This window comes from Salmo salar, chromosome ssa24, assembly GCF_905237065.1.
Source record: "Salmo salar chromosome ssa24, Ssal_v3.1, whole genome shotgun sequence".
NCBI classification, from domain to species: Eukaryota; Metazoa; Chordata; class Actinopteri; order Salmoniformes; family Salmonidae; genus Salmo; species Salmo salar.
This window is the reverse complement of record NC_059465.1, coordinates 23,658,656-23,777,551: the sequence shown is the minus strand read 5'-3', so window position 1 is coordinate 23,777,551 and position 118,896 is coordinate 23,658,656. Positions and strand designations below refer to the sequence as shown.

The 118,896-nt window shown below is 42.3% G+C and overlaps 2 protein-coding genes across 5 annotated transcripts; both read right to left on the bottom strand.

Moving 5' to 3' along the window:
• Positions 1 to 5,365: 5,365 nt before the first annotated feature.
• On the bottom strand, positions 5,366 to 66,070 carry LOC106585516 (E3 ubiquitin-protein ligase DTX1). 4 transcript variants are annotated; one of them, XM_045706600.1, is made up of 13 exons: positions 65,431 to 66,070; positions 63,389 to 64,069; positions 23,369 to 24,149; positions 17,324 to 17,385; positions 17,012 to 17,173; positions 12,979 to 13,040; positions 12,679 to 12,828; positions 12,198 to 12,359; positions 11,718 to 11,969; positions 11,268 to 11,357; positions 8,945 to 10,826; positions 8,659 to 8,892; positions 5,366 to 8,617 (listed from the first exon to the last, which is right to left on the bottom strand). In XM_045706600.1, exons 2-11 carry the CDS (start codon positions 63,645 to 63,647, stop codon positions 10,602 to 10,604), a joined length of 2,205 nt encoding a protein of 734 aa, XP_045562556.1. In that variant the 5' UTR covers positions 63,648 to 64,069; positions 65,431 to 66,070; the 3' UTR covers positions 5,366 to 8,617; positions 8,659 to 8,892; positions 8,945 to 10,601. The 4 variants fall into 4 exon arrangements, with proteins under 4 accessions (XP_045562556.1, XP_045562555.1, XP_045562557.1 ...); XM_045706599.1 differs by having other exon boundaries at positions 8,659 to 10,826; XM_045706601.1 differs by having other exon boundaries at positions 8,841 to 10,826.
• A 19,804-nt stretch (positions 66,071 to 85,874) lies between these two features.
• Positions 85,875 to 96,144, bottom strand: LOC106585518 (coiled-coil domain-containing protein 92). The gene is made up of 4 exons (XM_014171812.2): positions 95,767 to 96,144; positions 91,657 to 91,830; positions 89,312 to 89,353; positions 85,875 to 86,889 (listed from the first exon to the last, which is right to left on the bottom strand). The coding sequence occupies exons 2-4, from the start codon at positions 91,790 to 91,792 to the stop codon at positions 86,099 to 86,101; spliced, it is 969 nt and encodes a 322-aa protein (XP_014027287.1). The 5' UTR covers positions 91,793 to 91,830; positions 95,767 to 96,144; the 3' UTR covers positions 85,875 to 86,098.
• Positions 96,145 to 118,896: the final 22,752 nt, after the last annotated feature.

The following is a 118,896-nucleotide window of genomic DNA, read 5'->3' as shown; positions in this document are numbered from 1 at the left end:
TTAATTCAACTGCTGAAAACCTTCCCAACAGATTAGTTTTAATTCAATAGGGTTTTCTGTAAATGTATCTTAATCCGTCCCTTTAAATATGGTTTACCTCTTAGTTAGAATTTTGTTGACAGACTCAAAAGAATACTGTATACGCTTATTCGTCTCCGTTTCAGCACCGATTGGAAGATATAAACAATACTCTGATCTTATTTAGGGTTAGGAAAGTACTTACGAATCATAAGAAAAACAGGTTTGGAAAAACTTTACACTCGAAAGAAAGAAAACGGTGGTTTGATTCATTCTGATAATTCCCACATTCAGTTCTTTAACCCATGGTAATGTTGGAAGATTAGTGTACATAGAATTATAATAGGGAGAAAAGTGTACAAATGTAGGCTATAGTAGACTGTACCCTGCACTAACCATGGAACTGTGTGATGACGCAGTCAAGTATTGCACCATGAATCGGGTTCAGACTGTTACAACTTGGTCTGCGCTCCCCTCTCCATAACGATTTAATTAGCCTCAGGGCAGGCCTACCTGTTTTGAGCCCCACCTGTTTAGCAAAAAATGACAGCTTGATGACAGGTTTTCACACTCTTGGCATTTTCTCAACCAGCTTCACCTTGAATGCTTTTCCAACAGTCTTGAAGGAGTTCCCACATATGCTGAGCACTTGTTGGCTGCTTTTCCTTCACTGTGTTGTCCAACTCGTCCCATCTCAATTAGGATGAGGTTGGGTGATTGTGGAGGCCAGGTCATCTGATGCAGCATTCCATCACTCTCCTTCTTGGTCAAATAGCCCTTACACAGCCTGGAGGTGTGTTGGGTCATTGTCCTGTTAAAAAACAATGATAGTCCCACTAAGCGTATTGCTGCAGAATGATGTGGTAGCCATGCTGTTTAAGTGTGCCTTGAATTCTAAATAAATCACTGACAGTGTCACCAGCAAAGCACCCCCACACCATCACACCTCCTCCTCCATGCTTCATGGTGGGAACCACACACACGGAGATCATCCGTTCGCCTACTCTGCGTCTCACAAAGACAAGGCGGTTGGAACCAAAAATCTCAAATTTGGACTCATCAGACCAAATGAAAGATTTCCACCGATCTAATTTCCAAAGCGTGTGTTTCTTTGCCCAAACAAGTCTCTTCTTATTATTGGTGTTCTTAGGTAGTGGCTTCTTTGCAGCAATTCAACCATGAAGGCTTGATTCACGCAGCCTCCTCTGAACAGTTCATGTTGAGATGTCTGTTACTTTAACTCTATGAAGCATTTATTTGGGCTGCAATTTCTAAGACTGATAACTCTAATGAACTTATCCTCTGCAGCAGAGGTAACTGGGTCTTCCTTTCCTGTTGTGGTCCTCATGAGAGCCAGTTTCATCATAGCGCTTGAAAGTTCTTGAAATGTTCCGGATTGACTGACCTTACTGTCCAAAAGTAAGGATGAACTGTCATTTCTCTTTGCTTATTTGAGCTGTTCTTGCCATAATATGGCAAGAACAGCAAGGAAGAAGCCACTGCTCCAAAACCACCATAAAAAAGCCAGACTACGGTTTGCAACTGCACATGGGGACAAACCTTTTGGAGAAATGTCCTCTGGTCTGATGAAACAAAAATAGAACTGTTTGGCCATAATGACCATCGTAATGTTTGGAGGAAAAAGGGGGAGGCTTGCAAGCCGAAGAACACCATCCCAACCGTGAAGCACAGGGGGTGGCAGCATCATGTTGTGGGTGTGCTTTGCTGCAGGAGGGACTGGTGCACTTCACAAAATAGATGGCATCATGAGGAGGAACATTATGTGGATATATTGAAGCAACATCTCAAGACATCAGTCAGGAAGTTAAAGCTTGGTCGCAATGGGTCTTCCAAATGGACAATGACCCCAAGCATACTTCCAAAGTTGTGGCAAAATGGCTTAAGGACAACACAGTCAAGGTATTGGAGTCGCCATCGCAAAGCCCTGACCTCAAACCTATAGAACATTTGTTGGCAGAACTGAAAAAGCATGTGCGAGCAAGGAGGCCTACAAACCTGACTCAGCTACACAAGCTCTGTCAGCAGGAATGGGCCAAAATTCACCCAACTTATTGTGGGAAGCTACCCGAAACGTTTGACCCAAGTTAAACAATTTAAAGGCAATGCTACTGATTACTAATTGAGTGTATGTAAACTTCTGACCCACTGGGAATGTGATGAAAGAAATAAAAGCTGAAATAAATCATTCTCTCTTCTATTATTCTGACATTTCACATTCTTAAAATAAAGTGGTGAGCCTAACTGACCTAAGACAGGGAATTTGTACTAGGAATTGTGAAAAACTGAGTTTAAATGTATTTGGCTAAGGTGTATGTAAACTTCCGACTTCCACTGTATTTAAAAAAAAAATGTGTTGCCTGTTTTGCATGTTATTTTGGCATTAATATGTGTCACATATGTTTGCAAACAAGGTAAAAAAACAACAGCATTGAGTTAATAAAACCGCATACAAACATGGTCTCTTTTTTGTTTTCTTGTGTAAGGCAGCTCCAAAACGCAGGTGTTTCAGCCTAGCTCAGTGCTTCCTGTGGTGGTGGGGCAGTCAGCGCAAAATACAGAGTGTAGGGGTTGGCAATGTTCTCTAGTTGCGCCGTGATTGGCTCAGTGTTCTGTCACTCACGGGGATATGTCACCATAAAATCTACAGGGAGAGCTCGAAAATGTAAGCCTCTTGGGTGCTGCCTTAGATTTACATTAGAAGTGCCCATCCAAGAAGGCTCAAGGTCATTGGCCACATATAAAATTATGTCAAATCACATATCTACCATAGCTTTGATTGGACTGATCATGCCAACATCATACTTTTTAAATCTTATCTTGCAAGCTAGACAAGCAGTCATCATCATGAATCTGGTCGAGAATCTACTGGAAAATCCTTTTCAATTCTTGTCATATGAAGATAAATTATAAATAAAACGTATAGGTGCTCATCAGCCATTGGACATAAACACTACACAACACGTTGTAATTCGCAAATTCAACAATGAGTATTTTGGAAGGAATCAGTGGCTAACTGCAAGCGTTACAAAGCAACCACTAGCCTGCTATTCAGTGGAGTGGGTGTGTAGTCAAAGTCTGGGTTTAAGTCTGGGTCTTCTCCAAGCTTAAAAGGATAAACATTCACAGACAACACCATGGGCCAGTAAAGGTTGAATACATTGACCATGCTGTCAATCCAGCATGACTTCTGCTGCGTTCAAAACAACTGGAAACTCAGAACTGGGAAATCTCAGACTTCAGTCAGCTCAAGACAACTGGGAACTTGGAAAAAAACGAGCTATGTTTTGAACGGTCATCCAACTCGGAATTCCAAGTCGGGAACTCTGGGTCTTTCTAGAGCTCTAACCTGAAGATCACTGACGTCATGATTCGACCTTGTTATATTCTGAGTTCCCAGTTGTCTTGAAAGCACCACAAATCCAGAGAATACCAGACTTTGATGACAAAATCTCATGACAAAATTTGCCCACAAGAAGGACCACCTTCCTGTTCAGGTGAGCACAGCACAACAAGGTGAGTCCAAAAATGTATTGTATGCTGCTGCATAATGATGTAATATGCCAGGGAGATATGTATACTCAGAAAGCACTGAGCTAGGCTGAAACACCTGCATTTTGGAGCTGCCTTACAAAAAAGAGACCATGTTTGTATGTGTCTTTACTCACTCAATGACATATCTTTTTTTTTTTACATTGTTTGCAAACTTATATGTGACACGTATGAATGCCAAAATAACATGCAAAACAGGCAAGGCCATTTTTTGCTAAAAATGTGGGGCTCAAAACCCACCTGCCCTGAATGGCAGGTCGCCACTGGTTATTAGGCCTACTGACGGTTGATACTGATAGTGGCTAATATTTAACATGATAGAAATAGAAAACATAGAAAGTCGGGGGAAGCCTATAATTAAGACATTTGAGTGTGCCCATCCCTGCAAGTTAAAAGGCTGTAGAATGAAAATTATGCATAATGGCACAGCATTTCATCAACTTTACTGTGGGAAAGTTGATATGTTGAAATGCTTCAGTTTGCCGCCATATGACTGGTTTCACATTTGTCTCCAGCAATAAGATAAAATATATCTTAAACAAGTGTCCTTTATATTTATAATTCCCTTATCCAAACTGATTACTCATTTATCCAGCTCTTATCAATAGGGAAAGGGGGATACCTAGTCAGCTGTACAACTGAATGCATTCAACTGAAATGTGTCTTCCACATTTAACCCAACCCCTCTGAATCAGAGAGGAGCGGGGGGCTGCCATAATCGACATCCATGTCTTCGGCGCCCGGGGAACTGTGGGTTAACTACCTTGCTCAGGGGCAGAACGACATATTTTTACCTTGTCAGCTCAGTGATGGTAAAAGTCTGTCATTCCCCTGAGCAAGGCAGTTGACCCACTGTTCCCCGGGCGCCGAAGATGTGGATATCAATTTAATTATATATTTTTTTCATCGTAATTTCATATTTTTCTATTGATGTGGACCTGACAAAGACAATGTAATATTTTCAATGTTTTGGCAATTGAATGTTCACTATTTTTTGCTTTGGAATTTCCATTATAAAGCTCTAAAATCATTGAAAGATCACTATTTCATAATACAGTTCATGTTTAAAAAAAATAATAGAAATATTATTGAATATTTTTTAATAATCGAACCAAAACCGAATGACCTGAAAAAGCACTATTCGCTCAGTACTAATGCAACTGTTTATGTCAAAAAAATGTGTGTTGTACTTTTAGCCCTGGTTGTCCTGAAAAGAAAATAGTAAAACACTTCATTGTGAAGCTAAATGTAAGGACAGATAAATGAAAGTCAGATGAATGAAAAGCCCGTTTTTTGCTGAGGTCTCAGGACTGATATGGTTAACACCCTCCTTGGTGATGGAGGTGAGTGATGAGAGGAGTGGGCCTCAGCTGCGAGGGAGGGGGTCTGGGGTGTCAGACCATCTGAGCTGCTGTGTCACGGCTAGGACTGGGAAAGGGGAGATGCGCCCCGTGACAGACAGGTTGTCCTCGGGATTACCAGGGAGACCTCCCATGACAGCCCCACAAGCTGTTCCTCCAGGTCTGGCGGGGAAGCAGGAGGACTGGGGTGTATCTGCTTTAGTATTCACCCCAGTGCCTGCATGCATACCCAGCCTCCATCTTTCTCACACATCACCAACATTCATCAGCCAGTGACAGAAAATGACCATAAAGCAAAATTTACTGCATAATAATGCTCAGAGCACAGGCAGCCCGGAGAAGAGAGGAACGGAAGAGCGAAAGGACAAGGACATGATGGTAACGAAAGACAGTAAAGAACGAGAGGAGAGAAAAGGTCAAACAAACTACCCCGTTGAGGGCACATTTATTTTCCACATGAAACAAACAAACATGCAACAAAATCATCCCAATCCAATAGAGACTGGTTCCGATTCAGAGCCCTTTAATGTCTAGTCAATGTCTCTAATCTTGCCTTTATTTTTTGTCATTCATTTTATTTTACACTTCAAATCACCATTTCTCTTTGTGTGTTTTATTGAATGTTTTATATGTAATATGTTGCTTCTGATGAGAAATTAAATGTGAATGTTGAACCATAGCCACATGGCTCTCTGAAATTTTGTCTGTAAAAAATGGGCATTGAAAATGCAGATGATGACTTGATACATACGATTGATTACCTTTTATGTGAAACAGAGAGAGGAGCAGCAAAGTGCTATTTCATGCTCATCTCTCTCCATCAAACCCTCTTCAGAGGTCAAAACACACAGATAAAGAGTGGAGTATGGAGCAGTCCACCATGCCAGTCCACACAGGACACAGCTCAATGACATCTCTAATGACTCCATAACATTTTTCACATACAACATTTTTGCCTTGTCAGCAGACTTGTTGACGTCTTGAGTAACATGCACATCTATGATTTTTTTTATTTCAGCCCCCAAATGTCTACTGCTTGGATATTTTAGAAGCTTAAACCAAGCATTTTCACACACACACACACACACACACACACACACACACACACACACACACACACACACACACACACACACACACACACACACACACACACACACACACACACACACACACACACACACACACACACACATACACACACATTTTTTGCGGGCATATCTGTGTACACAGATAAGTGCAATATGCTATTGGATGTTTTCAATGTGATTGTGAGGTGAACTCCTCATGAGAAAGGATCCCACACCTAATCAATATATGCTATGGAGAATCGTATGGAATGTTTCTTTAATTACTGTAATATAACAATGTTGCACACTATGAATGCTCAATTGAAGACAATCAATCTTTTAAAAAATACATAAAAAATATGTGTTCTCCTATATGGAGCATTTGAGCTATACCTTTGGATCACTGTCTCCTTTGGTCACAAATGGACACGCCTTACAGAATGTTGAACATCCATTCTCCTGTCCCCAACACCTCCTGATGCCTCCTGCTACACATAAGGTACAAATTGGTCGCATATATAATTGCATAAACTCTATTCCTTTGTCCAAAACTAGACCATAAAATGTATGCTCACAATAAAGCTCCCCATGTACAGACCACTGAAAGTATACAGACTGTATGTAAAGCTGAAGAGGCCTAGACAATGAAATATTTGATTAATATTACAGGTACGTATGTAAGCATTTGGAGACTGGAAATCTGAGCATGATCTGGTCTTGAAATATTAACTGAAAACATTTTCCCTGTACAACTCAATGAGTCTCACTTAAAATGGAAAATTCCCTGATAAGACTGAAATCATTTCTTTCCTGTTTTTCCCCATTACGAGGGTGACAAAAAGCTTAAAATGTGTCAACTTGCAAAAGGATAAAGAAGAAATGAAAAGACAAAATGGCTCTTGTTTTTCATTCTCACCAGTTTGAGGTACTGACAGTATCCTCCTATTGGTTCTCTTAGGTTATACAAGGTAAATAACAGAATTATAATTAGAATTCTATGGTCAATGACCCATCTGGGGTATAGGGTCGACGTCATGCTGCTAAACTCCCCCCAACAAATAATAAAGAGGGACTTACTGTACTTACTGAATCCCTCAGGGGCTCCACTTCACAGAATCTACATTAACAACAGCAGCAAACGCTAAGACTACTGCTAATACAGTATAAGACGCTCATAACCTAGCATACACATTTCAACAGTCCCTGACATACTGGCAAATCACATATGCCAGATTTGATCTACTCATGTTATATGTTTCTGTGTGTATAGATATGTGGACGGGTAGATGTGAATGTTTATTTTCTTATATAGAAGAGTATAAAAATAAATTAAACTTACACCATACGACTCAAATTGAGCATACATGTACATTTAAAGGTAGATCACATCTGCAAATGTATAGATATATACTGTATATATATTTGAAGCAATACAAGACAAGTTTATAAACATGAAAATAAAAAACAGCAGCTATAGTAGCCAATACATTTAAAGACATCTTCCAAAAATGAAAGGATTAATTAAAGAAAACTGCTGCCTCAAAGTGCTACGGAAGACTATGATTCAGTCCAAAATATTCAAAAGCATTTAAAGGATCAAACCCTGTGAAGTGGGTGGCACACCATAAAACCTCAACACAAATCTCTTCTGGATTACACCAACATCTCCACTCATTAAAATAGATCAGATCCTACTCGAGGAGAGAATTATGCAACCTAAAGAAGAACTGTTGTTTTAGGTAAAAGAAACATCACAAAATGTCATCATCAGACTTAGGGCTCGATACAATCTGTATTGTGGAAGCTCAGTGCTATGGCACGATTGAAATGTAAAAGTCATTCCCAATTGAGTCGACAAATGCAGCGTTTACAGTGAAAGCAGTCTCCACAAACACGGGAACATTGCTTTTACATATCAATGGGTTTAATCGAGCGCTAAAACCTTAGAACTCTTTAGCTTATGGGCATAGAATCTGTGGGGATGGAAGGGAGGAGGGAGCAAAGGGAGTTGAAATTCCCAGTGCAACATCAGCTTCACATACTGTACTTTATAGCACAACATTCTGAGTGATCCTACTGTAGAATGAGCTCATCTAGCTGCTGAGGAAAGGGGAAACAGCAGTATCAGACCTAAGTATCATACAGCAGTATCAGACCTAAGTATCATACAGCAGTATCAGACCTAAGTATCATCCAGCTGTATCAGACCTAAGTATCATACAGCGGTATCAGACCTAAGTATCATCCAGCAGTATCAAACCTAAGTATCATACAGCGGTATCAGACCTAAGTATCATACAGCGGTATCAGACCTAAGTATCATCCAGCAGTATCAAACCTAAGTATCATACAGCGGTATCAGACCTAAGTATCATCCAGCAGTATCAAACCTAAGTATCATACAGCGGTATCAGACCTAAGTATCATCCAGCAGTATCAAACCTAAGTATCATACAGCGGTATCAGACCTAAGTATCATCCAGCAGTATCAAACCTAAGTATCATACAGCGGTATCAGACCTAAGTATCATCCAGCAGTATCAAACCTAAGTATCATCCAGCGGTATCAGACCTAAGTATCATCCAGCAGTATCAAACCTAAGTATCATACAGCGGTAGCAGACAGAAGGGTATCAGACCTAAGTATCATCCAGCAGTATCAGACCTAAGTATCATACAGCGGTATCAGACCTAAGTATCATCCAGCAGTATCAGACCTAAGTATCATACAGCGGTATCAGACCTAAGTATCATCCAGCAGTATCAAACCTAAGTATCATCCAGCGGTATCAGACCTAAGTATCATCCAGCAGTATCAGACCTAAGTATCATCCAGCAGTATCAAACCTAAGTATCATCCAGCAGTATCAGACCTAAGTATCATACAGCAGTATCAGACCTAAGTATCATCCAGCAGTATCAGACCTAAGTATCAGAGCCTTCAGAGGGATCCAACAGCATTGGGTAGTGGTGGTGGTGGGGTGGGGGTCTGTTGGCTGCAGCACCAGGGAACAGCAGAGGCTCATCATGCATCCAAACCAGCACCGCAGAGCAGAGAGGAACACCAGGCTTGTACATCACAGGTTGTGTGTGCGTGTGCGTGTGCGTGTGTGAGGGCTGCTCTGCCTACTCTACTGTATGATGGATCTCCTGGAAGAGGAGAGTCATTCTCTGAGGAGGACATCGCTCCCTGAGAAGCATGTTCTGCTCCTGTGTTCAAGGTCTAGAGGGCCAGAGAACTTATTAACACCAGAGCACACACTCAAACACACACGCAAGTAGGCACACACACGTGCTGCGAGTGTGATAGATCATGCCAATAACTGGACCTCCTCCGCAGGGAGAATAATAAGGCAGGCTTATTCACAGAGGTCAGCATCATCAATGTGTCAACAAAACAAATGAGGTTAACCTTGGAGTGGAGCAAGGTGTGCTCGACTGCCTCAGTTCTTAACTTACAGGAGCATACCTTTTTAACAAACATCTAACTGGTCGGTAAGATGCTTGTGTATGAACCTATATCAGGTTTTACTTCCAAAGGCATCCTCTCTGGTTGGCAAACCATTAGAATAGACGTTTACTGTGAGACGGCTGCGTCCTCAGATCCTCTGACTTGCTCTCTGTCAGGTGGTGCATTTGAACATTCAACAGACTCATTGGCCAATGGTGCAAAGCACTGTAAAACAGCCCTGTGTAGCCAATCAGAGATGCCCTCTCTCCTTTCTGAGAATCACATAGCCGTGACCGTCCACTCAGATCTACAGACAGCTTTGGTGTGGAAAACCACCAAGCTAAAACTAAGCAATAGGCCTCACTTTGAAAAGACTCTCACTAGCAACCACATCAGCATGTCATAAGTTGAACTGTGTAGATTTGGTGTGAATTAGACAAATACAATTCTGATCTGGAATTGCAACCATGCTTTTGAAATTATATAAGTAAATTCTGCATATTAAAATTCTCCTGAAGATTTCCACACAAACTCCAACTGCAACTTGATAAATCACTTCCCTATTCTTTCATAAATGCACATCTGAAAAAAGTTGAGTAAATGGGGCCAGACATGTAGAGCCTTCAGAGCCCTAGCCAACTGTTCAACAAAAGTGAACAGACATCTCCTCCAATGCCATGATGTCAGTACAGAAGAGGAGGTTCAGTATCCTGTCTCAGAGGAATCAATGACTGTTGATGTGCATCAATGTTTAAACCCCACAATAGCCAGTACACATTGAGATCTGTTTTAAATCCTGTCTTTACATTCCTTTAACCTATCAGGTTGAAATGTTGGCAAAAATACACATGCTCAAGGCATGGACAAAGAGACAGCAAGTCGGAAAAGTTTTACAGTTATGTTTAGGTAAATGCAAATAACAGTATAACACAATCATGACGTTATCATGTCATTATTATGTCATTTGCTATATATTAGTTTGCCCACATACAGAACATGAGGGTCTGTAGATCTGTTTTGGGTGTGGGGAGTAAAAGACAGTTATCTGGCCTGCATGTTGCCTCCTCATTCAGAGGCCCTGTCAGATATGGATATGGGAGGTGGTCCTCTGGGGCCTCTCTGTCCCCCCTCTCAGTCCTTCAGGTTGTCCTGTCCCACCCCTTGGGCTGACAGCTCTGTCAGAACGTTGTCCAGGTAGTTGGGGTCTGGGTAGCCGTGTCCCGTCAGGTTGGAGCCAAACTCTGTCTTGTGGTGGATCTCATTCCACACCACGGTGTCTGATTCTCCCGTGGTGCTGGACGTGCCGATGGTGAAGATGAGGCGGCGGTCCCACGCCATGATCAGGAGCTTCAGGACCTGGGGACAGACAGATGAGAGCCCAGGTAGATGAGATACAGCAGCTCACAGTGCAGTGTAATTACCATCTCTCTTTCTAGTTCATTCAAGGGGGGTATGGAAGGGAATTGGGATACAGTACCTAGTCAGTTCCACAACTAAATGCTAAATGCATTCAACCGAAATGTGTCTTCTGCATTTAACCCAACCCCTCTGAATCAGAGAGGTGCGGGGGGCTGCATTAATGGACGTCCACCTCATCGGCACCCGGGGAGTAGTTGTTGTTGTCTTATTCAAAGGCCAAACGGCAGATTCTTCCACTTTGTCGGCTCGGGTATTCAAACCAGCGACCTTTCGGTTACTGGCCCAATGCTCTTAACCGCTAGGCTACCTGCCTACTACATCATGAATTTTGAAGAACTGCTCTTCCCATATACAGTTAGATAATACTGTAAGTCTTACCCTCCTGCCTTTGTTATTGTCTGGGAGGTAGCAGTGCCGGGGGAACCCCCTAGCGCTGAACTTCCTCCCTGGGTTGGGATGCTCTGTGGTCTGGTGAAAAAGGACAGAAACAGTCACAACCCCTCTCTTTCTCTTTCAATTAACATTCAGTCAAGAGGGAAATGTCAAATGTGCCCCCGGGACAAGCTTCTATATTCGCAGTCTGACTACTCTGGTGGCTTTATTTGCACTCTTTTAAAGCATTAATTTGGGGGGAAATGAATGCCCCTGCCATATTAACCCTTTCACCCTTTCATCAAGAAACATGTTCTTTATACGAGCTGTAAAACAACCAATTAACTGTCATGCTGTGTGATGCAGGTCTTATGTGTTGACATGCCACACCATACTCATTGTACTCCACTCTACTTCAGAATGTACTGTATCATTACTATATAATGACTTTCTTACACAGAGTACAGCTGTCAGTGTAGATGTGTTAAAAGGGTGGAGTGAGGAGTGTGAGTGGTGTGCAGGGGCACTGTGAGTGGGCCGCGGCATGTTGTTCTGCTGCAGTGTGGATGACAGGGGACAGACAGCCCCGGCCTCTCTCTCCCCTGCACAGGGATGCTCAGCCTGGTCTTCTGGTAGAAAGGTCACTTTATTGACTCTATTAAAGCTCAGCTCTGCAGAAAGGATGAAATATGCAGCCCTCTCCACTCCCTGCAAAGAGAGGAGCTGAATTGTTCTCTCTTTCTCTCTACAAGGATGCAGTCACACGGCTTTGGGACACTTCAACCCCCTGAGCAACACAAAACACGTTATCAAATACCCTCTGAAGCCTCCTCATGTCAGACACCGCAGTGTTATAGCACCGTAGATGGAAGAGAATAGACTTAGGAAGGAGAGCCAGTGGATGAGTGTGAGTGTGGAGGATATGAGGGTGGTGACCTGTAGGCCAGCAGGAATGTCATAGACGATGCGGATGGTCTTGGCCTCTGGGTAGCCTGGCAGGCAGTGGGGGATGACATGGTACTCCATCTTCCCAGGGGGCTGTGTGCCTGTCTTCTCCCCATAGATAGCTTTACAAGTGGGGCACTGCAGACTGCCATCCTGGATAGGGACAGATTCAATGTTCAATATTCATAACTAATCTAATCAAACAAATTTAATCTAATCTAGAGTTGGTTACATGACAGCGATCCTTCTTCTGTCCTTAATTGACTTTTAAAATGACCATGAACTGTGTTTAGCAGAGTAAGACCTGCTTCCAATTAGTTTGATCTCAATCTAATCTAATTGATATCATAGCATTCCCCATCACATCAAATGGGGGGTGTAATTTCACCCACTACTTTACAATTTTACCCACTACTATACAATATAATATTATGATACCATAACAAGCGCTGGCACGTATGCTCCTTCTCACCTTGTTGCCATTGTTGTACATGGCAACCAGGCACAGCAGATGGTACATGTGCCCACACTTGCCAAGTTTGCCCACCACCTCTGGCTTTATGCCCTTAACACCCTCGTAGCCTGATGACATCACCAGCCTCTCCCTGCAGATGGTGCAGTCCTGGGAATGGAAGGTGAGTGGACACCAGTTAGACGATAAGAGCTACTGCATGTTACTGTAGGGTTGGGATGCATAGAAATAATACACTGTATAATGATTACAAACTGTATTAAAACTGTGTAAGTGTGTGTCATCCAGGACTCTCCTTACCTCATCAGGGGCTACTTTTACTTTCTCTGTGTATCTCCGCACCACATCCTCTGGGTTTTTCCCTAGCAATCAAACACAACATTGAAGGCATGTGGTTGAAAGGAACAAAAAACACTTACTCACACACACAATCATTACTCGCAGACAGATGCATTTTGTCCTTTGAAGACCCAAAGATGACTAGATGGATCTGCATAAGGAGACGTCTATTTGAGCAATAGGTAAACCCAGTGACTGGTCTGGGTCTAAAGTACCATAGCCCTGCTTGATTGTGATGAGACCAGTCCAAGAAGAGTGTATGTGAATAAATACAGTGTGTGATGTTGAAGAGGAGGTCACCTTCAAAGTGACACAGAACAATGAACCATCACCCACACACTAGGCTAATCTCAGAGTGAAACCAAGCTAGCATAGCTGACAGGAAGAGAGAGAAAGAGACAGAAAAACGAGAGCGACAACGGGAGAAATCGATGGAGAGGGTGAGAGAGAGACAGAGAGAGATGGAGAAGGTTTGAGTTAGGGGAGAGTGGGGTAAGTTGAGCCATTTTTTACATTCAGTATCACTACGTCAAGGGAAATATAGTATTCTTTCAGGATGTTGTGCATCCCTAGAAGTAATCAGAATTCATGTAAACAACAGTTTTGAAAACATAGCTTGACACAATTTACCCTAAGTATGGAGTAAGTTGAGCATAGGTTGGGTAAGTGAGTGATGATGTCCTGTGACAGTGGGTGATGGTGCTGGTAGGTCAAAGTTGAACTCATGGAATGGGGGTGTGGTATATTGTATATCTTAAATGTATACCTACATTCTTTTCAGATATAGATCTATCTGTTCAATATCACTTCCCCTTCCATTTCTTGACCAGTTGATGTTTCAATGTGACCATCCGTAGGCAAGTTTTCTGCATTTGAGGCTACTAAGCCCATGAAACGGTCTGTGAAATTCTTGATGTGTTTAGCATCTCAGACTCAATGTGATCAGATAAGACCTTGTGTTCCTCTGCTACTCTATCACAGCTGTCACGTCCTGACCAGTAAAGGGGTTATTTGTTATATTAGTTTGGTCAGGACGTGGCAGAGGGTATTTGTTTAGAGTGGTTCGGGGTATGTATTTATGTAAGAGGGGTGTTTGAGGGGTGTTTGATTTATGTGTTCCGGGGTTTTTGGGTAATGTTCTTGTTTTGTATTTCTATGTTTTTCTATGTTGTGTATTTCTTTGTTGGCCTGGTATGGCTCTCAATCAGGAACAGCTGTACATCGTTGTTGCTGATTGAGAGTCATACTTAAGTAGCCCTGTTTGCACTTGTCCCTTTGTGGGAAGTTGTTGTTGTACTGCTGTGTGTTAGCATGCAACACTGATCGTTTTCTTGTTTGTTACGTATTCTAATAAAGTTAAGATGAGCACTCAACCCGCTACGCCTTGGTCCATTACGTACGGCAACCGTTACAATAGCCTCAATTTCTCACAGGTACATTCTCGTTTTCTTTTTCCTTCAGTTTCCTTCAGTGTCATTCAGTCTATTTTTTTCATCCCTTGCTGCAGCTCGAATTGGACTTCTTCCCTTCTCTCACTTCCTTGGCTGCTCTCTCAAGAACCTCAAGGAGGGCTAGACCCCTGCTTTATGTTTGTATATACGGGGAACGATGATGTCTGCTTTGTAACAATAAAAATGCACTATCTTGTTAATATGCATGACACATTGCAAAAATACTATGCATAAAATGGATTAAATGTAATCATTATTTGTATGGGGTATCGTAGCCATTGGCTCAACTTACACCAAGGCAGTGGTGGAAAAGGTACCCAATTGTCATACTTGAGCAAAAGTAAAGATGCCTTAATATAAAATGACTCAAGTAAAAGTGAGTCACCCAGAAATATCCTACTTGAGTAAAAGTCTAAAAGTATATCGTTTTAAATATACCTAAGTATCAAAAGTAAATGTAATTGCTAAAATATACTTAAGTATCAAAAGTAAATGTATGTAAGACAATGCTACAGGGAGACAGGACGGACAGCTGATCATCCTCGCAGTGACAGAAAATGTGTAACAACACCTGCACAGGATCGGTACATCCAAACATCACACCTGTGGGACAGGTACAGGATGGTAACAACTGCCCGAGTTACACCAGGAACGTACAATCCCTTCATCAGTGCTCAGACTGTCCAAAATAGGCTGAGAGAGGCTGGACTGAGGGCTTGTAGGCCTGTTGTAAGGCAGGTCCTCACCAGACATCACCGGCAACAACGTCGCCTATGGGCACAAACCCAACGTCGCTGGACCAGACAGGACTGGCAAAAAGTGCTCTTCACTGACGAGTCGCGGTTTTGTCTCACCAGGGGTGATGGTTAGATTTGCGGTTATCGCCGAAGGAATGAGCATCACACCGAGGCCTGTACTCTGGAGCGAGATGATTTGGAGGTGGAGGGTCCGTCATGGTCTGGGGCGGTGTGTCACAGCATCATCGGACTGAGCTTGTTGTCATTGCAGGCAATCTCAACACTGTGCGTTACAGGGAAGACATCCTCCTCCCTCATATGGTACCCTTCCTGCAGGCTTATCCTGACATGACCCACCAGCATGACAATGCCACCAGCCATACTGCTCGTTCTGTGTGTGATTTCCTGCAAGACAGGAATGTCAGTGTTCTGCCATGGCCAGCAAAGAGCCCGGATCTCAATCCCATTGTGCATGTCTTGGATCGGTGGGTGAGGGCTAGGGCCATTCCCCCCAGAAATGTCCGGGAACTTGCAGGTGCCTTGGTGGAAGAGTGGGGTAACATCTCACAGCAAGAACTGGCAAATCTGGTGCAGTCCATGAGGAGGAGATGCACTGCAGTACTTAGTATCTGGTGTGGCCACCAGCTGCATTGACTGTTACTTTTGATTTTGACCCCCTTTGTTCAGGGACACATGATTCAATTTCTGTTAGTCACATGTCTGTGGAACTTGTTCAGTTTTTGTCTCAGTTGTTGGAGCTTGTTATTTTCATACAAATATTTACACGTTACGTTTGCTGAAAATAAACGCATTTGACAGTGAGAGGATGTTTCCTTTTTATTCCTTTTTAGAGTTTAGTACTTTCAAGTATTTCTACTTTACTTTACACCACTGCCCCAAGGTAAACATTTTGACTATTTTAGCCCCCACAGCTACAAGGATGCACTTTCATCCTAGGTTTAGGACCTCATATTGTAGATTATAGAGACCCCAACTGATGTATAAAACAATCTTTTCATTTGACTTTGTAAAAATCCATTTTTTGGACCTAACTTGCTTACCACTTTGCCATGTGGTTTCTCCCTTCACAGACTCCATGAAATGATGACCTCTTCCTAAACATTTGTTCACAATTCATTTTGTGTATGGTTTCCTAGAAAGAAGGGATGACTCAACTAACAATTTGGCTCAACTTACCCCACACTCTCCTATGCATTTTCACACACTGCCTTTTTAATGGCTTCATTAGCTGGATCAAAGGTCAGGATAACCACAAATATCTGTCCTTTTCTGCCTTGCTCCATGTGGGCTATGCTGCATCACCGCAGGAACAATTGCCTGCGACCCATTTATCAATCTGTCTTGTCATCCCATCCCAATGCCGTGGCCGGGGATGGAAGGATAGAGGGAAGGGAATAGAGGTGGGGTCTGGGTAAACAGAGTGATGCAGGGCTGGAAAACCCACAGCCTCACTGACCAATTAGGACAAAAACTCGTCCGGGGTTGCCTGGAATTTCCACAGCGTCAAATAGATTTTGGCCCAGCGCCATATCAGCTAAAGCCACACATCTCACCACTAGATCATCATCAACCCATCTCACTACAATAGCTTCCTCTTATAGTTGTGGAAAAAGCTCTGTTCATTTCAATGTGGCGTGTGTGACTAGTAGGCCCACCCTTTCCCTTTTATCCAGAGAAGATATTTACTTTACATCTCAATGTCTCAATAGCATCTGTCTCACGCTCCATGACAGACTCTTCTTCCCTCCAGTGGTCCTAAGAGTCCTCCCTGTCATACATACATACCTCTCCTGAGGTGCTTCTTCTTGGTCTTGCGGCGGATGCCGTTGACCCCAGGCACAGGCTTCATGTCACTCTTGTTTATGGGCGGCGGGTGCAGAATGGGTTTAGGGGCCCTGGTCAGACACACAGGCAGGCCAGCCGCACACATCAGGATACCTGTCATACCTGGCATAGACACACATGTATACAATAAAGAAAATAATCATGTTGGTTTACTATTATGTGTGAGAATGGACGAGAAAGCTAAAGCACTCAATTAAATGCAGCCTCCAAAAAAAATAGTTATTTCTAATTACAAAAGAGAAGAACAATTACCTGCAATTGCTGGGTGAACTGGTCCAGAGACAGTCGGGTTCTTAACAGGGAGGGGAGGGACCCTACAGAGAGAAACTTCCAATATAAAATCAGGTTTTCAAAAGAGTAAACATAATGACACTACAGTTAGTTCACTCTTACTAAGAACTGCACATTCTCAATTAGAACGGCCACACTTACACAGATGTTGAATATGATGCAATTGTGCGAATAGTCCATGGTCACGTGTACTACACTAGCTATACCACAAACACAGTCAGGACAGCTTGACTAATCTACAGACTGTTGAACTAGGGCATGACTCAGTTCACACACTCCACACAGAGGACGAAGACTGTTGTTTACTCTCAGAGACATCTAAAATAGGAAGCGATAGAAAGCTGTGCACAAAGCATGTGGGTCATGATGAGCCTGTGTGAGCGTGTGGTGGTAAGTCCCTTTTGAGAAAACATGGCCTCAGCTCCAGTCTGGTAATAGAGGGCACTCCCACACAGGCCAGACCAGGCTGCAGAGAAAGGTCACCTGTCAGAGGAGATAGGGTAAGAGACCGCAGACTGAGCTTCTGTTGCTGCTGCTGTTTCTGCTACTCTATGTGAAGAAAAAGAACAACTGATCTGTAGTGATGGAGAGGACCACATAGATGAAAAGGCAGCCATTTTGATGTCAACACAGCCAAAACAGTTGAGTGCTTAGACAACGGTAGCAAAGAAAAGAGAGCAACTTTGAATGACTGAATTATTACACTGTATTAACTTACATAGTATTTCAATACATGCAAGAAGCATGTCACTTAATTACAGTAGAATGATATACATTTTCTCAGTTTCCCAACGGTGTTATGTAACATTAATACCATTGATCTAGGAGATCCCTTCCCCATCTCTCTCTGTCTCTTTCTCTCTCCAGCACCTCCCTTACCAAATCCCTAACGAGAGGCTGCTTTGATATGAGTAGAGTCCTGTGATCCTGTGCCAGGGGATCCCTTCAATGAACTCTGGAGAAATAAAAGGCCCACGTGACCTGGACACTCTGGGTCTGATCTGCCTTATCTCCACTCACTCTCAGGGGAACTATTGTAGTGCTACGCAGGGCCAAGGCACAGAGTAGTAGAGTAGAGATTTGAAGCTTTAAGGCCAGGGTAGTGACCTAAACTATAGCATTGATGTACACTACCGTTCAAAAGTTTGGGGTCACTCCGGAATGCTGGCCTTCTAGGCAGAGTTCCTCTGTCCAGTGTCTGTGTTCTTTTGCCCATCTTAATCTTTGTCTGTTTCTCAAACTAGACACTCTAATGTACTTGTTATCTTGCTCAGTTGTGCACCGGGGGCTCCCACTCCTCTTTCTATTCTGATTAGAGCCAGTTTGCACTGTTCTGTGAAGGGAGTAGCACACGACATCGTACAAGATCTTCAGTTTCTTGGCAATTTCTCTCATGGAATAGCCTTTGTTTCTCTGAACAAGAATAGACGGACAAATTTCAGAAGAAAGTGCTTTGCTTCTGGCCGTTTTGAGCCTGTAATCGAACCCACAAATGCTGATGCTCCAGATACTCAACTAGTCTAAAGAAGGCCAGTTTTATTGCTTATTTAATCAGAACAACAGTTTTCAGCTGTGCTAACATAATTTCAAAAGGGTTTTCTAACGATCAATTAGCCTTTAAAATGATAAACTTGGATTAGCTAACACAAATTGCCATTGGAACACAGGAGGGATGGTTGCTGATGATGGGCCTCTGTACGCCTATGTAGATATTCCAATACAAATCTGCCGTTTCCGCTACAAGAGTCATTTAAAACATTAACAATGTTTACACTGTATTTCTGATCAATTTGATGTTATTTTAATGGACAAAAAATTTGCTTCTCTTTCAAAAACAAGGACATTTCTAAGTGACCCCAAACTTTTGAATGGTAGTGTATGTCAGACAGCTGTGTGCATGTGTGGCCCATGTATGCTTGAAAGACATATATAATTCAGGCGTTTCATGGAGGGTGTTGTTTGTGATTAAACAACTCATTCTCACCAGGAGAGAGCAACATCCAACAAGAGCCCTTAGCGCTCTCACACACAGGTGGAAGTGCTACAGCATTTGTAAACATTACATGTTAACATCATGAGATCATTCAACCATATAACCTCTTGCTGAGCAAAAACACACAACAGCATTCCTTGCTACGTTTTACTTCAAAATATGGCAAGCTAGTAACTCCAACTTTAAGCTTTTAACAAGACCCTTGAGTTCTTCTGGGGCCAGTGACCTGGTCCTTCCTGCAGCTGGGGCTCATGGGTTTGGGCCACTGCTGACCTACATCCTCCCTCCAGCCCTTCACCAGGGCCATGGTCACGAGTTCACAGCTGCAAACCTAAAGGCCTCACACTTGCTCCTAAGATCTACTGAACATTTAGTTGTATTTACATCTATTACTAAGGCTGCTGGCCAGATTTTATCAGGAGGAAGTACAGTATAGGTACACATGTTCACTGAACACATATGCGTGTTGGCTACAGTATTGTAGGAGTGTTGTCGTATTCCATGAGTTAGTAAGGACCCATTAACCTTTTTATCGCTTTGGATCCGTCAACCCTTGGCACTCTCTTCATTCTCTGCTCGCTCTTGTCCTCACCTCTCTCCCAGACTGACTTTCCAGCCTGACTTGAGCAGGACTTAATTAAACTGAGAGCAATGTGATTTCTTCCCGATAGAGACCAAATTAGGCCCAGTTAGAGAAATGCTGACAGAGCCCTTATATCTCCTCATTTGTTTATCATGCACCAGGAAGACAGAGGGAGGAGGAGGAGAAGAGGAGAAAAGCATTTTTGGAGTTAATTTTATATTGATGTGATGGAGGACTGGGAGAGGCAGGCAGACCCTGTCCAGGGAAAGAGAACAACAGGAGTCATGCACTTCACAAAGCACCTCAAAACAGACAAATAAGCAATAATGACACAGAGCATCTCTACAAATTCATCGGTTTGGTCTGGATGGGCCTTCATAATTAATTCAGTTATTTCTCCTTTAATTCTATCTAACGGAGACAGGGCTGAGGGCTCCAGTGGAGAGCAAAGCAGTGCAGTGGTAGGGCTGTGTAATCCCTGCTGCGTGCCCTGGCCTGTTCTCATCAGATAGCTAGCTCTCCAGTCTGAACAGTCCAACACCGTTAATCAATTAACAGAAGGAGACATGAGCACTAAAACAAATCCTACTGACTCAGCCAAGGGCAGAGAGCTGGGCAGCATAGAACCATTAACTGCTTCATAATTAAATGAGCTTGAAGTGCAAGTATAAAGGATCTCTCTTACCATACCTCCTCCTTTGGTGTCTTCATCTTTAGAACACACAAAGAAATAAAAACAATTCTATCTTTTAGACAGCACAAACAATCTCTGGGTTTATCTGTGTTCTCAAATGGGGAAGTGAATGGAGGAAGTTGAGATGAGGAAGTGGCTTGCTGATGTTGAAATGACAAAAATCACCTGCTAACTGTCTCTTTGTCAAATTCACATCACAGAGGACTGGAGAAAACTCTGCAAGTGTCTCTGCAACTCTGTGCTCTGTACACTGCAGATAGACAGAGAACCAGAGGCCTTGTTCATTAGGAACTATCCCTCTAACATTTAATAAGGTGATATGCTCCTTATTATACTAACCACTAGGCTACCTGGGGTGGCAGATAGCCTAGCGGTTAGAGCGCTGGACTAGCAACCGAAAGGTTGTTCTGCCCCTGAACAAGGCAGTTAACCCACTGTTCCTCGGCCGTCATTGAAAATAAGAATTTATTCTTAACTGACTTGCCTAGTTAAATCAAGGTCAAATTCCACTCTAGTTTCTTCCTATTTGGAAGAATAAGTTACTAGTTGTAGGGTTGTTTTATATGTTGTTTTTAAACAGGTGCAGAAGATCAAGTGTAAAGGCCAATTGGAAAGTGAATTGCAGGTGGCAACCATTGGAAACCCAATATGAAAAGCAAATGTGAAATGTCAAGACAGACCAGTAGTGGGTGCTCTTTACTCCCCTCTGATATTCACGATGACGTCACAACAACCACAATGTTCGAGGAGAGTGAAACTAAGCCTGAAAGGATCCGGTCGTAAACGAGTTAATTAAACTACCTTATGATCATCTACATGTTATGACAAGGTTACTATTTCAACTGCATTCTTTGTCATTGGCGACAGAGGTATTGTGTCCAATATGCGTGGGTGTGTGTTTTACTGTTATCTGTCCATAAATGCACTCGCTGAAATGTGTGAGGGTATTCACGTGTCTGTCTGTGAGGGTATTCACATGTCTGTGTGTGACAGTATTCAAGTGTCTGTGTGTGAGGGTATTCACGTGTCTGTGTGTGAGGGTATTCAAGTGTCTGTGTGTGAGGGTATTCACGTGTCTGTGTGTGAGGGTATTCAAGTGTCTGTGTGTGAGGGTATTCACGTGTCTGTGTGTGAGGGTATTCATGTGTCTGTGTATGAGGGTATTCACGTGTCTGTGTGTAAGGGTATTCACGTGTCTGTGTGTAAAGGTATTCATGTGTCTGTGTATGAGGGTATTCACGTGTCTGTGTGTAAGGGTATTCATGTGTCTGTGTGTGTTGTTGTTAACCACACTCTTCCTTTGTGTGTAGAGCCACTTGCCTGGGAAACATTGTTCTCCACCTCACCCCTTTCTCTCTCTGTCTCTCTATCTGTCTTTCTCACAGTCTTCCCCCACAGCCTCTCACAGTTCCCTCCTGCCCACTGCACAGAGAGGTGAGAAATGAGCACTCCATCCACTCCAGGCCTCTGATTTGATAGGGCCCTTATAAATCTTCACCACAGGACTTCTCAGCTGTTACACACACACACACACGCACATGCACACAATAATACACTCCTGCCTGTTTCACACACTCAGGTGAGCTAAGGGCAATATCAATCTGCCACCTGTCCACTCAGTGATGTGCTTCCATGAGCTGCCAACACCACACATTCCCTTAAACAGAACTAGGCCTTGTGAAGTCAGTGTGTCTGCCTGAAAGACAGTATCATTTCAACGTATACTGTCTAACTGTTTCTCTCCCCATCAGCTGTGAGAGGGAAATGGAATGATATGAGTTCACCAGAGGGTTTATTTTAGTAAAGACAACAGGATAGGGACTGAGGTATCAGTTACAGCTCTAGATACTACTTTCCTTCAGTAGTCTTCACTGATTCGCTCTCGGGTCAGATCGCTCTGCTCAAGCTCCCATTTTTCCCTGATCTATTATTCATCTCTCCCCAGTGTATCTCTGCCTCCACGGCAAATGGGTTTCCACAGCTACACGGGAGCACAGCTTTACACATGGACACACACAGGCGTACACTTCCACAAGAACACGCACCTAAAACACACACACACACACACACACACACACACACACACACACAGAACAGAACAACCACCCAGTGCTTAGCATCGAATAACATCACTGTGTGGTAGAAATGAACTGGGTAAAATTAGAGGCAGAGAGAAGATAACAGCTATTCAGAGTCTATTGAGGCAAGCGTAAGCTTATTATTCAGGACAACCATGCTAAGATTCAAATGTGGAGCAGAAGGAAACAGTTCCCCACACTCCCCAGTGCAGAAAGAGATGAGAGACGAGAAAGTACAGAGAGGAGAGGAGAGAGAAGATATGGGATAAAGAGGAGAGATGAGAGAGAGGCAGCTGAGGCAGTATAGCTGTCAATGACCTGGAGCTCCCTCTGCAGAGCCATTGATCCCCCAGTTAACAAGAGGTGCAGTAAATCAGTAGACACACAACAGAGAGATGGGGGAGGGAGAGAGAGAGAGAAAGAGTGACACAACACAATGCACCAGACACATACACTATATGCCAGCAGAGGTATTGTAAAGCTGTACAGCAGACAGGTAGACAGAGAGCAAGATGGTGTTATTTTTCCTTTTATACCTTTAATTGCTTTCATCTATTGTCATCGAATTTAAAATGCATTCCTAGTGCATTTGTGTTATTCTCATGTTTTGTTTTGCAAATCTGTAGTGGAATGTAATCCAAATGAATGTCATGGTTACCCTGGTGGGATGGCTCCTCTGGCAGTGCCCATGGAAATGCGCTGGGTGCCCGGCCGGTTCAGGTTGTTCTGCCCATTGATGATGGCATGGTGACTGTGGGAGTGTGCGTGGGCGTGGGAGTGGCCATGTGCAGGCGGAAGGGATGGCAGCGCCGGGGAACATGGGAAGTTGGCACTAGACAGGAGAGACTGCACCTGTTCAGCTTTGGCTTGGCCTCCTCCTGCGCTTATGTTGTTATGTTGTATATTATTGGTCCCGGCACTAGAGGTGGGGGACCAGAGGGTGGTTCCAGCGAAGGTGTTACTCTGCCGTACCACGGTGAGCGTGCCTGTAGCCCCTGAAGGCCCCGTAGCCCCCCCATACAGCTTACGGTGCTGAGAGGCCAGGATGGCATTGGAGGCAGCCCGCGTGCTGTTGACCAGGATGCACTGCTGGCAGGAGCAGGGCTGGCCGGAGCTGGTTCCCACGGGCCAAGACTGGGACTTGGGGATGGAGCCCATGATGAGAGGGTAGGCCAGGTCCATGCGTCGGCGCAGGCGGCGTTTCCTCTGGCTCTGCCGGTTGGTCTGGACCATGCTGTTGAAGTCAATGAGGTAGCAGAAGCCCAGAGAGGTCAGGTCCAGCCAGGGGTGCTGCTTCTCATAGGCGTTCTGGATGGTCACACAGATCTCCATGTCGTAGGGCGTCCAGGAGCCGCTGTCGTTCTCCCACTCCCACACCACACCCTTCCCCGGGGCCGATGACGGCTCATAGAAGTTCCTGTGGACCGGCCTCATGGTGCCTGGAGGAAGAGAGAGAGAGGGAGGATAGGAGGTCAGAGGAAAGGGAATAACTGTATGCATCCATCATAGATTATTCACATACCAAGATATCAAACCACTTTTCGTTTATATCATCATGCATTTAAATGTATTAATTCATTGAATACATTGGCCACGGAAGCTTCAAAATCAAAAAGCAACCCAGGTACTAATATGTGAAAATGAGACTGTCATGATTTTCTACAGGTCTATTTGTTGAGGAAGGGGAAGGGGAGGGGGAGACAGTGGTGTACTTCTGCCCCTCTGCTGATGGGCCCTCAGCCCCCACCTCCATTATAACACAATTATTGTGGTCACATGGGAAATCAGGACACCTCTCCCCATCCATCTCCTGGCTCTCCGGCGAGGAACAACAGAACCCTTCCCCCATTTAATTTAACGGCTAAATGCACACTCCCTTGCAGGGGAGCACCGGGGTGATAATGGAAGGATGAAGGTGTGTGTAGTGGGGCTGGTGGGGATGGGTGGGGGTCAGTGTTGGTAACCCCCCAGTCATACAGTCCAGCACCACTGGCTCCCGAGAATAAAACGCATCAGCAGAATCAGCAGCGCTGACCTTGAATTCCTGCCGCAAATTGTGCTAAAGGACTTGGCTTGGTGGCTGATTTCATTTGGAAGGCTGCTGAAAACCTCTACACACAGACATCGACACACACACACCCACCACCCGCACGCGCCCACACGCACCCAAGGTAGAACAAAAACACACGAGAAATAAAAATAAGAAAAAACACGAACATGAGCCTAAGAGGGATACATTAACATGCAGATTTACACTCTCTAAAAAGAGTGTGTTCTCAGGTCTCTGACCCAATAACTGGATGTGCAGCAGCTCTACACTCTCTTGTTAAATGGTAAGTTAACACTAACCTTATAAATATTTGATTATGTGGAGACTTTATTAGCTGGGCATCAATTTAGCTTCACCAACTAATGGCGAGTAAAAATAAACAGTCCCTCCCTTTAAGAGACAATTAGCTATTCATAGGCCATAACAGAAGCTAATGTAAAGACAACGCTGCAAAGAAATATACTTAACAAAAATATAAACGCAATATGCAACAACTTCAAGTTGAAGCTACAGTTCATATAAGGAAATCAGTCAATTGAAAAAAATGTATTAGGCCCTAATCTATGAATTTCACATGACCAGGAATTCAGATATGCATCTGTTGGTCACAGATACCTTAATAAAAAGGTAGGGGCATGGATCAGAAAACCAGTCAGTATCTGGTGTGGCCACCATTTGCCTCATGCAGCACAACATATCTCTTTCGCATAGAGTTGATCAGGCTGTTGATTGTGGCATGTGGAAGGTTGTCCCACTCCTCTTCAATGTCTCTGAGAAGTTGTTGGATATTAGCGGGAACTGGAACATGCTGTCGTACAGGTCGATCCAGAGCATCCCAAACGTACACAATAGGTGACATGTCTGGTGAGTATGCAGGCCATGGAAGAACTGGGACATTTTTATCTTCCAGGAATTGTGTACAGATCCTTGCGACATGGGGCTGTGCATTATCATGCTGAAACATGAGGTGATGGCGGCGGATGAATGGCACGACAATGGGCCTCAGGATCTCGTTACGGTATCTCTATCCATTCAAATTGCCATCAATAAAATACAACTGTGTTCCTTGTCCGTAGCTTATGCCTGCCCATACCATAACCCCACCGCCACCATGGGGCACTCAGCAAACCGCTTGCCCACACAACGCCATACACGTGCTCTGCGTTTGTGAGGCCGGTTGGACGTAATGCCAAATTCTCTCTAAAACAATGTTGGAGGCGACTTATGGTAGAGAAATTAATATTAAATTATTCTCTGGCAACAGCTCTGGTGGACATTCCTGCAGTCAGCATGACAATTGGGCACACCCTCAAACTTGCTGGGGACAATAAAAGGCCACTCTAAAATGTGCCGTTTTGTCACAACACAATGCCACAGATGTCTCAAGGTGCACCTGTGTAATGGCCATGCTGTTTGATCAGCTTCTTGATATGCCACACCAGTCAGATGGATGGATTATATTGGCAAAAGAGAAATGCTCACTACCAGGGATGTAAACAAATTTGTTCACAACATTTTTGAGAAATTCGCTTTTTGTGCATATGGCACATTTCTGGGATCTTTTATTTCAGCTCTTGAAACATGGGACCAACACTTTACATGTTGTGTTTTATATTTTTTGTTCAGCGTATATAAATGGTGACATGCCCAAATGGAGGGTTGATTGTAAATCATGTTTCCTTGGTTATTAAAGCTAACTACCGTCAGAATATGACGAAGGTAGGGTCATGACACTCCCATGAGAAATAACCCCTCATTAGGGTCAACTTGTGAATACATTACCCCATCCTATTACAGACTATAAATCGTATACATCACATGTAAACCCCAGGATATAACCTGTCAAAAGAAGAAACATGGGAATGTCGAACAGCCAAGAGCAAACCCTCTAATTAAATGACTGATTCTAGTCTAGTGTTTGTTTTTCTATGCTGTGGTATTGACTGGGGTTAGCTAGGGCCTTAAGGAGAAAGTGAAGGTCACATGGCACCAAAACAGGAAGCTCCACTCACAAACAGCACAAACAACCTCCTCACAGCACCTCATATGGCTCAACCTGACCCATGTACTAATTTACTGTTGTATATATAATGGCTTGAGCCCAAAAGCTGAGGCAGAGTTGTTGATCCACTCCGTGCAACCCAGGCGACCCTGCATGCTCTTCCTGACAAGAAACGGAGAGAGAGTGGTCACTTCCTGTCTGACTCTATGTGCTTTTGGCAGCAGTATCTCCCTTCCTGGAGTCTCTCCTCCTTCTCTCCCCTGTCCTGTCCTGTCTCCCCTCTCCCCTCCTCCTCCCCCTCCTCATGACATCCTCCAGCTGTCCTTGCCCAACACAACAGCGGTCCCATTGGGTGAGGAGTGGCTGTGTGATGTATCACTGTGTCAAGCCTCACTGTGGGACTCTAACCCTAGCTCAAACATGGGGTGAGTTGATGGTGAACTAAACTGTTAAGACTCATTCCAATAGTTCTGGAAAACTTAGTGGCTTCCTGATAATCTGTTCCCTCCCTGACAGAGTCTATCATTCATCTCTCTGTTTAATGGGGTTGTTTTTGCCTTGAGTTGAAGACAGGTCAGTCTGATTCCCTCCCTTTGTCTTTCCTCAGGTAGGACATGTAACAAGACTGTCACTGCATCCTTCATTAGATAGCCCCCCAGATAATACAACAGGCCTCCTAAAGGAAGTGAAAGCAGATGCAATGTCACTGGTTCTGATATTATGTGAGCTTGTGTCTTACCGCAGACTGGCTGTCATACGTGTTTGCTGATTCCACAAAACAGAGGACCAGTTACATAATCCGCAGGGCAGTTAAATCATCATAAAAGCTTAACTCTTGGGATACACAGCAGCCATACTTTACAACCACTGAACAGAATCAATAGCATAAAAAAATGTTTTATGCTATTGGGGGGGTCAATGTAAATTGTCCGGTGGCGATTTCTATGAATTGTTCAGCAGTCTAATGGCTTAGGGGTAGAAGCTGTTGAGGAGCCTTTTGGTCCTAGACTTGGCACTCCGGTACCACTTGCCGTGCCGTAGCAGAGAAAACAGTCTATAACTTGGGTGACTGGAGTCTCTGACAATTTTATGGGCTTTCCTCTGACATCGCCTATTCCTCTGACACCGCTCAGAGATTATATAGGTTGTGCCCTCTTCACGACTGTCTTGGTGTGTTTGGACCATGATAGTTCGTTGGTGATGTGGACACCAAGGAACTTGAAACTCTCGACCATCTCCACTCCTGGGTGAACAGGGAATACAGGAGGGGACTAAGTACACACCCCTGAGGGGCCCCAGTGTTAAGGGTCAGCGTGGTGGATGTGTTGTTACCCACACTTACCACCTGGGGGGTGGCCCGTCAGGAAGTCCAGGATCCAGTTGCAGAGGGAAGTGTTTAGTCCCAGAGTCCTTAGCTTAGTGATGAGCTTCGTGGGCACTATGGTGTTGAACGCTGAGCTGTAGTCGATGAACAGCATTCTCACATAGGTGTTCATTTGTCCAGGTGAGAAAGGGCGGTATGGAGTGCGGTTGAGATTGCGTCATCTGTGGATCTGTTGGGGAGGTATTTGAATTGGAGTGGGTCTAGGGTGTCCGGGAGGATGCTGTTGATGTGAGCCATGACCAGCCTTTCAAAGCACTTCATGGCTACCGACGTGAGTGCCAGGAGGCAGTAATCATTTAGGCAGGTTACCTTCGCTTCCTTGGGCACAGGGACTATGGTGGTCTGCTTGAAACATGTAGGTATTACAGACTCGGTCAGGCAGAGGTTGAAAATGTCAGTGAAGACACTTGACAGTTGGTCCGCGCATGCTTTGAGTACACGTCCTGGTAATCCGTCTGGCCCAGCGGCTTTGTGAATGTTGACCTGTTTAAAGGTTTTGTTCACATCGGCTACCGAGAGTGTTATCACACAGTCATCCAGAACAGCTGGTGCTCTCATGCATGCTTCAGTGTTGCTTGCGTTAAAGCGAGCATAAATTGCATTTAGCTTGTCTGGTAGGCTCGCATCTGGGTTTCCCTTTCTAGTCCGTACTAGTTTTCAAGCCCTGCCACATCCGACGAGCGCCAGAGCCAGTGTAGTAGAATTCAATCTTAATCCTGTATTGACGCTTTGCTTGTTTGATGTATACTAGTAAGATTTTCAGATATTACACATTTCTAATTTTGACAGAAGTGGTTTCATTTCAAGTGTACTGTTAGCTAGCTAACGTTACCTGGCTGGGTCGCTAGCTAACATTATGTGTATGATCTTATTCTTCTCAGACACATTTGTTTGACTTGTTATAGCCATAGAACCTGGTTGGTAAACTACCTGCAGATTCATGCAGGATAGTAATGTCATCAGTTGTGATTATAATCCATTGTTTAGCTAGCTTGCTACATGTCTTAACAAAAGAATCCACTCTAATTTTAACAAAGTATTTTCATTTCAAGTTAAAGTGTACTGTTAGCTAGCTAACTAACGTTAGCTGGCTGGCTCGCTAACTAACGTTACATCATGTGTTGGGATTCATTAACTATCTAGCTACATTTCTTAACAAAATACGCTCATCTTAGTGTGCAAGAGCGCAGAATAACTTAAGTATTTTTGAACGCTCAACACCCGTTGAATATGTCCGGTGTCAATAAACGTCGGCAACGAAGCGTAATTCAATTGTTGCCAGCAGCACAGTTACAGTCACCAATGCTCTGGATAACATGAAAAAAGCCTAACGAACTATGGGGCGAGTAAAAAGGTCAGAGTGGGGTGTTCTCTCATTATGTGTCTGGAAGTAGTTAGCCAGTTAGCTTGGGTGCTTGACTGTAGTTGTGAGGTCTGAACGCGAAACCACAGATACGGCGAGTAATGTTCAGTGAGCTGTTCTCTCTCTTAGATGTCTGGAAGTAGCTGGCAAGTTAGTACATAACGGTTGGATTAACCCTTAAAGAGTTGGGTGGGGCTAAGGCTTAAGAGCAGTGGTTGCCAACCGGTCGATCGCGACTGGTCGATCTTCAAAGCATTCCTAGTCAATAACCAAATATTTCTGTAGAACAGCCAACAAGCAATAAAGGCTTGCGCTCGTTTTTTAAATTCGTGTTGAGCTGTTGCCGGTAGGTGCACTTAATTAAAAAGTCCTACGCACCTGGTAAGCAAAGTGTTCCCATGAGACACTCCGCCTACCCGGCGGACAGCCAAATATGTGACTAAATCAAGTGCACCTACTGTGCTGCCCAATCGGATAGCTCAAATCACTATGGTTACAGAGCTTCCATGACCCTGGCCACAGCCACGTTTAATAGGCTACTAGCCTACGTAAGATTTAATAACTTTTAAAACCACGACCACAGAGAGACTGTCAACGGATACAGCAAAGAGCTGCTGTTTTTATGACTGAGTTATTACTATTAACACTATTACAAAACGCACTTCTCCGTACAATGTGAATTTCTGCATGAGGCAGATGCGGTGCGACATGAGTTTCGCCAACAGGTAAAAGACGGTGTCCCCTCTCTCTGATCAGTCTCACTGGAGGAAAGGAAGGAGAGAGTACAGACAGTGAGAAGCGGTTGTGAAAAGTTTTTGGAACGGTCATCCAACTCGGAATTCCAAGTCGGAAACTCGGACATCTTTCTAGAGCTCCGACTTTTCGACCTGAAGATCACGGACGTCGTGATTTGACCTCGTTGACCATCAGATGCAGGTTCCATCAGTCCAGTAAAATAAAAAAAGTGCTAAACCAACTGATCTATTTTGTTATCAAAGCTCGAGTTTTGAAAATAATATGGTCTGATTAACAATATTGGCAGGCCAATCATATATCTAATATGCTGTGATAATGTATAGGCCTACTGCCCAGGGGCGAAAATCTGACATCAACTTTGGAGGGGACAATTACATTAAATTTTCTCAATCTCAAGAGCAATTCTTGACGGGAACACCAAAAGTAGTGCTGTAACACATAGCCTACGTTGTAATATGTTAAATGTATATTGAGGAACCATAATTACTACTACTGGATAATTGATAGGTACAGTAGTTAACAGAAGGGTTGTCCCAACTTGTTCAAATGTTTAAATCATCATAATACTACTACTAATAATAGTTATAGCAGTGTTCCTTATCAGTCCAGTATGTCTGCAGGTATTTGTATTTACAACCAGCAATACCAAGAAAGGCCAGGCAATGGTACTGTACACTGTATGGGTGCAGTTTTCGTAAATACAATGAACATGGTGTGATCTCGTCTAAAATAATCTCCATTGAGTAACATCACAAAGTTGTTCTCCGTATTGAATTGACCTTTTAATTTTACTTTTTCTGATACATTTATAAAGTCATTAAATATGTGCCACTGGCCTGAGTCTACTACAATAGCTTTACAAGAACAAAAAGCTAAAAATAAGTACAGTTCTAAAAGCAAAATAACTACTTCAATGAATAACCCAAATAAATCAACCAAAATATCCTTCAGTCTGTGTCTCAACTCTTCAAACAGCAGCTATGGACAAGTATGTCACACAAAGTATGCAATTTTAAATAAAATAACATGAAATAAATAATTAGTAAGTGTACTGTCATGTACTAAAGCCTCCTGAGGACCTCTGCTGCTTCTCCACTGCTGCTACAGGGGTATTTGTTGTGAAAGAGAGGGATCTGCACTGAAAGAGAATCTATGTTCAGCTCTGGGTACTGATCTAGAGACTCATCCAACTCCCCCGTGAGAAGCGCTCTTTCCAACTTTTGCAGGACGTTTAGACTGTCCTGGTCAGCACAGTCGCCAAACTGAACCTCCACACCATCCAACACTTAAAAAAATTCTGCCCTATAGTGATCCACTGCTTTGCCAGCAAATCGTCTTGAGTGTGTCTCAATGGATTCAATGGATTCAATAGAGTCAATCAATGTTGTTGCTTTCTCATACAGTGCAAGGTAGCTTTCGTCATTTCTCTTGCCCCTAAGAGATGACCGCACACACTCGACTGCAGCCTGCATACCAGAGACAGTCTGAGTTTTCTTCTGCAGTGAAATGTTTAGACATTCAAGCTCTCCAAGAACAGCAGAGGCAAGTGTGAGGCCCAACACAGTCTTGCCTTTGCTGAAGTGCTCGAATAAGCCACTGGCAGTTGAAGCTGTCTTAGATGCAGTTTTTGCCATCTCCTCTAGGCTGCTTAGTACCCGCTCATACTGCCCTAGCACAGCTCTGATAGCAGTATTCCGCACAGTCCACCTCGTTGGACATAGGGGTTTCAGGGTGGTCAGATTTGTATCTTTGGACGTGGCAATTGATTCAAACATGCTCTTAAACTTTCCTGACTGGCCATAGAGGACACCTAAATGATGGACCCAAGAAAGGGAATCCCGGATCAGTGGGGAGGCTGTGCAGCCAGCCTGTGTAATCAGATTACACAGTGTGCTCCACAATGCACATAGAGGGCTAATGGCTGCTGCCTCCTCACAATTGCCTGTGCACCTGTGTATTTTCCTGCCATGTTTAGAGTCACCATCGTAGCTCTGCCCACGTAAGCCAGACATGGCCAAATTGAGCCTCAACAACACATCAGTTCCCACTTTCGCAATGCCCTCGCCTGTTGTCTCCGACACCCTGTATAGCCCAATAAACTCCTCGTGAGGGACAAGGTCATGGTCAACATAACGCAGGCAGACACTCTCCTGTTCAGCACCAGAGACATTTTGAGTACCATCAACAATTACTGAAAATTGTACAATCGGAAGAGACCTAATCTCAGCTGCAATGCCTTGAATGACTGTATTGGCCATGATGTTCAGAATTTCATTCTGTACTCCTAACTACCGGTACCCAAAACTACACAATTAATCAAAACAGCAATACCATTGCCTTAAACAAATCTTAGTTCAGTCACCAGTTTAAGTTGAGAGTGGGGGTATCTATGGCATTTTCCAATTATGTCCCTATTTTACAAGTTAAAAAAAATTAGAACCTTTCATAATGTTGCCAAACAAAGACTCAAACTTACCTGAGACTCCCTGTCTCTGCCAGTCTGTCCCTGCATATCTGTCCCCAACTCTGCTGTCTGTGTGCCATCTGTTGCCTGCTCTGCCTAATGACATCAATGTGAAACATTTCTATTAGCATTTCACTTCTTTCTTATGAACATTTTATCAACTAGTCTTTGAGATATTAGGCTACTAGGGTTCTTACTTTGCGTTTTGGTGTACTGAAAAATACTCTGATGTCCGTCTTTTTTATTTTTTCTGCCATTTTTCTACCTGGCTGGCTGGTTGGCTACACACAGTGTGTAGGTTATTTACAGTAGGAGATGGGCTTCTATCATCTTATCTTCTATCATTCTATATGGACTTCGATCTAAAAGGTAGCTAGCAAATGTGAAACGGATTAAAATGACAAGAGTTGACAGCTGTATGAGTTCACCATTTACACAACATATGCTGCAACCTTTTGTAATTTTAATCGTTTGTTTCATATTGGCTGGCTTCCAACAATAGCTGAATTTGCAAAGCTAGTGAGCACCAATTCCGTTAATAATGTTGAAATAAAATAAATAAAAGTTCCCTTGCAACAATTTAGCTTTTGCAACGAGACCATTAAATATATTTAAGACCATTGTCTTAAATATATTTAATGGTCTCGTTGCAAAAGCTAAATTAGAAGAGAGTGTAGTTCTGTTCAGTTTGGATTTCAGTTTATCGCTAACCTTATCACAGGGACTTTGAAGCACTAACTTACATCATCTGCATGCTGATCTCGGAATAAATTGACGATAGCAAAGATTCCATCTTTGACGAGGCCACATAAATGGAATAGGTACTTGCTAGCTTAATAGTTAATATTTCCGCGCTAGCTCTGCATATTCAGCTAGTGTGTGTGCGCGATTGACTGGATTAACCTCACGTCAGTTACGTGCATTGAGTGCCTTTCAGACAGTAGATACGGCCTCTCTGTTACGGAGCAAGCTAAGGAACTGGCAGTGGATCAAACCATTGTGAGGCAAAGGGTGGGGGTGTCGCAATCTTTTGAAACTTAAAAACGCGCTATTAAGTGTCTATAATCAGCACAATTGCTTTCATTGCGTATTATTAATATTATTTAAATTACATAGTTATGTTTCAGTGATATATTGGGGGGGACAAATCATATTTTTCCCAGGATGGGGGGGTCGTGTCCCCCCCGTCCCCCCCGGGATTTCCGCCCCTGCTACTGCCCAAACCTCATTCCTATTAAACTCTTTGTGTGAGGTTAATGTAAAAAAATACACCTGAGCAGTAGATCTCAGCTTGCTTTTTGACTGCGAAAGTGATCATGCCTCAGAAAAGTTTGGTGACCACTGCTTAAGAGTGTGTCGACAAGGCTGAATGGGTGTAGACAAAGAAGGACTTTCCAATAGTAGTACCAAAACATTGAAAGACGGTTTTCTCAAAAGTGAGTTTACAAGTTGATTAACTTTCAAAGGAGAATTACTTTCCCATTGTTTCCTCAAATGCAGTGTATGATATACCATTTTGTAGCACTGAGTCTATACTTTCATCCAATGTAAAAAACAGAAATTCAAATTTTGCTACGCAAGACCGAATCCAGGTGGTGAGTAGACCGAATCCAGGTAGTGAGTAGACCGAATCCAGGTAGTGAGTAGACCGAATCCAGGTGGTGAGTCACATATACACAACAGATAGGTGCAGTGAAATGTGTTGTTTTACAGGGGCAGCCGTGGTAGTATGACACCCCTGAAGCAGATTAGAGTTAAGTGCCTTGCTCAAGGGCACAGACAGATTTTCACCATGTCGGCTTGGGTATTCGAACCAGCAACCTTTTGTTTACTGGCCCAAGGCTCTAACAACCTGCCGCATTAGCACACTGACCTTGCACACAGGCAAAATCCCTAGCTAAGGATTACTTAAGGTAGTTTCAAGACTGACTAACCCCTTTATACTCATATGGTCATAGTAAATCCTATCCAAATCTGTCCATTTGGCTTATTGATGTGTCCCTCCTGACTCTGATGTTTCAGTGGCCTCCCAGGAGGATCCTACAACACCCTGAATGGAATGTTCTGGCCTGTTAATGACGCACACAGATCATTTAATAGCACAAGTAAAACCTGACTTCATCAAAAACCTGCTGAAAAATTCATGAGATTCAGTCTTTGTTGTCAGAGAAACGCGGAGGTAGGATTTGTTGTCATGGAAGCCTCCAAAGGTTTGTCCACAACTGTGTGTTCCCAGTAACTGTCTCCTCTCCTCACGGAACAAAGTACCAGTGTGGTGGACAGCCCCCTGTCCTCTCTTCCACTCTCTCATCTCCTGCTGACGCCATCCTTCTCTTTCCCCTCTTGTCACTCCTGGCTAGTCACCAACACTCACTGACCCATTGTTCACATTTTCCATCCTGTCACTCATTGGCCACCATCCTGATCTTAGACAACATTCTTGTTGTCCACCTAGGCGATGGACAGATCTAGAGCTGGGAGAATCTGCTATAGTCAATTGAGGGCCACATTACCCAGCACTCATGGACACTCTTACTGACACTTCTGGCTGCTTCACGTGATGTATTGTTGTCTCTACCTTTTTGCCCTTTGTGCTGTTGTCTGTGTCTAACCATGTTTGCACTATGTTTGTGCTGCTACCATGTTGTGTTGTTGTCATGTTGTGTTGTTGTCTTAGGTCTCACTTTATGTAGTGTTGTCTCTCTTGTCGTGATGTGTGTTTTGTCCTACATTTTTATTTTAATCCCCCGTCACTGCGGGAGGCCTTCTGCCTCTTGGTAGGCTGTCATTGTAAATAAGGATTTGTTCTTAATTGACTTGCATAGTTAAATAAAGGTTCAATAAAAAATAATGTGGTGCAATAAGCAGGCTGATGAGAAACCCCCTGGTGCCTCCAGCTACAGGCCTATTATGTATCCTAATAATTGACAAGCTTCTCCAATTCCCCATGGGCCACACTGAGCTTATTAAAAATAGCTCCATGATTTCCTGTAACTACAGAGGGAGAGAGACCAGTAACAGGTAGCCTACACTGTGAGGCTGCAGAATGCTGGCTGAGGGGTATTTAACAGGAAGAGGGAAATCATTTTTTTATTACAGCAGCCAAACTGACTCGCCAGCAGCGTACACTGTGGCGCTTGGTCAGGGGCACTCTTTTTCTCACTAATATATCAGAACATTACAGCTATAATGCGTGTTCCTTTATTAAATCAGGGTTTGGCATATACAAGCTTTTACATTTCACTTCTGTAGGATATATAGCAACAGTATTTTGTACAGTTCATCAACCTAATTTCTAACAAAAAGTTTATTGAGCTGTACATTACTTTGCACTCAGAAGCATTAATTCTGTTGTTTATTATCTTGAACATATTCTCTGTGACAATATTGTATATCAGTGAACGCAGTGAATAAACAATAAGTATTCCATTAAGTTAAACTGTATACAGGCAATAAAGTAATTGAGGTATGTTTGATGTTTTCCATAAACCCCACTAGCGCAGCTTGAAATGAAATTTCACTTTCATCTCCTCAAAACGACCTTCACAAACAATTAACCGATACTGTTATGAGAGAACACACAGAACCAGTTGAGAGAACACACAGTAGCAGCTCTTAGAGAATACACAGAACCAGCTCTTAGTGAACACAAAGAACCAGTGGAGAACACACAGAACCAGCTCTTAGAGAACACACAGAACCAGTTGAAAGAACACACAGAACCAGTTAGGGAACACACAGAACCAGCTCTTAGAGAACACACAGAACCAGTTGAGAGAACACACAGTAGCAGCTCTTAGAGAACACACAGAACCAGCTCTTAGCCTGTTAGGGCTAGGGGGCAGTATTGACACGGCTGGATAAAAAACGTACCCGATTTAATCTGGTTACTACTCCTGCCCAGTAACTAGAATATGCATATAATTATTGGCTTTGGATAGAAAACACTCCAAAGTTTCTAAAACTGTTTGAATGGTGTCTGTGAGTATAACAGAACTCAAATGGCAGGTCAAAACCTGAGAAGATTCTGTACAGGAAGTACCCTGTCTGACCATTTCTTGGCCTTCTTTGCCATCTCTATCCATTACAAAGGATCTCTGCTGTTACGTGACACTTCCTACGGCTGCCATAGGCTCTCAGAAGGCGGCAAAAAGCTGAATCGTGGCTTTGCAGGCTCTGGCTGAAAAAAAGTAGCGCGTTTGGGTAGTGGCTGGTTACAGTACTGTGAGACTCAGGCTCGTGCCCGCGTCGACAGAATGCTTTGTTTTCTTTCCTCTGTTTACCTAAAAGGAGATTCCCGGTCGGAATATTATCGCTTTTTTACGAGAAAAATGGCATAAAAATGGATTTTAAACAGCGGTTGACATGCTTCGAAGTACGGTAATGGAATATTTAGAATTTTTTTGTCACGAATTGCGCCATGCTCGCGACCCTGATTTACCATTTCGGATAGTGTCTGGAACGCACAAACAAAACGCCGCTATTCGGATATAACGATGGATTATTTTGGACCAAACCAACATTTGTTATTGAAGTAGCAGTCCTGGGAGTGCATTCTGACGAAGACAACAAAGGTAATCAAACTTTTGTAATAGTAAATCGGAGTTTGGTCAGGGCTAAACTTGGTCGGTGTCTAAATGGCTAGCCGTGATGGCTGGGCTATCTACTGAGAATATTGCAAAATGTGCTTTCACCGAAAAGCTATTTTAAAATCGGACACCTCGATTGCACAAAGGAGTTCTGTATCTATAATTCTTAAAATAATTGTTATGTTTTTTGTGAACGTTTATCGTGAGTAATTTAGTAAATTCACCGGAGGTTTGCGGGGGGTATGCTAGTTCTGAACGTCACATGCTAATGTAAAAAGCTGTTTTTTGATATAAATATGAACTTGATTGAACAAAACATGCATGTATTGTATAACATAATGTCCTAGGGTTGTCATCTGATGAAGATCATCAAAGGTTAGTGCTGCATTTAGCTGTCTTCTGGGTTTTTGTGACATTATATGCTAGCTTGAAAAATGGGTGTCTGATTATTTCTGGCTGGGTACTCTACTGACATAATCTAATGTTTTGCTTTCGTTGTAAAGCCTTTTTGAAATCGGACAGTGTGGTTAGATTAACGAGAGTCTTGTCTTTAAAATGCTGTAAAATAGTCATATGTTTGAGAAATTGAAGTAATAGCATTTCTAAGGTATTTGAAAATCGCGCCACTGGATTAGACTGGCTGTTGCGTAGGTGGGACGAATTCGTCCCGCCTAGCCCAGAGAGGTTAGAGAACACGCATAACCAGTTAGGGAACACACAGAACCAGCTCTTAGAGAACACACAGAACCAGCTCTTAGAGAACACACAGAAGCAGCTCTTAGAGAACACACAGAACCAGCTCTTAGTGAACACAAAGAACCAGCTCTTAGAGAACACACAGAAACCGTTACAGAACACACAGAACCAGCTCTTAGAGAACACACAGAACCAGTTGAGAGAACACACAGTAGCAGCTCTTAGTGAACACACAGAACCAGCTCTTAATGAACACACAGAACCAGCTCTTAGAGAACACACAGAACCAGCTCTTAGAGAACACACAGAACCAGCTCTTAGTGAACACAAAGAACCAGCTCTTAGAGAACACACAGAAACAGTTAGAGAACACACATAACCAGTGGAGAACACACAGAACCAGTTGAAAGAACACACAGAACCAGTTAGGGAACACACAGAACCAGCTCTTAGAGAACACACAGAACCAGCTCTTAGTGAACACACAGAACCAGCTCTTAGAGAACACACAGAACAAGTGGAGAACACACAGAACCAGCTCTGAGAGAACACATACCATTAGGGTGTGGAGGAGAACAGATGAAACTGCATTATCATTATGGGATACAACATCTAGGTCAAAGATCTCTTGAATGTGATAAGTAGTGAAAATACAATCTCTAGGTGGGTGCTTCTCATGAAACCAGTTTCAATTAAACATGTCTGTAGCAAATTGAGTTACAAAAGTATGATGCATCTGCAAAAATCAACTATCATCATGAGGACTAAGATGTCTAGGTTTGATAATTGTTTTGTGAAATTATAATTTTGCCAGAATTCTTTACATTTTCACTCCAAATTGTCATTATCGAAAGCATCCGGATTAAATTCTCAGGTCACTTTATACAATTTTACTTTGGAAATACCTAACTTATTTGTATAAAACACAACCTGTTGCTGTAGTTTTGTCAATAAATCATAGAAATGGTATACTAGTTTAAGTTTGCATTAAACTATAATATTTAATACGTACAAACACAGTGTCTGTGGACATGTCTCATTACCGTAACACTTTTTCAAGTTCTTGTAAAAACTTTGGGGAACCCGAGTGGCGCCGTGGTCTAAGGCACTGCATCGCAGAGGTGTCACTATAGACCCTGGTTTGATCCCAGACTATATCACAACTGGCTGTGATTGGGAGTCCCCTAGGGAAGTACACAATCGTCCGGGTTAGGGGAGGGTTTGGCCGGGGGGGGGCTTTACTTGGCTCACAGCGCTCTAGCAACTCCTTGTGTGGGCCGGGCGCCTGCAGGCTGACCTCGGTCGTCAGGTGAATGGTGTTTCCTCCGACACATTGGTGCGGCTGGCTTCCGGGTTAAGCGGGTGGGTGGTAAGAAGCGCGATTTGGCGGATCATGTTTTGGAGGACGCATGACTCAACCTTCGCCTCCTGAGCCCGTTGAGAAGTTAAGGTTGCTGCCCCTTTTACCCCTATTATCTCCAACCTTTTTAACCTATCTCTCCTTTCTGGGGAGGTTCCCAGTGCTTGGAAGGCAGCCACGGTTCGTCCTTTATTTTTAAAGGGGGAGATCAAGCTGATCCTAACTGTTATAGGCCTATTTCTATTTTGCCCTGTTTATCAAAAGTGTTGGGAAAAACTTGTCAATAATCAACTGACTGGCTTTCTTGATGTCTATAGTATTTTCTCGGGTATGCAATCTGGTTTCCGCTCAGGTTATGGATCGGTCACTGCAACCTTAAAGGTCCTCAATGATTTCACCATTGCCCTTTATTCTAAGCAATGTTGTGCTGCGATTTTTATTGACTTGGCCAAAGCTTTTGATACGGTAGACCATTCCATTCTTGTGGGCCGGCTAAGGAGTATTGGTGTCTCTGAGGGGTCTTTGGCCTGGTTTGCTAACTACCTCTCTCAAAGAGTGAAGTGTATAAAGTCAGAAAATCTGCTGTCTCAGCCACTGCCTGTCACCAAGGGAGTACCCCAAGGCTCGATCCTAGGCCCCACGCTCTTCTCAATTTACATCAACAACATAGCTCAGGCAGTAGGAAGCTCTCTCATTCATTTATATGCAGATGATACAGTCTTATACTCAGTTGGCCCCTCCCTGGATTTTGTGTTAAATGCTCTACAACAAAGTTTTCGTAGTGTCCAACAAGCTTTCTCTGCCCTTAACCTTGTTCTGAACACCTCCAAAACAAAGGTCAAGTGGTTTGGTAAGAAGAATGCCCCTCTCCCCACAGGTGTGATTACTAACTTTGAGGGTTTAGAGCTTGAGGTAGTCACCTCATACAAGTACTTGGGAGTATGGCTAGACGGTATACTGTACTTCTCTCAGCACATATCAAAGCTGCAGGCTAAAGTTAAATCTAGACTTGGTTTCCTCTATCATAATCGCTCCTCTTTCACCCCAGCAGCCAAACTGCTAGATTACGGAGACATCATTTATAGATCGGCAGGTAAGGGTGCTCTCAAGCGGCTAGATGTTCTTTACCATTCAGCCATCAGATTTGCCACCAATGCTCCTTATAGGACACATCACTGCACTCTATACTCCTCTGTAAACTGGTAATCTCTGTATACCCATCGCAAGACCCACTGGTTGATGCTTATTTATAAAACCCTCTTAGGCTTCACTCCCCCCTATCTGAGATATCTACTGCAGCCCGCATCCTCCACATACAACACCTGTTCTGCCAGTCACATTCTGTTAAAGGTCCCCAAAGCACACACATCCCTGGGTCGCTCCTCTTTTCAGTTCGCTGCAGCTAGCGACTGGAACGAGCTGCAACAAACACAAACTGGACAGTTTTATGTCAATCTCTTCATTCAAAGACTTTGCGTGATGTATTGTTGTCTCTACCTTCTTGCCATTTGTGCTGTTGTCTGTGCCCAATAATGTTTGTACCATGTTTTGTGCGACTACCATGTTGTGTTGCTAACATGTTGTTGTCATGTTGTGTTGCTACCATGCTGTGTTGTCATGTGTTGCTACCTTGCTATGTTGTCTTAGGTCTCTCCTTATGTTGTGTTGTGTTGTCTCTCTCTTGCCGTGATGTGTGTTTTGTCCTATATTTATATATATATTTTATTTTTTATCCCAGCCCCCATCCCTGCAGGAGGCCTTTTGGTAGACCATCATTGGAAATAAGAATTTGTTCTTAACTGACTTGCCTAGTTAAATAAAGATTAAATAAAAAATATAAAGTGTCAGCGATGAGACAAGATCAAAAAAGAGGGCAAAATACAACAAAAAATATTCCTCCCATGATCAATCATCTAGAGGAGTAGTCCTTAAAAGTTAAGTTATTTGCTTATATGCTACAGAATAATGTTCTTATTCTCAAACACCACCTTTAGCCCACTTGGCCTTCTCATTACCGAAATGGCTAAAAAGCTCAAATTGGGAAAATGTTTTTTAAATACTTTTATTTTCAGTGTTTTAACTCGGGCCTTTTCATTAGGGAAGCAATGTTAAAACTGTATCATTACTGCAACAGTATCCAAAAATGTTTAATTTGTGGAAATTGTGGTCAAATGCATAATATCTCATGAAAAAACATAATTATGAAAGAGATAAGTACAGATCCTAATCTCAGTGACCCAAGAAAAGAATTGTGAATGACCCAGGTATGTTCCAGTTAGCATTAGGACCCCTGAAACACATGGATGGCATGCATACAGTATCAGCAAGCATGTTCACAATGTAATAAAATATACATCATAGGTGTTGTGAGATACTGTACGAGCGCTATACCAGCACGTCCCGAACTCATCTGATATCACAGAGCTATAGTATGTAAATGATAACAGTGTGGTATCAGTAACTGGCTTGAGAATGTTACTGACTAGTGGCTACAACATACTGGTTGTCACTAGTTACCACAGCCGCAAGTCAGAAGGCCTGCCTACTCGACCAATCAGATGAGGGAGTGTGATGACGAGCACGCCGACCGGCTTGCAGGAGCAGACGAAAGACATGCATTTATTTTATAAAAAATAAAAAAGGCATGTAGACATACACAATTTCACAATTTTTTTTTAATAACTGTATATTATTCATACACTTGACATACATGGTACTTTTATACACAGTATTACATGATCGAAATACAGTTTAATATCCACAAGCGGTGAAAACAGGACAAATATAAGCACCCTCCACGGGATCTTTAGTGACCACAGAGTTGGGACACCTGTTTAAAGTCCCATCTTCCTCAATTTTATTGAGGAACATTCCATTGTTAGTACAACATTATTAAAATTGAATTAATGTTGTAAAAGTGTATGGTATAAATTACAGTGACCCATCTTTGAACTTACTGCCTTCCTGTTCATTTCAGCAGCATATTTCTTTTTGGCTTTTGTTTGTGTCTTTCCCCTGGTGTCATTCATACGTCTTTGTGCCCACAACTTGAAACAGAACACCATGGAATGGGAGACTTTTACTCTCCCAAATGAGTTTTTTTCCTGCTAAAGGCTGTGCATCTGTTGAAAGTCAAGAATATGATATATTACTATTAGAATGAAAGGCTTGTAGGGAAACTAACAACGTTGCTCTGTCAAATAGAATAACTTCTCAGTTATTGTAATGGAATCCCTTATGCTAGCTAGCTAACTCAATTTAGATGAGAGTAGCTGAAGTTCTAGTAGTTATGTAAAAAATAAATGACAACTTGCCCTTTTGCCCAAAACAATGTTATTAATTTTAGTGACGTTGCCAATTCTTGTTCCCGAATGTACTTCGTTTTTTGGTACTCAAACTTGAACTGGAGACATGCTATTTCGAAAATGAGGCAATTCCAGCGAAAGGAATTTACATCATCACACTCCGTCATCTGACTGGTTGAGTTGGTGGGTCTTCTGACTTTGTGGCTGTGGTAACTAGTGACGACCCAACATACTACTCCTCACCATCCTATCCCACCCATGTATGCTACTGTACAGTTTTCATATAATAATGCAGAGCTTAGTTATAAGGGAGCCGTAGAATCCCTACAGAAGCAGCAGCAGGCTGCTCTCTCTAGGCGACGTGATGGATGAACAAAGGATGAAAAGGTACAGGTGGTTGGGAGGGGAGGAAGAGGCTTGCGGGAGAGTGTTGGTGATGTGCAGAGAGCTACTCTGCCACGGAGGAATAAAATAATGTCTCACTCTCTCTCAACCAGGCAAGCTTACAATGTGTATACTGCAGCAGAGCAGATCAGCCCCCTCTGACTCAGTCCTCCTCAGTCAGGCTGCCAAACAAAATCTGTGGGGGGGGGGGGTGTAGCAGATCCCCACCCCCTGCCCTGGGGAGCTGGCCAGTTACAAAGCACTTGTACAGAGTACGGTTGTAACAAATAGAGACAAACCCCCAAAAAACGTTCTAAAATTGAGTTTGGCTTACCACACGAAGACTGATATTGTACTGCAGCAATGCAACAGACCCTTAAACAACCCTCCTGACTTTGCTCTGGATAAGGGTGTCTAAATGACAATAAAAAAATAAGACACTGTCCAGGTCTGCCACAGAGGATACAGTAAGCAGCCTTCTTGTTGGCAGAGCAGGCACTCTGCAGTACTGTAATGTGTTGGGGGAGGTGGGTGGTGGCAGGCGGGGGGCCTGTGCGGTGAGTGCAGGTGTCTATCTGTCTGAGCCATCTGGAGACAGTGCAGTGCTGGAGCTCAGAGCCCTCTCCTCTCTATCTCTGACAGGTGACCTTGCATGTGGGCAAACAGCATATCTCTAACTCCACTCACTACAAGAGAGAGTGACTAGCACATACGCAACCCCACCATCAACCCACGCCTGCTCTAAGCAGTCTTTATCTACGTGACAGGACGATATTTCATGTTAGCCATCAGCCAGTAAAATAGCGTGCAGTGCAGTGCACTCCTCCTGACCCTGGACACTCATTATGTGAATTTAATCAAGCCCCGGGAAGGTGATTTTGCTATGTACTGCATAACAAATAATACAACTAATGGGGTATCATTCTCACACTCTACTCTTGGCAAATGTAGAGAGAAAAGCATAGCTGGTGTGTACACACTAAAAACAAATGGTTCTATATAGTGCCAAATAAGGGTTATTTGGCTTGTAACCACAGTGGAACCCTTTTTGGTGCTATATGGAACCTTTAAGGTTCTATAAAGAACCATGTTCTTAAGGTTCTAAATGGAACCTGTATGGTGTTTTATAAAAAACTCTTTCCTAAGCTTCTATAAAAAAAGTTTATATATACAGTAGCACCCAAAGAGGGTTCCGCTATGGTTACAACCCTTTTGTTCGGTTCTTTATGGAGAATGGTTCTATAAAGAATCTTTGTCAATCTCAAAAGGTTCTTTGTAGGACAATAGTTTTTTTTTTTTAATTCTGGTTTAACAGCAATATTATATTGTTAAAATTCCATATGTTTTATTATTGTGTTGAAGTTGAATCAGGTGTGCTAACTCTGGAACAGCTGGGGTTCCCTGAGGAGATAATTAAGAACTGACTTAGTCAATCGTTCTCAAATGACATAAGGCCATACGTCAGTCTTTCACAAAACACTGTCACTAGCCACAGTCATGTAATTTCATAACACAACCGATTAGATCAACTGGATTGACACTCTCACTCTAGGTTGCACAAAAAGAGCTGTGAACAAACCACACACCCAAATATTCTAATGGGCCATTGCCCCTACATTTTAATTATCACTAAAAGAGGAAAGAACCATTTTTTTAACTGCAAAGAACCATTGAAGGGCTCAAGGGGTTCTTGGGGTCAATATGGTTCCACAAAGAACCATCACCCTTCCCAAAGAACCCTTGAGGAACCCACATTTTTTTGTGTGTATTGTACCCTATAGCCTCTGCTTCCTGTAGGATGCTGTGGTTGAGCGGACAGGCTATTATTCGCTGTGCTGTTGATACAGGGCTTAACCCATACAGATCCTATTCAATTATTAATATTGTTTTATCTGGTGGATTTTACAATTATTTCATGTTGTTCCAAAAGTATTGGGACAAATTCACTTATGTGTATTAAAGTAGTAATAAGTTTAGTATTTGGTCCCATATTCCTAGCACACAATGATTACATCAAGCACGTGACTCTACAAACTTGTTTGTTTTGGTTGTGTTTCAGATTTTTTTGTGTCCAATAGAAATGAATGGTAAATAATGTATTGTGTCCTTTTGGAATCACTTTTATTGTAAATTGTAATATGTTTCTAAACACTTCTATACTGAACAAAAATATAAACGCAACATGTAAAGCGTTGGTCCCATGTTTCATGAGCTGAAATAAAAGATCCCAGAAATGTTCCATATGCATAAAAATATTATTTCTCAAATTTGTTTACATCCCTGTTAGTGAGCATTTTATCCTTTGTCAAGATAATTAATCGACCTGACAGGTGTGGCATATCAAGAAGCTGATTAAACGGTATGATCATTACACAGATGCACCTTCTGCTGTGGACAATAAAAGGACACTTTAAAAATGTGCAGCTGTGTCACACAACACAATGCCACAAATGTCTCAAGTTTCGAGGGAGCATGCAATTGGCATGCTAACTGCATGGAATGTCCACCATAGCGTTCTACTGGCATCCGCCAAACCCAGATTCCACCCATTTCATGAAGCTCCTGACAAACAGTTCTTGTGCTGATGTTGTTTCCAGAGGTAGTTTGGAACTCGGTAGTGAGTGTTTACATGCTTTAGCACTCGGTTGTCCCATTCTGTGAGCTTGTGTGGCCTACCACTTCGCGAATGAGCCGTTGTTGCTCCTAGACGTTTCCACTTCACAATAACAGCACTTTCAGTTGACTGGGGCATATAGTCTATAAGTGAATTTGTCCCAATACTTTTGGTCCCCTAAAACGGAGGGACTATGTACAAAAAGTGCTGTAATTTCTAAACTCAAATTAAAGCTGACAGTCTACAATTTAACCTCATAGTCATTGTATCATTTCAAATCCAAAGTGCTGGAGTACAGAGCCAAAACAACGAAAATGTTGTCACTGTCCCAATACTTTTGGAGCTCACTGTATGATGAAATATGAATGACTAGTGCTTTGGGAGACTCCTGAATTCGGGATAACTGTCTTCTATTTGAGTTATAGCCTTTAGCCTATACTGGTGCACACTAAGTATTGTATTTTCAGTACAGTAAATTGATAATTACATGTAGCTAGTATACTATGAATAGCTGGAGGGTGCTTATTATTCCTAAAATAAAGTTTAAAAAAAATCTACTTTAGATGCATAACTGTTCCAAACGCAAAAAATATATTTTCCAAGATCAACTATTGAGGGGAAAAATCTCTAGGTTATTCTCAAGCAGATTATTGGAAGTTCTAGAGGCTATATTGATTTATATTTATTGACATTCTAGACAAAGTTCCCCAAGGGGACACAATGCAGTAAAACTACATTAATGCATTTCTATTAAAATATTTCAATCATTTTATTATTCATCAGATTAAAATCAATGTGGTAAAATTCCATCTAACAGATTGAGCTGCAATGTGTGATCTTTGCTTCAGATCTATCGTCTGTTAGGCATCCATATTAACTGAGAAACCATCTGCAGTGAAAACCCACACACACATTTTCAACCAGAGAAAAGACATCTCTCATGTGACTCCTACTCCCTTTCACATTGACTAATGTCTCTCAAACCGATAGACAAAACAGTATGTGAGAGTCAGAAAGGTATTGAGGGGTATTCCATTTCTTAGCCGGATAAAAATTCACCTTGAGACAGTAGTAACAAACCCGGACGGTGTGTTTGCCGTCATTATTAATGAGACGTCTGGAAAGTGAAGCCGCTCGGTGCTCCCTTCAGGATGGACAGCTTAGAGTCAGAGGCAGGGCCGGCTGAGTCTGGCGGACTGCAATTCTGACCATTTTGCCATGGGGTGGAGATAAGTTGTTTCAGTTTTAAAGCAAATTTCCTGCAATTCTACACATTTTCCCATGCTAATGGATGTCTGAGAGTGACAAACAAAATCAATGAGGGCCCCCTGGAGGTCAGGCCCCCTGAGCACCTGCCCTGCGTGTCTGGTCGCTATTCAGTCATGATTACTACAAGTTTTGATAGCTGGCTGGACTAATTTACCAATCTAAAAAATTGTTAGCTGACATGGCTAATTGAGTGACTGTCAGTGACTAACAATAAAAATTGCTGATGCACTACCAAATTTCGAACTTGCATCTTGTGTATTCTACTATTCTAACTCTAAAAACAGTACTTCAAGACCCTGACTGAGTTCCTAAAAATACATACATACTACCAATCAAAAGTCTGGAGATACCTACTCATTCAAGGGTTTTTCTTTATTTTTACTATTTTCTAGATTGCATTAAATATAAAATATATTTTGATTTGTTTAACACGTTTTTGGTTACTACATGATTCCATATGTGTTATTTCATAGTTTTGATTTCTAGTGGTTAGAGCATTGAGCCAGTAACGGAAAGGTTGGTGGATCGAATCCCTGAGCTGACAAGGTAAAAATCTGTTGTTCTGCCCCTGAACAAGGCAGTTAACCCACTGTTCCTAGGCTGTCATTGAAAATAAGAACTGGTTCTTAACTGACTTGCCTAGTTAAATAAAAAGGTAAAAAAATAAAAAATAACTATAATATAGAAAATAGTAAAATAAAGAAAAACCCTGGAATAAGTAGGTGTCCAAACTTTTGACTGGTACTGTATTTACATACAGTACTTTTTGGGGGGGGGGGTTCTGGGGCCCCAGGCAACCACTTGTGTCGCTTATGCCTGGAGCCGGTCCTGGTCAGGGGGGCTCTGCCAAGAACACCTGGCCAATATTATTCACCTCACAGGCTGCGGCAGGATGTTTCTCCTGCTGAACACTCACAGAACTTGGAGTGGGACCAAGAACAGCTTACAGGTGAAAGTGAGAAAGATGGAGAGAGAAAAGAAAAGCAGAGAGTGCAAGACAGACAGAGACAGAGATTCACATTGATATTCTGCAGAGTGGCCATGCGGCAAACAATCAAAATAAGTGATTGCAGTACCGTGGGAGAAGTCAGTGTGTGTGTGTCGGACTGCGAACCCCCGGCTTGTCTTCCAGGCATGTCTTGTATCTTCCCTCCCCTGGCTTGTTGCAGTCATCCCCCTCTTATTTTCATTAGTACTTGGGACAGCCTTTAAGGGTTTGAGTAAAGTCTTCACAGTTCACATAGCAAAGACCTGGGGACAGACAGACTGCACAAATCTTCTACCCTCTGGAGCTAGGACAGAAAGCATGAAGAAATAAAACCCACAAACACTCTCCTAAACTAGTTAATTTCACATTACCAAACAACAAATTCTGTTCGTCTTTAGTTGAGAGCTGATGTAAACTTTTGGCAGCATCATCCACTTATTTCCACAATGATTCAAAACATAAAACAGCACAAATTTAAACTTGAAGCCAGTATGTTCTTACATCTATTTAAACATTAAAGCCTCAAACTGAGCTCTGCTTGTTCACTTCAGTTGTTTTGAGGGCACACCAAGAATCAACCCAGGTGGTCACAGCTTAACTACCAATGTCCCTCTGACACCCAGAAGATGGTGATAGATTAAAGCAGGCAGCAGAGTGGGAGACCCTAATGGAGTTGTTTAGAGAGAGAGAGGAGACCGAGACTCTGATCTGAGTGACCTCCCAGAGGGATTCACCGGCGGAGAGCAGTTTTAAAAGCTGTAGCCTCGATGAATGAGAAAGATATCCGCCTCAGAAGTTAAAAGTAGTGACTCATTGGATTAGAGGTTGAGAGGAGGGAGAGATGCCCTGGGTGTCTGACTGTACTGTTGCGAGTGCCAGGCTGCTAGCCCAGAGCAGCTGGCTTACCATAATCAGTGAGGGAGAGGCCACCTCTCAGACTGTCTCCTCCTCACAGGACCAAGTCCAGAACTACACACACACACACACACACTACAGCCCCATGGTCCAGGAAATAACAGAGACAAAAGGTCACTTTCACCCCAGGAGCTGGAGCAGGACCTGGTCTGGACAATGAGCAGTTGGCTACTACCTCTCCAAGCTGCTAGAGAGTGGAACAGTACCACAGAGCTATATTCCCATTCCAGAAGCATGAAGTGGTGGAGTCCAGTGAGGGGAATGGAGATCAGGAGTGTATGACTGTGTGTACTTGGTTGATACTGAAAAAATCAGTCTACATAAACAGTATTTATGATCCATGTACATAAATGCTGTATAGCCCCCTCAAGTTAGAATGTGATCTTGCAAATCAATGATTCTCAATAGGTCGGTCGCGGCCCATATTTGGGTCGCATGAGGTTGCGAGTGGGTCACGGGCGTCTGAGTAAAAAATGTCAACTTTTTTTAATTGAAAAATACTCCAGTCTGAACTTAGATGACTTAAACCAGGTAGAGAGTGTGTAGAAATAATAATGAACTTACATTTTGAAGAAAATGTAATTTCAGAAATGTTTTTCTTCAATCACAGCATTTTCAATACAGAGCTATTAGCAGCACTATTTTGGTTGATTTTGTGGTCTCAAGCTAGTGAGTTTATTAACATTCTTCATCAAGAATATGATCAAAATGGCCTCCCGAGTGGCGCAGCAGTCAAAGGCACTGCATTGCAGAGCTTAAGGTGTCACTATAGACTCGGGTTCGATCCCAGGCTGTGTCGGGTTTGGCTGGCCGGGATGTCCTTTTCCCAGCGCACTGTAGCAACTCCTTGTGGTGGGCCGGGTGCATGCATGCTGACTTTGGTCACCAGTTGTACGGTGTTTCCTCCGACACATTGGTGCAGCTAGCTTCCAGGTTAAGCGAGCAGTGTGTCAAGAAGCAGTGTGGCTTGACAGGGTCGTGTTTCAGAGGACGCATGGCTCTCAACCGTCGCCTCTCCCGAGTCCGTACGGGAGTTATAGCGATGGGACAAGACTAATTACCAACTAGATATCACGAAAGAGAGGTAAAAAGTTTTTTAAAAATGTAAAGAATATGGGCAAAATGTAATTATTGACAATGAATAATTACATTTGGGAATGGGAATGTTGTTCTCTTGTCATATAATTGCAACATTTACTTTCAATATAGCATTAAAATAGTTTTCACATCAAATTGTATTTGTCACATGCGCTGAATACAACAGGTGTAGACCTTACTTACAAGCTTACCTGCTTACTTACGAGCCCTTAACCAACAATGCTTTAGAAGGTAAGAAAAGTGTTAAGTAAAAAATTGAAAATAAAATGAACAAATAATTAAACAGCAGCAGTAAAATAACAATAGTGAGGCTATATACAGTGGGTACCGGTACAGAGTCAATGTGCGGGGGCAGCAGTTAGTCAAGGTAATATGAACAGGTATGTAGTTCAAGTGACTATGCATAGGTAATAAACAGAGTAGCAGCAGCGTAGAAGAGGGGTCTGGGTAGCCATTTGATTAGCTGTTCAGGAGTCTTATGACTTGGGGGTAGAAGCTGTTAAGAAGCCTTTTGGACCTAGACTTGGCGCTCCGGTACCGCTTGCCGTGCGGTAGCAGAGAGAACAGTCCATGACTAGGGTGGCTGGAGTCTGCCAATTTTTAGGGCCTTCCTCTGACACCGCCTGGTATAGAGGTCCTGGATGGCAGGAAGCTTGGCTGATGTGATGTACTGGGCCGTACGCACTACCCTCTGTTGTGCCTTGTGGTCGGAGGCCGAGTAGATGCCATACCAGGCAGTATTGCAACCAGTCAGGATGCTCTCAATGGTACAGCTGTAGAACCTTTTGAGGATTTGAGGACCCATGCCAAATCTCCTGAGGGGGAACAGGCTTTGTCATGCCCTCTTCACAACTGTCTTGGTGTGTTTGGACCATTCTAGTTTGTTGATGTGAACACCAAGGGACTTGAAGCTCTCAATCTGCTCCACTACAGCCCCGTCGATGAGAATGGGGGCGTGCTCGGTCCTCCTTTTCCTGTAGTCCACAATCTTCTCCTTTGTCTTGATCACATTGAGGGAGAGGTTGCTGTCCTGGCACCACACGGCCAGGTCTCTGACCTCCTCCCTATAGGCTGTTTCATCGTTGTTGGTGATCAGGCCTACCACTGTTGTGTCATCGGCAAATTTGATGATGGTGTTGTGGTCATGCCTGGCCATGCAGTCATGAGTGAAGAGAGAGTACAGGAGGGGATTGAGCATGCACCCCTGAGGGGGCCACGTGTTAAGGGTCAGCGTGGCGGATGTGTTGTTACCTACCCTTACCACCTGGGGGCGGCCCGTCAGGAAGTCCAGGATCCAGTTGCAGAGGGAGGTGTTTAGTCCCAGGGTCCTTAGCTTAGTGATGAGCTTTGAGGGCACTATGGTGTTGAACGCTGAGCTGTAGTCAACGACTAGCATTCTCACATAGGTGTTCCTTTTGTCCAGGTGGGAAAGGGCAGTGTTGAGTGCCCACACACCACACGCAGATTGTATTTTGGCAATTCCTTTTCACGATGCAAATATTGGATCGTGACTGAGACAACCTGGTTCAATTTGGGTCCCGAGGCAAAACCAGTTGAGAACCACTGCTGTAAATTGTATTAGAACTGGCCGTACTTTCCATTGATGTGATCTACACAAGACAAAGTCAAAAGAACGAACTCAAGTTCTGAAGGACCAGAGGAGGTGGAAAGCTGACTTCTAGTCAAAGTGATCAGGGTAGGGTGGAAAAGGAAAAAAAGATAATAGGGATAAAGAGAGAAACAGAGTGAGTGAAAGAGAGGGCAGAGCTGTGCACCTGCCCCTTTACTCTCAGGCTCTCCCCATCAGTCCTCAGCTCCTCCAAGCACCCTTCTCATAGCCTTTTGCTTTGTATGCTAAAAAAATATGGGTTTGCCTTAACTAAAACTCCTTTCAAATACGAGAGGGTAAAAGTGCTTTCGTGAGTTCATTTGGGAGCATACTGTAGCTTGTGATTCATTAAATCTACTCATCTCAGCTTTGGATGTAATGACTGTAAATCATGACACCAGTGTTAAAATGAAGGTAGGAACATTCTCTCTCTCTCTCACTCAACAATCCTAACACTGACGTGGTCTTATCTAACCAGTGCATAGAATATCTGCTCAAAATAACCCCATTGTGTCAATCAACAACACATCTGCCTTGACAAGGAGAGCATCACACACACACACAAACCCCAACCCCAGTAACGTTTTAATTTACATTTACATTTACATTTTAGTCATTTAGCAGACGCTCTTATCCAGAGCGACTTACAGTAGTGAATGCATACATTTCATACAATTTCATACATTTTTTTTTTTTTTTTTGCTGGCCCCCCGTGGGAATCGAACCCACAACCCTGGCGTTGCAAACACCATGCTCTACCAACTGAGCTACAGTGACGCCTGAGGGCCAACTCATACCTGACCTGTAGCACGTACATAGCAGAAATCCTTCACAGAACTCCCGCCCACACGCAAAAACCACACATTGCCTCCCCCCCCAACACACCTGCAGTACACACACTCAGCAAGACGCTGTCGACAGCAATAGAACCAAGACCGCAGTTACTGCCGGTTGTCATCTACACATGAAAATGGAAAGTGATGGCTTTCATTTTCTGTCAGTCTATCTTTTTCCACCACAGGCAGTGTGGTGATCACCAACACGTTTTTAATTAGTCAACGAGGAGCGTGAGCACAGAGAAAGCAGGTCAGAGGAGAGCAGGTTCTCACACCTACAATACCAAAACAAACAGGGAGTAGAAACAATGCACGACACTGGCCATAGCAATGGAGCCGCTCTGATAGACTCTCTCTCTGTAGCCACACACTAGAATGTCAGACCAGCAACCCACAACGTAGCCTACTGTAAAGCTCACTCAGTAGGGGAAAAGTTACATAAAGGCAAGTGTTTCTGAAGAATATTGTGTTTATAAACAATTTATCTAAAAGGGTACATATACACAGTGTACAAAATGTCACGCTGGTATAAAGGATTTGGAGACAGGCGCAAGAACACATCTAGGTTTTTAATACACCCAAAACAAACACGTATACAAAACACTGGGATGTACCCAAACAAAAGAGCGAGGGTAAACCTCGTCGAATGACACAGGACCCGTAAAACACAATACACACAGCACAGGCTGAAACAACACATAAGTACTCACACGACCAACAGACATGGGAACAATAATCGACAGCCCAATGGGGGAAACAAAAGGCACATTTATACAAACACAATCAGTGAGGAATTGGAACCAGGTGTGCGTAATGACAGTTCAGTGCAGCCTAGAAGGCCGGTGCCGTCAACCTCCGGGACTGGTGAAGAGAATGAGCAGCAGTCCCAGGGGGATCCGTGACACAAAACATTAGGAACAGCTTTCTAATATTGAATTACACCCCCTTTTGCTCTCAGAACAACCTCAAATCTATGGGGCATGAATTCCACAATGTGACTAAAGAGTTCCACAGGAATGCTGGCCCATGTTGACTCCAACGCTTTCCACAGTTATGTCAAGTTGGCTGGATGTTTTTTGGGTGGTGGACCATTCTTGATACACATCGGAAAATGTTGAGTGTGAAAAACCCACCAGCGTTGCTCTTCTTGACACACTCAAACCGGTGCGCCTGGCACTTACTACCATACCCCGTTCAAAGGCACTTAAATCGTCACTCTCTGAAAGGCACACATACACAATCCATGTCTCAATTGTCTCAAGGCTTAAACATCCTTCTTTAACCTGTCACCTCCCCTTCATCTACACTGATTGAAGTGGATTTAACAGGTGACATCAATAAGGGATCATTGCTTTCACCTGGTCAGTCTGTCATGGAAAGAGCAGGTGTTCCTAATGCTCTGTACACTCAGTGGTACAGTATACACATTCTATAATGTCTTTTTAGTCATAGCATAACATGAAGTAGTCACGGGTTCAACATGTTGATTAGTCATAAGCTGCTGTGGAGTTTCAAGCGTGTTGATTTGAATGCTAAAATAGCATAGCACATTCATGTCTCATGGGATGAAATTACAAACAACAGTGTTTGTGTGTCTAATGTCATGTTCTGCATATGTAACACTCATGTAGTGTTCCGTGACAGTGTGTGATGCAGCACTGAGGTTATGCATGGCAGTGTGAACCCTATCAGTCTGGCAAGTGTCAGGGAGAGTGTTAGGGTATGATAGCGTTGGCTGATAAGCTCCTGTGTTGTGCTATGGGAGTTGGTGGAGTGAAAGGGGATCAGTCCACAGCAGTGTTTAGGGGTTCAAACACCCCTCTGGGAAGGTGAATGGATCGATCCACGTTGGATATGAACCAACCCATTTCCACCCTCCAGACAGATATTCTTCCACATGCACGGATGCACTTACGCAGGCACAAGTTGGTAAATCAATTTTTTACACTTCACCACAGACTGGTATCTTCTCTTCACAAGCCAGTGCTGAACTGAGATCTGTGTAACCCCTGTGTTTAAAATGGCAGTAGCATGTAATGTGCCTGGCAGGCTTATAGAGAGTGGGGCCCTGCTGCACAGGCTGTGGTGTGTGCTGCTGCCGCCATGCTTCACTGATTACAGGGAGAAGAAGAGTTAAAATAGAGCTGCTGCTGTCTCATTAGGGTAGTATGGGCTATGGGTTTGGTGTGTGTAGGTCTATGGTCTGGATCCTACCCATTGGCATTCTGGGTTTGCCCAAAGCCACAGGAGACTGTCCAGATCCAAAACAGCGTGAAGAGAGAGAACACACACCACCCAAATGACAGAGCACTCACACTCAACCTGGCTCACCATGGACACAGAAGCATAACACAACACTGCTGTTTCCAGCCTCTAGCTCCATCCACAGCTGCAGTAGACAGAATCCCCACTGGCATATAAACCATGGTCTTCCCAAGGAAGAATACGAGGCCCTACAGCAGTCTGATTGATTGTGGTTTTTCACCTGTCCTTCACATAGCAAACATCCACTGTAAACAAATGTATTGAAAGCCATAACAAACAGAGCTGAGGCTACGGTTTCATGTAAATGGTGGCAGTGCATCAATATGGCATTGCCTCTCACCAGGGCCCTATATGAAGACAGATCAATAGGACAGCCATAGCTGGAGGAGCCTATCACAGTTTTTAGGAGAAGGAGAGGGTGTCCAGGATGTCGTCCGTCTGCACCTTTTGTGACAGTTTTATCCCAGCTGAGGGGGAAGGTAACACGGAAAATGCCACCATGAGGAGCGATAAACGTCAGGCCCAGCGCCATGGTAATGGCTGACAAACAGTTGGCTGGCTCCTCTCTCTATCTCAGCCACCCAGTCCTAGACACGTGCAGCTCTCTGTTATACTCTATAAGAGGGCACAATGACAGGAAGAGCAAAAATCACCCACGGCACTTCTTTCGGCAAGTTTGACAGGCAGCCATGCTAAGTTACTGCCTCTGTCACATTCACACCAGCTAATATTATTTCAATCCACATAGCAAAACTTTATTGTTAGCCAATGCTGTGTAACCTAAGTGAGTTGATATTTTATGAAAAAGGAATAGACCGCACTAGCTGGTATGGGACACAGTCTTTTCACACCATTTCAACTGGTGGGCGGTGCTATACGTCACAGTGGGCGTGGGTTTCAAAGTGCAACTTAAAGATTGTCTGATGCGTTCAACCGAGAACCCTCCTTCTGGGACCTCATTCAGAAATGAAGGGTTCATATTAATACATCATTTTGCTTTATTTGAACTAAAGATAGCTAGCTACCAAGTGACCAAAAGGCTCCTCAACAGCTTTCACCCCTAAGCCATAAGACTCTTGAACAGGTAATGAAATGGCTACCAGGATTATTTGCATTGTGTGTGTGTCACCGCCAACCCCTCTTTTACGCTGCTGCTACTCTGTTTATCATCTATGCATAGTCACTGTAACTATACATTCATGTACATACTACCTCAATTAGATCGATTAACCTGTGCCCCCGCACATTGACTCTGTACCGGTACCACCTGTATTTAGCCTCGCTACTGTTATTTTCACTGTTTATTTTTTCTTTACTTATTTGTTTACCTAATACCTATTTTTTACTTAAAAAATGCATTGTTGGTTAAGGGCTTGTAAGTAAGCATTTCACTGGAAGGTCTACACCTGTTGTATTCGGCACACGTGACAAATAAACTTCGACTTGATTTGAAGTGGCTGGACTAGTTTTCCCAAAAGTGAACGATGTGTAACGTCATGTTTTGCTTGCTAGCCAACCAACAACGTCAATGCCGCTACCAAGACAATCTACTAAGATTACCTGAATAGAATATATGAAACTGATCATGACTAGACTTCATCTATACTGAACAACAATATAAATGCAACATGTAAAGTGTTGGTCCCAGGTTTCATGAGCTGAAATGAAATCTCAGAAATGTTCAATATGCACAAAAAGCTTATTTCTGTCACGGCTGTCGAAAGGAGCAGACCAAAGTGCAGTGTGGTTGTAGTTCCACATTTGATTAAATCCGTGAAACTTTGCAATACATAAATAACTGAAATGACAAAACAACAAACCGTGACGCAGAGAGAAACAAACCCTACTCAAAATATAATAACCCACAAAACCCAGGAATAAAAAACCCTACTTAAATATGATCTCCAATTAGAGACAACGAGGACCAGCTGCCTCCAATTGGAGATCAACCCAAAAAACAACAACATAGAAATAGAAAAACTAGAACTTAAACATAGAAAAACACAAAACACCCCCTGTCACGCCCTGACCTACTCTACCATAGAAAATAACCTCTTACTACGGTCAGGACGTAACAATTTCTCTCAAATCCCTGTTGGTGAGCATTTCTCCTTTGCCAAGATAATCTATCCACCTGACAGGTGGGGCATATCGAGAAGCTGATTAAACAGCATGATCATTACACAGGTGCACCTTGTGCTGGGGACAATAAAAGGACACTCTAAAATGTGCAGTTTTGTCACAACACAATGCCACTGATGTCTCAAGTTTTGAGGGAGCATGCAATTGGCATGCTGACTGCAGAAATGTTCACCAGAGCTGTTGCCAGAGAACTGAATGTTAATTTCGCTACCAATGTTGTTTTATAGAATTTGGCAATACTGGCAACTGGCCTCACACCTGCAGACCACGTGTAACCACGCCAGCCCAGGACCTCCAAATTTGGCTTCTTCACCTGTGGGATCGTCTGAGACCAGCAACCTGGACAGCTGATGAAACTGTGGGTTTGCACAACCAAAGAACTTTGCTATCAGAAACTGTCTCAGGGAAGCTCATCTGCATGCTCGTTGTCCTCACCAGGGTCTTGACCTGACTGCAGTTTGGCATTGTAACAGACTTCAGTGGGTAAATGCTCACCTTCGATGGCCAATGGCACACTGGAGAAATGTGCTCTTCACAGATGAATCCCTGTTTCAACTGTACCGGTCAGATAGCAGACAGCGTGTATGGCGTCGCGTGGGCAAGCGGTTTGCTGATGTCAACGTTGCAAACAGAGTACCCCATGGTGGTGGTGGGATTACTGTATGGGCAGGCATCAGCTACGGACAACGAACACAATTGCATTTTATCGATGGCAATTTGAATGCCCAGAGATACTGTGATGAGATCCTGAGGCCCATTGTCGTGCAATTAATCCGTTGCCATCATCTAATTTTTCAGCATGATACTGCACGGGCCCATGTTGCAAGGCTCTGTGAACAATTCCTAGAAGCTGAAAATGTCCCAGTTCTTCCATGGCCTGAAGACTCACCAGACGTCACCCATTGAGCATGTTTGGGATGCTCTGGATTGACGTGTACGACAGTGTGTTCCAGTTCCCACCAATATCCAGCAACTTCGTACAGCCATTGAAGAGGAGTGGGACAACATTCCACAATCAACAGCCTGATAAACTCTATGCGAAGGAGATGTGTCGCGCTACATGACGCAAATGGTCTCACAAGATACTGACTGGTTTTCTGATCTAAGCCCCTACTTTTTTTTTTAAAGGTATCTGTGACCAACAGATGAATATCTGTACTTCCAGTTATGTAAAATCCATAGAATAGGGCCTAATGAATTCATTTAAATTGACTGATTTTATTATATGAACTGTAACTCAGTAAAATCTTTGAAATTGTTGCATGTTGCATTTAGATTTTTGTTCAGTGCAATTTCCCTGCGATTGGTTAGTCAACATGCAATAATACCTGTATACTGTCACTCACTGAGTTATTTGCGTTGCTGGCTTCATTAAAAACTGTTAATCTGATGGATTTTGGATGTCCTTGGTTTTATTGATTTGTTCAAGGGCCTATACGTGAGGCCAACTTTACCATATTATCCTGGAGACATACTTATACACCCAGTCTAATTACTTTGCGTGCATGATATCTCTTAACTTTAAACAATGCGAAATTTGAATGCAAAATAATTTGTTTAAATTCTGTGGCTGAATGAAACAGCAAACATAATGTGAATTAAGTGATTACATTTGTAAATGTTTTTACTAGGCAAGTCAGTTAAGAACAAATTCTTATTTTCAATGACGGCCTAGTGGGTTAACTGCCTTGTTCAGGGGCAGAACGACAGATTTGTACCTTGTCAGCTCAGGGATTCGATCTTGCAAACTCTAACCACTAGGCTACTTCATCTTTGTGGCTCCCTGATGAAACAGTAACACCGATTAGCCTACTATAGATAGAGTACAGGTTGGCTAAGCCTATGGGTTGAATAGATTCTAAGATCCGGACAGCAGCTCGTTCTCGGCACTGTGACCTCGCCCGCATGCATGCATACTCTCCCTCAACACACTGCGACGGCAGATACATCTAAAACTCAGACAAGAACGCTTTGATAATCTTAGGCAAACACACTCATAACTCAGACGCAAACGTGTCCAATAAAACAGAAGCAACAGAGGTAGGCAGATGAACACCTCAGTGGAATACATTTGGAAGCTCAACGACCAAACAACCTAAAGGATGAATGAAAAGCCTAGTATGTTACGGTTGATTTTTGCTGGGATTGTAACCTTTGGTTTATGTACTGAATATCTCTATCCTCAATTTCTAAGAATATCTCTATCTACTAACTAGATGGAGTGAAATGTCGCTTTGCTCATCATAAATGATTGATAGGTTTGTCAGCACTGTGAGTACTGGGAAGAGGCAATAAGATGAACCATGAAAATACCACATCAAAACCAAACATGAAAAGGATTTATCGTTCACAATTTTTATTTTTTACAGAAAATATAATTTGTCCTTTTTTTATGGCGATGGAGAGTGGCGATTACAGCAGTTGCTCACTTGACAAACGCTCCGCTGCCTCAGCAAGTTCATGACATTAAAGCTGTAGCATAGATGAGGAGGGAATGGAAGTGGAACTGACAGCGTTTTCGAAACATGAAATCGTATTAAAATCCGTTCATATACACCTCCAGGAAGAACATGACATTTAAACATTTTTTATTTTTACATTTTCTGACAAGCGAGCACTTTTTCACAAACTTGTAGAATGTTTGGGAATAATGTAGATTAAGGCATTTGTGAAAATTCTATAGCAATATAGAGTGGGAAAATGGCCGTGTGTTTGGACAATTTATAGACACAGCAACAAATAAAACCTAAACAACATGTCTTGTCCGGGCACGGAGTCTACACAGACCGGTGCGCCATAGCCAATCAGAGCTACAACAGACCTATATGCAAATAACCATTTGCCACACGGGCCTGCCATCATTCACTTTAAACTGGACTGTGTTTTTACAGGCAGTAACAAAAGCGTGACTTTAGATCACTAGAACAAACGCATTCGCCAATAGCCACAAAATACACCTGAATGGATTTCTGCAAATATGTAAATACTATGGGAGTCCTCTAACATTTGGGAACTTTACAGTCCTACTGATCAAACAACCATGAAAAGGTAGGCTCTCTCCCTCAGTTATGCACATCAACAACAACTAATGAGAGCGAGATGAGATAAAATCTAACGAGTGAACATTAGATAAACTCTCTGAAACCTTTTCAGCTAGTTGGCCTTCAAAATTGCACTGTTAAACGATGGGGAATAAAATGCTTGTCCCAACCAACATTTTTACAACTGAATGGGAACTTGCCTGCCCGCCCATTTGATCGACGCCAAATACATTTGATTGACAACTAAGGGTGCGTTCGTAAATAGCCTTCAGTGTGTCAGAGTGTTCTCTGGGTCATTTGTAAATTCAGATCGTTGTGAGATTGTCTGTTTGTAAATTCAGAGCGATTCGCGCTCCGAGTGTTCAGAGTGCGCACTGCACTATGACACTGGACCCTCTGTCAGAGGAGTAGGGTTGATCCGAGTGTTCCTCCCAAAGGTAGTCAAGCACCCAAGCTAACTAGCTAAAGTTGGCTAGCTTGCTAACTACTTCCAGACACTAATGAGAGAACACCTAACTCTGACCATTTTACTCACCCTAGCAGAGGTGGTTAGGCTATTTACATGTTATCTAGAGCGTTAGTGACTAACACTGCTGCTGGCAACAATTTAATTACTTTTTTTGCAGACATTTACTGACACCGGTCATATTCAGCGGGTGTTGCACGTCTGTAAATTCAGTTATTATGCGCTCTCTGGCACACAGACGAGAGTGATCTGAAAACGGAGTAGATCGGCAGAGTGAATTTACGAACACAAGCGATATGCTGACTGGATAACAGTTGTTCAAGTTCAGTATAGCTAGCTAGTTAGCAAAGCGATTCACATTTCTTGCTAGCTAACCAAATTACACCTGCATCTCTAGCTGTAGCCACAGAAACAAGATATTTGGGGGAAAAGTCGGTCACTCAACCACTCCTCCAATGACATAGCATATTTAATTAATGGGACCCCATGAGTCAATACATGTTAGAATCACCTATGACAGTGATTATAGCTGTGAGTCTTTCTGGGTAAGTCAAACCTGGATTGTACAATATTTGCCCATTATTATTTTTTTAATTCTTCAAGCTCTGTCATGTTGCTTGTTGATCATTGCAAGACAGCCATTTAAGTGTTGCCAGAGATTTTCAAGACGATTTAAATCAAAACTGTAACAAGGCCACTCAGGAAGATTCAATGATGTCTTGGTACGTAACTCCAGTGTATATCTGGCCTTGTGTTTAGGTTATTGTCCTGCTGAAAGGTGGAATTGTCTCCCAGTGTCTGTTGGAAAGCAGATTTAACCAGGTTTTCCTCTAGGACTTTGCATGTGCTTAGCTCTATTCCTTTTCTTTTTATCCTAAAAAAACTTCCTAGTCCTTGCTGATGACAAGCATACCCATAGCATGATCAGTCCCTACACCCAAAGAAGGGCACTGCGTTCATCCACCTCTGGCCTGCTCGCCTCCCTACCTCTGCGGAAGCACAGTTCCCGCTCAGCCCAGTCAAAACTGTTCGCTGCTCTGGCACCCCAATGGTGGAACAAGCTCCCTCACGACGCCAGGACAGCGGAGTCAATCACCACCTTCCGGATACACCTGAAACCCCACCTCTTTAAGGAATACCTGGGATAGGATAAAGTAATCCTTCTAACCCCCCCCCCCCCTACCCTCCCCCCCCAAAAAAGATATACTATTGTAAAGTGGTTGTTCCACTGGATATCATAAGGTGAATGCACCAATTTGTAAGTTGCTCTGGATAAGAGCGTCTGCTAAATGACGTAAATGTAAATGTAAAAATGATGCATCCACCACCATGCTTCAAAATATGAAGAGTGGTACTCAGTGATGTGTTATATTTGCCCAAAACATAATGCTTTGTATTCAGGACAAAAAGTTAAGTTCTTTGCCACAATTTTAGCAGTATTACTTTAGTGCCTTATTGCAAACAGGATGCATGTTTTGGAATATTTTTATTCTGTACAGGCTTCCTTCTTTTCACTCTGTCATTTAGGTTAGTATTGTGGAGTAACAACAATGTTGTTCATCCATCCTCACAGCAATTTAACTCTGTAACTGGTTTCAAATCACCATTGGTCTCCTGAGCAGTTTCCTTTCTTTCCATTAACTAAGTTAGGAAGGATGTAAGATTTTATGTATGATAAAAAAATTACAATGCAAAACATCCACATACAAGCGACAACATACAGATGCACACAAACATCCACAACATCACCCATGCCCAGACCCACCTGCTCACACCCCATCTCTAGCGCCCGTATCACTCTCCGCCACACGGCCTCAAACTGCACCATTTTGTTTCTCTCCGTCGTCCATATACTTTCAACATTTAGATAATAAAGCATAATAAAGCATTTGACCTTTCCATTGTGTTAACGATGGAGGATTGGTTGATTTCCAGTTAAGTATATATGTTTTTTCAAGATGACAAGAAAATGATTTGTCCAACCCATTGGGTATCTCACTGCACCCTCATATGCCATGTCTTGAAATATGCAGACAGACAGATTAAAAGTACATTTACATTGTACTACTTCTGACAGCCAACTTTCTAACTCCGCCCATAACTTTTGGACTTTATTGCATTCCCAGAAGGCATGGATTATTGCGTCATTATTAGTTTTATACTTCCGTTGTGCTGTAGAATGTGAATTTTGTGTAAATTCTATACATTAGTTTATACTGGAGTAAGCGTAATTTCATTATTTATGTTCCAACATTCCCTCCAATTTCAGTTATTTTAAAGTTTTGGTTCCAGTAGCTTATATTTTTCTCGAAGAGTTTCAGTTGGAAAGGCTCTCTGCAATGTTTTATATATAAATATATTTTCTGACTCAAATAGGGTTCCCTCAAGATTACCTGATGTCCAAAAGATTTAAATCGAAATGTCTTGATATGAAACTTTTAAGTTGCTTGTATTTGAAAATATATACAATCGTCAGTCCAAAATTGCTTTTTAAATCTGTCATGGAAATAAATAAATGTCCTTTTACCAAAGGAACGTTCAATGTCTTCTTTAAAAAAATGTTACCCATCTACCAGTAGGTGTCCTTCTTTGCAAGGCATTGGAAAACCTCCCTGGTCTTTGTCGTTTAATCTGTGTGTGAAAGTCACTGCTCGACTGAGGGACCTTACAGATAGTTGTGTGTGGGGTAGTCATTCAAAAATCATGTTAGTTAGAGTTAGTCCATGCAAATTATTGTCTGACTTGTTAAGCACATTTTTACTCCTGAAATTATTTAGGCTTGCCATAAAGTGGTTGAATAGTTATTGGCTCAAGACTTTTCAGCTTTTCATCTTTTATTAATTTGTACAAATTTCTAAAAACATAATTCCACTTTGACATTATAGAGTATTGTGTGTAGATCAGTAACACAACACCTAAATGTACTGCATGCTGTGGCATGGACTGCACCTTTTACAAGTTGCAAAAGACATCTATTCAACCATTGAAATTCATAAATAATAGGATATAGTTATATCATTGTCTGTGACCCCTGTATGTATCACATGATGATGAACTACACCGTTTTTTTAATGGTTCTTACCTGTGTCCTGTCTGAACTGGTGCATGGACTGCAGGTCTATGACGTAAGGGGCAAGCTGGGCATCCACCTGTCCAAGGACCACAGTCCCCCGCGCATCCCCCTTCAGTACGTTCTCTATGTGGTGGCAAGTTGTCACGTTGTAGGGCCGCCAGCGCCCATGTTCATTCAGCCACTCCCACACCACCACCCGGGCCAGGTTCTGAGGGGGGTACCCCAGCCCGTTGACCGACACCAGCACCCCAGAGCCTGGCCGTGCCATTGTCCCACTATGGTAATCGTGGTTCAGCCACTCCTACTACAGCACAAGAAGACCACTGCTACCCAGCAGGTCACCAGAGATGCCCACACATTTCTTCTTCTTTTTTAAAACAACAATTACAACTGTGAGGTCAGCAGTCACTCTGATAGTTCTCAGTCAAATGGTGTTGTTTCCAGGGCACAGGTCCGGTGGAGTCTTCTGGTTCACTCAAGAAACTCACTGTCTTACTGAAGTTGTTTTCTTCACTGCAGTTTTGACTTCTTCTTTGATCAGCGTCTTTTTAAAATGCCAAAAGCAGCTAGGCTCCCTCCTCTTGTGGCGTGATGTGTTTGAAGTGGCTGAAGATGTTGATGAGCTTTGCAAAAGTATACAGCCGGAGCAGTCTCAGAAAACCCCAGCAGACTGAACATGGGATATACACTCTAAATCAGACAGGAGACAGGAAAGTACATGTGATACAAACCAGATTGAAAATGCACAATGGTAGAAATGGTCCTGAGTTGATTTAAAAAGGAAATCTCACCATGTCTTTTAACTAAAGGGGAAAAATGGCAACAATAACCATATTAAACAGATTACCATTTAAATACATTCATAGGATACCATCAACACTTGCAATATTATTACCCCATAATAAGCATGCTGCAGGAGCATAAATTCTTTGCGTAGTGATTTCTAGGGTAGTATGGTGACAATTCCTCTGTTATGAGCATATTTATTAACTGCAGGGTTTCCCAAACTCGGTCCTGGGGCCTCTCATGGGTGGACGTTTTGGTTTTTGCCCTAGCACACGTGTCAAACTCATTCCATGGAGGATCTAGTGTCTGCGGGTTTTCGCTCCTCTCCTGTACTTGATTGATGAATAAGGAACTCCCCTCACCTGGTTGTCTAGGTCTTAATTCAAAGGCAAAACCAAAAGACACAAGGCCCTCCATGGAATGAGTTTGACACCCCTCCTCCAGCACTACACATCTGCTTTAAATAATCAACTCACTATCCATTTTTTTCTCCAGCACTACACATCTGCTTTAAATAATCAACTCACTATCCATTTTTTTCTCTAGCACTACACATCTGCTTTAAATAATCAACTCACTATCCATTTTTTTCTCTAGCACTACACATCTGCTTTAAATAATCAACTGATCATCAAAATTAGATTATCTGAATCAGCTGTGTAGTGCTAGGGCAAAAACCAGAACGTGCACCCCTGGGAGGTCCCAGGACCAAGTTTGGGAAACCTTGATCAATAGCAATGTAAGGATGATTGGAGTCAATCATGCCATGGATGTAGCCTACACAAAGCAAAACCATAGGCCTGGGGATGAAGATTGTAATACCATGTCTTGGCAATACTGGACAATCATGATCCACACACTGCCCATCGTGTAGAAGGGGTGGGGGGTGGTTTGGGATTTAATTACTACAGCTTATTTATTCATCATTTACAATCATGTGCACGATATTCCTCAATGGTATACAATATTACCTAGATCTCTATACCGACATTTTGCATTCCTATTTACCTTTCAAGCGTCTGTGTTGAATATAATTATAGCCTAATCCAAAACATAGTAGTACTGAGATCTTAATTCTAAAAAAATATATATATAGGCTATAGACGTTAAAGCACAATTTTCGCTGGACTCGATAAACCATTGTAATAATCGAGGTTAATTGTTCTAATCCAGTGGAGTTTGCATTGACAGATTCATGCAAAATAAACACAGGTGCAAAATCAAATAATAGGTTGTGATCTAGGCTAAAACGCAGGCATACTTACAAATGTTGTCTTCTATTATGCAGGACAGAAGCGTTTTTCAAGCCTGTAATATTTCCTTCCTTAAAATTACAAATAAAAATGCATTTCTGATTATGGATACCCTCACAATCAAGCAGTGCCTCGTGTTATTTCCAATTATTTGCTATGTTTTGTTTTTTGCATCTAGGTTTATCGAAACTCCGACAGTCCGCTATGGATAAACAATAAAACGCATGCCCCAATTACAATCATCCGAACGTTAGAGGTGCAGAGCTATTCTTGCTGTAGGACTGTTCTGGTGTTTTCCCCTTTGATATATTAAATGAATTCGCTTATACACTGAACATGCAAAGTGGTCCAAAATTACGCACAAATGTCCACGAGCACCTGTGATGCAAATCTCTACCGTTCTCTTGGCTACGCGCGTAATCGCGTAGAGTTGTGGAAAATTCAGAGGATGTTGCGTCGCTGAAGTGAAAATGAGACGACGGTGAACAGTCTATTCTAAAAACAGCAACATACTGGTAACATGGAAATGAATTAAAGCAACTATATAAGCCTATTTATTCAACAAATGTTAAAAATCATTGCATGAAATGGGTCATCTTCAACGCTTTAATCTGAGGGCTTCCCGTGGATTTCATTAGGTTACATTCGGTAGAGCCAAGCAGACACCGGGAGAAAAGCCTACGCCGTGTGCACATAACAGCACACTGGACTGTTGCGCCACAACCCTCAGTTGCATCGTTCTGGGAAGCGACAAAAGAGATAAGATAGGATAGTAGACTATAGAGAGATAGGCCTAACAGAAAGACTTGAGTTATGAATTTGACATGATTATAGTGTAGCGAACCGTGTCTAGGTAAGCCTGTTACGACCTCCGACAAAAAGGGTCAATACTTGTTGAAGCAGTGGTTAGCAGGTCTGACCACGGTCTGACCACTGTCGTTTGCAAAGATTGCTACATTGGTGGGATGAGGCCATCAGAGAGGTGTGCACACGTGAGGGAATTTGTATAGTGCAGTGTGAGGGACTTGGTCTAGGCCAAATCCCAAATTGAGACCTATGTACTTGTAGAGATTTGACAGCTGTGTAATATGGTAATTGCTCCTCCTCTGACAGGCTAAGTAGAGGTCTCACCATATTGCTTATACCAAGAAATCCTCTGATCTCCACAAGTGCGTAGGTTTTAGTGTTAGATTTGGGATTGGGCCATAGTGAAGCGTGAGGTACTTGGAAGTGGAGTGTGGTGACACGCTCTCCCGAATGGAGGGGATAGTGTAACAAACCTTGCCTAGATCATTATAGCCTATACACTAACCTCGTCCCCAGGCTATTGCGCACAGTGCGTGTCAGGAAACGAGATTACCTACACAGACCAAGGTCTGTCTGTATTACAGTGTCTCAGAGTGCTGATATAAGATCAGTTTTGCCTTTAAGGTCATAATTAATAAGATTAGGCTATATGGACAGGAGGGGAACTGATCCTAGATCTCTCTCTCTCTCTCTCACTCACTCACTCACTCACAGTGTAACCTACTACAGTCTCCGCTAAGAGGTCCGGACCTTTATGTCAGGAGGTAGTCGTGTACTTGTTCTGTAACTCCATAGTTACATGGTTCAAGCCCTGCTCTGGCTGTGTCTCCTCGATCACTAAGCCTATTTGTTCTAACCCTGTATGCTGTATTTAGTCTTTTGATATAAGTATTTTGCGTTGACAGTCTGTACTGATAGTATAGTGACATCTTGTGTCTAGATATGGAAATGTTGGCTAAAGGTAAAAACTTCCATAAGTAATTTAATTGGATTGATCCGAAGTAGTGCAATTATGCCCACAATTTCATTCATCCCATAAACTGTCTCTCCGCATCTTTCAACCTTCTATGATACAATATGAGGCCATTTTCTGCCTATAAATAATACATAGAAAATGCAGTAGATCGACTAGATGAGCCAGTCCTTTTCTTTTGTAACATAAATAATGCAAATAGTAAACATGTCATCCTATAAGCTCCCACCTTGGCCCAATCAGTGTAATTTTGTAAATGCCAGATCTCTATAACAAGACGTGTAATTCACCCAGGTTTCATCAAAAATCAGGCCAGTACTGTCTGAGACATCGCGTGTGATGAACGTACTGACAGATTCACAGTCCTTCCCAATTTCATCGTGGGGGACAATACAATACATGAGAATGGAGCAGGGCTATGAGGTATTTGAGGTACAGGTGAAGTCAGAAGTTTACATACACTTAGGTTGGAGTCATTAAAACTCGTTTTTCAACCACTCCACACATTTCTTGTTAACAAACTATAGTTTTGGTAAGTCGGTTAGGACATCTACTTTGTAATTTTTCCAACAATTGTTTACAGACAGATTATATAATTTATAATTCACTGTATGACAATTCCAGTGGGTCAGAAGTTCACATACACTAAGTTGACTGTGCCTTTAAACAGCTTGGAAAATTCCTGAAAATTATGTCATGGCTTTAGAAGCTTCTGATAGGCTAATTGACATCATTTGAGTCAATTGGAGGTGTACATGTGGATGTATTTCAAGGCCTACCGTCAAACTCAGTGCCTCTTTGCTTGACATCATGGGAAAATCAAAAGAAATCAACCAAGATCTCAGAAAAAAAATTGTAGACCTCCACAAGTCTGGTTTATCCTTGGGAGCAATTTCCAAATGCCTGAAGGTACCACGTTCATCTGTACAAACAATAGTACGCAAGTATAAACACCATGGGATCATGCAGCCGTCATACTGCTCAGGAAGGAGACACATTCTGTCTCCTAGAGATTAACGTACTTTGGTGCGAAAAGTGCAAATCAATCCCAGAACAACAGCAAAGGATCCTGTAAAGATGCTGGAGGAAACAGGTACAAAAGTATCTATATCCGCAGTAAAACAAGTCCTATATTGAAATAACCTGAAAGGCTGCTCAGCAAGGAAGAAGACCGCCATAAACCGCCATAAAAAAGCCAGACTACAGTTTGCAACTGTGCACATGGGGACAAATATCGTACTTTTTGGAGAAATGTCCTCTGGTCTGATGAAACAAAAATACAACTGTTTGGCCATAATGACCATCGTTATGTTTGGAGGAAAAGGGGGGAGGCTTGCAAGCCAAAGAACACCATCCTAACCGTGAAGCACGGGGGTGGCAGCATCATGTTGTGGGGGTGCTTTGCTGCAGGAGGGACTGGTGCACTTCACAAAATAGATGGCATCATGAGGATGGAAAATTATGTGGATATATTGAAGCAACATCAGTCAGGAAGTTAAAGCTTGGTCGCAAATGGGTCTTCCAAATGGACAATGACCAGCAAGTATACTTCCAAAGTTGTGGCAAAATGGCTTAAGGACAACAAAGTCAAGGTATTGGAGTGGCCATCACAAAGCCCTGACCTCAATCCTATAGAAAATCTGTGGGCAGAACTGAAAAAGCGTGTGCGAGCAAGGAGCTCTGTCAGGAGGAATGGACCAAAATTCACCCAACTTATTGTGGGAAGCTTGTGGAAAGCTACCCAAAACGTTTGACCCAAGTTTAACAATTTAAAGGCAATGCTACCAAATACTAATTTAGTGTATGTAAACTTCTGACCCACTGGGAATGTGATGAAAGAAATGAAAGCTGCAATAAATCATCCTCTCTACTATTATTCTGACATTTCACATTCTTAAAATAAAGTGTTGATCCTAACTGACCTAAGACAGGGAATTTTTACTTGGATTAAATGTCAGGAATTGTGAAAAACTGAGTTTAAATGTATTTGGCTAAGGTGTATGTAAACTTCTGACTTCAACAATTTTGTAAAAATGCTAAATCTGTCATTCACCGAAGAAAATTGGTCCAGTGGTGTCTGAGATATTGTGTGACTAATGTATGTACAGTTGATTACTATACAGCACCCCTTGGGCCAATCAGTGTAATTTTGTATATAGCGAATCCCTATGGCAGGATGCATAATTCACCCAAGTTTAGTCTAAATCGGGCCTGTGGCGTCTGAGATATCGCATGGTTAGCTCGACTCATATCCCTGTGCATGTGTGCCAAATTTCAGCACTCAAGTCAAACAGATCAAGATATAAACTTGTGCCCGTTACAGCACCACCGTGTGGTTGATATGAATGTTTTTTCAAATTGATGGATTCGTTGACAACGTCACTAAAACGATGTGTGCTTCCATGTGGCAGAAGTTAGCCTGTTGTGATTCTGGATGGCCAGATTGCTAGCGAGAATGAAAAGAAACTGCCATGTGTGGAAACGTAAGTGGTTCGTTTCATCTTGTTATTGATACCATGTCTTGTTTTAAGGTGTTTTGACTGATTTCATGTTAATGCTAATTAACATTGGAGGCTAAATATAGCTTCCATGTTGTCAACAATCTAAGCCAACCCTGTCCGTTTTGCCCCCTAGTTGCGCACGCCTCGGTTTTGTTGCTAAACAACCAACCTGTCTATGTTGAGTCTTGTAACTAAATTGTGTTACAATACAAATATCCTTGACTGCTTTATATGCATTTATGTGGCAGACCACACCTATGTGAAGGGTTATTGGTCAATATGTTGCTTTAGGTACTAGTCTGGAAAATATTGCTTTGAGAGACCTTTGGCCCTAAAACCACATATGGAGCGATTTCAGTGTCAACAGAAATTGTATTTGATATTTATAATTTGTATTAGGATATTGAATTTTCAATGTAATATTTTTGAATGTTTAATTCACAAATTTAAACATTGAATTCATAAATTGAACTTTCATGATTTGAAACTGAATTGAATTCAAATTAAATGTACATTTAATTGAATATTCAACTTCAATATTCATATATTCAGTTTCAATATGGTAGATATTGCATTGCCTGTATCAAGTTTACAAACCATAATTTAAAGTTAATCAAAGTTTAATTTAATCAACTTCTCAGATGCATTCAGATTCAGTTTCCAAATTCTGTTCTCTTTATTCAGATTCAAAACCAAAGACAACATCCTGGTACTTTGCCAGACAGAAAAGGTAGAGGAAAACATATAGAATAAAACGCTCTATGTGATAAATAGAAGCTTCTCAATTTATTTTCTTTCTATGAATTTGTCTCTAGCGTTTGAACTGCTTTGGCTATAAGCCATTATGACCCCATTCCCGAAAGCTAAGACTCTCTGGAGCATGGATGTGCCTTCTGTTCCCCTTTTTAATCTTGCTCTTGTTACTGACTGGGTTCGAACCAGGTCTCCTGCATGTCACAAGACCGTGTTAGCACACTTAGATATAGCCCATAGGAATTAGTACAAGAAGCTAACACAAGTCTTCAAGTCTCCAGCAAGGTTCATCGAACCACCTGGGTTGCATTTCACCCGCCCTTTGACTTCATACTCAGAGATCATGGCACCAATAAAACTGACTGGATTTCGAAATCAGACCTACTGCACAACAACAATACACAAGCATAAGGATCTGTGCACCTCATTTAATGAGAGCGCAATATAGGTGGTTTGGTGATCCGTCCATGTGATGAGTAGCCTCGTAATTACCAGACTGATTACCACGTGTAGCGAACCATTCATGTAAGCTCGCGGGATCAGGCCGCTCGCGAGGCTATATGATAAGCAACCTTGGCTGAGACATGAAGACGTGTTAGCTTGACTGACGGTGTTCTAACCCAGGTCTCCTATAAACCAGACAATGCAATTTTTTGATTTAGACTAGACACTCTTCACACGAGCGTGGTCACCGAACCACCTGTGGTACACTTCACCCCCCTTTTGACCTCATCCTTGAAGAGACCCATCCAAGTCACAGGACCAATGCCTAGGCTTTAGCTCATCAGTCAAACACAGTCGTAATGCAGTCAGTCACATAATGACTACCCTTGCCGGAGACTTGAAACCAGGGTTGGACTGAGACCAAAAATCAGCGATGGCATTTCTAACACATTGGCCCATTATTTTCCTTGAGGCCCCCATTATTATTAGCCAGATAATTATAATTTTGCATAAAAAATAGTTAGACAGGCGCACTGGGCTAAAAATGGACCACCCATCTGGCATTTGCCCAAAATGCCAGACAGCCAGTCCGCCCCAGCTTGAAACTAGACTATGTCTAACACATCTTCAGGTCTCGGGCAAGGTTCTCATCACATAAGCATGGATCACCAAACCACGCAAGTAGACTTGTATCTACACAGAAATTGTATTTGAATTCTATATATATATATATATATATATATATATATATATATATATATATATAATATATATCTCTTAGAGATTGTTGTTTGTTTATTACATCTCTTGCCGCTAGAGGACACTCGTTCTCTGCTTCACACATACACCAGGTTACTTGTGTCTCTGAAAGGATGACCTCTGCTGGATGTAGAGCAGACTCCTGGAGAGAGGGAATGAGAATGAGAAGTAACTGAGAATGCATGCACATGTCAAAGGCTGGATCTGAACCCAGGTCCCCCACGGTAGAAACCGTGAGTCTTAACCGTTAGCCCAATAGGAAATTCCCGCTGAGGCCAAGGGTGACACTGGTTTTGAAGTTGCAAGCAGGGCTATATCACGAGATCATGAGCCCGACTCAACATCTGCTACATTCACCTCCCTTTGACCCGACCTCCTCCCCCAAGAGAACGTCCCACAGTTGGGCGCCATAGTCACGGTCGGGATCTGAATCTAGGTCTCCCACTGGATAAACCAACGTCTTAATGGTTAGCCAATAATCATAACTGAACATGAGTTTGTAGAAACTAGTTGTTTTCATTTATACACAGATAGAAGCTGTCCCACACTTTATTACCAATAAAAGATGCCATCTTGCCATTTTGCCTTTGACCAAACCTACATGTATTGTAAAATACCTATTTTAAATTACAGTACTTGTGTTGTAACAGTATCATGACAGTGTGATAGTGTTCGTCTAATTTTACACGCACCCAGGGTTACAATAGTTGCAAAAACACACTGTGTAATGAATTACCTGTTTCCAGTGGCAACACATCATTCAGAGCCCCACCTGTTTAGCTAAAATAAAAAATAAAATAAATAAATAAACATTATTTTTTCCTGTTTTGCATGATATTTTGACATTTAATATCAGTTTGCAAACAATGTAAGAAAAAAAAGTTAATAAAGTCACATACTCGAGAAAGCAAAAAAGAGACCATGTTTGTAAGGCAGCTCCAAAATGCAGGTGTTTCAGCCTAGCTCAGTGGTTTCTGTGGTGGTGGGGCAGTCAGCGGAAAATGTTCTCTAGTTGCGCCGTGATTGGCTCAGTGTTCTGTCACTCATGGGGACACTACGTCACTGCGGGGACACTACGTCACCGCAAAATCTACAGTTGAAGTCGGAAGTTTACATACACCTTAGCCAAATACATTTAATCTCAGTTTTTCACAATTCCTGACATTTAATCCAAGTAACAATTCCCTGTCTTAGGTCAGTTAGGATGACCACTTCATTTTAAGAATGTGAAATGTCAGAATAATAGTTGAGAGTGATTTATTTCAGCTTTTATTTCTTTCATCACATTCCCAGTGGTCAGAAGTTTACATACACTAAATTAGTATTTGGTAGCAATGCCTTTAAATTGTTAAACTTTGGTTAAATGTTTCGGGTAGCCTTCCACAAGCTTGCCACAATAAGTTGGGTGAATTTTGGCCCATTCCTCCTGACAGAGCTGGTGTAACTGAGTCAAGTTTGTAGGCCTCCTTGCTCGCACACGCTTTTTCAGTTCTGCCCACAAATTTTCGAAAGGATTTGAGGTCAGGGCTTTGTGATGGCCACTCCAATACATTGACTTTGTTGTCCTTAAGCCATTTTGCCAGAACTTTAAAAGTATGCTTGGGGTCATTGTCCATTTGGAAGACCCATTTGCGACCAAGCTTTAACTTCCTGACTGATGTCGCTTCAATATATCCACATCATTTTCTTTCCTCATGAAGCCATCTATTTTGTGAAGTGCACCAGTCCCTCCTGCAGCAAAGCACCCCCACAACATGATGCTGCCACCCCCGTGCTTCACGGTTGGGATGGTGTTCTTCGGCTTGCAAGCATCCCCCTTTTTCCTCCAAACATAACGATGGTCATTATGGCCAAACAGTTCTATTTTGTTTCATCAGACCAGAGGACATTTAGCCATTACCTTGTACACTAGGAACCTTTGTCCACCTTGGCCATTTAGTCTCAATGGATCCACCCTCCTTAAATTATTTAGCTGCATCTGAACTATTACCTGTTGTCCTATTGGATAATCCACCTTGCTATGCTGCTTCCTTCCCCCTAGTGACTAACATCAGATTAGTATAACTGCTGTTTCTTTGTCGAACCCTGGTATTGTTTCTTTGCATAAAATCATTCTTTCCAATTGGTACTGCCTGGGTTCCCCACAGAAAGGCTGTGGAGGTGGGTTTATGGAAAATCATTACCCGTGTGCCAGATGTGTTCCCCTTTCCCTGTAATCTTACGTATGTCACTGCCTTCACCCATTCATTATTCTCCACATCCCCATCCACAAAGGGAACGAGTAGGATTTGGAGAGCAATAAATACCCTGCATGTGTGTTTCCATGGTTGAGATTTTCTTGATTCACAACCATAGTGTGTGTGTATGATGGTGTCCTCGACATCTGATGACTCTTCAGGTTCTGTGGCAGAACCCTCTGTTGGTTCTTCTGGCCTTTGGTCTCGGCCCTCTGGCTGTGGTCTCCCCCGTTTCTCCTCTGGCCCCTCCTCATCGGTGGATCTCAGCCTCTTTTCTCCTCTGTGTCTTAAAGCAGGATGGTTGCCAACCTGGAAGAAGCCTGGAATGGGAGAGATGGTGCCATCCGGACCTCTTGGATTGGTTCTGCTGCTTTCCTAGTGTGAGAGTGGAGAAAACTTACAACAGAAGTTAGTTCCTTCATGTACTCAAAATGGTCACACTATGTCTTAGTTATGTCTATCTGTCGGTCAGTCATAGGTCTCACCCCTGGAGTGTTCATTGGTCGTATTGTTAACATTTCATAAGGTGTACACCCAATATCTTTGTTAAGGCTGCTGCACATTTTCACGAGGACAAGGGGCAAGCATTCCACCCAGCGCATTTTTGTGGAATGGCAGGCTTAGCCCTCTCTGTAATCCCGTTACTCCACGGGTGATAGATGGACACAAACTTCTGGTCAACACCCATCATTTTGGCCACTTGGGCAACCACATCTCCTATGAGATGGGTCCCATTGTCTGCAGACAAACCTCAGGCACTCCGAACCTGAGTATAATTTCCCTAACTAGCAATTTTGCAACTGTTCGCGCAACGCAGTTGGTGGTGGAAAATGTTTCCACCCACCTGGTGAACCTGTCAATTATCACCAGGTAGTTTCTCTTTCTTTCTTTTTGCTCTACCATGTCTATGAAATCCATTGCAAAGTGGACAAAAGGTCCTTTTAGAGTGGGGAACTTCCCTGGTTGCAGTGGAGTTCCCTTGTCTTTGTTATATAACAAACATGTCGCGCAATGATAAATGAACTGTTTTTTTTATATATATATTTTTTTAACATGCTGATTCAAATTTTGGCAAAACCATTGGGCCGAAATCTTCTCCTCCTAATATCCCCCCTTTGACGAATGGCTCAATCCATGAGCCAATTGGCAAATATTAAAGATCATGGTTGATGGTAAACAGGGCATGCCAGACAAAAGATGTAGCCTTAAGCCAGACCTGGGACAGAGAGCACACCCTCTCTCCCTCCACACTTGGTGATTGAGAATATCAGACTGCTGCTGTTTCTCAAGATCAGTAGTTTCAGATGACACAAACAACAAAAAATAAAATGCATGTGTTTGACAACGGGAAACAGCCATCTTGGCCGCCTCATCAGCTATGCTGTTATCAATTCTAGCACAATCACAGCAACCTGTGTGTGCCTCAACCTTAACAATAGCCAATGTGTTAGGTTTTCGCATAGCATAAATCAACTGTTCAACATAAGGTCTGTTTTTAAATAGGTGTGCCTGTGGAATTAGTAAACCCTCTTGCTCTCTAAACCCCACTAGCAAGTAAGGGCCTTCCCTTCCCCCAATTCACAAGCTGTGGTCAGAGCTAATAAATCTGCCTGTTGCTCTGATAAATGGTCTGGTAGGGGCCGTATAACCTCAATATCACCTTCCACATCCTACATGTTTCTTCCCTGTGCTTTGATCTATATAAGCAGAACCATCAACAAACTGCACCATGTCAAGCAGAGGTTCATCAAACAAGTCTTTGTTCAGTACACATTCCTAGGCTGTCCCGATATCCCTGTTATTATTACTGATGATATGCTCAGAGAAGTTCAAACAACTTGTCCAGGTTTGTCTAAACAGGAACAGTGAACTCTAGTGTTTATTAGAAATTGTAGGTCATGTCCTTAACATTAAGAGTAACCATTGGCTCTTCTCTTCCATCATTGAATTCATACTGAAGCAGGGGAGTCGGGCGCCTTCATTGTTGATTCTGAGGGAAATAAGAACTGTTGGTGTTATGATTTCCCATTGGCCATGGCTGTCCTCTGTCATGAACTTGTCCTCCTTGTCCATAGGGCATAAGTGGCCCCAGGGAGCATTTCCAGCTCCGGGCGAGTGTTACTATGGCTGAGTTTCCTTTTCCTCTACCAGACCCAAAGTTTCCTCTGCCCCTGTTGTAACCTCTTCCATTTCCCCCACTTGCGAACTCACATGCCCCAACTGCCCACAGGTCCAGCATTGAGTGTTGTTCCATTCACAAGGGCTCTGGCGGGCCCACCTCCTCTTCCAGTCCATCTTTGTGGGTCACCATAATGTTGAGTGGTGAAAAGCACATACCCTGCAGGCACCAGGTTCACAGGTGTGACTGATGTGAATGTGGGGGGAGCTGCAGGCTGTGGTTGTGGTGAGCCTGTAGAATCAACTTGAGCAGATGTCTAGGGTCTTCCAGTCTGACCCTTTTTGTGGAGTGAGTTGGGGTGGTGAGGGAAACTCCCTCCAGGAACTCTGCCTCCTTTTTCTTCCAGCACCATCATTCCCATCACCGTTTCTGATACAAGGGCACTTCTCTTCATCCCCTTCTCCTTGTCTGAATTATCTCTTTGACTAAATCCAACCTAGTCTTGTTGAATGAACCAGCCATTGGATATCTATGTTCTCATACCATCTCTGTCCAAACATGCCATTTCTTAAAAGGAAATGTAAATTCCGCAGCAGGAAACTTCTTTTGCATATATTCAACAGGCGTGACAGGCTTCATTGCTCCTATCTCCTCATTCTGGTTTGACTGTGCCATTGTGCTCCGGCTTTTTATTTAGATAGTCTGCATGTAATATGTTTTCCAATTTCTATAGGGCTATTCTAAAGTGGGTGTAATATGTAGGAATATGCCGTTCTATGAATTCTTCTCTATCTCCTTTCAGTGTGTGTTAAACAACAGTGGGTGATACTGAAATCCTAATTCTACTCTCACTTACTCCAGGCTATGGTAAATAGTAAATGGTTCTACTAAACTTAAATATATTTCACACACAGGCCTCACATAGACAACCACATGCTAGACTTCAATTCCTAAGTGTTGAGTATCAGTAATATTTTATTCACCAGTTCCCCCTGGTGATAGCGTCACAAAGTAATTTTCAATGAAAATCTCTACAGAACACCACTTCCTTGTAATAATTTTACTGGTATATTAGGGGTTGTAGGGTTGTACCTCTCCTAAACTATGGTAGGAAAGTGTCACTAACAAATATGTTCAACCTTTTACTCAAATAACTTCTGTCCTACTCCTAACTTTTTATTCCACCATTGGCCATTACCTAATAAAAACCCCTTTACAGGCCTTTGCAGACATGGTGAGCATCTGTTTGGTTTTATTTGACAGTCAGCCGTGTAATGATAATGGTGCTCTATGTTAGCCTTTCCTACCTATTATCTAACTTGCAATAATATCAATAGTGTTGTGTCAGTTTTAACTCTATTTCCTCCACTGTCTTCTCATATGCCCATAAAACAAAACCTCCTCTCCACCAATTCCACTTAAAAGTCTCCTTATCTATCCTCCTACAAGTAATTATAGGTCATATGTCAAATAATACAACATATGTTGAGGGTATTACTAGTTCCTTGGGGTGTAGGGTAATATATGTCCTATAGGTATTATCTTTATCTAACCTGCCTTTTCTTATACAATGACAGAACTCCTTCCTGCTGTCCTCACTTCCAAAAATCCCTTTCTTATATTATTCCAATTGAATGCCTTTATCTATATACTGTTCCTCGTCCTCCTCCTTATCAAAAATCCACTTATAATGGCTCGCTCTCAGACCAAATAACCATTTCTCGATTTGTTTATCTCCTCACCCACTGCGCATTTCACTCACACCAAACACATAAGGACAGACAACATATTATTCCTATCTTCCAGGTGCCCCATAGGTTATCGCATGATTCAGAACTTTCACGCTAGATACAGTTTCTGATCCTAACTATTCTTGAGTACCCTTCCGAAAGTTACCCCAGTACCCCCAACACACTAGAAGGCGAGCTACTCTTCTTAATACAAATGACATATAACACACATTGACATACAACAATTACCACACATTCATTGACTTATACATGCACATTTTAGGTTCCTTTGTTTTTACAATTACAAGAGGGAGGCGGCACTTTTACATACCAGCGAAACACTGAACGCCCACTTCTTATAAATTACAGACTTCAATATAACAGGTCTGCTTACCTTACAATTTGGTGATCAGAGAAGGGGGTTCAGGTTCCGTCCAGTAGCGTTGCACTCACTCCCTCCTGGCAAGCTCGCCAAATGTTGGTTCCATTTTTCTGTGCTGCGTTTTATTTACTTAACAAATAAGGAACACTCAAAATGTGCACTTATAAATCATAACAATGTTAATCAAAATACATGTACAGCTGTAGACAGAAGTCAAAGATCAAACATCACATATACAACTGATGTCTCTCATGAGTTCTGCCCCATAGGAAAAGTCCAAAGTTATTTTATTAAGCCCGAAGTCCAGCCCTAGTGATGTCACTGCATACGTCATTACCTGCTACTCCTCAGACCAAGCCCATGCATACACAGCTATACAAACTTACAAGAGAGATACAATAGTTCCAGAGGCCTCAGCAGTAAATGTCCACTCCCCCAAGTTGATTTATGTACAGATGAACGTGGTACCTTCAGGCGTTTGGAAATTGCTCCCAAGGATGAACTAGACTTGTGAAGGTCTACAATTTTTTTTCTGAGATCTTGGCTGCTTTCTTTAGATTTTCCCATGATGTCAAGCAAAGAGGCACTGAGTTTGAAGGTAGGCCTTGAAATACATCTACAGGTACACCTCCAATTGACTCAGATGATGTCAATTAACCTATCAGAAGCTTCTAAAGCCATGACATAATTTTCAGGAATTTTCCAAGCTGTTTAAAGGCACAGTCAACTTTGTGTATGTAAACTTCTGACCCACTGGAATTGTGATACAGTGAATTATAAGTTAAATAATCTGTCTGTAAACAATTTTTTGAAAAATTACTTTTGTCATTCACAAAGTAGATGTCCTAACCGACTTGCCAAAACTATAGTTTGTTAACCTGTTAGGGCTAGGGGGCAGTATTGACACGGCCGGATAAAAAAATGTACCCGATTTAATCTGGTTACTACTCCTGCCCAGTAACTAGAATATGCATATAATTATTGGCTTTGGATAGAAAAGACCCTAAAGTTTCTAAAACTGTTTGAATGGTGTCTGTGAGTATAACAGAACTCATATGGCAGGCAAAAACCTGAGAAGATTCTGAACAGGAAGTGGCCTGTCTGACAAGTTGTTGTTCATGTTGGCTCTTTTTATTGAAGACTGAGGATCTTTGCTGTAACGTGACACTTCCTACGGCTCCCATAGGCTCTCAGATCCCGGGAAAAAGCTGAATGATATCGAGGCAGCCTCTGGCTGAACCACATTATCGCGTTTGGCAAGTGGCCGATCAGAGGACAATGGGCTTAGGCGCGTACACGAGTCGACCCCGTGCTTTATTTTCTTTCCTCTTTTTACCTAAACGCAGATTCCCGGTCGGAATGTTATCGCTTTTTTTACGAGAAAAATTGCATAAAAATTGATTTTAAACAGCGGTTGACATGCTTCGAAGTACGGTAATGGAATATTTAGATTTTTTTTTTGTCACGAAATGCGCCATGCTCGTCACCCTTATTTACCCTTTCGGATAGTGTCTTGAACGCACGAACAAAACGCCGCTATTTGGATATAACAATGGATTATTTGGGACCAAACCAACATTTGTTATTGAAGTAGAAGTCCTGGGAGTGCATTCTGACGAAGAACAGCAAAGGTAATAACATTTTTCTTATAGTAAATCTGACTTTGGTGAGTGCTAAACTTGCTGGGTGTCTAAATAGCTAGCCCTGTGATGCCGGGCTATCTACTGAGAATATTGCAAAATGTGCTTTCACCGAAAAGCTATTTTAAAATCGGACATATCGAGTGCATAGAGGAGTTCTGTATCTATAATTCTTAAAATAATTGTTATGTTTTTTGTGAACGTTTATCGTGAGTAATTTAGTAAATTCACCGGCAGTGTTCGGTGGGAATGCTAGTCACATGCTAATGTAAAAAGCTGGTTTTTGATATAAATATGAACTTGATTGAACAAAACATGCATGTATTGTATAACATAATGTCCTAGGGTTGTCATCTGATGAAGATCATCAAAGGTTAGTGCTGCATTTAGCTGTGGTTTGGGTTTATGTGACATTATATGCTAGCTTGAAAAATGGGTGTCTGATTATTTCTGGCTGGGTACTCTGCTGACATAATCTAATGTTTTGCTTTCGTTGTAAAGCCTTTTTGAAATCGGACAGTGTGGTTAGATTAACGAGAGTCTTGTCTTTAAAATGGTGTAAAATCGTCATATGTTTGAAAAATTGAAGTTTTTGCATTTTTTACGTATTTGTATATCGCGCCAGGGGATTACACTGGCTGTTGAGTAGGTGGGACGCAAGCGTCCCACCTAGCCCATAGAGGTTAACAAGAAATTTGTGGAGTGGTTGAAAAACGTGTTTTAATGACTCCAACCTAAGTGTATGTAAACTTCTGACTTCAACTGTACGTGTAGAGCTCGAAAATTCAAGCCCCTTGGATGCTGCCATAGACTTACATTAGAAGTGCCCATCCAAGAAGGCTCAATGTCATTGGCCACAGATAAAATGTCAAATCGCGTTATATCTACCATAGCTTTGATTGGACTGATCATGTCAACATCATACTTTCTAAATCTTAACTAGCAAGCTAGACAAGGAGTCATCATCATGCATTAAGTCAGCAATCTACTGGCAAATCCTTTTCAATCCTTGTCATATGAAGAGAAACTATAGATAAAACATATCATTACACAACAAGTGGGAAATTGCAAATTCAACAATGAGTACTAATGCACCACTGCAGCCCCGAGTTCAATCCCAGGCTGTGTCACAGCTGACTATGCCCGAGTCCGTATGGGAGTTACAGCGATGAGACAAGATCGTAACTACCAATTGGATATTACGAAAAAGGGAGTAACGCCATGGGCCAGAAAAGTTTGAATACATTGGCCATGCTGTCAATCCAGCATGACTTCTGCCACGTTCAAAACAACTGGAAACTCTGAACTGGGAAATGTCGTACTTTTGTGAGTTATAGACAACTGGGAACTCGGAATAAACTAACTTCAACTGGGAAAAGACGGAAAACAATTTTGAACGGTCATCCAACTCAGAATTCCAAGTCGAGATGTTGGCCTCTTTCTAGATCCCACAAGAAGGATCGCCGCACCACCTTCCTATTCAAGTGAGCACAGCACAACAAGGTGAGTCCAAAAATGTATTGTATGCTGCTGCATAAATTATGTAATATGCCAGGGAGATATGTATACTATAGCTAAGAAAGTAATACTAAGTGTATGTAGTAAGCTGTTAGTAGCCCATGTGCCTCACCCTAATAATTTGGTCCCTTTCCCCCTCATAATTTAGCCTACTGTTCTGACTTGGTGGTGCACATGTAGCCTATAGCCTGTTTTACAGAAATGTAATAATTGAATATTGTAAGAGCTTTCACTGTCTGCTTATATGCCCCCTTTATTTATCCTACGGTTCTGACTTGGTGTACAGGGAGAATACTGTAAGAACGGCTCATGTCGCTGTACATTTCAAAAGTGCTGATCAAATATTATTATTGACTACGTCCATCCTAGCTCGCTCATTAATGTCTTAATCGAAATTACGGATTGCCTCTTATCCGCTCATCTACCCCTTATGCCATAGTTTTCACATCTCAATTGTCAATAGAAACAACATTTGTTTAAGCAAGTCAGCCATATCAGCTCTACAGTTCAAACGTTTGGGGTCACTTAGAAATGTCCTTGTTTTTGAAAGAAAAGCACATTTTGTCCATTAAAATAACATCAAATTCACCAGAAATACAGTGTAGACATTGTTAATGTTGTAAATGACTGTTGTAGCTGGAAACGGCAGATTTTTTATGGAATATCTACATAGGCGTAGAGAGGCCTAACTTCAAGCAGTTTCTGCTTCAGATTCTTACTAGGCTCGGCTCCCATGCTTCGCTGACGTGGTGAAAGCCTTTGACAGAGGTTAGATTCTTTCCAACACACACCACATTAGTAAGAAAAAGGACCACTTTATTATATTGTCATATACATAGTATTCAAGGACAAGTAAGTGTGATGTGAGAAGAATGACAATAAGTGATTATATAATGCCATTATTTCGATACTTGGGATATATTTTTCTATATTAAAAGTAAAACAACCAACCAATAAATAAATCCATTACATATTTACAGATATCATAAAGGACATATGTCATACAAAGTTGCTTGTCTACAATGTCTTAGTGAAAGCTATGACATGGGCATTTTTGTGTCACATACAAACCTCACTCTTGCTTCCACTTCCACATAAAGAACACATACTGTACACTCACCCTATTTGACCCATTCTTAAACCGCATAAAGGACTTGCCAATTACCGATTAATTTGTGTGATTCTTTCCTGTTGTTTTGTCCATATATTGACATGACATCACAATAAGATGAAAAACATTCAGGGAGTATTAGTTTAATAAGTTAACTTCTATAGTATGTACGTAGCTATATACGTTATATACAGTAGCTTGTTGACATGACTAGACAATATTGCTGATCAAATGAAGTATGGATGGATAACTTAACTGTAGTAGTAACCAGGGGTGAAAGTAAGGCGGTATCTGTCCCATACAGCGTCCTGGCTAAATAAATAGTTGGTAATACCGGTAAACCGTGAGCCTATCATAATTAATACAACATGCCCAAATAACGATAGGCTATTACAGCATTACTTAACATTACTGCAGGTCAGCCGCATGAAACATTTGCGAATTGACTGTAAACAGGCTGGTATTCGCTCCGAATTGCATTGTGGTTTGAGGAGAATACTTACATTTTGTCAAGGCGGGGAGCTGAGTGGCGGAAACGCTCGTGGACAAGGCGGAGATGAGTGGCCGAGACCCAAGGCTCGCAGTTGATGAATCAATTCATGCTACAAATCTAGGCCTAATGACAATCGTAGAATGTCATTACAATACACGTAGGGGGTTTGTAGCAGATGTCTCTTTCCATTCATCAAATTGCGGGTGCACAGTGCACTGTTGGGGTTTGGATGTTGAAATGAGTGAACGAATGTGCGCGAGGAGCCTACAGGAGCGCCTTTGTTGAGTGACTGATTGACAATCAGATGAAAACATAATGACTGGTGTTGTTTATGCCACATTAAGAACACAGGCGGCGTGTCCATAAGGCTAGGGGAAGCTTTCCCTAAAGTACATTGAATTGCCAAAATTATATATCCTAATTAGCTTATTCCTGTCTATACATAAATAAATAATTCCAAACGGTCTACTACACCAGAAAGCATGACTTGGCCATGGAGGATCATTAGCTTCTTTAAAAAAACCATGATTGTTTTAAATCGCATAGGCTACAGTCGGAAGTGCCCGCAATTTGGGCAGTGCACGCAGCAAATATCAAATACACAACATATGTGGACACTTACACATCAAACATCTCATTCCAAAATCATGGGCCTTAATATGGAGTTGGTCCCCCCCTTTGCTGCTATAACAGCCTCCATTCTTCCTGGAAAGCTTTCCACTTGATGTTGGAACATTCACCCACAAGAGCATTAGTGAGGTTGGGCACTGATGTTGGGCTTCATCCCAAAGGTGTTCGATGGGGATGAGGTCAGGGCTCTATGCAGGCCAGTCAAGTTCTTCCACACCGATCTCATCAAACCCTTTCTGTATGGATCTCGCTTAGTGCACAGGGGCATTGTTATGCTGAAACAGGAAAGGGCCTTCCCCAACCTGTTGCCACAAAGTTGGAAGCACAGAATCGTCTACAATGTCATTGTATGCTGTAGTGTTAATGTTCCCCTTCACCAGAACTGAGGGGCCTAGACAGAACCATGAAAAACAGCCCCAGACCATTATTCCTCCTCCACCAAACTTTACAGTTGGCATTATACATTGGGACAGGAAGCGTCCTCCTGGCATCCGCCAAAACCAGATTCGTCTGTCTGACTACCAGATGGTGAAGCGCGATTCATCACTCTTGAGAACGTTTCCACTGCTCCAGAGTCCAATGGCGGCGAGCTTTACACCACTCCAGCCAATACTTGGCATTGCGCATGGTGATCTTAGGCTTGTGTGTGGCTGTTTGACCATGGAAACCCATTTCAAGGAAGCTCCCGACAAACAGTTCTAACGTTGCTTCCAGAGGCAGTATTGAACTCTGTAGTGAGTGTTGCAACCGAGGGAAGACGATTTTTATGCGCTGCAGCACTCCGCAGTCCCGTTCTGTGAGCTGAGCCGTTGTTGCTCCTAGACGTTTCCACTTCACAATAACAGCACTTAGTTGACCAGGGCAGCTCTAGAAATTTGACGAACTGACTTGTTGTAAAGGTGGCATCCTATGACGGTGCCACATTGAAAGTCACTGAGCTCTTCAGTAAGGCCATTCGACTGCCAATATTTCTCTATGGAGATCCTTTGGCTTTGTGCTCGATTTTATAGCAGAATCCACTAATTTGAAGCGGTGTCCACATACTTTTGTATATATACACACACACAGTTGAAGTCGGAAGTTTACATACACTTAGGTTGGAGTCATTAAAACTCGTTTTTCAACCAATCCACACATTTCTTGTTAACAAACTATAGTTTTGGCAATTCGGTTAGGACATCTACTTTGTGCATGACACAAGTAATTAAACAATTTTTACAGACAGATTATTTCACTTATAATTCACTGTATCACAATTCCAGTGGGCCAGAAATTTACATACACTAAGTTGACTGTGCCTTTAAACAGCTTGGAAAATTCCAGAAAATTATGTCATGGCTTTAGAAGCTTCTGATAGGCTAATTGACATAATTTGAGTCAATTGGAGGTGTACCTGTGGATGTATTTCAAGGCCTACCTTCAAACTCAGTGCCTCTGCTTGACATCATGTGCCTCATCAGTGCCTCTGCTACAAACCTGACTCAGTTACACCAGCTCTGTCAGGAGGAATGGGCCAAAATTCACCCAACTTATTGTGGGAAGCTTGTGGAAGGCTACCCGAAACATTTGACCCAAGTGAAATAATTTAAAGGCAATGCTACCAAATACTAATTGAGTGTATGTAAACTTCTGACCCACTGGGAATAAAAGCTGAAATAAATAATTCAACTATTATTCTGACATTTCACATTCTTAAAATAAAGTGGTCATCCTAACTGACCAAAGACAGGGTATTTTTTACTAGGATTAAATGTCAGGAGTTGTGAAAAACTGAGTTTAAATGCATTTGGCTAAGGTGTATGTAAACATTCGACTTCAACTGTATATATAATGTTGATGATTGTTGAGTTGTGACTGTCAGTGAAAAGCAGAGACCCAGCCAGGCATATCACAATACTTAAAAGTACAATCGCGGAAAAACTGTTGGCTATTACTTTAAAGAGATGACGATGAAAATATTCTTATCTGTCTCTTAGTTATCAAAATTCTTAACCGAATTGTGCTAACAGTAGCATATCATATTGGCAGTAGCGGAGAACATCGGCCATATCCCCTGAGTGTGCATATTCACTGTCTTTGTCATTGGGTCAGTGCCACTTTAGTTTGTTTTTGGACAATAACTTCCTCCTCTAGGTTAGATGGTCGTCATATTGTATTTGTGTCTCCCCTTTTCGTAGGCCAATTATTTGGATCAGACAACATTGTTTTTATTGCTCTGTTTGTCTGTGTCAGCAGAGTAGACTACTGTGTAATTTCTGTAGTCCCGCACTGGTAAGAAATGAAAAATACTTTCACCCCTGGTAGTAACGATGACAATATGTGTATGGATTCACCAGGTAAGCAGGCAATGATGCAGATGTTTGGCGGATAACTTTATGTGCACAATGTATGACAGAGTGAGATGAGACAAAGCAAAAAAAGGACAGGATGTGTAAGTCACATGGGTTTCAAAACAAAACGTTTGGCATGGTGGCATTTTTTTGTCTGTTTTCCATTTTACTTTCTTCGCTCATTGCAGTGTTGCATAAAAAGCAGGTGATTTATACAGTAGGTGATGCTCCTTCTCGCTCTTGTGTGTGAGTGTTAAACTGTTCTGTCTGCCCCAGAGCGCTTCCTCACCACCTTGCCCCCATTGACCTGGTCCACAGCCAGGATCTCCAACTCTGGCTGAGGAGGCACCACGGGAGGGGTGCAATGGTGGATGCGGTGTGCCACGCCCACGTGTGCATGTTGCTGGCGGTCCCGTGCTGGGCTGTGGCGGGGGCTGGACGAGCGATCACAGGTGATGGGGGGTATGACGGCAGGCCGGTCTCGTACCATCTGCAGATCAGGCGTGTCTCGAGATGCCTGCAGGAAGGGGGTGGGGTCGGGCATGGCATCCACCGCCTCCCGTAGGACCATCCTCCTCCCATCAGAACCCAGCCGGTACACCTCGGTTAACTCAGAGTGCAGCGGCTGAGACAGGCTCTTCTTCATGCGGCGGCGAGGGGTCTCAGGGCCAGGCTGCCGGTCTTTAGCTGGGGGAGGGGTGGGCTTGTAGGAGCTCACAGGACTGACGTTGGGACTGGCCTCGGAGGAACTGCCTGCCAGGAGCTTTTTCTTGGTGGTGTGGAGCTGAGAGGTGAGGTAGGCGATGGTGCTGGCTCTCTGCTCTAGCTCCCCAGACAGGACAGCCAGCTTGTGGCTCTTCATCTTCAGCTCCTCCAGGTACTTCTTCTCCCTCTCCTTGATGGTGTTCTCCAGGACAGAGATCATGGCGTTCTTCTGCTCCAGGTCTCTCAGCAGCTCTGTGTTCTCCTCCTCCTTCACCTTCAGCTGAGCCTCCAGCTCCTCGCACTTACTGTGCAGTTCCCTGCAGCGTGCCTCACTGCTGTCTGCTCAAACACAAACAAATCACACTGTTAGACCTGTATTTGAAGACAAAACACACACAACCATCAGAAACCCAGTATTCACTGTCACCAATACAGTAGCCTGCTTCATTTGGATCCACAATAAAAAACAGGTCCATTCCTCTCAAAATATTCCATAAGGAATACATAAAAGGCTGTTTTCCTGTTGGGTCTGGTAGGGCTACCATCTGCAGTCAACATACTGTAGGCATGTGTACATGTCAGATACTACAAATTAAATACAAAAAGATGTCACTTAAATCCTAATAATGCTTCACACACACACACACACACCCCAATTTTGTATAAAATATAGGCTACACATACTGTACATGCAATCTTCCACCCTTCCCACACACACACACTAATTGCCCATAGGCACTTTAAGTGCACCCACTGGCCATGGATTGCACCCACTGGTGTGCACCCACTGGCCATGGATCAGCTGATGTGAGTGGGTGAGAGGGATGTCTACAGAGGCTCATCAGCAGTGGGCAGAGCGAGAGACAAGAGCTCCTGTTGCATAATACAGCTCTGGTCCATAGCAAGGGCACAGCTCTCCTCTAACCTTCATTATTGGCCTTCCTCCTCCCTCGCCAGCTCAACACTGCCCACACACCGCCTCCCCCCAACCATCTACATCTAACATGTCGATTTTCTACTGGGCTGTCTGGTATATTTCCTATCAGCTTAATGGGGGGGGGGGTTGTCCATATCTGTGTTTCAGAGCTGCAATTTTCTCCTATTAGGGGCATGGGGGTGATATGTTTCTCTACCAGCCGAGAAGGGGGATGTTGTCTTTGTTTTGGACCCCAGCTAGAGCCGCTGTCCTGCCTGCTGCACTAAGTAAGTTGCAGACTGTGCATTAGTGCTGCGGCACATCTAATCTAATTTCCTGCACTGCATGATGTCCAACACTAACCTGCTACTGTCTCCCACAGTACCATACTGTCTGCACTGCACATAGCCAGGAAGAACACCTCCCCATTACAGGATTCACAAGGTAACATTGAGACATGTTACCTGTCATACACCTGAACCTACACTTATTCTAGAACACTGAACTGACTCATTTCCTATTCAATAATTCAGTAGCACAAAATACATCAAATATGAAGCCAATGTAGTCCAAAGATCAAGCCTGATTAAAACAGTTCTGATTTCAGCAGCAGGATGTTTTTACTTTCCTATCATTATTTGTTGCTTGGGTCCATGGCTAGAGATGCTACAGTGTGGATCAGCCCATTGTTCTCTGGCTAGTATATAGAGCCATTTCAGCTGCTTAATCGGGACTGTAATGATGTCCTGAAAGGTCAGCATGAGGGTAGGAGGGCTTAGTTACAACTATTTACTGACAGGTTTACTGGCAGAGCTTTAACCTCTTCCCATTGTTAACACTTTCTATATTACTGACTGAATATCTAACAACATCACATTGATTTCTATATTGTTTCCCCATTGCATAGATGTCCTGTAATTATTGATCAATTCTTTGAGTCTGTCTACTAGCCTACAGGTCAGATTCCAGAGTTTGACCTCCATGTGGTTCTAATGCATGCCCATGTGCAGTTCTCCTGTGTATATAATTCAGAGTGTTTGACTCTGTTACATGTCCATGGTAATATGGGGGATGGGAGGGGGCTTTGCTGTGAGCGAGGCAATGAGCTGACTGTGAAAGGAGGACAGTGCCCTGAACAGCAGGCGGTTCCGGCTGCAGCACACTGCTTCCTGGGTGGAAAAGTGTTACCAGGATACAGTCCTAGCCTTTGCTCCCATTCCCAGAGCAAAGAAATACAGAGGCCTCTGTTCTGTTCTGCTGCAGAGCGTTGCAGGTTTTAGAGCCTGGGCTGTTCACCGTCACTGTTGAACAGCCAGGGTGAAGGCAAGCAGAGCCTGAACTATATATATTGAGTGATTCTTAGTTCACATAGGCTACATAACATCATTAACAATACAACTGCCAGTACGATAGTTTGCAGAAAATATATCAATTTAAATTTGAAAGCGCATAATTCTAAAGTTTTCCAATCAAATTGAAATCAGTGTCAAAGTAATTGCGATTGGTAAAACATTATTGGCTACATTCCATGTCTCTGTCCAACAATGCACTGCACTGCCAGGGCCTATATTACTTACAATGACAGTAGAGTCAAGTCAAAACACAGAGAGAAACGATTCCCACAGCATTAAATATACAGAAAAATCATGTGAAAATTAACTGACCCTGTCTGCCAATCCCAGTAAAGATCCATAGTATTCTCTCAATAACTATGCTATTAGTTATTGAGAGAGAAAGTCAGGCCAATTGCTCTAGCAATAGAATATGAAGTGTGAAACAGATACCTGTGTGGATGTGTGTGTACTTGGGGTCACGTAATAGAGGAAGGCCTGGGAAACGTCTTACCTGTTGGATCTGAACTTCTCACTGTCAGCTCATAGGTCAAGTCTGTGAAAAGAGAAGAGGATCAGGCCGGGAAGTGAAAGCTTCAGCTCTGACAGGAGCGGTGCAGTGGCATCAAGGAGCATGCTATTCAGAGAGCCTATGCAGAAGCAAGTATCTAGTGGAGCGAGGTGAGATGGCAGGCCTCTACAGATGGGTCAGGATTAGTGAGAGTCACAGGCCAGCTTAGCAGTAGGTTGTCCAAGGACATTTGACAAATCGGCCAAAGCACAGAGCGATGGAATTAATGGACCTGGCCCTGGCTAGCCACTCTGTTGTGGTGTGCTCTGGTTTGTGGCTCAGGGTATCATGCTTTACTTATGGTGTAGTCCAGGGGTCATCAACTAGGTTCAGCCGCAGGACGATTTTTTTCTTGAGCGGATGGTCGGGGGGCCGGAACATAATTATAAATCATTTGTACACTGCAAATTGACACAAGAAGCCCAAACAGACAAAAACAATCATTTCAAACCTTGATTACATTGGTACACAACCACATACACCACCATTCAAGAGTTTGGGGTCACTTAGAAATGTACTTGTTTTTGAATGAAAAGCACATTTTTTGTCCATTAAAATAACATCAAATTGATCAGAAATACAGTGTAGACATTGTTAATGTTGTAAATGACTATTGTAGCAGGAAACGGCAGATTTTTTTATGGAAAATCTAGAAAGTCGTACAGAGGCCCATTATCAGCGACCATCACTCCTGTGTTCCAATGGCATGTTGTGTTAGCTAATCCAAGTTTATAATTTCAAAAGGCTAATTGATCATTAGAAAACCCTTTTGCAATTATGTTAGCACAGTTAAACTGTTGTCCTGATTAAAGAAGCAATAAAACTGGCCTTCTTTAGACTAGGTGAGTATCTGGAGCATCAGCATTTGTGGGTTCGATTACAGGCAGGAAAGAGGAGTGGAAGGCCCTGGTACACAACTGAGCAAGAGGACAAGTTTTTAGTGTGTCTAGTTTGAGAAACAGATGGCCTTCTGCTGGCCTTCTAGGCAGAGTTGCAAAGAAAAAGCCATATCTCAGACTGGCCAATAAAAATAAAATATTAAGATGGGAGAACAGACACTGGACAGAGGAACTCTGCCGAGAAGGCCAGCATCCCAGAGTCACCTCTTCACTGTTGACCTTGAGACTGGTGTTTTGCGGGTACTATTTAATGAAGCTGCCAGTTGAGGACTTGTGAGGCGTCTGTTTCTCAAACTAGACACACTAATGTACTTGTCCTCTTGCTCAGTTGTGCACCAGGGCCTTCCACTCCTCTTTCTTTTCTGGTTAGAGCCAGTTTGCGCTGTTCTGTGAAGGGAGTAGTACACAGCGTTGTACCAGATCTTCAGTTTCTTGGCAATTTCTCATGCGGAATAGCCTTCATTTCTCAGAACAAGAATAGACTTATGTGATTCAAAAGAAAGTTCTTTGTTTCTGGCCCTTTTGAGCCAGTAATCAAACCCACAAATGATGATGCTCCAGATACTCAACTAGTCTAAAGAAGGCCAGTGTTATTGCTTCTTTAATCAGCACAACAGTTTTCAGCTGTGCTAGGCTTTTAAAATGATTACCTTGGATTATCTAACACAACGTGCCATTGGAACACAACGTGCCATTGGTTGCTGATAATGGGCCTCTGTACACCTACGTAGATATTCCATTAAAAGAAATCTGCCGTTTCCAGCTACAATAGTCATTTACAACATTAACAATGTCTACACTGCATTTCTGATCAATTTGATGTTATTTTAATGGACAAAGAAAAGTGCTTTTCTTTCAAAAACAAGGACATTTCTAAGTGACCCCAAACTTTTCAATAGTAGTGTATGTCTCTCTATTTATGAGTGGAAACAGTTGGGAATACATTTTCTAAATTCAAATAATTTTGAGGTAAATTCCTAGTCTTTTACGTCTAAAAAACGAAAATGTAATAACAAAACGTAATAAATGTTGGGCTTAGAAAACATTTAGGGGCCAAATAAAATAGTCTGCGGGCCATATTTGTCCTACAGGCCGCCAGTTGAGGATCCCTGGTGTGGTCTGTTCATGTTTAATCCTGTTCAACCTCGCAGTGCTGCTGTTCTGTGATCTAATGTAACTGTGCATGTTGTTCAGGCAGAACTGTAAATGAGTATTCAGCATGTATGACTCAGAATGTAATAGTCTATCTAGTGTGCTTGCAATCCAGGTGTTCAAAATGTTTTATTTTGGTTGCGCTAGTTTGTTTTTATATTCTGTAGCAGTATGAAGTGTATGTATTTAGGTATAGTGGCCACAGTTCATGTTCAATTCGAGGTTCAGCATGTTCACCTGTGCAGTGCTGTTGTAGTCTGCGGATCTCTGCATGTAGACCTTTCAGTGTTTTGGCATGATCCTGCTGGAGGAAGAGCAGGTTCTTCTGGGCGCTGTGCAGCTGATTCTCCAGGGTACCATTGTGGGATGCCATGGCAGACAATGCAGCAGACACACACCAGTCCTAGAGACCTGCAAACACAGACGACAAACAGACATCAAAACAAGAGTCGTACCATCTGGGGTTCAGTGCTGAACCTAAATGCTCACCCTTTCACATCTGGGATGTGCTCCAGCTTTACTTTGCCTGCCAATGACAGTGACCATGATAATCCTCTTTGGACGATACACTGAACAGTCACTACGACTACAAGACAATTCCATCAAATCCATCCAAACTCCTGGCCACTTGCTTGGGCTTGATAAAGTTGACTAGCCTAATGCCCAAACATGATGACACACAGGATATAAAAAATAAAATAACACACTATTTATGTCGAGATTAGCATTCCAAAGACACTTGGTCAATACCGTTAATGCTTTTTGCCAGGAGAGAGGGGGCACATAGGCTCATACCTTTGTTGCTTACTCTAATTGGCTTACAAACGCTGCTGTCGAGCTATTGATTTTATCATCAGAGTGGGCAGTCTACGTCTAAAGAAGACAAACCTCAGGGGGAAACAATTCATCAGCATCGCCGTTGATTGGCCAAAAGGCCTACTTTAACCCTGTAAAAAAATCCAGTATATATAGGCCGAATAGTTCATTATCAACAAGTCATCCAAAAAAGAGGCTACAAAAAGGGCAATCAAACTCTAGGTGGAACCTCAGGCTACTCCTCCACTTCAGTACACAAAGCACATGAGGCTGCTGAGGGCAAATACAGAATGCTTTCTGAGATCTTGAGAACATTAGCAAACATCAGTGACAGAGGGTGCAGCATGATGCAGCCAGTCTCCAGCAGCAGGCTGGGCCTGCTTCCCTCCTTTCCTCCCTCCTTGGACGTCCTTGCATCCAGTACTCAGCCAGAGACGGCGCCCAGGGGTGAGGTAAGAGACCATCAGTCAGAACAGAGCCGCAGCCCAATTGTCTCCAATCTCTCCCAGACAACACCACTGAGTCGGGAGTAGACATCACATTGATTTTCCCCTCTGAGTGCAGAGAGAGCCTTCCCCCTGAATACATTAGCAAGCTACAATAAAACATCTCATAGCTTCTCCCTATTGCATCATCATCTTACTAACATGAATAATAAATTGTGTGTCACCTCTTAAGACATGCTCTTCAGTGATAGCAATGCCATGTCAAATTATCTCACTGTGTGTACAGAAGCAAAGGACACCAGTTGACCTCCCAACACAGCAGAGTAATCACAGAAGGAGAGTGACTGATGTGTCATAAAGAGTGCACTAAGAGAGATCATTTATAATAGATGAGTAATCCTGAGTCCTTCCTGTAAACGCTGGATGGCAGACACTCATACACACCACTTCCAAGCATCGGGCTTGATAGGTTCTCATTGATCATGCCAGTAAGCCTGGTTACTTCCCAGAATCCTTTCCTATCACTACGGATAATGCGATAGCACAGTGACATTACAGGGCAAAATTAAATTAACAACATTATCTAATGACATCACATTGAAATTACATCACCAACATACAACCCTCCACCCTCTTTCTACCATTGTAGTGATTTGGTATACTCTGTTATCCAAAATGTATGTTGCTTTTGAAGATAAAATGGAATATCTGTGATAAGTGACAACTCCGCTTCCCTCTCTCCATTCTCCTCACACACCAACAAGCATTTCCTCTCACAGAAGACATAAATAATCAATGAACTGCAGCAGCAAGACACACTAGCTACCATCTTTCGCTAAAACAGATTAACGCTCCAGACACACCCCCTGTGATAAAAAGCGGGGAGAAGTCTCACACACTCACTGTAAGACTAAGAAAACCACTTACGAATCACCTAGCCGGGTGCTGCCTCAAAAGAGTATGCTGGAGCTATCATGAACTCACAGCTTTCCTATGGACCATGATGGGTGGTTGTTGAATGGCTACTTTGTTCCAGTTGACAGAATTAACTTTCCATGTGCTTTGGGAGGATCAATTAAGACATTTAGCCTATATTTATTTATCTGCTAGAAAATGTGCCGAATTAAATCTATACAGTTCCACTTTTCACCATAACAGTCAGGTAGCCACTTGGGTTTGCAGCAATAAGACACTTTGTGTCCTTGCAGGATTCATTATTCATTCAAATGGAAAAGCAAGTCAGACATACCTTATGCTAGTGGGCAATTCCACGATAACAGAATGAGGCTGAGAATCATATTTTACTTAAAAATGTTATGCTACACAAAAACCAACGATTGCAAAGTTAAACTATACAACTATAAGCACAAGGCCTACTTTTAACTATTTCCACAGAAAATTTTACAAAAACACATTTACTTGAAGAACAGTGCAGATGCAAAGTTTGATAACGGAATGACGGTTTGTGCTGTTTGTGCAGTCATTCTTTTATCAAACTTCTGCACTGTTCTTCAAGTAAATGTGTTTTGGTAAATCTTTGTGGGAATTGTTAAAAGTAGGCCTTGTGCATATTACACTTCTAAAGCACTTTTCATAGAATCTCAAAATTGCTTCAAGAGCAAAAATCCAACAAGCAATAAATAATGACAGGTCAAGTCTTTGATAGCTGCATCCTCCAAAGATGGGGATGGTCAGCTCATGGCTTGAGTGAAGGGTGCTATACAGAGAATGGTAGATGATGGTGATGGGGTCTGCTGATGATCTTGTACAGGGCAAGTCTGGGAACCAGCCGGAGTCCTATAGCCACTGGACTTCTCCTCTTCCACTCTGTGCAGCACCCACTTGGGTGATGCCTCAGCAGCTCTGGGTTCCAGAAAGCTCACAACAAAGTTCAGAATAGTAGCCAGTCGTCCTCTCTACAAGCCTTCCGCTGTATTCCTCCATCTCCCATTCCTCTCATGCTTCACGCAACTCCTCAAATTATGTTCTCAAAAGATCAGGAATTGGCAGCCAGGTAAAACAATATGTCCAGATGCATCTTTCCAAACAAAGGCTAGCCAAAAAGTTTTACCTTTCAGTCAATCTGCAGACACATGAAATGTTATCAAAAACAAATAGTTAATTCAAAAAACACCTAAAAATAACGAAATATGTACACATTTACAGGCGCTCTGTGCAGCTAATAGCGTGCCATGGCAACTATAGAACTGTTCTGTTCTACAAGTAAATCGTTTTTTGTACAATTTTCAGTGAAAATTGTGAAAAGTCGTGCATAGAGTTGCATGGTTTGTTTAACTTTGCCATATATTTTAAAGTTAACAGAGTCCCAGCATCATCCTGTTACCGTGGAATTGCCCTACGACAAAATTATAGTAGAGCGTTTAAGGTTTCAGCACCTGCATTGCGGACAGCACCCGATCCGACTATCACACGCGCTTCTGACAACCAACCAGCACTTTCCAATCCAAAATCGATTTGACAGCAAAGCTAGCTAGCTAATGTTAGCAATATACCGTAGTTAACTAATTGTTTAATTTAATGTTCACTGTAATTGAGACGTACGTTGAACGGTCCATAACAATTGGTTAAGGCCACTTAACATGTTTGTAAACAACATCGTCTTATTGCATACCAAATCTAAATAGCTAGTTAGCTAAACGTGTCATAGATAGCTAGTAACGTTAAATACATTTGGCATGGTGTAGCCAACCAACCAGCAAGTATTACTTATTGATAGCTATCCAGTCACACATGGCTAGGTAGTTATCCAACCAAGAAAATCGTCGTTAGCTAACGCGTAAGCTAAAGTTATTGGAAGCTAGCTCTAGTTATAATGCTGCATGCGAAGGTGATTTTGAAGATCGTGTTATGTTCACCATGGCCCCATTGCATTTTACCATTCCAAAACAATGCATGACAAAAATATGAACCATTGCAAATAGATAGATAGCTATGCTAATTTAGCTAACTAGATAGATATATAGATAACGTTAACCAGAGAAGCAGGTTCAATCTAGGAGGGGTCCTGCTGCTGTTACCACTGACCAAACAGAGAGGAAAATAGCTTATACATTTAACAACCTACCGTGATACCTATCCTAAAAAAATATGATAATATCGTCGAATATTCTCTAATATATAAATTCTTGTCGTAATTGCTACAGTGGCTAAATCCGTTCTGCCATGTTAGGCATTGTTATCGTGGATGATGCCAAACGCTCCTCTTCTGTCGGCAGAAACAGGATGGATGGGCTGTGTCAGTCTTCTTATCACCCTCAGCTACAACAAAATAAGGCGATGCATCATGGGATACTACTGAAAGTAGTAACAATGTTCAAGAACATTTCGTTTGTTTTATGACTTATGATTTGACACTCTGAAATAGATGGGAATAACATGCATGAAAATATATAAATGTGTCAAAGAAAATGTGATTTTAGTCTAAAATGTAATTGATAAACCTGGCGGTTGCTACGCATGTCGCCGAGCTGTATCTAGGGCGTAAGTGTCATTGCCATAGAAACAGAACACTGCTGGCTCATTCGTGGGGCGCGTTCAGCAGGACACAACGTTTTGGAATGTTCAGAAATAAATATGTTATGTAGGACAAGCAATCGTGTCGACTCAAGTCATGGCATTTCTATCTGCAACGTTCGACAACGTTTGGCAACTGAACGTGGCACTGTTCACACAAAAATGATTAATTTGAGCCATCTAGCGACGAAGAGAGGAGGTAAGTTATTCATACAAAACTGGTGAGGGCTCACTTCTGTGTAAATAGGAAATGAACCAAAAAACGTTATTAATTTACACTATATGAATATTTAAATATTAATTCAAGATAAAATATCTCGACAAAAATAATAGACCCAACTTGTCCATTATAACGTACAACAGGCTGTATCACATCCGGCCGTGATTTCGGAGTCCCATAGGGCGGCGCACAATTGGCCCAGCGTCGTCCGGGTTTGGCCGTCATTGTAAATAAGAATTTGTTCTTAACTGGCTTGCCTAGTTAAATAAAGGTTACCATTTAAAAAATAATAATAACAGACTACACCAGACAGCAGAGGGAGCAGTGATTCAAGAATGGGCCTTTGACGTGCAATAAGAAACGTGGCGTTTGGCCGCAGCGATGTGGATGTGTAGCCAGGTAAGTAATGCAATGCAGCAGCCCACCCAGGCGCATAACCTGGGGGGGACAAGGGGGTGATGATGACCATGATGAATTTGAAGGCTTAGAAATTATTTTCCCACCGTAGCTATTGGCTTTCTGTGGCTTTACACTACACAATTCCTAATTGTATGATTAGATTCCCCCCGTCGTCAATTATGCTTTTGGTTTGGCCCGGTCCTCAGAGGCGGTGGTTTGTAAAGAGGAAAAAAAATGCGCAAGACTTGTAAGGAGAACAGAGCAATAGTTCCTGTCTTTCTCTCCTTAACAAACCCTTACTTCTGTGAACTAACTTGTGACAAATAAAGTACAGTCACAGTTAGCATGGTACATTCATAAGAACGAGTAAGAACTCTATAGAACATTATATTTTTCCAATGGAGAAAGTTTATATTGCCAAGTGACAACATGCGCATCTCGTGTGTGAGCGGAATTTGTCAAAGGAGTGATAATTGGTAACGGTTACGGCATATTGGGCTCAATTTTGTGAGTTCAAATATGTGATCAGTTTTGTGAGTTCAAAGACAACTTTGGTAGTATTATAAACTTTAAAACAATTAGTTTCAAGTAGGGTACAGAATTAGAGAAGGACTGTTTGAACCTCAGGCAGTAGGCTCAAGCAGTGGCGACCCGTTATTCAGGGAAGGTGGGCACATTTTTTGGGGGGGCTTGCCTGTTTAGCATGTTATTTTGGCATTAATACGTGTCACATCAGTTTGAAAACAATGTAAAAAATAATATATATCATTGAAGTAAAGACGTATAGAAACATGGTCTCTTTTTTGTTTTCTTGAGTAAGGCAGGTCCAAAATGCAGGTGTTTCAGCTTAACTCAGGGCTTTCTGTGGTGGTGGGGCAAGCCAGCAGAAAATACGGAGCGTTGCACCGTGATTGGCTCAGTGTTCTGTCACTCATGGAGACTTTACTTCACTGCCAAGTGTAAGAGCTGACTTTGAAAATTCTAGCCCTTCGGCTGCTGCCATAGAAGTTCCCATCCAAGAAGGCTCAAGGTCATTTGCCACAGATAAAATGACATCAAATCACGTTATATGTACAGTAGCTTTGATTGGACTGATCATGTCAACATCATACTTTCACAATCTTAGCTATCAGTCATCATCATGAATCAAGTCGACAATCTACTGGCAAATCCTTTTTAATCCTTGTCATATGAAGAGAAATAATGTGTCAAACAACACAGCCATTTGCACAAATATGAAAAGATAGATGGTATCATCATAAAACAATATGTAGATCATAAGGATCTTAACCTGTTATGGCTAGGGGGCAGTATTTTCACGGCTGGATAAAAAACGTACCCGATTTAATCTGATTATTACTCCTGCCCAGAAACTAGAATATGCATATAATTATTAGCTTTGGATAGAAAACACTCCAAAGTTTCTAAAACTGTTTGAATGGTATCTGTGAGTATAACAGAACTCATTTGGCAGGCCAAAACCTGAGAAGATTCTGTACAGGAAGTACCCTGTCTGACCATTTCTTGGCCTTCTTTATCATCTCTATCCATTACAAAGGATCTCTGCTCTTACGTGACACTTCCTACGGCTGCCACAGGCTCTCAGAAGGCGGCAAAAAGCTGAATGACGTAATTTAAAGCCCTGGCTGAAACACACGAGCGCTTTTGCTAAGTGGTCTATCAGAGGACAAAGGGCTTAGGCTCGTGCACTGGCCGCCCCCGTCTTTCTGTTTTTCCCTCTATTTACCGAAACACAGATTCCCGGTCGGAATATTATCGCTTTTTTACGAGAAAAATTGCATACAAATTGATTTTAAACAGCGGTTGACATGCTTCGAAGTACGGTAACGAAATATTTAGAAATCTTTTGTCAGGAAATGCGCCATGCGCACGACCCTTATTTACCATTCGGATAGTGTCTGGAACGCACGAACAAAACGCCGCTGTTTGGATATAACGATGGATTATTTTGGACCAAACCAACATTTGTTATTGAAGTAGCAGTCCTGGGAGTGCATTCTGACGAAGACAACAAAGGTAATGAAACTTTTGTAATAGTAAATCTGACTTTGGTCAGGGCTAAACTTGGTCGGTGTCTAAATAGCTAGCCGTGATGGCTGGGCTATCTACTGAGAATATTGTAAAATGTGCTTTCACCGAAAAGCTATTTTAAAATCGGACATATCGAGTGCATAGAGGAGTTCTGTATCTATAATTCTTAAAATAATTGTTATGTTTTTTTGTGAACGTTTATCGTGAGTAATTTAGTAAATTCACCGGAGGTTTGCGGGGGGTATGCTAGTTCTGAACATCACATGCTAATGTAAAAAAGCAGGTTTTTGATATAAATATGAACTTGATTGAACAAAACATGCATGTATTGTATAACATAATGTCCTAGGGTTGTCATCTGATGAAGATCATCAAAGGTTAGTGCTGCATTTAGCTGTGGTTTTGTTTTTTGTGACATTATATGCTAGCTTGAAAAATGGGTAGTCTGATTATTTCTGGCTAGGTATTCTGCTGACATAATCTAATGTTTTGCTTTCGCTGTAAAGCCTTTTTGAAATCGGACAGTGTGGTTAGATTAACGAGAGTCTTGTCTTTAAAATGCTGTAAAATAGTCATATGTTTGAAAAATTGAAGTTTTCGGATTTGAGAGGAATTTGTATTTCGCGCCACGCCCATCATTGGATATTGGAGCAGGTGTTCCGCTAGCGGAACGTCTAGATGTAAGAGGATGCTTCATTGACAGCATGACCAATGTTGAATGTTTATCATTTTAATCCCAGGTTTGGGACCACACAGCCACTGTCCACCCCGCATTACCTTAAATTGAGGAGATCTTTACATTTTTCAGTTAAGTGCCTGCACATGTTGTCATCTCAAATTCAATCAAAACTTTTCAGTTGGACAGTTAGGTTCCTGCAAGAACCCAGAAGAACTAAAGAGGTTCCTCAATTAACCCCATCTCATATGGGGTTCTCGGAAGAACCTTACGGGGGCATTTTTCAGCGGCAAGAGCCGTAAGGTTCTTCAAGGAACTTTGAGGATCTTAGAAGAATCCTTGTTGAACCCCAAATTTTGTGAGTGTTGTTATACTGTATTTTTGTGGGGTGGTTAGGGGACATATGATGTTCCCCCATGATGAAAGGTGTTCATGACATAAAAAGTTTGGGAAGCACTGATCTAGCTAATGATTACCACAAAAACAGATGGGCAACCCCATGCTTCAGCCTATTTATTTATAGACAATATGCCGCATCAGTTGGGCTATATGTGATCATGCTTATTGCTTAATAACACATCCGCCTGATAATATGGACCAATATGTTTTTAGGCTCCTTTTTGGAGGGGAAAATTACATTTTCATACATTTTGGAGTAGAAAAATCACCAGAGCTGCGTTCAGTACAAAAATAATATAATGCAACGTTCCATTAAACAGAAACAGTGCTGTTCTGAATGACCAGTTGAAAAACAGGGAGGGGTTGGGTTGTGGGTTCAAAATGCACCGCTGCCATTCAAATATGTCATTCATTGCTTCAAGTCACACCCGCCACACCCACCAAAGTCTGTTCAAGAACATCGAAGAATGTTTTTGGGGAATCGTGTCATTCACTACAACCCGTTATACAACATAGCAAACGTTCAATCGAACTGAACACACCCCAGAACTGACTTTCGCAAATTGCCAAGCGTGGTTACTTTCTGAACTGACCAACAGTTTTAAAGTAATACAGAAATTATTGGTATTTCCGTTGTGGTTGTGTCACGGCTGTCTAGCACCAGTGGAGATGTGGAATCAGGAGCAGGAGACAGAGGGCCGGAGCAACAGTGTTTTAATAATAAATGCAAACACAATAGCCGTAGGGCACAGGGCGCGTGACAAAGTCCGCCAAGGAAAAACACATTCCCAAAAATTAAACACTCCGGAAAAGCACACGGGGCGCAGCCCGGCAATACAATAGACAATATCCAGCGAAAAAAAACAGCTATACTCGCAACTGTCTAGAGTAGACAATAAACAATCCCGCACGAGAACCCCAACTGAAAATACACACTAAATAACCCCCCACTAATGACAGACACTAAACAGGTGCGGGATAGACAGACAAAACCAAAAGACACAGAAACAACGATCGGTGGCAGCTAATAGGCCGGCGACGACGACCGCCGAGCGCCACCCGACCGAGGAGGGGCGCCACCTTCGTTAGATACTGTGACAGGTTGGGATATATTGACCAAATTATCAGGAAAGTTTTGGATGTATTTTCCCTTCCAAATTCACCAGAAACAACCATTTCACCAAAACATATTCCGGGGGGGGGGATATCGCCTGGACCCACCTGGAACCCATTGACCTGGAACCCCCCCCCAATATGCAACATAGTGTTACGCCCTTGAGTCCACCTTAACCTTTTCAAATCAAATCAAATTTTATTCCTCACATGCTTCGTAAACAACAGGTGTAGACTAACAGTGAAATGCTTACTTACGGGCCCTTCCCAACAATGCAGAGAGAAAGAAAATAGAGAAATAATAGAAAAGTACAATTAAATAATACAAGTGATAATAAAGACACAATGAGCAACGATAATGATTTGTAGGCCTACAGTCATCATGGGAAGACTGACATAATGCAGATTGATTTTAATTTCAGCTAAAATTTGAATACCACTTTTTTTGGCCAATATCTGGAACTGAACATAACTTCTTTATTACTTTCAAAAGTTGTCATTTGTTGTCATTGTTCTAAATTAGTATCCAAACAGGAAAGCTCATTTATCAAACATTTACATAGGTTAAATATTTATAGACCATTGACAGTAAAATGATAAGGTATCAACATCAAAACACTTATTTCACCTTCCCAGAAAAATGTGGACTGCTGACCAATAATGAGCAGAGCTAAAGAGATGAGGAATTTAAGGGGAAAATGTAGTATTTTCCTAAAACAGTTTTACCCAATCAGACAACTAATTGATCATTTATTTTATTTAGAAATAAGCCCAGTATTATAGATAGGGCTACTCTAGTCTACTGTAAGTAGAGTAGGCGAGCAGGTGCAGCCTATGTGTTGCCAGTATGCTTCTGCCTGCTTTGTCAAGCACTAAGTGACTGGAGGGGTTAACAAAGCTTTACACCCGATAACAGCTGTGCTCAGGTCTTCAGATTATTTTACTTTTGTACATAAACAGTCAGAACAGTGGACTTTTTATCTACACCCACCATTTTCCTACCTCACATTCTGACAAAGCTACCTTATTATCTCTGGCAAGAGGAATTCCACAGTGGCAAAGCTACCACGTAAAACGATAGGAACCAAAAACAAGAAATCAATTTTCATAACCAACCTAAGAAAGTGTCTCAAATGAATGGGGAAAATGTCTCATGGAATAAATTGAATTATTGTCTCCCTCTGAAATGTTATTTTTGGGAAGCAGCCTTAATCGCTCCCTGGCTTTGGCATGTTTTTGACAGGGATTAAATTATTATACGTCCTAGATCCTTCTATCAAGAGGAGAGACCAACCAGTTGGGGTGAGGGTTAGATATTCTTCCTCCAGCATATTTCTTTACCCTTCTGAGGTGAAAAATAATTCCTCAGCCTCATACCTTCCTCATGATTTGTTTTACTTAAAGGCTGTTAGAGTTATTTATATATCATAACAAGTATTAAAATAGCTCAGTGAAGGGTGAGAGACTCCCCAAGTAAAACAAGGAGCTTGGCCATCATAAACTCCCATCTAGAAGCAGTCTGCAATCCTGTGTCTCAACCTGGTGTCAGAGCATTCCATATTATTCTGTACGTAAATCTGAGACACTCCATTTAGTATGATATGTTATGTTTCGTATGGTATGTATTACTTTGTGGCTGTACATCACCCATTTCATATGATATGTTACGAATTACAATTTGTATTATATGTTACAAATTTACAAAATATACAGTGGCAAGAAAAAGTATGTGAACCCTTTGGAATTACCTAGATTTCTGCATAAATTGGTCATAAAATTTGATCTGATCTTTATCTAAGTCACAACAATAGACAAACACAGTCTGCGTAAACTAATTAAACACAAACAATTATACGTTTTCATGTCTTTATTGAACACACCGTGTAAACATTCACAGTGTAGGGTGGGAAAAGTATGTGAACCCTTGCATTTAACTGGTTAGCCCTCCTTTGGCAGCAATAAATTCAACCAAATGTTTTCTGTAGTTGCGGATCAAACCTGCACAACGGTCAGGAGGAATTTTGGGCCATTCATCTTTACAAAACTGTTTCAGTTCTCAAGGTCATGCCACAGCATTTTAAATCGGGTTGAGGTCAAGACTGACTGGGCCACTCCAGAATGCGCATTTTCTTCTGTTGAAGCCATTCTGTTGTTGATTTACTTCTGTGTTTTGGGATGTTGTCCTGTTGCATCACCCAACTTCTGTTGAGCTTCAATAGGTGGACAGATAGCCTTACATTGTCCTGCAAAATTTCTTGATGAACTTGTGAATACATTTTTCCGTAGACGATAGCAAGCTGTCCAGGCCCCGAGGTAGCAGACGTGCAGCAATGTTTTTTTGGGACAGCAGGGACTTCTTCCATGGTGTCCTCCCATGAACACCATTCTTGTTTAGAGTTTTATGTATCGTAGACTGGTTAACAGAGATGTTAGCATGTTCTAGAGAGTTCTGTAAGTCTTTAGCTGACACTCTAGGATTCTTCTTAACCTCATTGAGCATTCTGCACTGTGCTCTTGCAGTCATATTTGCAGGACGGCCACTCCTAGGGAGAGTAGCAACAATGCTGAACTTTCTCAATTTATAGACACTGTATTACTGTTGACTGATGAACATCAAGGCTTTTAGAGATACTTTTGTAACCCTTTCCAGCTTTATGCAAGTCAACAATTCTTAATCTTAGGTCTTCTGAGATCTCTTTTGTTTGAGGCATGGTTCACATCAGGCAATGCTTCTTGTGAATAACAAACTCACATTTTGTGAGTTTTTTTATAGGGCAGGGCAGCTCTAACCAACATCTCCAATCTCATCTCATTGATTGGACTCCAGGTTAGCTGACTCCTGACTCCAATTAGCTTTTGGAAAAGTCATTAGCCTTGGGGTTCACATACTTTTTCCAACCTACACTGTGAATGTTTAAATTATGTATTCAATATAGACAAGAAAAATACAATAATGTGTGTGTTATTAATTTAAGCACACTGTGTTTGTCTATTGTTGTGACTAAGATGAAGATCAGATCAAATTGTATGACTAATTTATGCAGAAGTCCAGGTAATTCCAAAGGGTTCACATAATGTTTCTTGCCACTGTACAGTATGTTACGAATTAAGGTTAGGTGAAGGGTTAGCTAACATGCTAAGCAGTTGCAAAGTAGCTAAAAAAGTAGTAAGTAGTTGAAAATGTGCAAATTAGTTAAAATGCTAAAGTTGTTTATAATGAGATTCAAACTCCCAACCTTTGGGTTGCTAGACATTCGCGTTATACGCCCACCCATCCAGCCCAACCAACCACCCTACTTTAGTTTTTGCCTTAAGTAACCATCTGTCTTATGTAACCATATCAAAAGTAACATATCATACAAATTTCAGTTTGCCAGATTTACATTTACTATATGACGTCTAATCTATGAGACCAGGCTGTGTGTCTAAAGCACAGAATCATGACTGGGAGTGAGTGTGTCACTGTGTGTGCCACTCAGACACCTATTCACAGAAAAGCAGGACACCAGGTTCCAGGAGAGGCTGTTGATAATCATGTCACTTTCATTCCATTCTAGGAAAAGGAAAACCATTTTTTCATAAATATATTGTTTGGAACTATAGCCTATACCAGTTCCCTTTTTTATTTTCTGCAAGAATTTGTTATGATGCTCCGGACCAGAAATGTTGTGTGTTTGTGTTGTCCTTATATTGACGTAGATTCCTTCTCCCAAATAAAAGATTAGCCAAAGATAATGTTTGAGTAATGCATTCATTTATTTAAACCCATTCCAATATATTTAGCTGTAGTGCCTTCCTAGACTGCCTTGATTTAACGTATCAGCTGTTTAAACATACCATGAATAGGCTACATTCTTTTGCACAAGAAAATAAAATAAAATTCCAAACGGGTTGTAATCCAGTTTCAACATGTTTTATGTCAACTTTATTATGGAGCAATGATTGAGTGTATGGCCATGGACATTGATCAATGTGGAGAGCTCCTTCCCTGAAATTGGCTTTTATTTTGCGAAAGTCCTCAGTGCCCTTTACACTGCTGTGTTTTGTTTATACTTGCATTGTCAACCTTTTGGGCATAAAGTGTGTTCGGAAAGTACATTACAGCCTTATTCTAAAATTGATTAAATAGTTTTATTCCCTCATCAATCTACACACAATACCCCATAATGACAAAGCAAAAACAGGTTTTTAGAAATGTTTGCAAATGTATAATAAAAAAATTGAAATATCACATTTACATAAGTAATCAGACCCTTTACTCAGTACTTTGTTGAAGCACCTTTGGCAGCGATTACAGCCTCAATTATTCTTGGGTATGATGCTACACGCTTGGCAGACCTGCATTTGGGGAGTTTCTCCCATTCCTCTCTGCAGATCCTCTCAAACTCGATCAGGTTGGATGGGGAGCGTTGCTGCACAGCTATTTTCAGGTCTCTCCAGAGTTGTTCGATCAGGTTCAAGTCCGGGCTCTGGCTGGGCCACTCAAGGACATTCAGAGACTTGTCCCAAAGCCAGTCTTGCGTTGTCTTGGCTGTGTGTTTAAGGTTGTTGTTCTGTTGGAAGGTGAACCTTCACCCCAGTCTGAGGTCCTGAGTGCTCTGGAGCAAGTTTTCATCAAGGATCTCTCTCTACTTTGGTCCGTTCATCTTTGCCTCTGTCCTGACTTGTCTCCCAGTCCCTGCTGCTGAAAAACATCCCCACAGCATGATGCTGCCATGACCATGCTTCACCGTAGGGATGGTGCCAGGTTTTCTCCAGATGTGACGCTTGGAATTCATGCCAAAGAGTTCAATCTTGGTTTCATCAAACCAGAGAATCTTGTTTCTCATGGTCTGAGAGTCTTTAGGTGCCTTTTGTCAAACTCCAAGCGGACTGTCGTGCCACTCTACCATAAAGACCTGATTGGTGGTGTGCTGCATAGATAGTTGTCTTTCTGGAAGGTTCTCCCATCTCCACAGAGGAACTCTGGAGCTCTGTCAGAGTGACCATCGGGTTCTTGGTCACCTCCCTGACCAAGGCCCTTCTCCCCCGATTGCACAGTTTGGCCGGGTGGCCAGTTCTAAGAGGAGTCTTGGTGGTTCCAAACTTCTTCCATTTAAGAATGATGGAGGCCACTGTGTTCTTGGGGACCTTAAATGCTGTATACATTTTTTGGTACCCTTTCCCATATCTGTGCCTCGACAAAATCCTGTCTCGAACCTCTATGGACAATTCCTTAGACCTCATGGCTTGGTTTTTGCTCTGACATGCACTGTCAACTATGGGACCTTATATAGACAGGTGTGTGTCTTTCCAAATCATGTCCAATCAATTGAATTTACCACAGGTGGACTCCTATCAAGTTGTAGAAATATCTCAAGGATGATCAATGGAAGCATTTCACTACACTCACAATAACATCTGCTAACCATGTGTATGTGACCAATAAAATGTTATTTATTTGGAAACAGGATGCACGTAAGCTCAATTATTGAAACTCATAGCAAAGGGTCTGAATACTTATGTAAATAAGGTATTTCAGTTTTTTTTAAATGATACATTTGCAAAAAGAAATCTAAACCTGTTTTCATATTGTCGTTATGGGGTCTGGTGTGTGGATTGCTGATTTAAAAAATAAATATTTTTTTTTAGAATAAGGCTGTAACATAACAAAATGTGAAAAAAGTCAAGCGGTCTGAATACTTTCCGAAGGCAATGTAGGTCAAGAATTTGGCTTTTTGTGTTCCAAAGGTTCATAAAGGAACTAGATTGTCCAGAAAAAAGCAGGTCCATACATCTCACTTAGGAGAATCAGGGTACGGTATCTGTAACAGTGATGGGGTTGCTGATTAAGTCCAGCTGAAAAATGTCCTTCCCCACACTTCCCAAGCACTCCCCCATGCCAGAGCCATCCACTGTCTGATTTCCTTTAACAAGCTGGCAGGCCCCATAAATGTGCCAGTGATTTACTGCCCACTAGGCCTGCAGATTGAGATTTTTATTTTATTACGAAGGCAAGGAAATACATTCTTTAAAACAACACTAAATTCAGCTGTGTCTTCAGACATGTTCAGAGTGATGCCTTACAGACGGGTGTTGGAAAAGAGCCCAAAACTGTCATAGGGAGGCACAGCTAGGGCACACTGGCGGTAAAGTAATTAGACTGAACTATTAAGCTTTTGTTACAACAGCAGGCAGTCGGTCAAGGACAGAGAGAGGAAGATAAAAAAAACAAACATATGAAATAGTTAAACTGGAGAATGTGGAGGATGATAGGCTCTTAGTTGGCACATCAGGGTTAATAGAGACACTCAGACCTGCTGTGTCCGATGTCATGAAATACCATTGAAATCCAATCACATTATGGATGTGGCAGTACAGCATCTAATAAGGCTGGGTTTTACTGCCTCCGCTCTGACCAGCTGCCAATACCAACACTTTTCAGGTTGTAATAGTTTTACAGTTATTATATTGAGGTTGGCAAGGCTAAATGCCCTAAAACTCTGAAAAGCTAATTACATTTGCCAAGTTTCTATTTTTTTGTGGAAAGATAGTTGTAATCACTCCAATATTGAAATCAATGTGTCATTTATTTGATCACTTCAAAGCCAGCAAGTCTACAAATCCATTTAAAGTAACTGAATGATTTTTTTATTTTTTATTACTTCAAGTTCATAATGGTGCATTTCACCCTAAATATGTTAGATGTATACTGCTGTTTGACTGGTTCTCAACTATTAGAGTACTATTTAACATGTGCCATCAACTCTAAACTACTTTCAATACACCCAGAACACACACACCAAATTACTTTGGTCTCTCTTGCTACATTTGCTATACGCCTGCTGTAACCTCCTATACCCTAAAAAGACACCAGTTCTGGTAAGGCATCTCATCATGTTTGAACCAGATGTTGAGGCTATTCCCACTTTCTCTTAAATGGTAAATGGGACCTCCCAGAGGCTTTAGTCTTTGCCTTTGTTCACTGCTTTAAGGTATGGAAGTATTTGTCTATGTCCTTTTAGAGAATCTATGTAATAGCAGCTGGAACACACAAAGACATACTATAAGACTGGAGGGGGGGACAGTTACTGTAAGATGAGTGTGGGGGACAGTTACTGTAAGATGAGTGTGGGGGACAGTTACTGTAAGACTGGAGGGGGGGACAGTTACTGTAAGATGAGTGTGGGGGACAGTTACTGTAAGACTGGAGGGGGGGACAGTTACTGTAAGATGAGTGTGGGGACAGTTACTGTACAGCAGTGTTATTCAGCAGTGGTATACTTTTTCAGGGGGGACCCCATTGTTTCCCCACTGAATTTCTGGTGAAAATGTTGTGCAACTTCCAGCGCGCGTTTACTGTGAACACTGAGGCTGTACCCGCTTTAAGTTACAGTTTTAACAGTGGCCAAGTAGCCTATTGTGGCTATTTGATCATAACGTAGGCCTACCATCAAAAACAATGGAGAAAATGCATCCCATAACACTATAATTAGCCGTTCTATCATTCAGCCTACAGTAGCAGCCAATGTGTGGTGTTCAATGTAGGTCAATTCTTTTAAACAAAACATGCAGGGCATGACAACCTGTTTATCCACTTGTCCTTCAGACAAGGAGGTGACTGAAAATGTTGTTGTGTTGTTTGATGCAAAAAAACACTTTACAAAATAAAATGCATTATTATTTCCATACCATTATTACAGAGAATCAGACAGATTTTGCTACCCTCTACCTATTGGCTACTTAGCTTATTCAAGCCTGTCTCAAAATACAGCACTGTTTATTAAGACAAAAAAAAGCTCTTCACCTGACTCGCTTTTCAAAGATGTCTAGTGCTCTTGTAAGAAGCAATCACACCCTTATTGCCGAATACAAATGATCTATAATTGGGATAATAACTCACTAACTGGCAAAGGATATGAACAAAATGTGCACACATGGCTACATGCAGCTCTCGCTTTGATCTCAAAACAAGTGCATCTACTCACGACCGCTCATGCTGTAAACACAGTTCAGTTCAAAGTAAATGGCACAGATCCATATAAACTCAGCAAAAAAAGAAACGTCCCTTTTTCAGGACCCTGTCTTTCAAAGATAATTCGTAAAAATCCAAATAACTTCACAGATCTTCATTGTAAAGGGTTTGAACACTGTTTCCCATGCATGTTCAATGAACCATAAACAATTAATGAACATGCACCTGTGGAACGGTCGTTAAGACACTAACAGCTTACAGACGGCAGGCAATTAAGGTCACAGTTACGAAAACTTAGGACACTAAAGAGGCCGTTCTACTGACTCTGAAAAACACTAAAAGAAAGATTCCCAGGGTCCCTGCTCATCTGCGTGAACGTGCCTTAGGCATGCTACAAGGAGGCATGAGGATTGTACATGATAGGCCAGCTGCAAAGTCAAAATGGGCTATATTGTAAAAATTCATGAAAACAACTTAGCTTTTTGGTCTTTGGTCTTTTTTGGTTAGGTTTAAAATCTGATTTTATGACTTTGTGGCTGTGCCAGCTAGTGACCACTGCAGAGCTGCCTCCAGAACAAGATGACAAAAAACAATAACTTGCATTTTGCCCTCCACCAACAAAAAGATGGACTAACAAAAGCATGTGTTATACTGTTTGAAACAATATGTCACTGGACAGACATCTCATCAGAAGTCTCCCCCTGAGCTGTTTTATTATCTGTCCTGTCTGTTTACTGTACAGTCTGTGGAGAACATCAATGTAGATGGCGTCATCATGAGAACATCAGTAGTGAAGACCTAAAAGTAGCACAAACCTGGATTCTTCCCTTTAGGGACAAGAATCTGACGAAGCTCCTCTGACTTTGTTCCTCAACTTTGACATCTTCTTGAAGAGACAATACAGTATGACCAGTAAGGAGACTTTGCACAGACTTTACACTCTGGTGATGGTTTAACCTTTGAATGTCGCTTGTTAAGAAATATCAGTACCTAATTCCTTCAGGCAAAGAATCATACGCTGTAGGTTTGCTATTAACATAGCATATGGGCGCTGTAGTATTTCTGGCTCTAGTATTGTGTGATGTTTTCTCTTCAGAACTCAAAGCGCCACACATGTACATACACACACCACTAAAATCACCAAAGATCTATAGTAACCATATTGTATCACACAGTGAGTTATTTCATTTCATATTGTACAATCTAATAGGTCTACCTGTAACTTGTTCACTGAATATACACTACGTATGTGGACACTCCTTCAAATTAGTGGATTTGGCTAGTTTAGCCTCACCCGTTGCTGACAGGTGTATAAAATCGAGCACACAGCCATGTAATCAACATAGACGAACATTGGCAATAGAATGACCTGTACTGAAGAGCTCAGTGACTTTTAACGTGGCATTGTCATAGGATGCCACCTTTCCAACAAGTCAGTTTGTAAAATTTCTGCCCTGCCAGAGCTGCCCCGGTCAACTGTAAGTGCTGTTATTGTGAAGTGGAAATGTCTAGGAGCAACAACGGCTCAGCCACGAAGTAGTAGGCCACACAAGCTCACAGAACAGGACCCCCGAGTGCTGAAGCGCGTAGCACGTAAAAATCGTCTAACCTCGGTTGCAACACTCACTACCGAGTTTCAAACTGCCTCTGGAAACAACGTCAGTACAATAACTATTTGTTGGAAGCCTCATGAAATGGGTTTCCATGGCTGAGCAGCCGCACACAAGCCTAAGATCACCACGCACAATGCCAAGCATCGGCTGGAGTTGTGTAAAGTCCGCTGCCATTGGACTCTGGAGCAGCAAAACGCGTTCTCTGGAGTGATCAATCCCGTTTCACCATCTGGCAGTCCGACGGACTAATCTGGGTTTGGCGGATGCCAGGAAAACGCTACTTGTCCCAATGCATAGTGCCAACTGTAAAGTTTGGTGAAGGAGGAATAATGGTCTGGGGCTGTTTTCATGGTTCGGGCTAGGCCCCTTATTTCCAGTGAAAGGAAATCTTTAAAGCTACAGCATACAATGACATTGTAGATGATTCTATGCTTCCAACTTTGTGGTAACAGTTTGGGAAGGCCCTTTCCTGTTTCAGCATGACAATGCCCCTGTGCACAAAGCGAGGTCCATACAGAAAGGGTTTGTCGAGATTGGTGTGGAAGAACTTGACTGGCTTGCATAGAGCCCTGACATCAACCTCAGCGAACACCTTTGGGATGAATTGGAACGCTGACTGCGAGCCAGGCCTAATCACCCAACATCAGTGCCCGACTTCACTAATGCTCTTGTGGCCGAATGGAAACAAGTTCCCGCAGCAATGCCTTCCCAGAAGAGTGGAGGTTGTTTATAGCAGCAAAGGGGGACCAACTCCATATTAATGCCCATGATTTTGGTATGAGATTTTCGACGAGCAGGTGTCCACATACTTTTGGCCATGTAGTGTACATGCATTGAGTAGAGTCTGGATAAGCTACTTTCCATATTTTTCTCTGGGCACTCAAATCTGCACAAAACCTTGCCTCGGGCCATCATTGAATGGTAAAGTACTGTATATACAGTCTTATTTGTGATGGACACAATTCCACACAGATCAAAAGCTGGAATGATACCAGCAGAAAAGCAAAGCAGATCTGCCTTTCCTGGACTCAGAGCAGACTGAAAATCCTCCAGGCTCCTATTTCAACCACCTCAACACTCACTACTTTACCACCATAATCACTGCTCACAGATAGAGCTCAAATAATTGTTGTTTTTCCACAGAAAGAGAATACTTTTTACACTGTTTTCAATAGAGGGTTTCTTTTCCAGTATGTAGTCATAATAAAGAGGATTCTGCTGACTCCTCGTTTTTATCCATCAGAAGCATCAGAAGATGAGGTCAGGACTCAGGAGTGAATCAAAGACTCATAATTCACAACATTCATATGTCTGTATTGTGGACCGGGGAACCACATTGGCTCAGCATTGCTCTTCTTACCATGAACGCTAAGTACAGGGTCCCCAAAAGTTGAGACACCTCTTAGTGTGACAGACTTCAACAAAGTATCTCATATAGTACACTTTTAGAAAAAATGGTTCCAAAAGGGTTCTTTGGCTAATCAATAGGAGAACCCTGTTTGGTTCTAGGTAGAACCCTTTTGGGTTCCAAGTAGAACCCTCTGTACCTGCAACCAAAAATGGTTATTCAAAGGGTTCTTCTATGGGGACAGCCGAAGAACCCTTTAAGGTTCTAGATAGCACTTTCTTTTCTAATAGTGTACTCCTATACCCGACGCAGGAATGTTTGACTCCTGCTCCTCTCTCTTTCCGTGTGGAGCTAGCAAGCATGTGGTACATACTGAGGGATCATATGCCGTAAATAAACACTGGCTGCCGTTAATACATCTCACATATGGATTTTAGTGCCTGTGTGATCTCCAAATGCCTTGGGCCTGCTCCAGGCGAGCAGGACTACTCATCCTTTAGCAGAGGCCTCCAAATAAAACAGACCTACCTCGCCAAGCAAAACGGGCTTCAGAGCTGTTTTCCACCGTCTGCGTGGCCAGGCAAAATACAAGGAAACCATTTCAACCCTGAAACCTTCACCAATTGAGAAACTGTAGATCAGCGAGATTGACGAAAAGGCCCAATCAACGCACTGTCAAGGCTTTTCCTAAAGAGTTCCCCTTACTCTGCAGGGAAAGTGAATGGAGTCAGTCAACTAGCCCGGTACCTCTCTCCTAAAATTAAAGTCAAGCTCCACACACACCATGCCCTATCTCTGTGATACATTACCTTCCTTGGACTATTCTTCTAGCTACCCCTCTATTCCATTCCAATATACCTCTTCTTGAGCCTGGCCCAATTCTCCAGTTCCATCCTGGTCCCTGACAGTCCACTCCCCATTCTTTCCCCGGGCCTGAAGGTGTGACTTAAGTGCTCACCTGTTCCCCTGGGTTATCCAGCTGCTCTCTGCAGGCCTGTCTGTCACGGAGGCTTCTGCAGTAGCAGGACCAGAGAATAGCCTCACTGTGTGTCGGCTGTGCACATCTTCAGTGGCGGGATCCAAGGGGCCCCATGGAGGACTTCTATTGACTATCCTCTTTCATCGGGAACTGAATGGGACCACAACCCCTCTGGGTCCAGCTGCCTCGGGGGAAACCCAACACCAGCTGGGCTCTCTGAAACTAGCCGGCATAGGAAAGCCATGGATTATGGCTTCCACCGCGACACCATCTTCAGTAACGCCACTGTTGTCCTTGGCTGCCACTCCACTCATCTCCTCTGAAGGAAGGCTGCTTGGCAACAGAGGGGCCCTCCACAGTCTGAACGCTTCAGATGAAAATCATTGAATTGTACAGAGATTTTTTTTAACCAATATTATACAAAAAAAACCTTATCCACAATGTTGTTATTGTCACTTCTAAAGAACTCTCCTTTTCAACCATGTAACTGAAACATTGGTCTGTCTGATTCTGATAGATGTCACCATAATTCAACAACAAATAGAAAAAGCACTCATTGGGTTGTCAACAGTGTTTTTCTTTACCAACCCCTCCAGAAACAACTCCAAACCAGAACTTTAGGGATGATCCCTAAACGGGTCTATAGTCTGCTGTTAAGAAGCAAATGAGATTGAGTTTCATTTCAGGAAATACTTTCCATGGTGTATTTTAATTGAGCCGAGGGCATGGTTCTGCCTCACAGGTCCACTTCTTTGGCTCAGAGCACTCAATGAAAAGAGGCTTTATCTGCCACTCACTCACTCTCATTACCATGAACTACACCTAGCCAGAAACACTTACACTTTACATTCATCAAAAGTACCCCTTTAATGATCTGCAATTGAAATGAGTGGGTAACCTCTGGTTTGACAAAATGCATGCACATTTTTCCCAGGACACACAAAGTCCATAAACTTTCACAGGGTCTTTTTTTATTCACAGGCCCTTTTTTGTGAACCTAACAACTACGGCTTTGTGATAAGAAACTCGTTTTTGGGGGGAATAGAAAACATGATCAAATGTCATACTGTAAAATATATATAATACCATTTTGTGCCAAAGGACCAATTTAAAAACTCTCTCAATCCACCTTTGCATAAATCACTCCTTTGTCTGTTTGGATTTCACTTCTTTGGCACAAGGTTTCCCAGTGAATAAAGTGGTTGGCAGCAAGCACAGCCTCCTGACTTTGATAACGCTGAAAGTGTAACACCAGATGACATTTAAACAGTGTTCTGACTTGCACTTTTAATGGCCTGCAGGCAGCAAATCTGCTACTAGGTTGGACACCGCACCGCACAGGTCTGTACAGAACTAATGCATTTGCATATCACATTGGGAATCATTATCTAACAGCATTGATCTATAAAGTAACTGTCCAGTGTATCCCGGGCCTATAATTCATTACAATAGGAGTGAAATAGTGTTCCTTCAAAAAATGTAATGAAGTATGTTAAAAGCAGCTTTTCTGTAGCTAGTGATTTTTATTGTTCCGTATGCCCGGTGCTACATGGCCATTTTTCTAGTGCCTCTGTGACTGTGTCTGACTGGTTATAGAATAGAAAATAATTGGGTAAATATTACTTTATTGGTCCCCTGATATAAATTCGTATCATATGATCAACAACAGACAACTTTTAAAAGTGCGATTTTCACTTGCCAGTGTGAAATAGCAGAATCATAGGTCAGATAAGCACAGTGGCTGTGTGCCTGTCAGTGCTGTCCTCGCTGACTTACAGCAGTGCTGAGAGAGCAAGGGAGAGACAGGTGGTGAGACGTCAGGGAAGAGAGGCAGGTGGTGAGAGACACATTTTGCTCCAAATGTCTGTTTACCTAACAGAGAGGGAGAGACCGAGAGGGAGGGAGAGAGAGAGAGCGAAATGGATGGAAAGTGGTGTTGGGGGAAAAACACACAACATTATAAAATCTATGTACTGTACACAAACAACAAGTGTGCGGTTAAAATTGGCAAAAAACACACATTTCTTTCCACAGGGCCGTGGGGTGAGACAGGGATGCAGCTTAAGCCCCACCCTCTTCAACATATATATCAATGAATTGGCGAGGGCACTAGAGCAGTCTGCAATACCCGGCCTCACCCTACTAGAATCTGAAGACAAATGTCTACTGTTTGCTGATGATCTGGTGCTTCTGTTACCAACCAAGGAGGGCCTACAGCAGCACCTAGATCTTCTGCACAGATTCTGTCAGAACTGGGCCCTGACAGTAAATCACAGTAAGACAAAAATAATGTTGTTCCAAAAAAGGTCCAGTCGCCAGAACCACAAATACAAATTCCATCTAGACATCGTTGCCCTAGAGCACACAATCTATACATACCTCAGCCTAAACATTAGCACCACAGGTAACTTCCACAAAGCTGTGAACGAGCTGAGACACAAGGCCTTCTATGCCATCAAAAAGAACATCAAATTCGACATACCAATTAGGATCTGGCAAAAAATACTTGAATCAGATATAGAACCCATTGCCCTTTATGGTTGTGAGGTTTGGGGTCCGCTCACCAACCAAGATTTCACAAAATGGAACAACACCAAATTGAGACTCTGCATGCATAATTCAGCAAACATATCCTCAGTGTACAACGTAAAGCACCAAATGATGCATGCAGAGCAGAATTAGGCCAATACCCGCTAATTATCAAAATCCAGAAAAGAGCCATTCAATTCTCCAACCACTTTAAAAGGTGATTCGCAAACCTTCAATAACAAACCCATCACCTACAGAGATGAACCTGGAGAAGAGTCCCCTAAGCAAGCTGGTCCTTGGGCTCTGTTCACAAACAGACCCCACAGAGCCCCAGGACAGCAACAGAATTAGACCCAACCAAATCATGAGAAAATAAAATTATAACTACTTGACACATTGGAAAGAATGAACAAAAAAAAACTGAGCAAACTAGAATGCTATTTGGTTGTAAACAGAGTACACAGTGACAGAATACCTGACCACTGTGACTGACCCAAACTTAAGGAAAGCTTTGACTATGTACAGTCTCAGTGAGCATAGCCTTGCTATTGAGAAAGGCAGCCGTAGGCAGACATGGCTCTCAAGAGAAGACAGGCTATGTGCACACTGCCCACAAAATGAGATGGAAACTGAGCTGCACTTCCTAATCTCCTGCCAACTGTATGACCATATTAGAGACACATATTTCCCTCAGATTACACAGATCCACAAAGAATTTGAAAACAGACCCAATTTTGATAAACTCCCATATCTACTGGGTGAAATACCACAGTGTGCCATCACAGCAGCAAGATGTGTGACCTGTTCCCACAAGAAAAGGTCAACCAGTGAAGAACAAACACCATTGTAAATACAACCCATATTTATGTTTATTTATTTCCCCTTTTGTACTTTAACTATTTGCACATTGTTACTACACTGTGTATAGACATAATATGACATTTGAAATGTCTTTATTCTTTTGGAACTTCTGTGAGTGTAATGTTTACTGTTCATTTTGGTTTATTTCACTTTTGTTTATTATCTACTTCACTTGCTTTGGCAATGTAAACAACATGTTTCCCATGCCAATAAAGCCCGTAAATTGAAATTTAATTGAATTGAGAGAGAGGGGGAGAGAGAGGGAGGGAAGGAAGGAGGGACTGAGGATGATGGGCTATAGTGGTGTGCTTGTACACATTCCAGTGCACCGCAGCAGCAGCAGCTCCTCCAGCTCCAGTTAGCCCTCCCAGGTCCATGTGTTTATGTCTTGGATTTCTCTCTGTCCCTCCCACTCTAAAAATGTTCTAATGCCACTGAAGAATGTTCTAATGTTGTTGAAGTAGTGGAACGGCCGTATCCAGTGAGCACCACTGCTTGTGCTGTTATTCATTCACCTGAAACTGAGGAGGACTTTGCGGAGGGGCTGTGCTCAGCACATACCTCTGTCTTCCCTCCCTTGTCTTCCCAACTCATCTCACTGACAATGAGACACTCTCATGTGGAAAAGCAGTGTCTTGCTGAACAACTATGTATCTAATTAAGATATATTGTGTAGTAATTTCACTCTCATAATTGTTTTTCTCTGCTGAGCTCCACAGGAACCAAAATATCATTGTTTAATTATTTCTACAGTTAAATAGCTATGTTAACTTTAATTTTGTAATTTGCCAAATTTGATAATATAATTCTTATATGCTGTTTATAATTAACAATCTAACCTCATCATTTGATTGATTCTACAAATTGACTATAACAAATACAGTTTTTAGGATGAACCTCTCTTGAGGAGGAAAGTGTCTCAGCTGGCCTGAATACCTCTGTTGAATCCATCTAATGTAAAAGAATCAAGCGGTCTCAGTAGCTCAGTGTTCCTGCTGGTGTGCTCAGAGTGGGGTGGACGCATGGTGCTCACTCTAATTCACACCTTTATCTTCCTGAATATTTAAACATCAATAAACAGAACCCCCAGCGCCTAGTCCACCCATGGCAGGAAAGGTGTAAACTACAAAACCGCAATGTGGGGACCATGCAACAAACTGCTCTGCCAATTCAAGCCAAGGTGTAGAACTGGGCCAGACTAGAAGTTGATGTTAAAGACTGGCAGCACTGAAAACACTACTCTTAAGTTGATTATTTTCAGAGCTAATTTGACTTTTCACGGTCACTGCTGGTCCTGAAACCAGACTAGGGCAAAATGAGCGCAGGTTGTTCTAATGGGTTCTCCATGAGCAAACGGTACACCCCTGGATCTCTTAATTTACCTGCATACGTTTCCATAAGGCCTTATCCTCTGAGGCAGAATACCCTAAGGCCTTCAGTATTAGGTCTAGTTTCTGTGCTAGATTGAGGTAACAGGCCTGGGTAAACAGTGATGAGGGTCTAGAAAGATCTTATGTTTGTTTAAACGGACAGTGAGGCATGCTGAATGCAGCACCCGTTGATACATCGCCCCTGCCCCTCCTTGGGCCTGCCTGGCACTGTGTGTGTGTTTGTAACTGCCAAGGACAGAGCCAACCACAGGGAACAGTAACTCTGTGTGAGTGTGTGAAATGCGGCCTTTGGGCCGAAGCACTGTGGGGACATTAGATCTCTTTGAAAAGGGTTTAATGACTAACAGAGCTGGTGTCGGCTTAGTGGGACACACTCATCAATATCTTATGTGTGAAAACAGTCATTAACATTAATCAATGTGAAAGTGTCATGCACCAAGCTGCTGCTTTTTATGGAGAGCATGAATGCGTGTGTTAAAAAAGAACATTTCAACTGCTGAAATCATGTAAATAAGGCAACTCTCCTCTTTCCCACAGTGTGTTTGCTAAAGCACTGGAGGCGATGAGGGCACATCTGTTGCACTGCTGGACACGCACAGCTGTTGATTATTGCAGCTAAACTTGCTTATTATTGTGCTGAAAATGAAGGGGCAAGGCTACCAAAAGGGACTATAATATTTCACCCAACTGTACACTGGGTGTCAACACCTTTTGACACAGAAAGGTTTGCCTTTTACTCTGTTGGGAGGAGAAATCCACAACACACACCATATGAATGTTGTTAAGTCAGTGTGGTTTGCAAGTTTTTAAATCCTTATTCACGTATCAAGGCAGACTGTGTAAATGTGTGTTATCCTGTGATTGTGTTTTGCGGGTGTTGCCATTTGTGTGTGCAGGGCAGTTAGTGTATGAATATACTCAGATCTAGCTGACAGATTTCTAGCCGGGGTTCTGGGGAACAGATACAGGATTGTGAGGCTGGCTTTGGGCTCACTCAGGTGCAGCCAACAATCCTCAGAATGGGACGTTAACCTTCAGTGTGCCTCCAAAACTGGCCAAAATAGCCCAAAAACGAACAACAGCCTGTTTGTTCAGCAGCTGTTCAGACAGGTGAAGCAGCCGCTCCTGATTGAGGCCTATTCTGCTT

Bases quoted from the DNA above. Each gene is read 5' to 3' on its own strand.
- LOC106585518 (XM_014171812.2), bottom strand. From the start codon at position 91,792: ATGGCATCCCACAATGGTACCCTGGAGAATCAGCTGCACAGCGCCCAG. The intron at 89,354-91,656 runs GTGAACATGCTG...CTCTTTTCACAG, and splicing joins ACTACAACAGCACTGCACAG to ACTTGACCTATGAGCTGACA. The intron at 86,890-89,311 runs GTAAGACGTTTC...GTGTTTGAGCAG, and splicing joins GAGAAGTTCAGATCCAACAG to ACAGCAGTGAGGCACGCTGC.
- LOC106585516 (XM_045706599.1), bottom strand. From the start codon at position 63,647: ATGGCACGGCCAGGCTCTGGGGTGCTGGTGTCGGTCAACGGGCTGGGG. The intron at 24,150-63,388 runs GTAAGAACCATT...CTCTTCCTCCAG, and splicing joins CCAGTTCAGACAGGACACAG to GCACCATGAGGCCGGTCCAC. The intron at 17,386-23,368 runs GTAACCATGACA...TTCTCTCTGTAG, and splicing joins AGAGGAGCCATCCCACCAGG to GGTCCCTCCCCTCCCTGTTA.